The following is a 121,896-nucleotide window of genomic DNA, read 5'->3' on the forward strand; positions in this document are numbered from 1 at the left end:
TCACGTCATCCAAATAGATAAGACATCAATTCCATTGGAGCCCCGACAGTACCACTTCCATAAGTTTCTGGTACGTGGCCGGAGCTGAGTGAAGCCCCATTGGAAGGCAGTTAAATTTAAACAGCCCTTGCGGTGTCTGGAACGCGGTCTTGGGTTTGGAACTTTCATCCAGAGGCAACTGCCAAAACCCGGACAATAGATCCAGGATGGAAAAAAAAACATGTGCCCAATTGGGCATCCAACGAATTGTCCATCCTTGGGAGCGGATACACGGAGACTTTATTTAATTTCCGAAAATCCACACAAAATCGCAAACTCCCGTCCTTATTTTTAACCAGGACAATGGGAGTTTCCCACGGATTGGTTGATGGGGAAATTATATCGGCGGCCAACGTCTCGTTGACCACCTGATGAACGTGGTCCTTCTCCTTTGGATTAAATGAGTTGAAAATGAGTTCTGACGAATGGGAGCAGCGCTGCCCGTATCAATATGGTGATGTCAAATTTTTACTTAAAACTTTACTGACTGCAGGAATTCATATTCTTGGTTCTTTCGGTAAAGTCACGCAGATAGAAAATAAAAATAGTAAAATAAAATTAAAAATAAAATAAAAGCAAAAAACCCACGACGTTTTGATCGCAACACAAGCGGTCTTCAAACTCACTTTGGAAACCCTTATAAGCAGCTGCATTTGGAGGCTTGCCCTCTTTTATCATTTTTATTTTCTATCTACGTGACTTTACCGAAAGAACCAAGAATATAATATGGTGATGCATCAGGGATGTTCGGCCAACATTGAATTTACCGATTTAAAGCTTTCGTGACTGCAAGGATTCATCTTCTTTGGTTCTTTCGGTAAAGTCACGTAGAATGAGAATAAAAGAATAAATTGATACAATAAAATAACACAATAATATTTTCACGACGTTTTGGCCACAACACAAGCGGCCATCATCAGGTGAAGGGACGAGACTGTCTGGAGGACAACGCTGGAGTGAAAAAGCCACACTCAGATCGCGACCTTTAAGCTGTGTGAGAATAAACAAAGCGCCTTGACAAAGGAATTAGCATAGAATTTAGTATTGAAATGGCTGAGTGATTAGCTTGTGACTGGTCACAGAAATGGCTATGTTAAAGTTAAAGCATACACATCCACAGAGGCACCCCAGCGGCCAACTCTCACGCAACTCACGCACCGAAGCACCCTCTCCACACCCCGTATCAATATGAGGGGTGATGGCATGTGCACCCGACACCGACTGCAATGGAGATGCATGATGTGACTGCGTCAGCCGGGTGTGTGACGTATCGCGACCTGCCTTTCGCCCCAGAGGAGCGGAGGCCGGCAGGGCGGAGGATGGCGAAGCCAGGAAGAACTGCCCCAGATCAGCACAGCAGCCCCTAGAGATGTGGCCCTGTAGGCCACATCGGAAGTAGATAACGGGGCCTCACCATGGCAGAGGGAAGGTTCCCCCCCACTGGTCCTGTTGTCGTCCCGCACCGACTCTCCCGCGCTGGCACCAACTACCCAACACGCAGACCCGTGAAGACTTTTGGTGCTCCTGGTCACCCTCTTCTCCCGGGAATCCAGCCCAGGCTGCCACCGCGGCATGCCGTCGCAAGTTACAGTGGGCCTGGATGCCTGAATCGAGGACAGGTCATCTTCCTCCGCGGCCGGCAAAAAAAATGCTGGTTTCCTGAGCCAGCGCCAACAATTTCTCCAGCACCAAAGAATCCAGTCCCGCCTGCTCTATGTTGCTACGCAGCCTGGGCCAGCAACATTAGTGCGCTGCGGAAGGCGAGAGGCGTCTTGGTCTCCCCCCGACTCTGCATCACGAATTTCCGTCGTGCGTTGGACAGCTTGCCGCAGCATCGCCCTGTCCACCAGGGGAATGGCAAAAAATGCCGCCAAGGCATCGTCATCATGCGCGGTAGGAAGAGCACAAAGCACCTCTGCATCGGACCACCCTGCGAGCTCGCAAGTGGTGGAGAAACGCCGCTGGTAGGCCGCCCAATCAACCCCCACAGGCAAAAATTCCTTGATAAATGGCAACCGCTGCTCGAGGGAAGGCGCCCCCGGATGAGCTGTCGGCGGCAGGTTAAATTCGGTGAGACCCAATTCCTGCCCTTGCAGCAATGGCAGAGTCGCCTGCTCGCTGCCCCCGAGCCGCAGCCCCTTCCTCCGGCTCTTCCCTACCCAGCTGCCCCACCAACGTCGTGACCGTGGAGATCAGCTCCATGATGCGCGTTCTGAGTGCCCGCAGCCCTTCATCAGCTGGCGGCGGCTTGGGGTCGTTGTCCTTTGCCCGCTGTCCCGCCAGGATCGCCTCTTCAGGACCCCCCACTGGGGTCCTGGCTGCTGGGGCTGCCCGGGAATCACCGTCGCCCTCTTCGCCCGAGGATATGCCGGTGAGAGCCTTCGTCTTCGCGGATTTTGACAGTCTATTTCACCCCACAAGGATTCGAGAGAAAAAAAAAAAAATCCTAACAACCCTACACTATAAAAAAAATTCGTTAACACTTCTGACACCAAATGTAGTGTACTAATTCAGAGACACTAGTAGAAAGCACTCTCTCTATCTTGTTTATTCCAGCCTTTACAGCCATAGGGGATAACTACATACTGGATCAGGCCAGCCAACATGCTTCCAGACCCACAGCTTGAAGAGGCAAAGATCACGACGATGGCAGCACGATGAGTTCCACTCCCGACGACAGCAGCCCTGACTGAGTCAGAGCTTGCCTTTTATCCTCCCCAGCATGGCCAGGCTCCGCCCTTGACCACGCACCCTTCTGGATCCCCCAGAAGGCTCCAGGCTTCGCCCACATCTCCCACTGGTAGACCGGGCTGCTACCCATAATCCCATTCTCTACCAGTCCCCAGCGCTACGTGCTCCAGTGACTCATTCTATGTCACTACACATGTTTTACGATTGAGATCTAGAGAGGTGCAGGCTGCAGCAAAGGTTAAGAACCACTGCTCTAAAATGTGGAGGGAAAAACTGGAGAAAAATCCATGCGACCACGGGGAGAGCACGCAAACTCCAAATATACAGGCGTCGGGGGTCGGAATTGAACCCACAACCTCTTGTATACCAGGCGAGGTAGTTAACATCTTGCCACCGTGGGTCGATAAATGAGCACCACTTTGCGGAGAATTCAACCGTGGTTGTCCTATGGATAGACCCATCCCCACCATAGAAATGTGTAATTTCCACCACTGGTCCAGAGCTGTAAACAAGAGATGAGAACCAATGCCTCAATGCTCATTTGAGCTTGACATGTTTAATGAACATAAGACGTACATATAAAAAATGAGTACATGCATTGTAATTGAAACTAGTATGTAAAGCTCGTATACAGTAATGTGATTTAAAATAAACAGGTATATATAAAAGTGTGCGTGCACTTGAATACCGTTTGAATACAAGAAACGTATTATATCTCATTTGTGAAGGGGCACGATATGTTACGGTTACATTTTACTTACATAACTTTCTTCAACGCATTGCAAACTAAAAATATATATTTTTCTAATCACAAGGGTATTTTGTTACCCAAATATATTTCAAATGTTCATGGTTATGATGCAATAAAATGTTGTAAAGTATATTGGTTACATGTCCAATAAAACATTTAAAACAAATTCATACATTTAAACGTGGCTGAAAAGCTTTATTATCATTTAAATGTACAGTATATTCAGTTTCCCCTCAAATTTCTATTTCATCAACCCACACTGACCACTGAATAAAGTAGCAGCCAAACAACCCCCATGACTGACGGCGTGGGGAGGTCTTTATCCAGCAGTGGATTGCCAAAGCGCTGTACATGTATCCCTCGATTTACAAAAGTGATACGTTCTTCAAAAAAACATCCATAAAACGACATTTCGTTAATTTGAATGGCTTTTCCCATTAATTTAATATGAAAATTATGGATGTGTTTCTGGCCTAAAGGATGTTGCTGTGACCAAATTTTGCTCCTTGCAATGCACATCGAGGCCAGATTCCAGAAATCCAAGACCAGTACAGCCTTTGTAGACGTCATCGACCTATGACACGGTCGTGATTTAAAGACCTACATGAATTTCGTAAGGATCACCCCCTTGCCTCAAAATATGCCTACTATGGACGATGCCGAGGTATGTGTCCATTTGGCTTAGCACTCGCGCCGTCGCTTTTTATTGTCTACACAAGCGATGCGCCACCAACGAATTAGCACAGATTGCATACGTGGATGATCTTGCCTTGGCCATTCAAGCAGTCACCTTCATTGACATCGCATTCATCTTGAACGGGGACCTAAACACCATAGAGGGATATTTCCGGACATGGAAGCTCAGCCGAGTCGCTGCATGTCATCTTCGTTAAGCACACCCTGAAAGTGTCCTTTTGTGGCAACACTGTGCAAGATGACCCCGCTCCGACCTACCTAGGAGTAAATTTGGACCGCACTCTAACCTTCCACGATCACCTGAAGATAGCCGCTAAAATGAAGACAAGGGTAAATCTGGTCCAGAAACTGGCCCCCACAAGATGGGGAGCATCAACATCGGTGCTACAGACTCGATTTGTTGATGTCCAAATGAACGATGCAATGACATGGAATCCCCAAGACGACCCCAATGCCCTGGCATCCTGGGAAGTTACATTGCACGTAGCTTCTCCATCCATTCAGGAAGTCCAGCAATGCATAGGAAACATACATCTCCCCATCCACCAGGATATCAAAAATGTCACTCATCACCGTTTGAAGTTATGCAAGCCCTTTTGGACCAACCAACTAAAGCTTCAACAATGCAACTTCGGCCCTGATTATGCTTGAAAATCCGAATGGAGATCACGACACTTCACAAATATGTCATGGAAGACCGGATGCTGATCCCTGGTTAAAATTTTCCGCTCAACTCATGGGCCACAACCCTAAACCACATCTGCTCAAACCAATGGAAAATTTCAAACTCTGTGGTGTGCGACTGTGGTCACTCAGAACAGACCATGGAACATATAACGACTCAATTCCCAATTCACAAACTTGAACAGGATATCATTCAACTATTTTACAAAGTTTGAAAAATATTTTAAAGATTTTAACCGAATACCCTTTATAATCATCCTTCTTAAGGTTTCCATAAACGTTACTTTCTAAATTCCATCATCGCGTTTTAAATCCGAAAATATTCCCAGTAATTTAGACGATTGTATCTCATTGCACGCCGCCTAGTCACACACGTACTGATTTTGCGGACGCTTTGGCAGTTGAGGAGGCAGCGGAGCAGGCAGGGTCTGCGCTCGGGAACTCCTGCATGGCAGCGGTGGGGCCGTCTGAGGTTGCCTTGGCGATGCCACCATGGGCAACGTGTTGTGCTTGCGTCCGTGTGCTTGAGGTGACACGCTCTGCGAGTATTTGGCCTGAGTGAGTAAATAAGAGCCGCTCAAATCAGGCCGCATGGAAATGGGTTTGTATGAAGATCTGGGTGGGAGGGGTAACTGGGTGTGTGATTGGCGAGAAGATACGGGTTGTGCTGGCAATGAATTATATTTGTAGCTGGGTGTTGAAGGTAAGGCATTGTCTATGTTTCTGGGTTTTGGAGGAAACGGATTGTCTGTGTATCTGGGTGTTGGGGGTAAGGTACTGGAGGCCTGTCTGTGCGTTGGGGCTGAGGAATAATCTCTGTATCTTGGTGTTGGAGGTAAGGGATATAATGTGTGCCTGTACGTTGGGGGTAACGGGTTGTCTGTGTGTCTGGGTGTTGGGGGTAAGGTGTTGAATGTGTGTCTGTGTGTTGGGGGTAACAGGTTTTCTGCACACCTTGGTGCCACCCTTAAGCGATTATCTTCTTGCCTGGATGCTCGGAGTAGTGGACTGTCTGTTGTTTGGGACGATGGGCTCGACTGTTTACCTGTGAACATCGGTGGCACGGGCAAAGCGCCCCTCGAGTGGCCGGTAAATGTGTGCAAAGGGTCATATTGGTGCTGGGTTTGCAGAGGCAACGTGAGCCTTCTCTGCTGTGGAATTGGTAAAGCTGTTGCCCTTGTCCCATCCGGTCGTGGAAATGTTGAATGCCTGTGAAAGATAATTAAATGAGCATAACTATGAATAGTTCATAGCACTTTGTCAATCCCAGAGTGGCGGGGTTCATAGTGCAATGTGCGAACCAATGCACCGCTGCTTTACACCACACAAGGGTAAAAAAATCGAACTTTGACCATCTACATTAGTGCCACAATTCATTGTAGGTGTGGAGAAGGAAAAGTAAAAATGCCGTGCTTCTCACACACGTTCTTATTGGGGCTGTGATCGAATAGAATTATCCTCATTATCTGTGCTATAGCCTCTTCCTTGTTTTATAAAACTACCATCTCTTTTCTCCAATCATCTGTGAATGGCATAAACTTAGGGTCTAACACAAAAAAGTTATATTTTGTTACGCCGCCACTGCTTGATGGGTCATGTGTTTGCGTAATGGCCCAAAACATTATGGTGAAAAAGTTAAACACATTACAGGTCACACATTTAATTTTTTCACTGATATTGTAGTAATCATTACTTATTTACCCAGGAAAGCCACACTGAGAATTGAGATACAGTTTGTTTTTCTATAACGCAAATTGGAAATAACCACAATTAATGTAATAGGGAACACATTTCTTATAATGTGAATTCGATGTGACACGATCGAGTGAACAGAACTTTGTCGCACAAGTAGGAATAAGCGGTTGTATGGCTGCCTCTGTGTAGCATCACACAAGACGAGATGCTGCTGGATGCTTCTTGATGCTATCCAAGCCCCTCAGTCTTTGTTCAGCCTGAGTACACATCTCACGCGTTATCGCGAATAGTGCTTTACCATATATTATATATTATTTACAATAACGCATCTATCTTGAAGCTTTCATGACTGCAGGAATCCATACTCGTTGGTTCTTTCGGTAAATCACGACGTTTCAATCGTAACACAAGTGGCCATCCTCAGGCAGAAAAAATAGAATCCAGCAGTGGACCTGCTGAACCAGCGAGAGAGCAGCTACAACAAGGCTATATATGTGGCGATGGGCAAGCAAGTGGGGTCTGAGCTGGAAAGGAATTCCATCCACGGACGCAAGCACTTCAGTTGTGTTAATGGGGGAGATTATGGAGAGAGGGATTAGGGAGGGAGATTAGCATGAATGAGCTTCCGTCGCTGCATAAGAGTATCATGCCCGCATATGCGCACAACAGCAGTATTAATGAGAGATTAGCAACCCTGAGAGTGCAATCCAAAGGACGTGAACATGAGCGTGCAATCCAAAGGGCATGTTAGCCTGAGAGGTGCAATCCAAAGGACATGTGAGCATGAGAGTGCAATCCAAAGGGCATGTGAGCATGGGAGTGCAATCCAAAGGACATGTTAGCCTGAGAGGTGCAATCCAAAGGACATGTGAGCATGAGAGTGCAATCCAAAGGGCATGTGAGCATGGGAGTGCAATCCAAAGGACATGTGAGCATGAGAGTGCAATCCAAAGGGCATGTTAGCCTGAGAGGTGCAATCCAAAGGACATGTGAGCATGAGAGTGCAATCCAAAGGGCATGTGAGCATGAGAGTGCAATCCAAAGGGCATGTGAGCATGAGAGTGCAATCCAAAGGACATGTGAGCATGAGAGTTGTGATTTATTTTATTTTATACCTACGTGACTTTACCGAAAGAACCAAAGAGTATAACGCATCTACCGCGTTATAGGAGAACAGACTGTATATGTGTAGTGACATCGGGGATGTCACTGTATGGTGCCGGCCTGGGAGGATCGTGGCGTGCGATGTTCCTACATCACGGACAGCAATATCTCTGCCGTTGCTGATCATTGTTTTAACGCTGTGGGCTCACACGAAATTGATTTTTCCAAAATGGAGGTACTCTGCAAACCTACCGGCTACCTTCAGAGTTGTTCATGAAGCCATCCAGATATAAAAACACAGACACAACTTCATCCGAGAAGATGGGTACAAACTGAGCAATCATTGGAAAGACGTTATTAACCAGGTAAAGTCTTAACTGACTGTGATGTTTCAATCCTACCTGCCTATATCAGCTGTTATTTCCGACTCTCTGTGTCTCTCTCTCTCTATGCCTCTCTCTTAGATCTATCACATGTCCTTTGGATTGCACTTTCATGCTCACATGTCCATTGGATTGCACTCTCATGCTCACATGTCCACTGTATTGCACTCTCATGCTCACATGTCCATTGGATTGCACTCTCATGCTCACATGTCTTTTGGATTGCACTCTCATGCTCACATGTCCTTTGGATTGCACTCTCATGCTCACATGTCTTTTGGATTGCACTCCCATGCTCACATGTCCTTTGGATTGCACTCTCATGCTCACATGTCCTTTGGATTGCACCTCTCATGCTCACATGTCCTTTGGATTGCACCTCTCATGCTCACATGTCCTTTGGATTGCACTCTCATGCTCACATGCCCTTTGGATTGCACTCTCATGCTCACATGTCCTTTGGATTGCACTCTCATGCTCACATGCCCTTTGGATTGCAACTCTCATGCTCACATGTCCTTTGGATTGCACTCTCATGCTCACATGTCCTTTGGATTGCACTCTCATGCTCACATGCACTTTGGATTGCACTCTCATGCTCACATGCCCTTTGGATTGCACTCTCATGCTCACATGTCCTTTGGATTGCACTCTCATGCTCACATGCCCTTTGGATTGCAACTCTCATGCTCACATGTCCTTTGGATTGCACTCTCATGCTCACATGTCCTTTGGATTGCACCTCTCAGGCTCACATGCCCAATGGATTGCACTCTCATGGTGCTAATCTCTCATTAACACAGGCATCAACACGTGGCCGGGAGCCGAGTGAGGGTCTGACCCTTCGTAGCTGTAACTCCTCCGTATAGTGTAGTTAGCTGGGTGGTCACCACCCTAGGCTGTATCTGGTCAAGGGGCAGTTTCCCCTTTGTCTATTACATGTTGGTATAATAAATGTGTTGCCTCTAAAGAAAAACGTCTGCGACTCAGTTGGACTCACTACATATGTTTTAGCTATGGGAGGGAAACAGAGAACCCGGTTGTAACCCGATGCAACACAGGGGAGAACAAATAAACTCCACGCATGAGTCACGCGAGAATCTAACCCAGGAATTTCTCGCTGTGAGGTGCGAGCATCACCGCTGTGCCACTACCCTGCCGCCCACTCATTGCTAGGCATATGTATGCATACATAAGTGTATACAGTAGGTCGTGGGTTCGATCCTGACCCTGACGCCTGTATATTTGGAGTCTGCATGTTCTCCCCGTAGTCGAGTGGATTTTTCTCCGGGTCCTCCAGTTTTTACCTCCACATTTAGAATCAATATTCGTGTAGAATATTTGGCTGCAATAAATTTCCACGTGATAAGCCACTTCTTTGAGCTATTACCTGTGGCCAGGTCGCTTATGAAAAAAAGCTATATAGCTCAGTAGGCCTTACCTGGTAAAATAAAAATATTAAATCGTTTTGTATGCATGTTGAACTTCTTTGGCACCGTACATAGCCAACCGTGCGAGGGACGTTGCATCCTCCCTGGCGTCTCACCTGGCTGCGCCGTCGCTGCTGTAGAACGTTGGGCCCAGGGAGAGGCGAGGGGCGACAGGCGGGGGCTCGTGAGTGAGAAACGTGCTTCTCTGGTCGTGCGTGTTCTGAACAGGTGGATCTGAAACGTGCCGCACGTCCTCCTGCAAGAAGCGTCGCGATCACAAGAGCTCAGGGGATGCGGGGGGTGCAATGCAAAGGCGAAATTCAGAACGCGAAGGGATCCGTTAATTAGATTGATGGCTGAAGTGAATAGTTATGTCTGTAGTCAGCAAACATGCAAAATATGAAGACTGCTTCAATGAATTGCAGGTTGCTCCAGTTAGCTTAGTAAATCCTCCACTCATGTTGAGGACTCGGTCCACTAGATTCACTGTTACTTCTCATTCACACTGTTCAATCACCGCGCTGCAGATCACAGCAACACATTCACCCATCCACTCACTCACCCACTCACCCACACAAGACAAATATCCCCCTTTTAACCTTAACAGACTTTTGGGGCAAGTGCTGTTCGCGAATAGCGCCTATGAAGGCTGGCACGATACACAAAGGGGTAGGTGACCAACACCACGCCTGGCCACCTCACTGCAGGTCACAAAGCACTCACTCACTCACCCGCTCACTCACCTACCCATCCACCTATTCACTGACTCGTCAAACTGCAGATCAAATCAATTATTTTCTGCCTCTTCCCTGGCACTGCTCCACTTTGGAACTCCCTCCCGTGGTCTCTATTCCTTTATTTTTACAACTTTGCTCAATTAAAAAAATGTGTGAAGTCTTATCACTTGCAACTCTGATAGTACTGTTTGTTGCTGCTTGAAATTTTTTAGCTTTTAGCCATGTGCTTAGGAACTGTGAACATTTGTTTCAAGTTAATGAGCATTTGTAAAGTATATTTACCTAGCCTGCAAAGGCCCAGTGCACAATGATTGCATTGAGATTGTGATGTCAGAAGGCCTCATGCTATTATTACTACTACATGTACATGGTAATGCGTATTGAAATACACAATAAAATCCTGTGAGTAACTTACAGTAAATGCAAATATTCAGCGTATGGCCTTAACAGACTGTTGAGACAAGTCTTGTTAGCGAGCACCTATGAAGACTAGCCATGTCACACAAGGGACTGGGTGGCCAACACCACGCCCAGCCACCTTAGTCTCCTGAGTGGCGATGTTAACACACCGCACCAGGTACTCAGTTGAGGTTAAGTCGAACCTAGGGGATGGCCAGGGCTGGTTCAGATAAACGTCACTGGTGTTGGCCGTGAGCGGGAATCGAACTCGGGTTGCCAAGCTCATGGCACAGCGTGCTAGCCAAGACACTACGGCTACCCACATACAAACACGCATATAAAATCCTGTTAGTATCCTCCAGAAAATACACACACCTTTGGTAGGATGTAGGTATGGTTTGAGCTCCTCTGACCACGTGGCCCCTTGTCAACACAACCTATTATAAAATATAAGCAGAAATAAGCTGTGAATCAAGACTTATAAGTGGTACCACTGGTGAACAGTTAAAATTTTTACTTATACGGTTACATAAATAACCCAACAAAACCTTAATTTCGTTTCTTTGCCATGATTTGTAGCGTTATAACTGTGCCGTATATCCGAACCACACGGGGAAGAAATTGTGGTTGACATAGAAGTTTACCTGATACTTTCAGCGTACAACTCATGAACATTGTTATTTAATCAAATTCAAGTCTCTCCACCGACTCCTGCTGATTGTAGTGATAATAACAGTGGAACGCACCTCATTTAGCAAAAGTCAATGAACAAAGGTAAGTCCTCGCTTAACGCGTGTTCACACAACGCATTTTCGCTATAACGTGGTTCTTCAATTCGGGAATACTTCGCAGAAAGTGCATTATAACGGATTGCATCCGTTATAATGCACAGTATAACGGATTGCATCCGCACTTGCATCCGTTATACTGTGGAAAGCACCCTGTTATGTGGTTTCTGAGTAGTTGACGACAAACTACTTTCTTGAGCTGCGCAGCTGAGCGGTGTGATACAGTATGTGGAATTATTCAGTCACGCAGCGGCGTACCCTCAGTTATTCCCACCATGTCACTTTGTGTGCATAGTACATCGTATTTTCCATAATTGACGGTTTTTGGGTTAGATCGCGTAAATATATAAATGTGTCGTTAAAACCCACCACCACACGACACAGCCAACTAGTAAGGGTTGTCACGTAAACAGAACGTGCCAATTCGTCACTAGTACAGCACACCGGTGTGTTGGAGAGCCAAACCACAACATTTACAAACTGAACACGACATTTCGCCAGTAATTACAACTTGCTTCATCAGGCGACAGCCAGAGTTGTGAAGTCTTACTGTTTCGTTCCTTATATAGAGGCGTAGATGTGTTGACCACCCTTCTGCGCTCTTGCACAATGGGGGGGGGGAGGATTATGGATGACATTGATCGCGAAAACCTACGTGTTATACATCGTATTTCACCAACCTTCGTTACATTATTTATGGGGAATTGTTTTCGCTCAACGTGTTTTTCACTCAACGCGGCATTTTCAGGAATGCATCTACCACCACCCTAAACGAGGACCGTACTACACTGTGCCGGCTCGCAACACGCTGCTTGATCTGACGAGCTGCTGCAACCCACACTGCCCCTCTTAGGCGTTTCCGTAGCTCCCACGTCAGGAGCCGCCCTGCCGTAGACAGCAGGTGAATGCGCGGCCCTCTGTGCCTGCACGTCATTGGCCAGGCTGTACAAGTTCAGATTTGGCGCAGACATGACGTGCGGCATTCCACCGAGGGGGCGTGCTCCCTCCGGTGGCCTCGTGTGGGCTGGGCCTGTTGGAGGCAGGGTACTATAATCGGCGCTACAGGACCAATCCAGCTCACCTTGGCTGTACAATTTGGGCGGTGCATGGGCCACGCCGGAAAGGTTGCCCGCCTTGTCACCTTTCCCTGGCAGGCACGGCGCTCCCACTGACTGGTACAGCCCTTGTTCGGACAGGTGGATGATCTCCACAACGCCTGCAAAACCAGGCGCACACAAACGCCGCACACACCACACCGCATCTGCTTTCAGCACACGTCCTTTCCTGTTAATACGCTGGTGAAATAATCACCCTCAAACCATTCTGATATTTCCATTTCCAACTTGATCTGACTATGCACGATTTTATAAAAAAAATATCTGAACCAACTTTCATTGGAGTAATTTTGTATTCTTTACCGAGTCATGTATGTACACAGTTTTTCGATTTCTTCTGTAAAGTGGTTGTTTTTGCTTAAATTTATATCTTGTTATTTTGCTCCGATTTATATTTTCTTTGTGTTCTTGTTTTCATGTTTTTATGCTTTTGTGGTGACCCAGGCCACTCCTGCCAATGAGACTCTATCCTGCGCTCTTGAGTTCTCACCTCGCTGATCTCGTCAATGAACATAAACCATTACGCGAACTCCGGCCATCCTCGAAGCAGCGGCTTTTGGCTAGCCATCAAACAAAGACAGTCACTGCATCGCGTGTTGTGAAACTCCCTTCCTGCGGGTATCGAGGTGCCATATCCTGACTTGCCAGGGAAAAGGCGGCCATCTATTACATCTGTATTGGATGGAGTGTTTCCCCATCGTATGCATGGGTTTTCTCTGGGTCCTCCGGTTTCCTCCCACATAAACGGAACTGGCCATACATCGCAATATAGGACCGCAGAGCTCGGGCAATTGTTGGCGCCAGTTCCGGCTGCTACCTTCCCAAGTGCTCATCTGTCCTTTCCCCACGCCTCTGAATTCTACGAAAACTATGCGCTATATAAATGTGTAACTTTCATTTTTGGGGAATGGTTGATGATGATGCTGCTGATACATGTTGAAGGCTGGGGTCGGAGCTACAGCTAAGCTGTATCCATTTACACAGCCACGCCTGGAGTGTTGACATTGCTCTGTAGAGTTATTTCGCCCTCTTACCTCTATGTTTTCCAATGGCAGGCACTGCTCTGATGTGCCTGGAGGTGTGCGTGTGCAAGTTGGTTAGCTTACCAGCCTGTGAAGATTTGTCCTTTTGTCGCTCTGCGATGCTTTTCCGTAGCTGCTGTAGATTTTTCTAGTGAGAAGGAACAGGAAGCACATGATAATTGTGCGGTAATTGTTTTTGTAGTACTTCAAGCAGTCTTATTTTACATTAAATATCTCCCCATATTTCACATGTGCATGTATGTTGAACTTCTTTCACACCGTACATAGCCAACCGTGCTAATCAGAGGTGCGGGGGGAAGGACAACAAACTAAACATAAAAATATATTCTAATGAAGTGAGTTTTAAATCTAGATTGAAAAGATAATAGCTCCAGCGTCTTCCTAATATTGGCAGGAAAAGCTTTCCAGACTGCCGCAGAAGCTCATCTGAATCTACTGTGCTTATTTTCACAAATGTATACCCTGCGAATAGTGTTTTGTCTTTTTGTTTATGTCCCCCTTTCTCTGCCTCTGCGGTGCTGACATATAGATTTAGGACTTGCCTGAGAAAAGGATATGCCGGATGGCAGTAAAGAGAGCAGTTCGCAGTCACAAGGTTATGAGATCAATTCCCGGTTGTTGGAAGTTGACTCAGCCCATCATCCCTCCGGTGTCTATAAAATAGTACTACCATTCAATATGGTAAAGTCGACAGTAAGCGTCCTATGGATGGACTTTCCCCCCCTCTAAATGTACAAAAAATGCAATTTCTACCACCAGCTCATGGCTGTGAACAGGAAACGAGCGGCGCCTCAATGCTGGATCGAGCAGGAAATTGCTTAGACTTGACTATTCGAGTCCCTGCATCAGGAAATTGACTTGACTATTCAAGTGCCTGGAGCGCCTCCGCACCTCCGATTACCACGTTTGGCTGCGTACTGTGCAAAAGAAAATCAACACACATACATACAGTACATGCTTGCTCCAGTTTGCCAGCAACACGGAATACACTCCATGACAAATCGAGCCCTGGTAATGACCGCCGAGCTTACCGCTTTAATCTGCATGGATTCGGCCTGCTGCTCGTGATGCTGCTGCCAGGTCTTGAAGTTGGACACGGCCTGGTCGATGGAGATGTGTCCGAACTTCACCTGCTGCTGCAGCTGGATGAGCTCCTGGAGCCCAGGCAGCAATTCCTGCTTGGCCTGATCCCCGGCGTCCCCAGTAGAACGCCGACGAGCATCCTCCTCGGCCTTGCCTAGGGCACAGGAGGGCCACGACACTGATGCACTTAGCCGCCACACGCAAGGTGATTGTAGAATGAACGCTTCAGCACCACCAATGCACCTTAACAACGCATCTCGTCTCAAAACATTCGAAGGTGATCAGCTTGATCCTTCGTGGAAGCTGTCCAACATTTCTGCATGAACGAACATATAGAGATATAGCCTGGAATAATGCAAACACATCAAATAACCGCCCTGATTGAATTACCTATAGAACGCTAAGAAATAGATGTACTCACCTTGTAAAAAAATGTTACATTTTAATCCTATCATCAAAATATTATAAATTTACTAAAATAAATCAAGACTTCTGGAAAACATTGAATTCAGTTGAAAACAAAGGAAAGCAAAATGTTCCACCAAAAAAACCTCTTTCCTGGATGCCAAAGCACTGTTCACAAAACAAGACATTGTCAATGGATATAATTCTCATTGTGGATCAACCCTGAAAATGTTAGTGAAAGGCATCGTTCCTGCTTATTTAGTCCCATATCTGAACTGTACGTACTGCATAAGCGAATATCCATTAAGACATCATCATCCACATGAGAATACGAGTTACCTGCATTTTTACTCATGGCTGTAACAGATCTCAACTTTAAACCTCACACATACATGTTCAACCTATCACTTACCGAAGGCACATTTCTACAAGTGGAAATCCACTCGTTCATCCAGTATATAAAAATGGATTCAAAGAAGGTCCTAATAACACTAAACTACAATTTTTTAGACGTTGTCTGCTTCAGAGATGAAATATGCTGTTTATTATGGATTTTGATGTGCTGAATTCGAATATGACAATTAAAACAACTGATTGGCTACTGTTCCCAAAATATTTACGTTTTTACCTTTTACGTCTATATATAATGTGTAGATAGTAAAGTTTTACTCATAAATTGTAAACCTAGGTCTTTTCATTGGTTTATGGTTACTTTAAATGATAACATGTCACCTGCCTGTTCATGTAACACTTTAAAATCAGCAAAAGGGTTATACATAAAAAGTATTGTAAAGGAGAGCCGACACAAGGTTATTGCTTCCCCCAGTCCACACTCGTCCCCAGCCTTCTCGATCCGGTTCCCGCCAGTTCTCTCTCTTATATCTCCTCACTTGCTCCTCCCCCTTCCACTGTCACCGTCCCACTTTCCCCCTCCTTTTGGTGGGAATCCTTCCCCTGACATCCCTTACAGTATTATGAAACAAAAGGCAAAAAAAAATACGTATACAAGTACGTAGTTTAGTCCTTATTTAGTGTCTACTCGGCGTTTCTTGGCTTGTCTCTTGTATCCATTAAATGTAGCATCTCTTGTCACTGTCCAGCAATAGTCTGCAAGCATTGATGGGCTCAATTTGCCTTGATAGCATTCTCCATTGTTGCAATGCCCTGGTGAAATCGCTCGTCATACTCGTCGCTCACTGCTCCACATTTTGGTGGGAAAAAAATCTAGATGAGAGTGCAAAAAATGTATCTTTAGTGACATGTTGCAACCAAGGCTTTTGTATGCCTTGAGGAGGTTTTCCTCCAACTCCCTGTAGTCATCTGCCCGTGTTGTTTGCGATAAAATGTGTTGGCACTAACTGGAAGGCGTTCCATGCTGTCTTTTTTTTTTGCCACGCAGTGCACTGTCAAATGCATCATCTCAAAGAAGTGCACGAATCTGAGGACCAACAAAGACACCTTCCTTCATCTTAGCTTCACTTAACCTTGGCAATTTTCCACGGAGGTACTTGAAAGCTGCTTGTGTTTTGTCCATGGCTTTGACAAAGTTCTTCATCAGACCCAGGTTGATGTGTAAGGGTGGTAACAAAATCTTCCTTGATTCAACAAGTGGTGGATGCTAAACACTTTTCCTCCCAGGCTCCAATGACTGTCAGTGGCCAATCTATCTTGATGTAGTGGGAATCTCTCGCACGACCATCCCATTCGCAGATAAAACATCAGTACGTTGTGTATCCAGTCTGCAGACCAAGCAAGAGAGCAACAATCTTCAACTCGCCACAAAGCTGCCACTGATGTTGGTCATAATTTATGCACCTCAAAAGGTGTTTCATGTTTTCATAGGTTTCTGTCATGTGGACTGCATGACCAACTGGAATTGATTGCAAAACATTGCTATTATGCAGCAAAACAGCTCTAAGGCTCATCTTCGATTAATCAGTTAACAGTCTCCACTCATCTTGATCATGAACGATGTTGAGGGCTGCCATAATACCATCGATGTTGTTGCAGGCTACAAGATCACCTTCCATGAAGAGGAATGGGACAAGATCCTTTTGACGGTCATGGAACTTATAAATCCTAACATCACCTGCCAGGAGATTCCACTGCTGCAGCCTGGAGCCCAACAGCTCTGCCTTACTCTTGGGTAGTTCCAAATTCCTGACAAGGTCTTTCAGTTGACTGTGCTATGAGGTGTGGTTCAGAGGAGGAGGATGGGAGAAAATCGTGGTCACGTGACCTTGATGGTTCAGGACCAGAAGTTTCATCCTCTTCCTTGTCTGACTCAAGTGAGAATTATTCTAGTGCATCAGGAACCAGTAGTTCCTCTCCGTGGGGTACGGGGCATATAGCTGATGGAATGTTTGGACAATGCACAGTCCACGTTTTCTTCTTTAACACACCTTTCCCAACTGGAGTCGCCATGCAGAAGTAACAATTGCTGATATGATCTGTTGGCTCTCTCCAAATCATTGCCACCGGAAAAGGCATATATTTCCTTTTCCTGTTCAACCACTGGTGAAGATGTGTTGCGCAAGTGTTGCAGCATATGTGTGGGGCCCAAATCTTGTCCTGTTCTCCAATTTTGCAGCCAAAATAAAGGTGATAGGCTTTCTTAACCATAGTGGTTATACTGCACTCTTGTGATGCAAAAGTCACTTCACCACAAACATAGCAGAAGTTATCTGCCTTGTTCGCACAAGTACGAGGCATCTCTGCTCACTTTGGCTAAACAGAAATGTGTCCCTTTACAAAATCAAACACTGACAAGCACAGCACTGCATGATTTCTAGAGCTGATATAGGGCAATTTGTTCAGCAGAGGGATGTAAGCCTAGTTATGATTGCATCATCCATGACTTCTAGGAATAACATGATGCAATTCATATCATGTATAATGCTATACCAGGTTCGGATTGGATCATTCATTGTTTTGCTCAAAAAGCAAGTACTATCCAAACCAGTCATATATTTATTCATAGATCCAGTCACATATGTATTTTAGTCATTTCTGGTTTAAAATGAGATCCTTTCCCTTTATAACTGACTTATCCTCCGCCATTCCCAAGTCAAGGGTAGTATATACTGACCCAGTAGCATTTCTTGAAAGACTAGAGCCAATCAACAATTTTAAGCATCATTTTCACTCTCAGTGACCCAGAATTAGTCAAGTTGGACTACATTTATTTCGGAAACATTTTGGCTGTATACCAGTGTAATTAGAGACAAATCTCTATTCTTTCAACATTTTTGAAAAATATTCGAAAAATACTTAATTCACAAATAAACTGCTACCTAAAAAGTCATAATCTCCTGCACAATAAACAGTTTTCAAGAGGAGTACTGCACCACCCACAGCAATGACGGATGTATTACAGTCACTCCAGTAACCTGGATTAAAGCCACTACTGCTGTACACTATTCCTCAACTTGTCAAAATACTTTGATACTGTTGGCCATAATATTTTACTCACAAAACTTGGTCAACTAACATTTTCAGACAATACAATAAGCTTGTTTAAGAGTTACCGTTCAGACCGTTCTCAAAATGTACAAAATGATCATATCTCGTCCAAAAATATTAAAATAACAAAGGGTGTTCCACAAGCTTCCGTGCTTGGTTCAATTATGTTCTTATATGTAAACAATCTTGTACTAAACTTAAATCACTCAGAATTAAATCTCTGTGCAGATGACACTGTCATGCTAGTATCGGGTAAATCTTCAAACAAAGTCAAACAATACCCAACATCATTTCGACTTCACTCAATACAACTGTCATCACTAAATTTCTCCTAAATTCCCCCAAAAAACTAATATGCTCTTTCCTTCAAACAAAAATGCAGTTTTATTCCCTTCACCGATTACGAATATCAGTAACAACATAACTGAACAAACGAAATGCTTAACACTTGGATTTATATTCTTTGGATCTTTCGGTAAAGTCACGTAGATAGGTACAAATTAATAAATATGAAATAAACAAAAAATACGATGTTTCGATTACAACACAAGCGGTCGTCATCAGGAGGAAAGAGGGGGGAAGCTGCTGAATGCAGACTGTTTTATAGGTTTAAAATGGGTGTAGTCCTAGGGTCATAAACGAAGTGGGCAGGGATAGTGATGTTAATGTGAGAAAATGTTGCTGTGGTTTTCACACCTGATAATGATTGCTTGTGTTGCAGTCGAAACGTCGTGAGAATTTTATTGTTTTATATTTTTATCATTTTATTGTTTCCCTTCTACGTGACTTTACCGAAAGAACCAAGAATATGAATCCGTGCAGTCACGAAAGTTTTAAATCAAAATTTGACTTTTATAGATCGGATCTCTGAGCTGGGCTCCGCACCTCAGGGTCGCTGCCTTCGGGCAAGTGAAAATTGTGCGCGTTAGAAATTATAATTATTATTCATAGGTGACAAAGCCTTTACCGTTGTAGCACCAACGTTTTGGAACAACCCTATTTCCTCCCTTTAACATCGTAAATCTTCCTTCAAAAATATCCTGAAGCAGAAGATTAGCGCTGGATACAGCAGTCACATTTGCCAGTGTGATTTGTAACTTTCATCTTTACCCGTGTATCGATAGTTACATTTTAATGTGCAGTTTTATTGAGGGACTACTGTGTGTTATCTTGGTGTGGTCTGGAATTGGTTTTGTTGTTTTGTTGATTTGCCAAAGCATGCATTTAGTATTGAAAAATCGGCAGGAATTAATGTACTTATACAATGTATACTTATATGTTTTATTTATTTGTATTTAGTGCATGGGTCGGCAACTAAAATAAAAAGAGCCATTTTTTTCTAAATCAGTAATAACCTCAATGTTTCAAGAGCCGCAATGCATGTGAATACGAGACGTCCTTAATAAATAACGTCATGGATCAGACCTTCATGAGCCGGAAGGTTGCTGACCCCTGCCCATGGTAAACTGGACTTCCATGGTCAACTGGACTTCCATGGTGAACTGGACTTTCATGGTGAACTAGACTTTCATGGTGAACTAGACTTCCATGGTGAGCTGCACTTGCTTGGTCAACTGGACTTCCATGGTGAACTGGACTTCCATGGTGAACTGGACTTGCATGGTCAACTGGACTTGCATGGTCAACTGGACTTCCATGGTGAACTGGACTTCCATGATCAACTGGACTTCCATGGTGAACTGGACTTCCATGGTCAGGGGTCGGCAACCAAAATAACAAGAAGAGCCATTTTTTTTCGAATTCGGTAAAAAAACCCTCTATATATCAAGGGTCGCAATGCAGTCCTTAAAGAGCCGGATGCAGCTCCGGAGCCGCAAGTTGCCAGGAGGGGGCGATGATTTGCTGCCGTGTGTAATGCCAATGGAATAACTCGTGGGTAATATTCAATATTTGCACCTTATGGCGGGACCCCGGGGTCACGAATAAACGGAAGTAAAAATCCTAATTCATTTCTTCATTTTTGGCGACTCCGTCCCACTGCGCACATAAATGCCGCGACCCACCTGGCGCGGATCATTCTGTTGTCATGTCGTCCAAGCGCAGCGAGGATGAATGCGCAGAAGAGCTGAACAAGCGAATGCACTCTATGCTCGGGTATGGGCAGGATCATAAGTGTTATTCAAAGCTGCTCAAACTGCCTACACTACTTAAGTCCTTTATTTGTCATAACGGTATGCATAATACAGTGAAACTGCTCTCTTATCTTCATTATTATTTGTGACCTACCAATGTCTGCAGCCAGGATCAATCGATGACAATCCTATTACCTGCAGATATTTAACAGATGAGATGCGTTGCACCGTGAATTCCTCCTGTTTGATAATATTTCTCTTACTCTTTGGTTCTTTCGGTAAAGTCACGTAGGTAGAACATTTATAATAGATCATGACGTTTCGATCGCCACACAAGCAACCGTCTTCAGGTGGGAGTGAGAAACAGGCTGCTGAAACAAGTCCTTATATATAGAGCCGAAGGGGGGAGAGGGGGGTTGCCGCATCGGGCAAGAGGGTGGGGGTTGGAGCTTGTGCTGAGGTGGCCATTGTATTGTGAGAGATTCGCATGTCAGTGTGTAGTGAAGGTATATCAGCCACTAGGGGGATAGAGCACTGAACAGGATGAAGGAAAGGCGGGGTATGATCGAGGGTCGAGTGTAATGACGGTATATCAGCCACTAGGGGGATAGAGCGCGCAGCAGGAGACACAGACAGAGACAGAGAGACATATAGATAGAGAGATACACCTTGCGAGACACACAGAGAGAGACACACAGAGACACAGAGAAACACACAGAGACACAGAGAAACACAAATCCACACTGAGAAACACGATGATTGACAGAGGGATGTAAATTTAAAAAAGTGGTAAGCAAGTCACTAAATATGAATTAATAATGCATTCATTATATACGTCCGATTTATCAAGCTTGGACAAGGCAGGAAAAACAACAACAAAGCAGTCCCAGACCACACCAACACAACACCACACAGTAGTCCCTCAATTAAATGGCACATTAACATTGAGCTATCGATACATGTGTAGAGGAGTACTGTGAGTAGCCAATGAGGGATGAAGGAAGTGCGCGTTGGTGGAGAGTTATGCGAGACCAAGGATGACATAACGTCACGGGTAACGTAGGGGGACTTTCGGAAATCACTTTCGGGAAAGTGGGCGGGGCCGAGCTGGGGGAGGAGCTGCCGAGAGGGTTCTTAAAGTGGACCACGTGACGGACAGGTGGTCGTCGTCGGGGAGGCAGGGAAAGAATCGGCTGGAAGAAATCTCTCTCTCCTCGTTGCGGGGCAGTGTTGGCTGATCCCCTGCCCCGGGCAGACGAGTGAGAGAGCCTAGGGGTACCCGAAGTAGGCCCGACATTTATAGTTATCCCAGGTCCAAGTGAAGGATGGAGAATAGAGTGCACCTACACCGGTGTAAGAGTAGGATGCAGTGTGAGAACGTGTATTATTAAAATGACAACCAGCCCTTATAGTATTCCTCGTCTCCGCGTGGTTGGATTGCAATACACATGGGTAAGGATGAAAGTTACAAATCACACTGGCAAATGTGACTGCTGTATCCAACACTATTCTTCTGCTTCAAGATATTTTTTAAAGGAAGATTTACGACGTTCATGTTAATTTGTAAATTGCGCCCCCAGCCTGGTACCACGAGATAAAGAATCCGTTCGGAGTTCTTGCACGGGTGGTTAGCGAACTCCGCACGAGTTGCCATTATATTTCTGTGTTACCTGCCGGTCTTACTACTTGAGTGGTGCATAACTGGAAAGTTGTTTTACTATGCCGCTGTGACTTTCCTTTTCTTCACCACGGTTCTCCATGGGTCGTTCTTGTAAAACAGCCGATGGCTTAATGTTTATTCCTGTCAACAAATAAAATATAATCTCACAGGGCATCATTGTCCCTTGTGAAAGAATGGACCCGCAGAAGGAGATTTCGTGAACTTCAATTGAATCTGTCTGAATTTTTGTTTATTTCAGCAGGTCAGGCCCACTGAGCAATATAGCTTTTTTCAGTAGCGACCTGACCACAAATAATAGTTCAACGAAGTGGCTTATCATGTGATAATATATAGCAGCCAAATACTCTAAACGCATGTTTCTAAATGTGCAGGGAAAAACCGGACGACCCGGAGAAAAAAACACCCGACCATGGAGAGAACATGCGAACTCCAAATATACGGGCTTCAGGGTCGGCATTGAAACCACGACCTCCTGTATACCGGGCAAGGAAATTAACATCTCGCCACCGTGGCGCCCAGGAACGAAACCACACAAACGGAATCAACACGATGATAACGGGAATTTTGATGTACGGGGCCACAAATAATAGGGCCGGCAGATAAAAGGCTTGCAGATAAAAGGAGTCTTGCCGAGCTGACCGTTTACCTTGCTGAGTGTACGCACCGGAGCCCGGCGGGCAGGGCGGGCGCACCACTGTGTCGTGCCGGGCCGCGGAAGCCGCCACCGCCGCTGCTGATTTGGCTGATGTCCACGCGTTGCTGTCACCCATCAACTCGTAGTCGTTCAGTTCCGGGACAATGTATGGATCCTCCTTCATTTGGCCATCCGCCAAGTCTCGTGCGCATTCACCGTGATCCCACACCCCTGGGATTTCCTGAGAAGAGACTGAATCCCCGGCAAATATGCGCGACGCTTTAAATCACAACCACGTGGTTATATTGTATATGTATCCAGCAACCGTCTTCAGGTGGGAGTGAGAAACAGGCTGCTGAAACAAGTCCTTATATATAGAGCCAAAGGGGGGGAGGGGGGGTTGCCGCATCAGGCAAGAGGGTGGGGGCTGGAGCTTGTGCTGAGGAGGTGGCCATTGTATTGTGAGAGATTCGCATGTCAATGTGTAGGTGACGGTATATCAGCCACCAGGGGTATAGAGCGCGCAGCAGGAGACAGACAGACAGAGACACACAGAGACACATACATAGGGAGATACACCTAGAGAGACACAGAGAGAGAGACACACAGAGAAACACACAGAGAGGGAAACACCCAGAGAGAGAGACACAGAAAGACACACCCACACACATAGGTTTTTTTTGCGATTAAGTCATAGTCCTCACATATCGCTCATATCAATGCGGATAAGAGGAGCGGCGACAGACTACTCTGTAGCGTAACATTGGTATAAACGCTTGTTACAATATGAACAGTGCATTAAAAACGCGTACTATTTTATGTACTGTGTACAAAGTGTGTTCACAAATCCACACTGAGAAACAATGATTGACAGAGGGGTGTAAATTATTTTTTCGATAGCGTATTTAAATAGAGATACTGCAGGTAAGTAGTTTTCAGTTTTAAAGTCATAGTTTAACAAGACAACACTTGCCACCATCCTTCAAACCCATTGGTGAAAAAGAGCAAAGTGTTTACATTATAGCATGATGTTTATGCGAGAGCCGGGGGCTTATGGGACCCCGGGGTCCCGCCATAAGGTTCAATTGACAAATTTGGACCATGACGCCGGCACATATAATGGCTTCATCTTTTGCAATGCCGTCGCACGAACGTCCACTATGAAGCAGACAATGTGTATTGTATGGTTAATACACCTGCCATATTCATGAACAAAGTGGTTGTTTGTGTATTCATCATCTATCCACTGCTGAATGAAGTCCTCCCAAAGCTATCACGCAACTCTCATTGTTTCACAATGCAACAATCCATCTAGCTGCTGCACACGAGCTGATTTCATCGCTCTGTGGCGCACGTCCTCCTTCAGTTGTCACTGTCATTAGTCTCAACCACCAGCTTTTACCAACTGACGTGTGTTTTCTGATAAATGCGTTCCTCCCTCTCTCTCGGTGTAATCCCAAGCATGTGCCTCTCCACGCTTCTTTGCGCACTTTTTAAGCAGTGCACGTTTCACCAAATTTCTAAATGTTTTCGGCATTCACATATCACAACAAAAGGACGTGAGAGCAATTTTGCAGAATGCAATTCTAAGTGTGCACGAGTCACCACCAGTAGTGTCGGCACTCCCATCGTATTTGTGTACTGTTCTAGATTTGAAGCTTTCGTGACTGCCAGGATTCATACTCTTTGTTTTTTTTGGTAAAGTCACGTAGGTAAAAAATAAAATTAAAATAAATGAAAACAACTAAATTAAATCACGACGTTTCAGAGGCAACACAAGCTTCCTTCATCAGGTGTGAAAAAGGCACAGCAAAATAACTGTAGAGAGAGCTATTTCTGGTGATAGACTGTTATATAGGGTCAGAGGAGGGGGAGGAGCCAGGGAGGACGGGCGCAGTATGGGGGGAGTGTGGGTGGAGCAAGGAAGGGAAAGAAAATGAAGAACATTGGACCCACTGATGGTGGGTGGGGGGACGCGGGGCGGGGGAGAGTATCGGTTTAGGTTTAACATGGTTAATCACATCTTTCCAATGATTGCTCAATTTGAATCCATCTTCTCGGTTGAAGTTATGTCTATGTTTATAAATCTGTATGGCTTCATAGACGAATCTTTGGTGGTATCCAGACGGCCTGCAGAGTACCTTGTTGCGGGGCAGTGTTGGCTGATCCCCTGCCCCGGGCAGACGAGTGAGAGAGCCTAGGGGTACCCGAAGTAGGCCCGACATTTATAGTTATCCCAGGTCCAAGTGAAGGACGGAGAATAGAGTGCACCTACACTGGTGTGAGTGTAGAATGCAATGTGAGAACGTGTATTATTAAAATGACAACCAGCCCTTATAGTATTCCTCGTCTCCGCGTGGTTGGATTTTAATACACATGGGTAAGGATGAAAGTTACAAATCACACTGGCAAATGTGACTGCTGTATCCAACACTATTCTTCTGCTTCAAGATATTTTTTTAAGGAAGATTTACGACATTCATGTTAATTTGTAAATTGCGCCCCCAGCCTGGTACCACGAGATGAAGAATCCGTTTGGAGTTCTTGCACGGGTGGTTAGCGAACTCCGCACGAGTTGCCATTATATTTCTGTGTTACCTGCCAGTCTTACTACTTGAGTGGTGCATAACTGGAAAGTTGTTTTACTATGCCGCTGTGACTTTCCTTTTCTTCACCACGGTTCTCCGTGGGTCGTTCTTGTAAAACAGCCGATGGCTTAATATTTATTCCTGTCAACAAATAAAATATAATCTCACAGGGCAGTGCATCATTGTCCCTTGTTAAAGAATGGACCCGCAGAAGGAGATATCGCGAACTCAATTGAATCTGTCTGAATTTTTGTTTATTTCAGCAGGTCAGGCCCACTGAGCAATATAGCTTTTTTCAGTAGCGACCTGACCACAAATAATAGTTCAACGAAGTGGCTTATCATGTGATAATATATAGCAGCCAAATACTCTAAACGCATGTTTCTAAATGTGCAGGGAAAAACCGGACGACCCGGAGAAAAAAACACCCGACCATGGAGAAAACATGCGAACTCCAAATATACGGGCTTCAGGGTCGGCATCGAAACCACGACCTCCTGTATACCAGGCAAGGAAATTAACATCTCGCCACTGTGGCGCCCAGGAACGAAACCACACAAACGGAATCAACTCGATGATAACGGGAATTTTGTTGCACGGGGCCACAAATAACGGGGCCGGCAGATAAAAGGCTTGCAGATAAAAGGAGTCTTGCCGAGCTGACCGTTTACCTTGCTGAGTGTACGCACCGGAGCCCGGCGGGCAAGGCGGCCGCACCACTGTGTCGTGCCGGGCCGCGGGAGCCGCCACTGCCGCTGCTGATTTGGCTGATGTCCACGTGTTGCTGTCACCCATCAACTCGTAGTCGTTCAGTTCCAGGACAATGTATGGATCCTCCTTCATGTGGCCATCCGCCAAGTCTCGTGCGCATTCACCGTGATCCCACACCCCTGGGATTTCCTGAGAAGAGACTGAATCCCCGGCAAATATGCGCGACACTTTAAATCACAACCACGTGGTTATATTGTATATGTATCCAGCAACCGTCTTCAGGTGGGAATGAGAAACAGGCTGCTGAAACAAGTCCTTATACATAGAGCCAAAGGGGGGGAGGGGGGGTTGCCGCATTGGACAAGAGGGTGGGAGCTGGAGCTTGTGCTGAGGAGGTGGCCATTGTAATGTGAGAGATTCGCAAGTCAATGTGTAGGTGATGGTATATCAGCCACCAGGGGTATAGAGCGCGCAGCAGGAGACACACAGACAGAGACACACAGAGAGACACAGAGAGAGAGAGACACACAGAGACACATAGATAGGGAGATACACCTAGAGAGACACACAGAGAAACATACAGAGAGGGAAACACCCAGAGAGAGAGACACAGAAAGACACACCCACACACGTAGGTTTTTTTTGCCATTAAGTCATAGTCCTCACATATCGCTCATATCAATGCGGATAAGAGAAGCGGCGACCGACTACTCTGTAGCGTAACATTGGTATAAACGCTTCTTACAATATGAACAGTGCATTGAAAACGCGTACTATTTTATGTATTGTTTACAAAGTGTGTTCACAAATCCACACTGAGAAACATTGATTGACAGAGGGGTGTAAATAATTTTTTCGATATCGTATTTAAATAGAGGTACTGCAGGTAAGTAGTTTTCAGTTTTAAAGTCATAGTTTAACAAGACAACACTTGTCACCATCCTTCAAACCCATTTGTGAAAAAGAGCAAAGTGTTTGTTTACATTATAACATGATGTTTATGCGAGAGCCGGGGGCTTATGGGACCCCGGGGTCCCGCCATAAGGTTCAATTGACAAATTTGGACCATGACGCCGGCACATATAATGGCTTCATCTTTTGTAATGCCGTCACACGAACGTCCACTATGAAGCAGACAATGCGTATTGTATGGTTAATACGCCTGCCATATTCATGAACAAAGTGGTTGTTTGTGTATTCATCATCTATCCACTGCTGAATGAAGTCCTCCCAAAGCTATCACGCAACTCTCATTGTTTCACAATGCAACAATCCATCTAGCTGCTGCACACGAGCTGATTTCATCGCTCTGTGGCGCACGTCCTCCTTCAGTTGCCACTGTCATTAGTCTCAACCACCAGCTTTTACCAACTGACGTGTGTTTTCTGATAAATGCGTTCCTCCCTCTCTCTCGGTGTAATCCCAAGCATGTGCCTCTCCACGCTTCTTTATGCACTTTTTAAGCAGTGCACGTTTCACCAAATTTCTAAATGTTTTCGGCATTCACATATCACAACAAAAGGACGTGAGAGCAATTTTTCAGAATGCAATTCTAAGTGTGCACGAGTCACCACCAGTAGTGTCGGCACTCCTATCGTAATTGTGTACTGTTCTAGATTTGAAGCTTTCGCGACTGCCAGGATTCATACTCTTTGTTTTTTTCGGTAAAGTCACGTAGGTAAAAAATAAAATTAAAATAAATGAAAACAACTAAATTAAATCACGACGTTTCGGAGGCAACACAAGCTTCCTTCATCAGGTGTGAAAAAGGCACAGCAAAATAACTGTAGAGAGAGCTACTTGTGATGATAGACTGTTATATAGAGTAAGAGGAGGGGGAGGAGCCAGGGAGGACGGGCACAGTATGGGGGGAGTGTGGGTGGAGCAAGGAAGGGAAAGAAAATGAAGAATATTGGAGCCACGGATGGTGGGGGGGGGGGGGCGCGTGGCGGGGGAGAGTATCGGTTGAGGTTTAACATGGTTAATCACATCTTTCCAATGATTCCTCAATTTGAATCCTTCTTCTCGGTTGAAGTTATGTCTATGTTTGTAAATCTGTATGGCTTCATGGACGAATCTTTGGTGGTATCCAGACGGCCTGCAGAGTACCTTGTTGCGGGGCAGTGGTGGCTGATCCCCTGGCAGACGAGTGAGAGAGCCTAGGGGTACCCGAAGTAGGCCCGACATTTATAGTTATCCCAGGTCCAAGTGAAGGACGGAGAATAGAGTGCACCTACACTGGTGTGAGTGTAGGATGCAGTGTGAGAACGTGTATTATTAAAATGGCAACCAGCCCTTATAGTATTCCTCGTCTCCACGTGGTTGGATTGCAATACACATGGGTAAGGATGAAAGTTACAAATCACACTGGCAAATGTGACTGCTGTATCCAGCGCTAATCTCCTGCTTCAGGATATTTTTTAAGGAAGACTTACGACGTTCATGTTAATTTGTAAATTGCGCCCCCAGCCTGGTACCACGAGATGAAGAATCCGTTCGGAGTTCTTGCACGGGCGGTTAGCGAACTCCGCACGAGTTGCCATTATATTTCTGTGTTACCTGCCGGTCTTACTACTTGAGTGGTGCATAACTGGAAAGTTGTTTTACTATGCCGCTGTGACTTTCCTTTTCTTCACCACGGTTCTCCGTGGGTCGTTCTTGTAAAACAGCCGATGGCTTAATATTTATTCCTGTCAACAAATAAAATATAATCTCACAGGGCAGTGCATCATTGTCCCTTGTTAAAGAATGGACCCGCAGAAGGAGATATCGCGAACTTCAATTGAATCTGTCTGAATTTTTGTTTATTTCAGCAGGTCAGGCCCACTGAGCAATATAGCTTTTTTTCAGTAGCGACCTGACCACAAATAATAGTTTAATGAAGTGGCTTATCATGTGATAATATATAGCAGCCAAATACTCTAAATGCATGTTTCTAAATGTGGAGGGAAAAACCGGACGACCCGGAGAAAAAAACCACCCGACCATGGAGAGAACATGCGAACTCCAAATATACGGGCTTCAGGGTCGGCATTGAAACCACGACCTCCTGTATACCAGGCAAGGAAATTAACATCTCGCCACCGTGGCGCCCAGGAACGAAACCACACAAACGGAATCAACTCGATGATAACGGGAATTTGTTGCACGGGGCCACAAATAACAGGGCCGGCAGATAAAAGGCTTGCAGATAAAAGGAGTCTTGCCGAGCTGACGGTTTACCTTGCTGAGCGTACGCACTGGAGCCCAGCGGGCAGGGCGGGCGCACCACTGTGTCGTGCCGGGCCGCGGGAGCTGCCACCACCGCTGCTGATTTGGCTGATGTCCACGCGTTGCTGTCACCCATCAACTCGTAGTCGTTCAGTTCCGGGACAATGTATGGATCCTCCTTCATGTGGCCATCCGCCAAGTCTCGTGCGCATTCACCGTGATCCCACACCCCTGGGATTTCCTGAGAAGAGACTGAATCCCCGGCAAATATGCGTGACGCTTTAAAGCACAACCACGTGGTTATATGGTATATGTATCCAGCAACCGTCTTCAGGTGGGAGTGAGAAACAGGCTGCTGAAACAAGTCCTTATATATAGAGCCGAAGGGGGGGAGGTGGGGTTGCCGCATCGGGCAAGAGGGTGGGGGCTGGAGATTGTGCTGAGGAGGTGGCCATTGTATCGTGAGATATTCGCATGTCAATGTGTAGGTGACGGTATATATCCGCCACTAAAGGGATAGAGCGCTGAACAGGGTTATTAAGGAAAGGCAGCGCTGAACAGGGTGAAGGAAAGGCGGGGAGATCGTCGAGGGTCGAGTGTAATGACGGTATATCAGCCACTAGGGAAATAGAGCGCGCAGCAGGAGACACACAGAGACACACACACACAGAGACACAGAGAGACACACAGAGAGACATAGATAGAGAGATACACCTAGAGAGACACACACACAGAGACACACAGAGAAACACACAGAGAGGGAAACACCCAGAGAGAGCGACACATACAGAAAGACACACCCACACACACATAGGTTTTTTTGCGATTAAGCCATAGTCCTCACATATCGCTCATTTCAAAGTGGATAAGAGGAGCGTTGACCGACTACTCTGTAGAGTAACATCGGTATAAACGCTTGTTACAATATGAACAGTGCATTCAAAACGCGTACTATTTTATGTACTGTTTACAAAGTGTGTTCACAAATCCACACTGAGAAACACGATGATTGACAGAGGGGTGTAAATTATTTTTTCGATGGCGTATTTAAATAGAGGTATTGCAGGTAAGTAGTTTTAAGTTTTAAAGTCATAGTTTAACAAGACAACACTTGCCACCATCCTTCAAACCCATTGGTGAAAAAAAGCAAAGTGTTTGTTTACATTATAACATGATGTGTATGCGAGAGCCGGGGGCTTATGGGACCCCGGGGTCCCGCCATAAGAGTACAGTGAGCATAGAAGTACAGTATAACAGTGTATATTGCCGCACCACCTGTTGCCCACCATGAAAACCAACAGCCCCGTGACAACCTATTTGTACTCTTTGGTTCTATTCGTTAAAGTCACGTAGGTAAAAAATAAAACAACAAAAATCACGACGTTTCGGCCACAACACAAGCGGCCTTCATCAGGTGAAGGGATCAGGCTGTCTCAAGGACAGCGCTGGAGTGAAACATAGCCACGCTCAGACAGCGACCTTTAAGCTGTGTGCGAAGAAACAAGGTGCCTTTACAAAGGAATTAGCATAAAAATTAGCATTTGATTGGCCGACTTAGCATAGAGGTGCGGGTGCACTTGCCGTTTGGCGCGGGGGGGGGGGGGAGTTTACCTATTGATGGTGTGAAAAGGAAATTTTTAAGAGCTGCGAAAGTTTGGGGTACCACTACTTGAAAAATATACTGTACCATTGAAAATTAGTTTAATGTTTGGTTCGATTTAGAACATCTTTCCAATGGTTGCTTAATTTGAAACCATCTTCTAGGTTGAAATTGTGTCTGTGTTTGTAGATCTGAATTTCCTCGTGAACAAATCTCTGATGAAAACCCGTGGGTTTGCAAATAACCTTGGTATCGGAGAAAATTATATCGTGATCACCCACAGCGTTGTAACAGTGATCAGCTACGGCAGAAGAATTCGTCTTGCCGTGTTTCAAATCTGATTTGTGCTCGCGAATTCAGTCAGAGACATGTCGCTTTGTCTCCCCGATATAGCAATCACCGCAGGTACAACGCAATTTGTAAACCCCGGGGTACTGTAAGTCAGGAATGACATCCTTCACGGATGGGATCAGATCACGAATTTTGTGTACTGTATTGGACCGGACCTGGATCTTGTGTTTGTTTAGAATTTTGGAAATCTTTTTAGTAACGCCTGCTATATATGGTAGTGTGATGGTTTTGACCAGAGTATCAAGTGGTTGTTTCTGTATGGAGGGAGAAACAGCTTGGCGGATGGTACGGTCAGAGTATCCATTCCTTTTGAGGGCCAGGTGTACATGTTTTAATTCACTGGTCAGGTGGTGTTGGTCCAAAATGCACTGAGCCCTATGGTATAAAGTTTTGATGAGAGAATTATTTTGGGCTGGGTGGTGGTGGGAATCAGGTTTCAAGTAGGAATCTGTGTGGGTGGGTTTCCTGTAGACAGAATGCCCCAATGAGCCATCAGGTCTCCTCTCAAACAGAACATCTAAGAATGGTAGCTTGCCATCTTTCTCGACTTCCATGGTGAATTTGATGGCGAGATGTCTGGAATTGATGTGGTGTAGGAAAAGGTTCAGAGCTGGGAGACCATGTGGCCAAATGACGAAAGTGTCATCTACATATCTCTTCCACAGGGAAGGTCTGAGGGTGGAAGTCTGGATGGCGTCTGATTCAAATTTCTCCATGAAAATATTGGCTATCACTACCCATGGGGGTACCCTCATTTTGTTTGTAGAAGGAGCCATTCCAAGTAAAGTAGGTATTCTTGAGGCAGTGCCTAACCAGTGCAGGTGTGTCGGGGTCTAGTCCATGTTGGACCAAATTTTCAATTATTTCAGTGGTATCAGGTACTGGGACCTTGGTGAACAAAGAGACCACATCGACGCTGACAAGGATATCGTCACGGGACAGTACAACGTCTTTGACCATAAAGACCAATTGGGCTGAGTTAAGTACTGCTGAGGCGGTCTTGCCAGTGAAAGGCAGCAAGGTATCTGACAGAAAACGTTTGTGTGTGACGGTCGGTCATCCGAATGCCATCCAGGACGAGCAAATTGGCCGCAGGCCACAGGAATGGAGCCATTTTGCCGAGCGCAATCTGACTCGGCGATGAGAGGGCGCACCACTGGGTCCGAGGACCCACACGCAAGTCACGCATGCGTTTGTGTTGCAGCAAAAGGCTCACCCGGCATTGGGCTGGAACGTGAGCGGAAGTCTGCTGCTGTGCCCGGACCCTTGTCACCAACATCTTCGTCTGCACAACCGTTACAGGAAACGAGGAATGTCATTGGTTGTGTGAGAAATGAGAATTGGCCGGCCAAGGGGTGCTCGGCAGTAGAGCGAGTGGCTTGCAATTGGAAGGTTGCGGGTATTTAAATCCTGATTGAGATATGAACTCAACCGTCGAGGGTCGATTAAACGAGCACCGCTTTGTGGGGAACCCAACGGTGGTTATCCAATGGAGAGACTCGCCTCTGCCATAGGATCGAGGAATTCCCACCAGTAGCTCAGGCCAGTAAATAGGAGATGGCCATCGATGCCTCAGTGTCCGATTGGTTCAAACAAATCACGTTGAATGGGAATTACACGGCACGAATTAAAAAATCACAAATTCACAGAAATTCATGATTCACTCACGGGCTTTGCTGTCCTCACACTCCTCTGCTTGGCTTAGGAGGTTTTCCGAAATTGTGCTGCAGAGTTCCTCCTCTGATGAGTCCTTGCAGTCATCGCCGTGGTCACCCAGCCTTAGCTGCTCCTCCTGCACTACCGACCACTGGATATCCTGAGCGCACACAGCCCAGGAAAATCGTGCGCATGCGGAGCTCTTTTGTCAATCTACTGCTGGGTAAGGTCCTCCCGACTAGATTCACCGCCTTTATCACAAGCAAAACCGGGGAATATTTCTCAGTTCTATTATCAAAACTGTGCGTACACTAATGTGATAAAGTTGAACACACGAATACTGGTACCATATATCGGTACAAATAAATTCCTGCCACCCGAACACAGATGCCAATTTGAGGATAGTCAAACCTGCCGTCGTAAGTCGTGGGGGTTAATTGACCATACTTCTTGGCTCAGTTATTTTGTAATTTTCACCGTTTTATTCACAACGAGTAAATGTTTACAGACCCCCTTTGTTGATAATGTTCTGGCTAGTTACGTGTGCCGCACGATGCATTTTTAAAGTGCCGTACCCCGGAGTTTTGAATGAGCTCCGTTAGGGCTGGGAATCCGTGCCGGTGGGCCAGGGAGCCGGGGGAGTCCCCGTGCCAGTTGAGAACGTTCCGGGCCGACTCGGAGCCCGGGCAGCGCAGCAGCTGTGAGGTGAGGCACCGAAGGCCGAACCGCGCCGAGAAGTGCAGCAGGGTCGGCAGCTCAGCGTCCGCGGAAGCTGCGACGCGAGAGTGTCAGTGAAGTCGGGGAGCACGGAGCATATCGAGCACACATCACAATACAATTCTTCTGCCCACCACGTAGCTCTGAAGTCTATAATACCTATTATGCTTAGCGGCCATCCATCTAAGCACCAACCATATTTAGATCTGACTGTGTCCATCCAGTGCTCACCGAACTGGATTGGCTTCCGGTTGTCAAACGAATCACGTTATAATGTCGCACTTTTTACACACAAAGTGCTTGCCACAAATAAACCACAATACCTTGCTGATCTCGTGAAGTAACATCAACCATCACACGAACTCTGTTCATCCTCGCAGCGGTTTTTGGCTAGCCACCAAACAAAGATGGTCACTGCAACGCACGTTTTCAGATACGCTTATGCGGCCGTCTGGCACGCTGTTCCTTCTAATATTAGGAAGCCACTGGAGCTATGCACTTTTAAATTTAGATTGAAAACTAATTTATTTAGAACCGCTTTTTGTTTTTAGTTTGTTGTCCTTCCCCACACCTCTGATTAGCATGGTTAGCTGCGTATGGTGCAAAAAAAGGTCAACATACGTACATACCAACACCTTCGCAGCCTTTCCCAATTGAGTGATCCCAAACGTGAGCACAGCTAAATGGGGGGAGGGTGTACACTTACACGAGTCTGGTTCTCCGACAGGGAACGCCTGCACTCTCGTCCCAGACAAGTTGCTCTGCAAAGACTCGGTGAGCATCTCGTCCATCTTCTCTGTGTGGCTGTGGTGCATTGAAAACGCCTGCATGCGACAGAGAACAGAACCGTCACCTCGACTGGCCAGGCAACGCCGCAGCAAGGCCGCTTGCAATGCGAATTCAAATCCTGGTCGGGAGTCGACCCAGCCTATCGCCACTAAGTAGGCAAGTCAACAGTGGTTGTCCTGTGGATATACTCTCCTCTGACATAAAAACGTGTAATTTCCACCACTGACTCAGGGATGTAAGCAGGAGATCAGCACCACCTCAGTGCCTGTTTGAGCAAAGCAATCACATTGATTAAAGTCAATAAGCGACACAGACACTAACTATTGTTTATTCCATCACCTTGCAAGCCTTCTCGACGACAGCTGGAGTTTTCACTCTCAATACCTCTTGGGACTTATTTCTGAATCCAATACTGGCTATGTAGCGTAGCTCACTATCGTTATGACGATGATGATGATGACAATGAGTACACTCGTTGTTTTCTCAGGAAGGTCTCGCCGGCTCTCAGGATTCTGTTTCTTTAATTTTTTAAGGTGGGTCCTGCTAAGTCTTTACGGTGCTTTATAATAAATTGATTTAGCGGTAATTAAAATTTTGATCTTGATGCCGGCACACAATGGTCTACTCTTCTTCAAATGACGTCCCGGCACCTTAAACGTGCACTGAGTGAAGCGGACAGACGGCGCCGAGTCTGCTGTGGTGAATACAGCCGCAGTGTTCACCGCTCAAGCAAGGCAGAGTGATTTCTACCTCCGGTTTACAGCACTGAGTCAGTGTCAGAATATCTATATTCGTATGGGGTGGGCGAGTCTATCCATAGGGCATGTTACCAGGAGCATAAACCATCACAATAACTCCGTTCATTCTCGTAGCGACTATTGGCTAGCCATCGAACAAAGACGGTATTGCTCGCTTTCAGATGCGCTTCTACTGCCATCTGTAATGGTTTTCCTTCCGATATTAGGAATCCACTGGGACTATGCACTAATACATGATCTAGATTGAAAACTAATTTTTTATATTCAGTTTGTTGTCCTTCCCCGCACCTCCGATTAACACGGCTGGTTACGTACGGTTCGATTGAAGTTCAACATACTTACACACGTACCAGTGGTTAACTGTTAATTGTTATACCGATTCGCTAAAAAGTTTCCTAAGACTTTTACACAGCAAGCGTTTGCTTATTGCCGTGGTCCGCACTCACCTGCTGCATGAAGCTCAAGGGATTGGTGACGCTGTGAAGCAGGTGGCGCAGCTGCTGTTGTGGCGAGACGTAGGTGAGCTCGCCCAGCGCCAGGAGGTCCCCTGCCTCTCCGCTGTGCACGGCTACCGTGGCGCGGCCCGGGCCCAGCTCTGTGTTGCACAACCCACGTGGGGCCGTCACCGCTCACCCTTACTCAGGCTCTCTCCACGTCGACGCTTCTGTACATCACTTGGACTCGACGTGCTTTTAGAACAGAGCCTGGTCAGTATCACCATTTCCTCTGACGGTGTAGCTCGCCGCCGCCAGGGTTTTGGGCGCATGAGTAATTTACCTTCCGTTTGTTGATGCTGTCTTGTGAGTTAAAGGTTTGTTTTTCCAGGATAAGGTGCAACGTGCTATTGAAGCCAACAGCAATATCAATAAGCAATGTGTAGTAATACCCCGATGTACGTCTCCTCCCCCTTTTACGTCGTATCGCAAATACTTTATAAATGCCACTACTTGATTTGTGTCGCCTCAACCCACACTTATGTCGCTGACAGCATCACCCGTCGTTTCTCATATCAATTTCCTCAGGATTCACCTCCACCACCTATGCTGTGAATCGCTTTGATTTATGTCGTTTCGCTATTCGTTGTTGAACCTTTCAGGGACGCATCTACGATGTAAACACAGATGTTGCAAAACTTCCTTCCCATGCACGTCAAGAAGAAGCCATACCCTGGCTCACCAGAAGGCGGTACAGCAATTGTAGACATCGACATCTGTTCCAACCCACCCTGGGGATTACCAGGAGAAGGCAGTACAGCAAAGTGTGGACTCCAACTATTCCCTCTCTATGGGATAGCGTTTCCCCCTCCCACGCGTGGGGTTTCTCCGGGTGCTCCAGTTTCCTTCCAGATATAAAAACTCAACAATTGACCAATAACACCTTAATATATCAAAAGACCCAAGAATATATAGAGGGCCGCAGAGTTTGAACAATTGTTGGAAGTGCCGGGTCATCGTATGGCTCCATGCTTATCTGCGGTTCCTCCTCGCACCTCTGAGTTGTTCTCTCTCTCTTTGACAGTTAAAACTGTGCGGTGGCGTGTGACAAGTTGACATTATTATAACCAGTAGATAACTTGTTGTATGTATGTTGAACTTGTTTTGCACCATAGGTTGCCCGCCGTGCTAATCGGAGGTGCTCATTAATGGAAAATAAGAGACAGTTGTAATTTTATTCTTACACTAAAAATAATCATCTTTTTAATGTGTAGTGTGGTTAAATACATGGCACACACTGTTGGCCGAGGGCAACCGAGGACAAATAGGTGCGCTTGTGCAACATTAGGTTGCACGAGTACGTAACTGCGGAGGGCGACTGGATGGCCTTTCGTCATCGGTTCGAGGCTGCCTACATCTCGGTGGGATGGATGCCCTGCGAAGCGCTCCGAGCTCTTCCCATGGCCCTCGACGATGACTCGCTTGCCGCTTTCTTCGCCATCCCCGAGTCGGATAGGGCGACCCTCACGCGCGCTCACACCGAGATGGCTGCAATTTATGACCCCCCATCTAATGTTCGCAGAAAATTTCATCTGCGATGACGGGGCGAGAACGAGACGCCGCTGGTGTATCGCAGTGCTCTCCTCTCGCTGGGGCACGTGGCTTTTCCGCGAATGGACTCTCTCGCCTTGGAGAGACTTCTCTCCTTGGCTAGGGAGTTGGGGGTCACCCTTGTGGTGACGGAAGACAAGGACCTAACTTCTCTGCAGGTGGCCCGCGGCATCCACGCACACCTCGACCTCAACGACTGGCCGGCGGTGGTGGCCAGTACATCAGAGCCGGCCGCGAACGAGCATGTGGGTGCCTCCTTCAACCGTGGGTTGGAGGAGAGGGGTGCCGTGCGGCACCCGCCAGTGCGAGAATGGCGCCCCAGGCTGAGCCAGCCGCCTGGGCGCCCTTACCGTACCTGCTACAGGTGCGGCTGCATGGGACACATCACCATTGACTGCCGCCACGGGACCAGAGGGTTCCCGCCGCACCCATCCTCCAGCTTCAATGACTCCTCCTTCCGCAATATACAGGCAAGTCCGGACGCATCAGATACGCGGCCATTTTTGTCCCATCACCCATCTAGCATAGGTCGTGTGCGGAATCAGTTTGTGACATCTCATCCCGTCGCAAGTTGTGCACGAGGTGCGAGTTCGGTGATGTGTTGGGCCGCGCAGCACCAATCACTGGGACGCGTTGGCTCATCGGGTTGTGGGCGCCGTGGCGGGTTCTTCAACAATTGTGGGGTTGATTCCAGGGATCCAGGTTCAGTTGTTAATTGACACGGGGGCCGTTGCGACGATGGTTTCCTAGACCATGTTCCCTACGTTGCCTTCGTCATCCGTTCCTCTTGCCCCCGTGGACAGCGTTTGTGTTGCGGCTAACGGGGGGAGCCTGGATATAATGGGGCAAATGTCGGCCTCTGTTCAAATTGGGGAACTCTTTTTGGAAGGTCAGATATTAGTTTCACGGACGTTAGCCGTGCCTTGTTTGTTCGACACCGATTTTCTGAGCAAGATGCCCTTGAAAATTCGAATCGACCAGGGGTGCATTGAATTACCGTCGGGACAGCGATTGCAGTTTCTACATTCCCTTGGTCGACAGCTGTCGCAGAATGCTGTCATTCATGCGCTGGCTAGCCAAACCGTTAAGGTGCCTGTGGGTTCCCAAATGCCCGTACCACTGCGATTGCGTAAAGAGTTGCCTTCACCGGGGCCGGAGGAGGGGATCTTGCTTACTCCTTCTAACGTCGTGTCACGATCCCCTTCGCTGGTGGGGGCTATCATGGTTGTATCTGCCGAGCAGATGCCGTATCTGCAAATACTGAATGCGGGACACGCGCCGGTTGTGATTCAGGTGGGTACTGTCCTGGCACATGCTTCGGTGGCCCATTGTTTTGATGATGCGGAGCTGGCTCGTTTGGTTGCGGGAATGTGGAGAAGCCTGATGTGCCAGATTCTGCGTGGCTGGAATCTCTGTGCTCCGAGAACCCGGCACTTACGGTAGTTCAGCGAGCTCAGCTGCGCCGGCTCTTGAACGATTTTTTTGGATGTATTTAGCACTGGCAAATTTGATATTGGGAGCACTTCTCTCCTCCATCATCACATCAATACGGGCGATGCACCCCCAATTCGGATTAATTCGCATAGACTCAGCCCCGCTGAGAAGGAACAGGTATGCCTGGCTGTCGATGAGATGCTGGCAGCGGATATTATTGCCCCATCCAATAGCCTGTGAGGTGTGCCCATAGTCCTAGTGAAGAAGCGTGATGGGAACTCGTTTTGATTTTTGCAAGCTAAATAAGATATTGGTGGCAGATGCGTATCCCCTTCCTTGGATGGACGACTCGTTCGATGCATTGTTGGGCGCGCAATTCTTTTCGACGCTTGATTTATTATCTGAATTTTGGCAATTGCCCCTCAATGACGAGTTGAAACCAAAAACTGATTTTTGTATGCCCCAAGGCCTCTATCACTTCAATTGCCTTTCGATGGGCTTGAATATGGTGCCAGCCACCTTTTAGCGGTTAATGGAATTGGCCATGGCAGGGTTGCAATGGGATTCTTGGCTTATATATTTGGATGACATTATCATCTTTAGCAAAACCTTTCACGAACATTTACAGTGATTGCGCTCGGTTTTCGAGAGAATTGAAGACATCGGTTAAGTACTTGGGTCATATAGTTAGCGCGACCGGTGTCGCCACAGATCCGGAAAAGACCTCGTGTGTACGCACGTGGCAGGCGCCTAAGTCGGTGGCTGACGTCCGCAGCCAAGGCCCAGAGATTTCGGTGGGATAAGGTCGAAGAGGAGTCCTTCCTCGCTCTCCGTGCCGCACTCGCCGATGCGTATCCCGATTTCGCAAAGCCCTTCATTTTGGATACAGACGCCAGCGATATGTGCATCGGGGCAGTCCTTTCCCAACTTGTTGAGGGCACAGAGAGGGTGGTTGCATATGGTAGTCGAGTCCTGTCTCCGGCTGAACAACGCTATTGCGTCACGCGCAGGAAATTACTAGCCATGGTCCATTTCATTCAACTCTATCGTCCTTATTTGTATGGACGGGACGTTGTCGTCCACACGGACCATGCGGCCCTCCAGTACTCCCTGTGCATCGACCAGCCATTCGGGCTCGAAATCCTCCAGGGATTCTCATTCACAGTGGTGCACAGGAAAGGCACCCGGCACGTCAATGCTGACGCCTTGTACCGATTACCGCCCCATGTCGCGTGCACATGTGCCTCGGGCGCGTCGCGATGTAAGCCCTCACAAGGGGAGGCGCCCATGGTGCTCACGGTGGCCGGGACAACGCAGGAGACTGACGCTCAGTCGCCACGTGATTCTATTCTGGATCTCGACCATGATGAGACGTGGGCTAAGCTGCAGGTTGATGACGCCTTGCTGTTGACGTTGCGCCATCGTGCTTCTCGGGGACCAGGGCCCGTGGGTCGCCCAACCATTGTGCTGCGTGAAGGATTCCTCATGCGTTGGGAGGGGGAGTCACAGCGTTTTTCCTTGATCATACCCAGAGTCCTTTGGGGTAAACTTACAAAAGCTGTGCACGAGAAGTTAACGCATCTGGGTGTGCATAAAACGTTGGAAACGTTGAAAAAGGACTTCTACTGGCCCGGCATGGAGAGTGATGTCCTCCTCCTGATTAAAGGCTGTGCCGATTGTGCGCGTCGGAGATCTCCCACCCTGCGTTCGTGGATTTCGTTACAATCCATTGTTGTGTCACGGGTGAATGAATTGGTGGGCCTTGAGATTTTTGGTCTCTTTCCAGTCTCAAAGAGAGGGCACAAGTACCTCCTTGTTGGGATCGAATACCTGACTCAGTGGCCTATGGCCTGGCCCTTGGTTGACCAGTCGGCCGCATCTATAGCTGGCGCCTTTTTGAACGGCTATGTCCTAGATAAGGGAGCCCCGGAGCAGCTACTCGCAGATTAGGGCAGGAATATCTCCTCCAAGTTGCTCCAAGAGGTGTGCAAGTCCTTAGGCAAGCGGGAAAAAAGGCACCTCACCATATCATCCGCAGACTGACAGGATGGTTGAGCAGTTGCATAGAACCCTTACCACCATGCTATGCCAGCAAGTGACTGAGGGCCAGGCGGATTGGGATCTGCACATTCCGGGGGTCTTTGCTGCTTACAGACTTGCCCCCCATGCCTGGACGGGATTCTCACCGTTTTTGTTAATGGATGGGAGTTCAGCTGGGATTGTGCCCCGCGCGGAAAGGATCGGCAGTGCCTGATCCGATGTTGAAAACACTTGAGCAGCTGCAGTTGGCCTGCAAGGCCGCTAGGAGCAACTCGGCCCGCAGACAGGCCCGTAATGAGCGGCTAAGGGGTCAGGGAGGGACAGGAATACCTTGGCAAGTGGGGGACAAGGCTTGGTTACATTGCACACAAGTGCCTGTGGGCATGTTTCAAAAACTGTACCATCCCTGGCAAGGACCTGTCGAGGTCATTGAGGTTCCGCGGCCACAGTGCGTGCATATTCGATTGGGCCGGCGGCATTGGTTTGTGCATCCATCGTGGTTAAATACATATGTTCCGTCCGGTCTGGTCGATTCATCTCCACATCCCTGGCAGCCAATGTCTGATGTGTCCGGTGCGCCTACCGCCACGCCTGAGGTAATGGGACGTGAGGAGGATTGTTCTGTACCGCCTACAGGACCGGAGAACCTAATGGCCACGGACGGAATGTTGCGGACTCCCGCTGCGGACCACTCATCACACCCGAGCAGACCCATCTCTACCCGTGGGTACGGCCCTACCGCAAACACTCGTTCGCAACGCATCATTTTTTGTTGATTTCCCATTCCCTTGTTCTTGTTATTGTTGTTTGTTCATGGTCGCCGCTTACGATTGTGTTGTTGTTAGGGGTTGGTCACGATACATACGCGCACGGTTATGTATATTAACAGCCAGCACGGCTGCATTTTTATTCGTGGGGGGAATGATGTAGTGTGGTTAAATACCTGTCGCACACTGTTGGCCGAAGGCAACTGAGGACAAACACGTGCACGTGTGCAAAATTAGGTTGCACGAGCAAACCTCCACCTAATTTGGAAGGGAAGCTGGTGCAGACCAGGTCAGCCCAGGGTTGCATGCTGACACTGGAGGTGTTGCCAGAGAGACATGCGATAAGGGGTGGTTAATGGCCTGACAGGCGCCAGCCTGTCTGGCCCTAAAGAGACACAGGGGAGGAGCTGGATAATTGGGAGGGGGATATAAAGATGGGCGTGTGAGCGGAGCGGGAGTTCATGTTGCTGGGGACCAGAGGGAGAAGACACCTCACCACTGCCACTCAAGCCGGGAACGAACCTCAACCCTCACGAGTCGCCGGGCGGGTGATGGTTTATCCCTCCACCTGGGACGGACGAGTGAGTGGGTCTGAGGGAGCGTAGGTGAGGGTAGCGGTGGAACAGGGGTACTGTGTGAGAAGCTGTGTGCAAGTCTCTGTGTGAGCGCCGCGGTGTGCAAGCCTCTGTGTGAGAGCTGCTGGGTGCGAGCCTCTGTGTGAGCATGCAAAGATCTTAAGATCAATACGGAAAATGTTGAAGATGATTCTGTAGGGAAATACCTTAGTGACTAAGGCTGCACATGGATCTCCAATCCTCCTCACTCTTGGCATATGGGTGGAGCCTGGGAACGCATGATTGGGATTGCTTGACGGATTTTTGACTCCATGCTGTGTGATTTCGGGTCCACATGGCTCTCTCACGAGTTCTTGACCACTCTCAAGGTCGAGGTCTCAGCTATAATTAACTCAAGACCCCTGATCCCCGTCTCAACCGACCCGGAGTCACCATTCATCTTGACTCCTGCTACACTTCTTTCCCAGAAGACAGACGTGCTCACAGCACCCATCGAGGAGGTTAGCACTGCAGATCTCTACAGACGTCAATGGATACAAGTGCAGAGCGTCGCCAACACGCTCTTGCGTCGCTGGAAAAACGAGTACCTTATGACAATTCTAGATTTAAAGCTTTCGTGACTGCAAGGATCCATACTTTTTGGTTCTATTCGGTAAAGTCACGTAACAAACAACAAAAAATAAAAAATAAAAATTCACGACGTTTCGGCCACAACACAAGTGGCCTTCATCAGGTCAAGGGACCGTGCTGTCATGAGGACAACGTTGGAGTGAAAACAGCCAAGCCCAGTTTGCGTCCTTTAAGCTGTGTGGGAGGAAGCAAAGTGCTTGACAAAGGAATTAGTATATAAATGAGCACAATATACGTAGGAGGTGTATGGGCTATGATGGACCAGGAGCGGGTGGGGACCATAACGGACCAGCAGCAGGGGGGGGGGAGTAGAGTGAGTGGAGTGAGTGGAGTGAGTGGAGTGAGTGGAGTGAGTGAGTGGAGTGAGTGGAGTGAGTGAGTGGAGTGAGTGGGTGGAGTGAGTGAGTGGAGTGAGTGAGTGGAGTGAGTGAGTGGAGTGAGTGAGTGGAGTGAGTGAGTGGAGTGAGTGAGTGGAGTGAGTGAAGGGGACAAGACTGTCCAGAGGACAGCGCTGGAGTGCACACAGTCAAGCTCAGACCGCGACCTCTAAGCTGTGTGAGAGGAAGCCGAGCGCCCTGACAAAGGAATTAGCATAAAAGTTAGCATTTCATTGGCGGACTTAGAATGAAGGACGATGTACTGGGGAGCATGTGCTGATAGGCGAGGGGGAGAGAGGAGTGCCCACATATTGATGTTGTGAAAATGGAATTTAAGCAGCTGCGAAAGTTTGGGATACCACTACTTAAAATATACTGTACCATTGAAAATTAGCTTAATGTTTGGTTTGATTCAGAACATCTTTCCAAAGGTTGCTCAATTGATGGACCAGGAGCAGGTGGGGACCATGACGGACCAGCAGCGGGGGGGGGGGGGGGGGCGGGGGGAAGTAGAGTGAGTGGGTGGAGTGAGTGAGGTGAGTGGAGTGAGTGGAGTGAGTGAGTGGAGTGAGTGAAGTGAGTGGAGTGAATAGGTGGAGTGAGTGGAGTAGAGTGAGTGAGTGGAGTGAGTGAGTGGAGTGAGTGGAGTGAGTGAAGGGATCAGACTGTCCAGAGGACAGCGCTGGAGTGCACACAGTCAAGCTCAGACCGCGACATCTAAGCTGTGAGAGGAAGCAGAGCGCCCTGACAAAGGAATTAGCATAAAAATTAGCATTTCATAGGCGGACTTAGAATGAAGGACGATGTACTGGGGGGGAGCATGTGCAGACCAGCGAGGGGGAGAGGGGGGGAGCCCACATATTGATGGTGTGAAAAGGGGGAATTTAAGCAGCTGCAAAGGTTTGGGATACCACTACTTAAAAAATATACTATACCATTGAAAATTAGTTTAATGTTTGGTTTGATTCACAACATCTTTCCAATTGTTGCTTAATTTGAAACCATCCTCTCGGTTGAAATTGTATCTGTGTTTGTAAATCTGAATTGCCTCTTCTTTGGTTCTTTCGGTAAAGTCACGTAGAATGAGAATAAAATAATAAAATAATATTACATTAAAATTCTCACGACGTTTCGGCCACAACACAAGCGGCCGAAACGTCGTGAGAATTTTATTGTGTTATTTTATTTTATTAATTTATTATTTTATTCTCATTCTACGTGACTTTACCGAAAGGACCAAAGAATATGAATCCTTGCAGTCACGAAAGCTTTAAATCTGAATTGCCTCATGAACGCGGGGGGGGGGGGGGGAAGGGGGAGTTTACCTATTGATGGTGTGAAAAGGAAATTTTTAAGAGCTGCGAAAGTTTGGGGTACCACTATTTGAAAAATATACTGTACCATTGAAAATTAGTTTAATGTTTAGTTCGATTTAGAACATCTTTCCAATGGTTGCTTAATTTGAAACCATCTTCTCGGTTGAAATTGTGTCTGTGTTTGTAGATCTGAATTTCCTCGTGAACAAATCTCTGATGAAAACCCGTGGGTTTGCAAAGAACCTTGGTATCGGAGAAAATGATATCGTGATCACCCACAGTGTTGTAACAGTGATCAGCTACGGCAGAAGAATTCGTTCTGCTGTGTTTCAAATCTGATTTGTGCTCGCGGATTCGGTCAGAGACATGTCGTTTCGTCTCCCCGATATAGCAGTCACCACAGGTGCAGATCAATTTGTAAACTCCAGGGTACTGTAAGTCAGGAATGACATCCTTCACGGAAGGGATCAGGTCACGGATTTTGTGTACTGTATTGAACCGGACCAGGATCTTGTGTTTGTTTAGGATTTTGGAGACCTTTTTAGTAACGCCTGCTATATATGGTAGTGTGATGGTTTTGACCAGAGTATCAAGTGGTTGTTTCTGTATGGAGGGAGAAACAGCTTGGCGGATGGTACGGTCAGAGTATCCATTCCTTTTGAGGGCCAGATGTACATGTTTTAATTCACTGGTCAGGTGGTGTTGGTCCGAAATGCAATGAGCCCTATGGTATAAAGTTTTGATGAGAGAATTTACCTCAGCATTGTGTATTTTTTGTTGTTGCATTTTTTACGCGAATGAGAATTCCCCCCTCCCCCCACCAATTGCGCGTGTGTCTTGCTAGGACAACCACCACCACGGAGCAAAGTAACGTTGCAGTGACGAGAAAAGGAAGCTGTAGAACAGGGCCATCCACAAGGGGACAAAAATGGGCAATATCTGCCTGGCTTCACGCAAGCGGGCCTCACGAGGGACCTGTCAATAAGGAGGCCCCCAAATGTGTGGCATTCTGCTGGGTTCCTCCGCAACACCTCTGGGCGGCAGTTTGGGTGACGGCAGCCCGTTCTCACCGGGTGCCTCGAATCTCAACGTGAAGACATTGAGCCTCTCGGGCTGAACTTGGGTCCCCTGCTTGTCACGCGTTGACGTCACGGTCACGATCACCGCGGAGACCGGCAGCCTCGAGGACAGCAGCACGAGCACAGCAGGTCGCGTCTGTTGGCCACAATATCCACACACAAACACACTTTATACTTTATACATACAAACACTCTTCACACACTATTCACACGCACTATAACACACTATTCACACGCAAAATACACACACTAGTTACACAGAAAACACACACTTCATACAAAATACACACACACTTCACACCACACACTATTCACACATAACATCCACACACACTATTTAACATCCACACACACTATTTACACGCACATAATCAACGCAAACTTCACACAGACACACAATATCCGAACAAAACATTCACACATACACACAAAATCCACACGCTAAATCCATAGAAACTCTAAATATCTACACAAACACGTAATAATCAGACACACAAATGATGTCAGCACGGCGCTTGTGCCAGGCTATGTGCACTTTGAGGCTATGTGAAGTGTCGAACACCCGCTGACAGAAGGTCACGGGACAGACCCAGGTCCCATACGGTGATTTATTGAGATGACTGGCAGATGCACCACCTGTGCCCCCTACTGTGTCAACATTCAGTCTTTTAGCCACCCGGCGCTCCGCTCATTGTTCTGAGCATTGCTCTTCTGCTCTCCGTTGTTGCTGGAGGGTGACTGCCTCCGACTGCGAAGTAGCATCCTTCACCAGCTCCCTCCACAAAGGCCGATCTTGATACCGCTGGTACTAGTCATTGAAAAGTCCACTCAGCTCCAAATCCTCTCATGCCACATCATTCCATCTCTTCTCTAACACGTTCCTGCCCAACGAAAGCTGTTTGGGCATGCGGTGGCTGGACATGCGGGCTACATGACCCACCCAAAGCGGCCTTGCCTGCCGGAGGAGCTGACATATAGGACTGCGTCCAGATCTATCAAGGATTTGGGAGCTCCTCATACAATACAGCCTAATTAAACCCAGGATGGATTGTAGGCAGGCCAGCCTGAATGATTTTAACCAGCGTAGATATTCCATTACAGGGGTCCCACGTTTTACAAGCACACGATCGTATCATAGAAGACCCAAGCTTTGTGTGGAGCGACAGACCAGGTAGCTTCTACACAATACATACACAAACTGTACACACACACACAGAACATACAGTATCCAATCGCGTTTTCGCTATAACGCGGTTCTTCCATGAGAGAACACTTTTCACACAACGTGGAATGCGCCCGTTATAACGTGGAACACACACCCCATTATAACGCGGTGTACGAGCTGTCGATAACGAACTATTTTCTTGAGCATCCCTTGCGTATAATAGAGGATTCCTGCATTGAATTTCCTGTGCTTAGTTTGTACGAATGTGTACTCTGGGAATATTTTTTTGTTCTTGTGTTTGTGTAGGTCTCTCATACTCTGCCTCTGCAGTGTTAATATAGACATTAAGGATTTGACTGAGAAAGGGAACCGGCCGGGTGGCTCAGCGGTGGAGGGAGTGGCTCGCAATCGTAAGGTTACGAGATCAAATGCTGGTTGATGGTTGTGAGCCGCATTTAGAAACGTGTGTTGAGAGTTTTTGGCTGATATACATTTCCACACGATAAGCCACTTAGTTGAGCCATCATTGTGGCCAGGTCGCTTCTGAAAAGGAGCGAAATATCTCGAGGCTTACCCGGTAAAATAAAAAAAAATAGTTTAGTAGAATCAGTCCATCATCCCTCCGTGGTCAGTAAAAAGAGGTACCACTTTCTGGGGAAGTCAACAGTGGTTGTCCTATGGATAGACTTGCCCCCTGCCCTAGCAATGTGGAATTTTCATCACTGACTCGGGGCTCTAAATGGATGAGCACTGCCTCAAGGCTCGTTTGGGCAGGAACGCACAACGTTAAATGGTGGATTGATGTAATACGGTGTAGCTGCTACACTCTTGCTGCACAGACACGTGTAACGTTGCTGCACTTACTCCACAGATGATTTTCCGTGGCTCCACAATCACAGACTCAGACATTTTTATCACGTTCTGAGCTTCAGTTATTCCCTCCTGCGCATCCATCAGTTTCTTAGACTCTCCAGTGGACGTATCCAACATTTCTTCTTCTTTCTCATAATCATCAGCAGAACTATTGTCGTATTTTGATTGTAGGGTGTTTATGTGGAATTGCTTCACTGAATGCATCTTTTGCCGCGTTTTACTACCAACATGTTCTGAGGTAGGGTTCAAAGTAAGATCAGAATATAGGTTGTCAGGATGTGTATCAAGGTTTTCATTGACATTACGATCGAGGTAACGATAATCATTAGGCCTAAGGCTGCGATCATCGTTGCTTTTGTCAGAGTTGGGCTCATTGAAAGGGCCTATATCGTATGTATGGTCATTGCCAATGTCTGTAATACTGTCTGCCTCTGAACTGAGATAATCATCTTTACAGTCTTGTTCAAGATGAGGAGGGTATCTGCTATCATCAGTGCCCAGAAGAGAGCCACGGTTATCATCTTTACTGCCTTGCTGAAGATCAGGGTAACTGCTATCATCAGTGCCCAGTTGAGAGACAAGGTTATCATCTTTACCGCCTTGCTCAAGATCAGGGTAACTTCTATAATTAGGGCCCAAACGAGAGACAAGGTTATCATCTTTACTGCCTTGCTCAAGACCATGGTAACTGCTATCATCAGTGCCCAGATGAGATCCAAGGTCATCATCATCTTTACTGCCACGCTCAAGATGAGAGCAACTGTTATAATCAGCTCCCAGATTAGAATCTGAGCGAAAGTAGTCATCGGTGTCAGGCCTCTGGTCAGAACAGTTGGAATGAGATCCATCGACATTCGAGCTGACATCGAGGTAAATGTTTTCTTCGTCGTTGTCGTTGTATGGTTCAGCGTGAAGTTCTTGGTTAAACTCGGCCTCAAGAATCCCGAAGGGCACTTCCTCTTCTCCTTCCTCTTCACATGTTTGCCCAAAAAAGGGAACTGAAGAGTCGGCGAACCGCTCGGATTCTGAAATTGTGAAGTAAAACAAGGCTTAAAATCTGGACACAGTGATAACGCAGTAACGTGGATATGCAGCACTGGAGCGCATTGTAAAATAATCGGAGGTAACACTTTAACCAACGTTGAGAATGAGAAGATTTCTGAAGACAACTCATGGAGCTGCATTAAATTAACGTTAACGAATCCAACAGTTTCATCCACGTCCCTTTGAACGGCCACCCGTGGTGAAACCGGGTTCTAAAGTGAAGCCAGTTGATGGTTTCAGCCCGGTCACCTATTTTCTGCACAATATATAGCATGTTCAATTTGGTTTTGTAATTCATTGTCATGATGAGCAATGATATATCCACTTCTGGATAAAGGACTTCCTAAACCAGGGCCATCATCCCCTCTTTGCATGTAAATTCAAACTTTACACGTGAATTTACAACATGGAACTTAAGTTACTGATTTAGAACCACCAATGGTGGCGAGTATTGCTTGCCCTTCATGCTCACTGGAGCAGGGAGATACTTTGGCAGCAGTAATGTTTGAATGGAGAAGGCCCCGTCAGCACAAATCTCCGTGTGACATCATCGTGACGGATTATTTCCAGAAAACTCTCAAAGGCTGTTGTTCGTGGGTAGGATTTGCCATGAGAAGTGAGCTAAAGTGGTCTGTCCCCAATTATAGCAGCGATATGTACAATTTACGCGACTCCACACCTACCTCGCACACTGCCTTGTATCGTCCACTGAATGGCCGCGAGGTATTGCTCTGCTTGGCAATACGCGCTCAGGTGGACCCACAGGTGGCTGTCGGGGAGGACGTCCCTTAGCGTCGCGACGTCCTCCTCCTCCACCGCGTCGCAATTGAGCAGCACCACGCTGCGAGGCGGCGCCACGGCACGCACCAACGCCTCGGCCGGCACGGGCTCCTGCCGCAGCGTTCCGAGCAGCCCCGGGGTGAGCACTATCACCTTGCACGGGCAGCCGCGGAGGTGCAGCAGAACCTGCCTGGCCGGGGAGCGCGACGGACGCAGCTCCTCGTACCCAGTGCAATCCCTGGCCAGCCCGGAGGCGCTCGGCTTGGGGCGCTCGGGCGTCGGGTTTGTGGCGGCGGCGGCATCGTCGTCGTTTCTGCCGTGAACCAGCAAAGTGGGGAGCACGGCCTCCAGGGGGCACGGCTCAATCTGGTGCGCTTGCAGATAGCCCGAGGAGATGAGGAGGCGACACAGATACTCACTCCACTCCGCCCCGTCCTCCTCGTGGAGTATTAGCACCTGGAAACCTGTGCGGCGGGGAAGCGGTCACGAGAGAAGCAGTGCAGAAGAAGCGGCAGCAGAGAACGCAGTGGGCAGCAGTTTCCCAACTCCAGCCCTGTCCACACTTAAAAAGCCCAACTTTAGCAGAATTCAAAATCGTCGTTTGCACGATTATGCACTTCGTCTTATACAACATATGACAAAAATACTCAGTTGCCTAATACACTTTGGCTTAGCCCACTTGTTTGGTTGCATCATCATCATCACCATCATCACAGTCCATGGGCATATAGCCCGTAGATGTCCATTGCACATTTCGTCATTTGTTTCCACTTTCCTCTGTCTTGTGCAAATATGCTCTAGTGCCACATCTTTCTGGTACCATTCCCTTATGTCAAGTAATTCTCTGTTAGGTCTTCCTCTCTTTCCGGTTCTTTCCATTCTTCTGAACAACATGCTTTTATTTTTTCTGTTGTTGTCCATCCTACAGATGTGTTCAAATAGTGCCAGTTTCCTCCTCATCATTGCCTTTATCATGTCACTTTTTGGGTGCAGTTTAAATGCAGTATCCTTCTGTAGAAATATCGAGTGCCAATATCTTTTATCTGTCAGTCGTTTTCAATGTCCAAGTCTCGCAGGCATACAAAGCTGTACTGAACACGCATGCTCTCACGATGTTCAGATTGGTCTAATAGCTGATTTTATTGCTTCTCTAGATGCTATTGAAACCCGCCATTACTTATTTTTCCTTTGAGATCCTCGCTCTTATGTCTTTCGTGCAACCATTGTCCCATGTCAGTAGACTTCCCAAATATACAAATTCCTTATATGCACACTCTTGCTGCTTCCTATTCTTTACTTCATTCTGAACGTCCTCCCTTCCGAACACCATTCTCTTTACTCTTTGGTTCTTTCGGTAAAGTCACGTAGAAAGAAAATAAAAGAAAATAGAATAACTAATATTAGTTATTTTATTTTCTTTATTAGTATTTTCTTTCTATGTGACTTTACCGAAAGAACCAAAGAGTAATTCCTGCAGTCACCAAAGCTTCAAATCAAGCTTGAACCATTATCTTTGTCTTTTTCACGTTAATCCTCAATCCTGCATCCTTTCCTGACTAGTCAGCATAGTAAACACTTTCCTGCAGTACTAGGCAGCTTTCTTCCATTAGATCTATGTCATCCGCGAATCTCAGGTTATTTTTTTTCCTTGCACAGATATTGCTGTGCCGTTGTCATGAATGGCATCCATCACTCTTTCTGTTTGGGTTGCATTATCTTCAATATTCTCCGGGTTTATACTTTTCAGCAGTTGACAAATTCGTGTTAATGCTATAAGTTATTCAGTATACAAAGTTTCAATATACGAAGCTCTAGGAAAGCATCTACTTCCTATATTGAGGTATAACGGTATATAGTTGTGTGTAAATGAGCAGCGTTTATGGATTTTTCTTTATGCCCTTGACTAGGGCCCATACTTTGACTAGGGCCCTACTTTCAGAAATCACAATGCATCAGATGATAGTCGTAATAATGATTGACTGAAAACCCGAAACTATAACAGCAGCCAATTAGAATGCATACTTGTAAACGGTTTACCCGTATTCTTGTACAAGTCGGGCATATTATTTATTTTTATATTTGTGTTTCTCCGTTGCGATTGGACTTTCTAGCACGAACGTTGAGATTTATAAGGGCACGGGGTGACCAATAAGGTCTGAATTGCTTTGTAATTAGGTAGGCACTGATAAGGGGTTGACAGGTACGTGAAAGGGGCTGCAATTGGAAAACATTTAGCATCAAGTCAAGTCAAATGTTTTATATATACGTGGCGCCTTTCTGGAAAAAAAAAATCTGCCACTGTGTGTGGTCTTGGTGTGGTCTGGGACTATTGTTTTTGCTGTTTTGCTGCCTTGCCCCAAGTTTGCATTTGGTGTGGACAAATCGGCAGGAATTTATGAATTTGTGCAAATTGTACTTCTCTCCAGTACTTTATATTTATTTATTGCGACTTGCTTATATTGTCTCTATCTTGCTCTTATATCGTTGTTTTGTATTGTTTGTTGATTTAACTCGTTGACCCACCGCTACTGGACATGTGAAAAAGAGCTTCATAGCTCATCGGATTCCTCCGGTCTAAATTTAAATTCTAATTCTCATATACTATCACAGCGTTCGACAGTATAAATACTTAAATCGAAGCAAAGTAACTTTAATGGATACAGACACCCAATGGCGGAGCCAGGATTTTCAAGTAGGGGGGGCAACCCTTCCAGCAATGAAAAGTGATAGAGGAGTTGTTACTAAGGACTTGTCTCTTGCTTTTTATTCGACGCGTGTGCGGCGATGGCACAAGCCATCGATCGCGGGTTTTTGAACCGCGTTGTGTGATCGGCATCGCGCTCGCTGAAAGCCTTCAGGGAAGTCGTGGATTGTCTACGCGACTGCGCACAATTCTGTGAGTCACTTATAACTGCTTTTCCGCTACTTATTGGCAATTATGGACTCAGACTATTGTCCTATCATCTCAGAGTCCCTGGCACGTAATAATATGCTACACAGTGGCAGTGGGGGTCGCAAAATGCCGATTTATTACGAATAACCCCCAATGATACGATAGAAATTAGATTTCGATCGGATAATTGGGGGGGCACGTGCCACCCCCCACCCCCCCCCCCGCAAAGATACCCGAGATATGAGAACCCCACCATGGCAACTGGAGCAGCATCTTTAAACGTGGACTGTCAATCACTTGATCAGTAAATAAAAATACTCGACGATGGACGACATCTGAAGCAGCTGTAAAGACCTGCATCCCCCTTACACGTAGCTCAATAGCACGACGTGGTGAAACGAATGCACGTTGACCAACGGAGAGTGATTCATTTAGCACTTACAATAATGATGGAAACATGTAGGCCATGGAATGCTGGAAAGGTGGTCAGAGATGGTAAAATTGATAAACGTACATTTAACAAATTGTTCCAAAACACCGACTGCTGAATGCGATATAGATTTTTTTTAACGGTGCATCGACCAATCGTTCGCCGACATTACAATATAACATTAAAAATTGAGGTAACTTACCTGAATGTTCACTTGGGTCCATTTTCGTAACTACAGGAGCAATATATGGGATGTTTTCCACTCTGCCGGAAGGGGAATGACGTTGCCACTGAAACAGATGGCAATGTTGCTGGCTGCCCTCTGAAAAAAATAATTCCCACTGCCAAACCCGATGGTCACTCCAGTCTCACAGCGTCCTGATCAGCTTCGCTTGTTTACTGCCCGATTAAAATGTGAACTGGATTCATCATCATTGTCACAGCGGACGGGCGGGGCAATGCGTGTGGCTAGAGGCGAGCTCGTGTGGCCAGCCCGCAGAGCCGTCCCTCATAGAGTGAGACGAGCCGCGCCGAGAGGCACTGTAACACGGCACTTCCCCATTCGATGCAATTCGAGGAACACATTTGGCCATTTTACAGCAAAGCAGCAAACGCTTGCATGATAACCTGCTGACACTTCCCGTTGCACAAACCCACACACGACATCGGACTAACAGGCGACCACAATTGCGGCACCCAAATGTCAACGGACACTGAAGGCACCGACACATTATGAGCACTCAATTTAAGACTTTGGCTGTTAAGTTTGTGTGTGTGTGTTGTTTGCTGGCATAGAGGTTAGCCGCCCTGCGCTACGAACCTGGCGACCAGAGTTCGATTCGCGCTCACGGCCAACACTAGTGACGATTATCTGAACTTCGCCACTGGGGAGACAAAGGCGGTCGCGCGTGGTGTTGGCCACCTACCCCCTCGTGTACCGTTCCAGCCTTCATTGGTGCTCACTAATAGCACTTGCCCCAGGAGTCTGTCTTTGTGCTGCTTGCATTTGTGAAAACGTCTAAGCCACAAAATGTAATCATTAGCCATGATCCACTGCTGCATGAAAGACTCCCGAGTCGTTGACATCGTAGTCCTGATCGTTTCAGCTTTGGTGCAGGCCCGGTGATTTGGTCACAGACACAAGTGCATGCGGATAATAATCACCTTCATAACGCACACCTTGCATGAGTCCAGCATGCCCCCACAGCTTGCTCACGCTTCACATATCCATTCCACTGCGCGTTACCAAATACTACTCCGCTCAAAAACACAAGGAGCCATTGAAAAGTGACTGAAAACTGCACGTGGACGGGCGTACATTACCAACATTGCAACGGATGGTGCTTTCAGTGGCGCAATTTCGACAGAGGCAGCCATCCCGTGAGGCATGCTGCTGGTGTGAGCCCACGGATTACCGTAAACAACAGGGCTTTGGAGTGGTTGCACACCTTCACTGGAAGCAAATTGCAGTCGTCCCAGAAGTAGCCACGTTCACGTTTGTCTATAAATAATCCAGAGGCTGCATTTAAATAGGCTGTGGTTTCCGCAGAATTACTACAGTAATACCCTTGTCAAGTTGATTTTCCAGAACCCACCGATTCACTAACACCGGTGATCAGTCACCTCATCACTCTTCTGCCACTACTACCATGGTTGCCATGAACTTCATTCTTCAATTCCACCACCTGTGTTAAGGACTCAGTCTGCCAGTCTGTTTTTATCTCAACCACACACAGTTTAACAACCACACTGCAGGTCACAACACTTCTCTTTCTGGTTCCCTCCTCTCATTTTCCCCCTCCAAGCTCCTTTAACCTTGCTCATTTCAAGAAACAGGTCGATTTTTTGTATCTTTAACGGGGGCCCGGGGCTGCTGGCTCTGGGTACTGAACCACCATGGCCCAAGTTGAGTGCGAGAGGCAGCCGCTGGCACATGAGACTCACGGGCCTCCCAAGGATTTACACTCCCAGACCCACGAGGCCAACCCTGTGGTTGGACGCCGACAACTCTGACAGTGTTGTTTGTTACTGGCCGCTTGGCGTTTTTGACCTGTGCTCGGCAATTGTTTAAAATAACACTGACAAACGAGTGCATTGGCACCTCCAATTTAACAGTTCGCCAAGTATGGCGCGAAATCAGTTCAACATGTGTGACACTGTGAATGGTAGGCACCACGGTCTGCATGCGTTGCACTGGGTTTGTGCGCGTGTATGGGGCCACAGCCTCAAACTCTCCTCGCCCCGGAGCCACATTTACACCAAACGCAGGTGCGATACCACACTGAGACAGTCATTAGCGGTGTGGCCATTACGGGTAAAGTGATGAACCTCTGGTTTATACACCAAGACAGGATTGTCTGGAGATATTCTATGAATTTCCCAACAAGATATCCACCAGATACTACCGTGAAGGGAGCTACAGCGTAGGTAGGGGATACAGTACAATGCAGAAGTCTGTGATAAATTTGAAGCGGTTTACAGTGCTGAACTAGTGGTTAAATTTCACGTTCCTTTGGCGGGGACGATTCTATCCAAAGGACAACTTTACTTCCCCACGAAGTCGTACATATTTTAATGACCACAGTGATCACGACCTGAATCAGCCAATGTGGATTTAGATAGCGTGTAAAGGGTGCAGCGCTAAATAACACACAACCGTCAAAGAAAACCCTCCCAACTCACCAACAATACTGTCATAGTTTATTATCTAAAGAACCTTCCACACAAAGTCTCAACAACCATCACAAACCGTACTGCACACACACACAGTATTGATGAAAGACAGACATTTTGATCGCGCTCGAAAAATGGAAGGAGAGTGGGAGTGCACACCAAAAGTGGGCCAGGTTTGTTTAATGTATCCGGTAAAAGTAGATCCCTAAGAACAACCCACAGAGGACAGGCAACTACAGCACTGGCGACACAGGGGAGGAAACCGTTGCAGAGTGAGCGCTGGGGTGCGTGCAACTCTAGCCGAGCCCGATGTTCCCCGAGTAGGTTGTGAGGAGCAGCATGATTGAGAAGCCCGTGAGAAGGCCAAGGTTCTGAATTCCGAAGGTGACGAGGTTATTCTTCTCCTCCCCGTCCTCTTTGCTCACCTCGTTCATTTCTGGGAACTGGGTTCATGGTGCGATACACGTTCACAAGCACGCGCTCGGGTCAGCAACGCGGCGACGCAACGCAGCCGCCAGCAATGCACACGCCACGCAGGGTGACTGGTTACAGGCGCACCTAATGGGGTTGACTGTTTGAAGGATAACAAGGGGCAAGTTACCACAAAACAGATTTTTGAAATTGTTACAATGATAGTACTTTCCTTTTTTTAGTACTTTCCATTCGTGCTAATAGCATCTCATAACGCTGTACATTAAATATATGACGACCAATTCCATATACAGCCACTACCAAGCAAATGAAAACCCTACTATCAAGCAAAATTTTAAGTATATAAATAAGTTAATAAATGGCACCAAAACAAAAAGCAAAAACATCAAACAAGTTATTACAACAAAGACTTGCATGAGGTCCGCACATCCCAGACCACAATCCCAACTTCCCAACTAAGCCAGGAAACCTTCACAGGAAGGGCAGTGGAGTGCCTCTTGTGCTTACAAATCAATAATTAGATACTTCTGATGGTAAACCAGTGTTGGAAAGCTTGACAACAACCATGCGTGTTCGCGATTGTTCTCCCTTGTTTGTAAAGAGCCTTCGCTCTTCTGAAAACCAAGACGCATTCTCTCGAGCAAAAGCAACAGATTTCCTGTGGGCACGCACCATGTCAGCCAGGGAGATGTAGAGAAACATGCCTCCTGCCAGTGCAAATATCCAATTGTGGGCAAAGTGACTTCCGGCCACGATGCCGCACACAAGCCCCAAGTAGCAGCTGCACGCCGACAGGAAGTTGAAGAATAGTGCTTGCTGTATGCTCATTCCGGCGTTCAGCAGAATCACAAAGTCACCTGTGATGGCAGACACACCGCCAAAATACCCAATTAACACGTGCACACAGAACTACAGTGAAACGATTGTGCATTTTTAAATCGTGATGGCTGAGCACGGGACCAAAATCCCAAAACAGCCAGTGGCCAGCAACAAACAGCACTCTTAAAGTTGTAATATACAAGAGTGAAATGCTACTTGAATTGAGCTTGGCAAAGTAGATGATCGTGATGGGAGGGAATTCTGCAGTGGAGCAGCGCAAGGGGAAAAGAAGAGTGTTGCGATTTGATATGACGGCAAACACAAAGTTAATGAACACTATTTTTTTGCGCATGCAATGCAAATGAGTAATGCAAGTTGAATAACATTTCTGCTTTACTTTAATGCTTCAATTGTAGTCCCTTCGTCTCAAAGGAAAAATCTAAAGTGTTGATGCTGGGATGTTAAACGTACAGTATGCGCAAACTTTTAAAATGTTGCTTTTTAACAGTAAACCTCAGAACGGAACATGTCCCAGAGGAAGTCCACCGCAGAGATGGAGCGATTAAATCAGTGTGCAGGTGCTGGAGTATATTGCCACATGTGAGAGGTGGTGACGAGTTGGGAAGGCCTGCATCCGGCAGTGGTTTGACCCTGGCTGATGATGGCGAAAAGTATGTGATTCTGCAAATGTATGTAACCGAGGACAAAATGGCCGCTGCTCCACCATTGTGGCAGCTCTTCGAGCCACGACGCCCACACCCCCTACAACTGCTTCCTCCCCAGGCATCTCCAGCTGGGCGACCCCTCTCTCTGCTTTCAAGTCTCTCTTCAAAGCCTTCCTCTCCTCTTCACCCCCCGTGCCTTCAGACCTCCTCGGTTGCTGCTTCTCTTCCCTTGCTCAGTCTCCCTTGCTTGTTCCCATTACCCAATTTGTGTTTCCGCGCCCCCTCAGACGTTTGTTACATTACGGGCACGTTTTACGCAGACATTCATGTCGTAATTACATGATAATTTCCACTTGTAACGAGCCACACGATATTCACTCACTCTCGTGGAGAGAGAACGACTCGGTTGCACAAGGAACCACAGACAGGTGGGAAGGTAACCACGCGGTGAGCTGGCGATATCACTTGCCGGTCTGCTATATATTATGGTGTTATCGGTCAATTAGTGAGTGTTTACACGTGGGAGGAAACCGGAGCACCCAGAGAAAACCCACGCATGTGAGACGAAAACACACTATCCCGTACAGATGGAACTGGTGCAGTCTACATTTTTTCTGTACTGTTTTCTCCTGGCGAGCCAGGGTACGGCACCTCTGACGCCCACGGGAAGGGAATTTCACAAAATTTGTGCGATCTACCAACCCTCGCTGCATCCACAAGTGCTGGACTAAAGGGTACGTGCATAGCCACCATTGCCCAGCTACATGTAATGTTTAAATTATCTTGATGGCTCCTAAGAACAATACATCTCCACGAGTGCACGGGCGTCAAGGCAGTACACATGGAAAGGCAGAAGCATGGGACTCACCCAGTTCGTGCGGGAATTCCTCGCATAGGATGGCGATGGACGTGCTAATGCCTTGGAACACGGACACCGTGAACGAGGCTCCGATCGCCAAACCGTCGATGAAGTTGTGCAGCCCATCGCTCAGGGTGATCATCCACGCCAGCGTGCCGATGCGCGAGTAGCGTGTCCCTTTGAGCCAGTAGCACATGCCCTCCGACACCTGCGCCTCCTGCAGAACATGGGATTTCGCGATTCACCGATCCGATCTGATAGCAGCGTTAATAATAGCCTACGTGACATCAGAATCAGAGTCGTTATGTAGACTCGAAGAATCTGATGAGCTATGAAGCTCATTTTAACATGTCCAGTCAGGGCGGGTCAGAAAGTTACAACAACAAATAATGCAAAAACAGATACGAGTGCAAAGTATAGGAAAGCTAAGTCAGTCAGTATATAAAAATAAATAAGGTACAAATTGCATCAATTCCTGCCAATATTTAAATACCAAATGCAATCTTTGGCAAGGCAGCAAAAACAAAACAGTCCCAGACCACACCAAGACAACACATTCAAATCTAACAATCGATAAATGGGTAAAGATCAAAGTTGCAGATCACATCTCTTAAAGTCTCTCTTCACAATGTAAGCCAGAAAACTGAAAAAACCAAAACATACGCAATACGTTAACAGTACAGTGCAAGCTCTTGTGTGCAGCAGTTTATAGACCAATAGGGTCATGAGCGAGATAATTCATGGATAAGTGGAATTTAACGTTGAGTGTCTGATGATGTATTTACTGCATTACACGAATCACAATAAGCTTCCAGTAAAAAAATATTACATAAATTTATAACTGTTAAGCTTTTTTACCCAGGAAATCTTCAGTCGATTCTCTTGCCAGAGGGGTCCTGCCAAGTTTACACCAGTAGGGGGCGACGCTTGCTACGTCTTTCCCAATCAAGTAATTAAAAAGTAATGTTTAAAATTTGGCAAACTTGAACCATGACGCCAGCACACAGGGGGGCCTACGATTTTCGAATTACGTCATGGGGCCATTAGCGTCCTCCGTGAAGCGGACGACGCATGCACCTTACGCCCCGATTCCGCAACAATAACCGGGGCGGCCGCCCGGGCTCGAACCCCGAGCCTCTGCAACGAGCGGAGAGAGCGCGCAGCCGCTTGGCCCGGTCGTGTATAAACGTGCGGCCGCGTACCTGCACGGAAAGGGAGCGGCTCAGCATGACCTCGTTGGCGTGCTCGTGGGTGACGTGCGTGTGATGCCCATGGCCTCCCCCCGCAAGGTGGGGGGGGTTCCCGTTGGACTGGTGCTCCGTCCCATCCTCGATCGCCTTCAGAGTCTCGGTTGCACCGTCCTCGAGGTCTGGCTGGCTGCTGTAGCACTCGGCTCGGTTAGGCGGCCTCTGAAGAATCCGCAAGGTTCACAAATCGAACAAGTCAAAGTGAGTTTGTGCTAAAGTGAGCACTGAAACGGTGCTCGTCTCCTGTTTACAACCCTGAGCCAGTGGTGGAAATTCTGCAATCCTATGGTGGGGGTGAGTCCATTCATAGGACAACCAATCTTAACTTCCCCACAAAGTGGTGCTCACGTCATCGACCCCAGCATGAATGATAGGCTGAGTCAACCCCGAATGATGAGTTGAATTCCCAACCTTCCGATTACGATCGACTCACTCTACCACGGAGCCCCCTGGCCGGACTCAATATTTACACATCGTCCCCTCGTCAGCAAAATATTTGTTAAAAATGTAGTTTTAATGTTATTTTTCTTTACCTTTGTTGTGTTTATTAGTTAATGAAAATTATCATAAGAGATACGACTTGGTGGTGTGTGTATTACACACGCAGAACGGTGACGTCTCGTGACATGCAAGGCATGAAGGGGGGACCAATCCTGTGGCCACAATCGTGCCTTTTGCCATCAGCTTGTGCACATATCACTGATGTGGGACGTGTCAGCTTGCTGCAGAGAGCCTGGGGCCTATCATAGGAGCCTGGAAGCTCTGCCACTCCCCTCAGGGTGACCGATCGGCATAGGATAGGCTCCACGCTCGAATGAGAAGGCGAGGACGTTCACCTTTGTGGAAAATCTTTAGGATAATGTATTAGTTTACTTTAATAGAATGGACAGAGGTGGTGAAAGCTTGGGGAGGCCTTCATCCAGCAGTAGCTTGATCACGGCTGACGATAAGTGCACGAGGAGCAGGTGGTGGTGTGGTATGGTTGGATTTGCATCGCTGAGCCAGGCCCACTCGGAGTTTCCCATTTTTTGAGCGAGAAGCTAAAAAAAACACATTAAAATTTAGATTTTTTTGGGACCGAGAGTATTTCCACTTTTTCTGTCTTAGACGCTGGCATGGTCAATGCAAATTCCTCTCCTGCTTTGCTCTTTAGTTCTCATGCATAAATCTTAACAATCCACATACTGCACGTTTTTTAAAAGCAAGCCCTTTTTTGAAAATACATAGGCGAAGAGCGTCACACAAAGGTTTTCACTCAAGGTACTCAAGGTAGACGTTACCTCGTCTTTCTGCTTCAGCACCATCTTGAGAATCTTCTCGGCGAAGAAGAAGAGATAGAAGCCAGCAAACACAACCGCCGACTTGTAGACATAGCCATCCTTGACTGGGTCCAGCCCAAAAGCCTGAACGCACACGCCAATTACGGTCACCAGAGGGACAATCGTCAACCGCCCCAAGCAACAGCACAAGGCAGTTTAACCCCACACAGATTACAATTCGAGTCCATGACGCAACAAGAGTGTGAAATGCCTGCCACCACAGCGAAGAAGGAAAATAATGAGATGAAACTAAACGACAATGTCCCTCTCAACCGATCTTTTTTCATTTATGACCTCTGCTTGTGACGGTTTGGATGACTGCACCATTTTCCACGGGAGATAAATGCCCTTCACATGGTCTACAACAGAGGCTGGGCACAGTGATTCGTGAAATTCATCGGCCTCTTCTGGAATCTTCAGAGTGGCTGCACGTGATCGATGGCAGCAGAAAACCCCTCAACCCTACCTTCTCCCATGGTTGGGCAATATAATACAAATCTAAATAACCCAGCCATAAATATAAAAGCATAAAATATAAAAATTATATGCAGCCACGAATTAATTTAACGTTCTTACCCGTCTCTGCTGGACATCTGTGAAAACATGCTTCATAGCTCATCGGATTACTCCAGTACGAATACATATTTTGATTCTGAATAGTATAAGTTTGATGTTTTAACATCTTAACACCTGTTTTGTTGCCAGAAAAACCTATTATCATATTTTGGTACGGGCAAAGGAGGTCCCATGATCAGAATAGTTACTTAAACAATGAATCAGAGGAATGAAAGATGTTGGGAGAGGGAACATGTGTAGCTGCAAAGTGAAAAACTACCCATTTTTACGCAACATGCAATTCAGCCATTATTCAAGTGTTGTGACATCTCAACTACGTTCCCCCAGAGGGTCGGGAGACGTGGGCGGTCTGGACGATGTCTGCCGCAGGAAGCCGTGCGACCTGCGCACGTTTCGTAAGGTCGGAGCGGTGACGCGGTTTAGCACAGCCTGGGGGGAATTCTCCACCCATAGAGGGATTCATGATTTAGGCAACTCCGACTGCGCCACAATCCACACAACACTGCACTATCTCGTACTCGTGCACATGCCGTTCCTCATCCTCGCATACGAGTTCCAATGTCATTTCGGGTAATTACCTGTGTGTGTGTGTATCCTGTACGTGGGGGGGGGGGGGGGGGGGGGCGGTGGCGCAGTGGTTAGCGTGCTGCGCAAGGAACCCGGCGACCCGGGTTCGATTCACGCTCTCGGTCAACAACATTGATGATGATCTGAACCGGTCCTGTGTCTCCCCTTGGTCGACTCAGCCTCAAATGAGTAACTGGTGTGGTGTATAAACATCGCCACTAGGGAGACAAAGGCGGTCACCCACCCCCTCGTGTGCCGTACTGGTCTGCTTACAGCACTTGCCCTAACAGTCTGTTATGATTATTAAATATAACATCCTGGGACGGCGTCTGAATGTTGGTCAAGATCAATCGTTGAGAACATCAACAGGGTCCTTCCAGATGATTTTTTTTTACACTAGCATTTGTTTCGACATTACAAACCCACACCGAGTCTCGGCTGTTTGCGTTTCACCAGCAGCAAAGCCAATAAACTATCGCTCCTAGGCAGCAACTGATGCTGTTGCCAAGTCATCCACGATCACCGCAGCTGGCAAGTTACATTCAGCAGGGGGCAGCACGGACGTAGAAATGCATCACTCGCTTCCTCCACCAGCGGCAGTGATGTAGGTTAACAAACCGGTAAGGGAGTCGGTTTCAATTGCAAAATAGACATCCTTGTGAAAATCTTTACCCCTCCGCTGCAGTAGATGGACAGAGAATATGGAGTCTGTGTGTGAAAGTGCCTGAGCCACAAACTACTCCTCAGCGTGCCTAGCAAGGCGATAATGGATCATACTTGCAAGTACTGTACACTTGCCAGCACGATGAGGAGGGAGCTGACCTGGCAAGTTTCTACACGCTGAGGAAAATGCCTGCGGAACCTTGTGTGGTCGAACGGAGACCATACAAGGCATCCTTTCAAACATGTGGAACCCGCAAGTGGTCCGAGTCGTTACAAAAATGCCACCATGCAAAGCAGCCTGCACACAATCGCCACCGTCTCAGAAATTTGCTTGTAAGGCCATCCCTGCTCGGAACTTCTCCTGGTCTCAGGCTACGGATCACTTCTCACACCTCCTCAGCCGATATCACCACAGGCAACCACTCAAAGTGGGATGGCTACTTCCTCCACACTATGCTCTGAATCTGGCTACCAGAGTTCAATTCCCGGCCACAGCTAACACGAGTGGCGAGTGGTCGGTGAGAACATGTCCTGGCCCCCACCTCCTTCACTAACATGCACTGCCCAGCATGGTAAAGGATGGTCAAACAACCTCCACACTGACAGTGGGGAAGCCTTCCTGCCGCAGTGGATTTAGAGGGCTTTCCATTGTTAATAATTTACGTGTGTTGGAGATACAAACCCTAACCCTGAATAATATTACGGCAAAATAAGAGTATCGCACCGCTGCCATCACTAGACTATGTAAAATTTATCAAATGAGCCGGAAGACATCGATCGTGATCTAGCATCACCTAACAATAAAAAAACTGACGTTGCACTTTTAAGGTCACCATAACTGCATGTTTTTTTGGCATTCATCAGCAGAAGAATGCATGCAGTGTGCACCCGGGGCCTGTACTGCAATCGGCTGCCCATGCGGGTGGGCGGCCGCACGCATGCACGGATGCGTGACAATTGTGTCGCGATGTGCAAAGTCACCACGATTCTGTCTGCCCAACCCCAACAACGCTCCCCAATCACTACAGCACACACCGTCCTCCTCCTCCCTTGCCACCAGGAGCACAATTCTACCGTGCGGATGTTCTTCTACCACTGCCATAGTCACGTTGAGAGTCGATCACTAGACACGGGCTCGCGTTCGCCATTTCGATGCAGATTTTAAACCGGCATCTCAGATTAATTCGACTTGAAAAGCGCAGAGCAAAGTGCAGAGCGGAATAATTTCCATCGACATGTCGTGGGGTCACCAAGTTACTGCAGTCCTTTGCAAATGAGAAAACAATTGTTGGTTTTTGTTAGCTATTATGTGTTCTAATAAAGTGATTTGTATGCCTTTGTGAAGGCATCCAGGATGCACTACAGGTCTTCTTCCGAGTGGACAGTGATGGCATTGTCATCTGCATACTGGAGCTCCATGATGGAAATGGTGGAGAGCTTTCTCTTTGTCTTGAATCTGTTGAGGTTGAAGAAACTGCCGTCTGTTCTGTACAGGATTTGGACTCCCTCAGGCAGATTTTGGCCTGTGAGGTGGAGGATGGCAGCAATGATTTCAAGTTTAATTTATTCCCTGTGAGCCATGCGGCTCTTAAGTCGGGTGGGCGCAATGATGCAGCCCTGTTTAACCCTGGTTTCCACCAAGGATTCCGTTTCAACACTACTGTAAATGAGCTCTTTTGATGACATGATATCATGCAGCAGTCACAGTACCCTAGTGAATGTCAGGGCAGCCGATTTTTGACAGAACAGAATCAGCCAGAGGGCATGACAGTTAAGAGTCAAAGGCTATTGTAAGGTCTATAAAGGCCATGTAAAGTGGTTGCTTTTGTTTTCCGCATTTCTCTTGCAGTTGTCATACTGTGAAAATCATGTCTGTTGTGTCGCTGGATGGGCGAAAGTCACACTGATTCTAGGAGGATTTCTTCTGACAGGGGTAGGAGTTGGTTTGCTAATATATCACTATGTAACACGATTTTTGTTCCTGGGTAGTAAGTGTTATTTTCTAATTGCTTATTCCTCAAAAGTATAGAAAATGGCTATTATCCCCACAAACTTTGCTTTTGTGACCAGGACTTTATGTGAAGAAATGACACAAATGCACACCACGTTTTCTCATTGAAAATAGGTAAATTTAAAAATATCATTGTCCTGGTCACAAAACCAAAGCTTGTGGGGAATAATATCCATTTTCTGTACTTTTGAGGCATAAGCAATTGGGATATAACACTTATTACCCAGGAACAAAAAATATATAAATTTGTAATACACTGTTATTAAAGGATTGGATTAATAACTTTGCTTTTGTGTCCTGGTCACAAAAGCCACGTTTGTGGGGAATAATAGCCATTTTTTGTACTTTTGAGGCATAAGCAATTTGAAAATAACACTTACTAGCCAGGAAAAAAATGTTTTGTTACACAGTAAATATTTTCCCGGTGATAGGCAGGAGGGAGATGCCTCTGTAGTTCCCACAATCAGCCTTGTCCCCCTTTTTAAAGATTGTGACAATCAGGGCATCCCTGAGTTGTGGGGATTTCCTTCTTGTGCTGAATCTTCAAGAGCAGATCATGTACAGAAACGAGAAAGTGTTAACCGCAATTATAATTATGGAAATTCCATAGTTTTACCATGATAGCCTTCTGTAATAAAAAAAAACCGGCCTTTTCTTAAAAATCCAATAGGGTTTATATTAACCAATTCCATGTCTTTTGAAACAAAATGATATATGAATGAAACATGAGTAATTAAGGATCAGGGTATGTGAAAAAGTAAATGAACCCCTAGTTTCATATCTCAATTACGGGAATAATTAGAATCAGGTGTTTCAATAATTAAGTTCTTCAGGGGTGAGTTCGAGAGGCCCCACCCATATAAAGATGAGGAACAATGCAAGTTTGGTCTTCATCATAAAGTGTGCGGGAACCAGTCATGCCATGATAAAACTAAATCTCTGAGGACCTCAGAAAATCCACTGTCAGACAGATAGTCTACAAATGGAGAAAGTTTAAGACCACAGACACTGCCCAGGAGCGGTCGTCCGACCAAAATATTTCCAAGAACCAACTGGATAATCATCAAGGAAGTCACAAAGAACCCCAAAGACACACCCAAAGATCTGCAGGCCACTCTCACCTTGATTACTGTGAGTGTTCATGACTCAACTATCAGAAAAAGACTCGTAAAGAATGGTGTTCATGGAAGGATAGCAAACAAAACCACTGATCTCCAAAAAGACCATTGCTGCCCGTCTAAAGTTCCCAAAAGAGTACATACGTGATCCACAAGACTCTTGGAACAATGTTCTCTGGACAGACGAGTCCAAGGTAGACCTTTTTGGCCTCTGAGAAATGTTACGTTTGGCAAAAACCAAACACTGCTTTCGAACAGAAGAACCTCATCCCAACTGTCAAGTGTGGTGGGAATGTGATGGTTTGGGGCTGCTTTGCTGCCTCAGAACCTGTATGGCTTGCCATCATTGACCACTATGAATTCTGCATTGTATCAGAAGATTATAGGGGAGCATGTCAGGCCATCCGTCCGTGAGCTGAAGCTAAAGCAGAGGTGGGTCTTTCAGCAAAACAATGATCCTAAACATACAAGCAGATCTACAAAAGAATGGCTGCAGAATAAATTCTGCGATTTACAATGGCCTAGTCTAATTACAAGCCTAAACCCCATCGAAATGTTGTGGCAGAACCTGAAGCGAGCTGTCCATTCAAGGAAACCCTCAAATATCACCGATTTGAAGGAGTTCTGCAAGGAGCAATGGGCCAAAATTCCTCAAATCCGATGTGAGAGACTGACCAATGGTTACAGGAAATGCTTAGTTGCAGTCACTACTGCTCTAGGGGGTGTCACCAGTTACTGAATCTACAGGTTCACGTACTTTTTGACACATGGTTATTGAATGTAGGAATCATGAGGAAAATTTTATGTTTAAAGAGTATCATGTTTTCGTGTCATTTGTTTAATCAGGTTATCTTTATCTATTATTATGACTTAGATTACGATATAATAACATTTTAGGTATGATATATGTAAAATGTGAAAATCCTAAGGGGTTCACAAACTTTTCCTTGGCACTGTATGTGGTGTAAGAGCTCTGACCCGCCTTCCTTTAAGATTTCCACTGGAATCCCATCTGGACCAGCGGCCTTGTTATTTATCATCTTCTTCCATGTCCTCCTTTACGAGTCGCTGAGGAATTTGGTCAATGACCTCCATATCAGTGTTCTCTCCACTGAAATTTGATTCATTCACGATCCTTCAGCAGCTTTTTTCCATCATTGGAGCTAAAGGGGTTTAGGCCACGGTAACTGGGTCTGTATGCTGCCTTGGCGGCGTCAAAGACGCCTCTGGTATTGCCAGAGTCTGCCAGCTGTTGGTTCTCTGGGGCTCTCCCTGTCCACCATTTTGCTTTTGAGTTCCCACACCCAGCGTTGGACATCCACCTTCAATCTGGTGTAAGTCTTTCTTTTGGCCTTGCAGTTTATGTCATTCTGCCAGGCATAAAAGGTTCTTCATTTTGTGCCGATGAGCTGTTCGATTTCAGTGTCACTCATCAAACCAGTCCTTGTGCTTTTGATCTTATAGCCAATTGTATTCTTGCAGGTGTTGAGGATGGTGGACTTGAGTATGCTCCAGTGTGTTTTGATGTGATCAGGATATTCTTGGGGAGTTCTTCACCAAGAACAGTCTAGAGGTGTTGTATTCTTGGTTCTTTCAGTGGAAGTGTTGTAGTTTGCTGGTATCACTCAGACTCTCGATATTAACTATTGGCTGGCTAAATCTTTTTTGAACCCTCTTTTTTTGCATCAGCCTAATGGACATAATGGAGCGGATGAGGTGATGGTCTGTCCACCAGTCGTCTGAACTTGTCATCGCTCTTGTGATGTTCACATCATGACAATCCTTAGCTCGGACAATGACAGTCCATGAGATGCCAGAGTTTGGAGCGGGGATGCATGCATGATGTTTAGAATTTGTTGTTCTGATGGAAAAGTCGTGTTGATGACGATGAGGTCAAGTTACGCACATTTGGTTAGTAGTAGAACTCCATTTGAGTTGATATTGTCCACACCTCCCTTTCCAATCGTGCCCCTCCAAAGGTTGTGGTCCCAGCCAACCCTGGAATTAAAATCCCCAAGAAGAATGATCTTGTCTTCCTTAGGAATACATTAGAGTATTATGGCCAAGTTAGCATCGAAGGTATCCTTTACTTCTTCCTGTGAGTCCAGAGTTGGGGCATAGGCACTCACAACTGTGGCCATTTGGTTGTTTGTAAGCTGCAGACGAATGGTCAGGAGGTCTTCACTGATGCCCACAAGGAGTTCAGAGAGGTGGCTGATGAGCCTGTTCTTAAAAGTAAAACCAACTCCATGGTTCCTGGGTTCATCAGCTCGTTTAACTTTCAGGAAGGTGTAGCTGCCTTTCTCCTTCAGAAATGCCAGTCGGGTTTCGGAGAGCGCAGCAAGATCATGAAGATCACAGTTAATTTCACAGGTTTATCACTTGTTGCACTGTCCATCCGGGATCACACGTTATAGGCTCCAAAATTATTTTTTCTTTGTTTCCGACCGCAAAGAGGTGATCCCACTGGATGCGCTAATCCAGTCAAGAGTTATGAGGCAGGCTATTTTTAGGGCACCTTTTCTAGCCCCTTCCCATACTGGGGTGAGCAGAGCGGTTCCTAAAAAGGGCTGCTCAGTCATGGGTGCAGCTGACAAAAAGCTCTATCTGCCTCTGTCCACGAGCAAGACGACGGACTCAAACACCCACCAGTTGTGTGCTAGTTCCTGGCTATGAGCTAAAAGACTATCACTATCTGCTCACGTCACCAATTCGCTGATCACCACAGGACTTTGATCTGGGATGTGTAAGAGTCCCTTTCAGAAGGATGTCTGCACATGCGATCTTTTACCATGGGGTGACTGATGCACAAGCAGCTACCATACGGTCCTTGGCAGAGAGGGATCAGGATCCAATGGCATGGAGACCATAATGATTGGTGACCTCTTTCTGCTGCAGCCTTCCTCCGCCTTCACAACCATTGTAACTTGCCGTGATTTTTCACCTGCTCCACCGTTGAGGTCTTTGTTGGACTCCTACCAGGCACCCCAAGAGCTACCTAACGTCATCAAAGAGGAAATGACTCGTGAAGGGCTCCTCGCCGGAGCTTGAGTCATGAGAGCATTCGCTCTCCTTAGTAATTCTTGTATTTTTCTATGAAGTGGGGTTCTCATCGGACACCTCCTCACCAGGGCTCTTCCGTGGAAGTTTGGAGGGTACAGGCAACTCCTAGGCCACCACGGCCCAGCTCTTAACCCCCCAAACTGCCTGGACACTCAGGAGGAAAATTATGTCTCCCAAGGTTTCCCTATTATCAGAAGGATATCTCCTGGGCCCTCTGAAGGTCTGCCTCTGCTTAAGCCCCCTCAGATTCAGAGGCATTTTCCATGGGCTCCTCTACTTGAGAGTCCCACTCTCAATGGAAAAACTCGTCAGAGCTGTAGTGCTCCAGCGGGTGCTTGCATGACAGGGCTGCCCTCGTGGCCCTGGCCTACTTAGCTAGGGTGGCCAACTGCTGCATCCTCACCCCCGACATGAGGTCCGAGTTGGCAGTGTGGTTGTGAATGGGTGTGCATCAGCTTGGTGAGGCAGGCGGGTAACTCCTGAGGGTTCCCAGCCACATTTGTCTCCCCCATGTTGCAATGGAGGGGCCTCCTGCTGGTTATGGCCAACTGGGGCTGTCGGGATCCCAGCGGGACTGGCCGTTGGCCATGCTAATGTTCTGCTCTCTGTCTGGACATCACAGACCCTGGGCTTTCCTGAGAAGCCTGCCACACCGGGTTGTGGAGGACCCCGCGTTAGACGGGGACTGCCTGTAACTTGTCTGGTTCCTTCAAAGCAGTGGCCCTCACTCGCGGCATTGCCGGCATGTTTTGCCGTGACCTTTTTCTGCCAAATTTTGAGCCTCCATGCTCTTTCACCTCTATCTTTAGTGGGAAGGGCACTACTTCACACTGTCCTTGACACTGTTTTCATGTTCCAAGTAGTATAAACATGAGTGTGGATAGCTTGAGTGTCAGTGGCGATCAGCAGTCTTTGCACCTGCGATGCCGCCCTCGCACGAGCACTGTTGTGCACAGATTAATTCGCCAAACAGCTGTTTGCGTGGAAATCTGTACAAAGAGCAACAAGTTGCCCTAACAAGCCTAAAATTACTCGCAATTATGGATAATTATGGATTAAACTTTTTTTTCCGAGCGCCGGTTCAGAAATGTTTTAACAGCGGCGGTGGACGGACCACATGAGGGGGCTCACCTCCCCCTCTCCCACCCTCTCCTACCAAAGAGGCAATGGTGGAGGCCTCTGCATGTACATAATAATAACAAATTATTATAACGTTTCTCGGTGTTTGGCACAAAGACCGAGTTCGATTGTGTCTGAGCCTGAGCGTGTCGATGACCACCATATGAACAAATATTGTATACTGCTGTTGCAAACGTTTGTGTTTTACTTACGCTACTCTATGCCGTTGAGCATCTCAAATTTCACAGAAACACTGCCTGGGCAAAGACCCGACTCTCATAATGCTACATCGTATAAAATGCATTCCAAGGCAAACCTGTATTGCAAACACATAGAGCAAAATAAGGATTGTTAACACAGTAGCTGTGCATCAGCTTGGTTACTCGCGCAAGGGTAGTTACATGCAGATGACTGTTGTAGTTTTACGGGTGACAGCAATCCATTTGTTAATGAGGGCAGTTCCACACGTTTGCATGCACATCCCAGACACTATACAGAGGTGGGTATTCATGAGTATTATCGGGAAGTGGGTTTTATTTGGGCTTATGATTAAATTAGGACAGTAATTGAGATATGCATCATTCATCCTCCTTTACGGAAAAATTCGAATTACCACGGTGGTGTCGGATGTACTCAATGTTTCATCCATGCTGGGATGGAAGGCGAAGGTGTGTTCAGTTGTGTACACGTCAAAATACGTATTCGATAAATAATGCATGTCATAAATATGAGTAATTACTTTCACTTACAACACTCATATGTGATTACGTTTTGACTGCGAGGTGTTTCTAATCTTGGGAACTGCCCAATAGAAAACGTTTCAAATACCAATATACAAACATTACACGAGAGAGTGGCCCCTGTGGCAACGATGTGCAAATACAGCATCATGTGCAACAGAATCAATCACGCGAGACACAATGTAAAGGGGTAGAGATTACCTCGGGTATCAATTGAAAGAGAGCGTTGGAATACAGTGTCCCGATAGCCAAAGCTATGAAGTACATGAGCAGCCGGCGGTAGAATTTTTTCCTCATGAAGGGCACCACGCTGGCTCCCACCAGGGAGCACAGGGAGATGATGGTGACACACAGGAACCCATAGCCCCACACTGAGCACAGCAAGTCCCGCAGGGGGTCAGGAGGGCAAGGGTCACAATGACAATGGAAGATGAAGTCAAAAGAATGGTTTCATGCAGTAGGAAGGCAAAGAGAATGGGAACAAGCTCACAGTGTCAGGGTACACGAAGCAGGGGTCGTGAGCATGGTTACAGAGTGGCACGAGACACGAGGCAGGGGTCGTGAGTGTGGTTACAGAGTGGCACGAGACACGAGGCAGGGGTCGTGAGCGTAGTTACAGAGTGGCACGGGACACGAGGCAGGGGTCGTGAGCGTGGTTACAGAGTGGCACAGACACGAGGCAGGGGTCGTGAGCGTGGTTACAGAGTGGCACAGACACGAGGCAGGGGTCATGAGTGTGGTTACAGAGTTGCACAGGACACGAGGCAGGGGTCGTGAGCGTGGTTAGAGAGTGGCACGAGACACGAGGCAGGGGTCGTAAGCGTGGTTAGAGAGTGGCACGGGACACGAGGCAGGGGTCGTGAGCGTGGTTAGAGAGTGGCACGAGACACGAGGCAGGGGTCGTGAGTGTGGTTACAGAGTGGCACGAGACACGAGGCAGGGGTCGTGAGCGTAGTTACAGAGTGGCACGGGACACGAGGCAGGGGTCGTGAGCGTGGTTACAGAGTGGCACAGACACGAGGCAGGGGTCGTGAGCGTGGTTACAGAGTGGCACAGACACGAGGCAGGGGTCATGAGTGTGGTTACAGAGTAACACGGGACACGAGGCAGGGGTCGTGAGCGTGGTTACAGAGTGGCACGAGACACGAGGCAGGGGTCGTAAGCGTGGTTAGAGAGTGGCACGGGACACGAAGCAGGGGTCGTGAGTGTGGTTAGAGAGTGGTACGGGACACGAGGCAGGGGTCGTGAGCGTGGTTAGAGAGTGGCACAGACACGAGGCAGGGGTCGTGAGCGTGGTTAGAGAGTGGCACGGGACACGAGGCAGGGGTCGTGAGCGTGGTTAGAGAGTGGCAGGGGACACGAGGCAGGGGTCGTGAGCGTGGTTAGAGAGTGGCACAGACACGAGGCAGGGGTCGTGAGCGTGGTTAGAGAGTGGCACGGGACACGAGGCAGGGGTCGTGAGCGTGGTTAGAGGGAGGAGCAGGGAGGAGAATGAAGGGGGTCGTTATCACGCAGGGCATTGGTGGTGAGCGGGGGAGAGAAACAAAAACACCATTAATACATATGCAATGCTTCACCATAGCAAGTCATCAATATATCATTTCAACAATCACTGATCCACTCTTACAAGCTGTAATGTGTAGTGTACTGTGCAATAAACAGTCAAAGCTGGCTTACTCAAGTTTTTTTTAGCTGTTAACTTCATAAAACCTGCAGCTTATATTGAAAAGAGACTTCACATTTGAGTAGGAAAATACCCACGTGTAGCAATTGTGGCAGGGATCTTACGTCCCTAAACAATTGTGATTAATATCTGCACTTGGTCGGACTCAAAAGGAGGCGAGTTAAATACTCTTGCTACAGTAAACACACGTGGCTGTCAGAGTGGATATGACGTTCGCGTTCGGTGCTAGCTTGATTTCGGGCTGGCAGTCACGGGCGCATGGGCATGGCACCTCTGGCAGTAGCTGCAAGGCGGCGTTAGAGAACAGGGTTCCAATGGCGAGCGCAATAAAGAAGGTGAGAATGCGGCCAAAATAGGGTTTCTTGGTGAAGGGGACGATAGCCACCCCCATCAAGGAGGCAAGGCTGATGAGCGTCACACTCAGCAGGCCAAAGCCCCACACTGCAAGCAACACACCGTGCCCAAAATCAACAGGCTGCATACCGCACTCACTCGCCGGCATGCACACGGTATACTATAGGCAACACAGCAACTCTCCACACAACGTAACGTGCATTTAAACATAGTAATATTAGTATTATCGTATGCATTTAACGTCCTGCTAACGCACTGTGAAATTTAAACAAAAACATCTGTTCAGCGTTGTTGTGGAGAATGTTAATAGCAATACAAATAACGCCGCCGTCCCACATTTGCCTCTATGCATGACATGACCATTCTTATAATAATAGGGTTTTTCCCCTTTTTTCTGTTGCCAGAAAAAAGGGGAAAAACCCTATTATTATATTTTGGTACTGGCAAAGGAGGTCTAATGATGACCATTCTTTACACATCCATTTGGCTGCACAACCTTCTGGGAGTGCAGCGTTGCTTCAGCACAAGCAAACTCTGCAATGAACTACGAATTGAATCAATACGGACAAAATCAGAAGGTCGTATGGCTTTTGGGTTGTGTAATAGCATACCTTTATTTTGTTACGGTTGGAGAGAAACATGGGAAGGAGGCGCTTTAATTCATCAAACGGAAACATCAGTCACATGAAGTGAATTTTGTACTTTCGTCCCAAGCTAGGTTTAAAAACATTCATTTTGGACAAGTGAAACAATTAGCCTGGTGCAAACAAGATAACGGGACAGGAGGAAAATAAGTCATGTACCCTCGTTAAACTGTGCAACATTGCAGACCAACCAAAATATCACCATTTTTGGATACCATCAAATCATGTGGCAGCTGAACTATAAATAAACATTTAGAAGCCAAGAGTAACGGCAAAATGAAATATGAATCCATGTGTATGATGGTAATTATATAAATAATTAGATAACACTCGAGTGCTGTGTGAGCGGCGGTGTTGAACTGCTTTGCAGACACCGGCTCGCTCTGTACGAGCGCATGTGCGGCCGACGTCCCAGAAGCAGAGTCACAGCCTACGTTAGCCCCACTATGTACACCCATGCGTCCGTTGTGAGGCAGCATTGAAGGTGGTATTAGTTGCTTCTGTTTATGTAATTTTGTTGTAGTACTTGGGATACAGTGATAATTGCTCTGACAGACCGAATTCCTGGAGGGCTGCTCCCAACTCGCTCACATTACGATGCGACATTCATTATATTTTTTGGTGTGTTTGTTAAAGGGCAGAATGGAGACGCCGCATGTAGTGCTTCATTATCGAAAGGTAATTTCTCTTTTGGAGGTTACGTTGGTCCCTTGTCACGGTACAAATAACCACAATTCCCCAGGGTACTGGTCCATGACTGTAGCGTCTGTTAACCAGGAGCGTCGGGAGAGCCGTATGGTCAACCGCCTGGCGCAGTGGCCGGCGAGCGAGCGTGACCATGATGGCAGGGTGAGCACGACGAGATCTGTGCAAGAGGCGGCCAAAATCTGTCCGTCCCTCCGCTCCAGCCACCCCGACCGTGGAGGCATTGAAAGGTCATGATACGCAGCTCGTGCAAACGTGGTGAAAACACGTTTAGCTTCGAATTTAGCATCTGACTTCTCAGCCACGGTGCCGTTCACAGCTGCTGCCTCCGCTCAGTTTGCCGGGTAGGACCGAGCAATGGTAAATTCTTGTGTGGGATTTAACAGGAACAGTGTTCGCTGGATATTTGTCAATCATTAGTTACAGATTTAAGAAACTGCAATGTAATATAATCCAATATATGCGTTAGAATTGTATTTGCAATGTAAAAACATGGAGATAATGTAATCCCAGATAATCTGTGGCATTTTTTTGCACTACCTGGACATCTCCCATTTTGGCCAAGTGTCAAAACCAGGGCTCCGTGTGTTTTCTACGCCCGACTGGGCTGGTACGACCTTGGTAGCACGCGGTGGTGCAAGGCGCTACGGCCGCCGCTTGTAATCGTGCAGCCTTAACCTCGCGATGTTCGCAGAGGTATGCGAATGCACGCAAGCACCCGCCCACGTGGGAGAAGCGAGTGGGAAGAAAAGCCAGCACAAGGCGCGCGTGTCGGTGTATGGAACCCACCTTCGGCAGGAGAGGGCTTATCAGTAGCCCGGTAGGCCGAGTCCGCAGAGGGCTCAGCACGACACACCTCACTGTCTGAGAGGGCTGGGCATAGCTCCTCAAGCCGCTGCTGGGAAAATCCACTCTGATTGCTCAGACTGCTTAATGTGAGCATCTCCGCATGGGACAAACACTGCAGGGCAGACACAGAGAGAGCGAGAGGAGAGTGGTGCTTGAGTAACGTAGAGTCAGTGCAATAATAATGAGGATGTTTATTGACATGCTCGTCACTGGGACGGCATGCATGGAACGGATGTTAATAATTTGCTGTCACCACCACACATCCCTTTCTGCCAGGGCACATGGAGAATAGGTAGGAGATAGATACAACAAACTACAATTCGTTTGGCAATATCCTAAATTAATTAATTAAGTCTCACTTGAATGGCTTTTGCAAATCACAAGAGCAAAAGTGATCGTGCAATCATCGTGGTTAAAAATGCCATTAGCTCAAGTTTACGAACGATGTTTTCTACTTAGTCCCGAATCCCATCCTTCTTGGTTGGGAAGATCAGTGCTTTGTGGTGTATACGCCCCGATTCCAGTAAGACAGCATCATTAGCACTCACACACCCCCTCCTACTGTCAAGAAGGTCATCTTTGACACACGGAGATGACGCAGGTACATATCACATCAGTGACTGTATAAAGATAAGACTGCCCACTTGAAGGTGAGATATATCACTGCATATTTATTTACCGTGCCACCCAACTGGTTTATTGCATCTCATGCAATAAAAACATGACCTCCACTACATTTGAGAAAATTGGTAACGCTTCAGCGATAGATTTGCTGAAATTCTTCTGTCAGCTTGCCATTCAAACGTCGTGTCCACACCAGTGGCCCACCACTTCAACAGCGGGGATTACACCCTCAGTGACGCGCCAACGCATGGCCTCGTCCCGACCTCTGCTGGGAATGAGACCAGAAGAGGCTGCTCGCTACATTGTATTCAAACCGATACCGTTCAGCTGGCAGGTCTGAACGAACGCCTCACCTTCACTTAATATGTAGCTTTATTATTGACAGATACATCTTATCCCTTTCTAATTTCATATATTTTATTTCCACGTGGATAACTCACATTTTATTTCTCAGATTTATCTGCCTAAGGAATGTAGGGGAGGTAAATGCCTTTAAGCTGGTGATTGGGCCCAGAAATACATTGCTCGGTGATCTAAATCACTATTAGACTATGTTAAGCACCTTGAGGGAAGCTGCTCTATAAATATAAATAAAAATCAAGCTTTGTCCTCACAAGAACAAATTATTTCAATACAATGTGCCTGCAACATATTATAATTGAACTTTTTTGTAAATTATTTTTATTGATCCAACCACGAGGGGGGTGTAAAACTTCCGCGACAAGTAAGTGGTCCATAACACAACCAACACGGACATGTAGGACCATAGCGATGTGGTACGTGCGTCAGATCCATTTTCTTGGGGGAAAGGAGTCAGTCTCATTGTACGTTCAATATATTAAACGTAGGGCCTCTGGAGTGACATTCATGAGGGGGCCACAGACCTAGGTGAACTCCCCTTCCCTATTCCTCACTTTCAGACTCAGGTGTTCTAAAGCTGCTAAGGCGAATAGAGTAATGCCAGACGGTGAATGAGGGGGCCCCATGATTCTTCCAGGAGCTCAAGATGGTCTTTCTAATAGAAATGTCAAATGCTTGGAGAAGGATGTGTTGGTGCCTGGTGATACTTTGGGGTTAAAGGCCCAGGAGAAAAGATTCAATGTTAGGTAGTATCTCGGTGCCTGACATCACGTTCTATAGATTGGTTATTTTATCATGGAATATCCTGATGGTGAGACAGTCCCAGAAGACGTGAATGTATGTTTGGATGGTGCTCAGGGGGCACCTAGGGCAGTCTGGGGATATGGTCTGGGAGAAGTTTGCCCTCCGTTGGTTAGTGAGATATGTGTCATGAACGACCTTGAATTGAATCGTCCTAAGAGGGAGGGATCTTAGACCTTGCCAGGGGTTGTGCCAAATTAGTTTCCAAGACTCTAATAAGATAGGGTGGCACAGCGCACCCTCCCAAAGCGCTCTGGTATTTGGTCTCACCTCAGTAGGGCCCGGGAGTCGGAGTTGGTATGCCTCAGAGATTTTATAGTGGGCCCTCTCCTCCGTCAGCCATACCGGGGAGGGGATCTTTCAGAGGTCAACATCCCTTGCCTTGTTAATAGGGTCCCTGATCTGGAGAAATTTGAAAAAAAATTGCTGTTAGGGATGTCATATCGCTTTCTAATGTTTTGGAGAGTGTGCATCCCCCCTGAGTCAGACGAGAGATCACCCAACCTCGATTCCGCTCTTTTCAAAGCTGGCCAGCCGACCCCCTTGCCCCCAATTCTGAGGGATGACTTATCCCATATAGGGGGACAGTCGCTGGAGGTCAAAGGTGAGAGTGATCAGTCTATTTCTCAGGATCCAGAGGGATGTGTTGATCGAGGATAGTGGTTTAAAATCTGAGGGCTTATCTCTTAGGTGCGAGTAGACTATTCCCTCAAGGCTCCAAGGAGATACTATTGCCTTTTCCCACTTCTTCCAGGAACCCTGTCTGTTCTTGTTGAGCCAATGCTTAACCGTAAGGAGGCCTCCCAATAAGTATTACTTAGAAAAATCAGGTAGCGCCAGCCCACCGCATTTCTTTCCTTGAGTTAAGGTATGGTTCTCGTTCCTGGCCATTTTGTGGCCCCAGACAAAGGAAAATATGAGGCAGCAGAGCTTACTGAAGAATTTCTGAGGTATCTTTGTCGGGATCATCCAGATGTGGTAGAAGGCCTTCAGAAGGGTCATCATTTTTACCAAGTGGACCTGATTGGGGAGTAATAGCGGCATATCATCCCAAACAACTAGGGAGGCCTCAATCTCCAAAATAAGGGGTGGGGGGCTAGGGGGGGAAGTTCTGTTTGAAGAGATCTGCTAGGTTGAAGGGTGATATTCACCCCAAGGTACTTGATTTGGGAGGGTCACCACCTGAAGGGGGAGACAATGGGTGGAGGTCTTCCTGAAATCGAAGGCAGGGGCATGATTTCTGACTTTGTGACGTTGAGTTCATAGCCTCAGACTGCACCGTACTCCATAATAAGCTTCAGGAGGGCAGGTATTGAGGTGTCCAGTTTTGTGATTACCAGAACATCATCTGCGTATAAATTTACTTTATTTTTGACTTGCACGTAGTGTATGCCTAATATCTTCTGGCTACTTGGTATTCTGGCTGCCAGAGGCTCAATTGCAATTGCAAAGAGGGGGGAAGGGGGCATCCCTGTCTCGTGTCTCTAGTGAGGGGGAACCTCTCTGAGACAAACACATTCATAGTAACTGTCGCAGTCAGATGAGCATAAAAGAGTCTGCACATTTCAATGAACCGGGGGGGGGGAAGGCTAGCCTCTACCTGATTGAAAGTCTTCTCCCCGTCTAGTGCAATGGAGTATGCTTACGTGCTTGACGTGGAGGCAATATCAACTGAGTTGACCACGGTTCGGATGTTGTCTTAGGGATCCCTGCCTTTGACGAACCCCGTCTGGGCAGGGCTGATGACCACCAGGGTTATAGCATACAGCTTATAGTCCATATTCAAGAGAGAGATGGGCCTGTAGCTCTTGGCCTGGTCTAAGGGGGATCCCTATTTATGTATGACGGTGATTGTCGCCTCTTCCATGGCGTCCAGGAGTTTCCCTTGTCTAACAGACTCGATGAAAGTGTCAAGGAGGTGTGTTAGGATCGGAGGGCCCAGGCTTCTGTAGAACTTCCATGGGAAGCCGTTGGAGCCTGGGGCAATCCTTGCGGGTGAGGAATCCAGGTCTTCCAGGAGTTCGGGGAGCTGGATTAGAGTTTCCGAACCTTCCCTCCAATCGGGGTTAATATGGGATGGGGAGGCTCAAGTAGGAATTTATCAATGTTGGGGCTCCATGGAAGGTCTGACCGGTACAGGTCCTTATAGAAGTTGCATAACTTCTCATTAACCTTCGCTTTCCTCGTCCTGAGGCGCCCATCGGCATCCTTGATCCCAGCAATGTGGTTTCGAGTTTGCTTGCACTTGACCAGCTGGGCAAAGAGGTTGGTCGTGGAGAGAGAAGGGTCATGAAACGTAAACTTGCCCCTAAAAGAGAAGGGAGGTTTGATAATAGGTTTTCCCCTTTTTTTCTGGCAACAAAACCTTTTACAAGGAATCATGTGTGCATTAACCACAATATTTGTGGTCAGAATGCAAACAAAAAACACTCTAATAGTATATGCATTGTCTTTGAAACTGATTGATCCACAACAGAGACGGCTTTCTTTCGAGCCTCGAATGCCGTTTGAGACTAGGCCTGCTTTGTTGCCAGAAAAAAGGGGAAAATCTATTCTCAAACCTCCCTTCTCTTTGAAGTAACAGCCGTCAGGGGGGGGGGGGGGAAGGTGATGTCACGTTACCGAAGCTGACAGTCGGGCTCGAAATTGTCGACTCTAAATGGGGCCAACAGAAGGACCAAGTGGCTCATGATACCTAGAATTAAACAGCACGAGTCGCAAATGAGAGGATCCAATTGTCGAGGAGGAGGCGAGGCCAAGACAACGTAGGGGTTGTAGGGGGATGGAGGGGGGGCCAAAACAAACACGCTTATAATGTTTACACCTGTGACCCAAGAGTGGGGGTGCTACCGACCGCATTGGGGGTGGGGCAACGCGAATTGACCAAAATTACCAAGCCGACCGAGATGGTTACAATCCCATACCACAAATACAAACCCCCTTGCATTCCCCATACAGAGTGCTCCCCCAACACAAGGATCTAATACAACTCTGCTACGAAAAATAATGCAGGTGTATGGCGGGTGGGGTAGTTGTGAGAAAGGTGAGTGGGATAGTGATGCGTGGGGTAAGAAAGGCAGTGATATGGGGGCGGGGTGGGTGAAGTTGGGTGGAGTTGCGGAGTTGGTGCGGGCAAGGTGCGATGGGTGGATGTCCCGTTGGTCTCGAGGATCCACCAAGGCCGCTAGGATGACGGCTCCGACATCGAGGTCTCGGGGAAGAGAGGGGGGCCCACATGGTCAAGGTGCATGAGGCGAGGGGACAACGTGCCGTCTCCAGTCTCACTATTCGTGCTGTACCAAGGTGTGTCCCGGTGGGTCATGCTCTCTCCCCTGATCTGCGCGTGGTCCCTGCAGCAGGTCCTGGATCCCCCTGTTGCTCATCGCCTCTCTGGGATTGGTTAGGTGGACCCTGAGCTTGGCAGGGTATAGGAGCTGAGTCCTCACCCCTTCTCTCTTCCTCAGGCCCTTGTATAGAGGGGGAGCAATAGTGCCCGCCGCTTGGAGTCTAGCTGGGTCAGGTCTGGGGAAATGAAGGCCTGGGAACCCTGGATTTGTATGCCTCAGCCTTTCTTGTTCCTGGCAGTGGTGAGGATGTTGTTAGCCTCCACCCTGTTTATCAGGTGAATGAGGAGGGGGCGAGGTTGAGAAGCTTGATTTGTCTCCATGTTGGCTGTGCTTTCCCTTTGACCCACTTGGAAAACCTGGACCATGGCTTCAGGTGCCAGAGGGAGGATGTCCTGTAGTAGGATGTTCTTGAGTGCAGCTGAGAAATGCTTCCTGACATACACGAAGACCCCATTCCTTGCTTAAGCCCTCCACCCCATCCGGAACTCCGAATATCTTCAATTGGCTTTCCTTGTTTTTAGCCTCTAACTTAATGACTGCCTCTTCCAGAGCCTGGAGTTGGTCTCCCCTCCTATTATCACTCACCACCAAATTTTCTGCCGTGACCTGCAAGGCCTTGATAAACGCTTCCTGGAAGTATTTTCTCCCAATTTAGATCGAAGTTCTTGGAGGAGCTGAAGGACATCCCTATCCGTTTACTCAGGTCTTGGTTTGGACAGAGAGGAGAGGGGGGGAGGAGGCTTTAGCCTTCTTCCCCAGGATGCAGTCCACCATTAGGCTCGAGGAGGAGCAAGTAGACTCAGGTTGTTGACAGAGCAATTACTGTGTTGGGCCTGATCTGGGGAGTAAACGTGATCTAAATCACTACAGCATCGCCTGTGCCTCCCTGAGAACACTTCTACAATTGACCCCAGGGCTTGTGCAAGAAAACGCTCCCTCACACATGTAGCCGTCAGTGATCACGTTATATTTCAACTGCAATAATCCCTGGAGATGGAATATTTCGATAGCAAGGGTGTCCAACATTGTCACTTGTAATAATTGTCAAGTATGTATGTAATTGTTGCGTACAATTCTTACTATGGTATCTAAAAGCAAAAAAGCAGATGTGCAGGCAGATGCATTTTTTTGCCATGCTAACGGAACCATGTCAGGCAGATGGGTGAAAACATAACTTATGAACGTTGAGGACTGGTAAGGGGCAAGTCTTCATAAAGACCAATTACCATCATAGTCAAGGCCGCAGAATCGTTTGTCAAGTGTCATGCCCAACGTGACAATCCTTGGGTAGAGTTACATCCTGCAGGCTTTATCGCTCACTTGCATCTTCTCACAAGGTCTCGAGTCATTCAACCATTACTAATCCCACACCCTTATTTTGGCAAAATGCCTCTCGTTCTCTCTCTCACTGTCTCTCCAGTGAGAGTTTGGGCACAGAGCAATTGATTCGATCTGTGGCTTGGTGAGCTATTCACAGCAGTCCCTGGAGTTTCTTATAAATAAATACACCGTTTAAAAATAAATTAATTAATGCAAACCGACACACCTGATGACGACCGTTTGTGTTATGGTCGAAACGTCGTGAGAATTTGTATTGTTTTATATATATTTTGTTTCCCTTCAACGTGACTTTACCGAAAGAGCTAAGAATATGAATTACTGCAGTCACGAAAGCTTTAAATCAAAATTTAGTCCCTGGAGTGTTATGTTTATTGTAGGCACCACGTGGTCAGCACACCACGAAGGGGAATGATTGCAGGTGCCGCGTTGCTAGGATGACGAGGAGCTGCCCAGCGGATTGCTCACAGGGACAACGACCCCAGAGGCCAGGTCACTAATCCTGCCCAGCGGCATACGGGCACAGGGCTCACTTCTTGGTGCAATGTCACAGTAAACCTTGCGCAACTAGAGGCCGACTCTGCTCACTACCTTTTACTGTACTTCACTGCAATGCCATGCCCCTCCTTTTACCTCCCTGCACGGCCCTGCACGGCGCAGGAGCAAATAACCATGGACCGATGAAAACTGCAGTCCTGCTGTGCAGAGCCGATGTTGCCATGTCTGCAAGTGTTGCACCTAAAAACGTATTATTTTTGAAATCTGTAAATTAAGACACTTTTAATTTCCTGGTGACATTTAATCCAAAAGTAATTAAAATGCTCCAGTGCATTATAGTAACTTAGGAATAGTGGTTCCCCTCGTGTAAGGATGTGAAGTGGCTTATTCCCAATCTAGTTTTGTTCATGTTGCTTTGTGGTGCAAATTGCATATCTGTCCATTGTGGACACGACCACTAATCACCATGAAACCATGCACATTTCAGTGATGTCCACAGTTCTAAAGCTGCATTACAGTATTACATCAGTCTGCAGTCTGGATAATGGTACATCGAGGTGTGTATGTTCTTTGCTGCACACCTTCAATCTTTCCATCTCTTGGCGCAATCCCAGGCACTCCTCATTATGCTTATTTGCACCCTATTAAGCTTTCTTCCATTGTCAGTGCAAAAACATCCTGGGTTGCCCTGTACAGCGGCACACCAGTAAAGTTGGTACCGAGCACCCTGTGCGTGTCGTGATTCGGGTGAAATTGCCCGCACATTGCGTGGACAGACGCGACTCTCAGTGAATTATCGTCTCTGTAACCCCATGCACTCACCCATGAGGATACGCATTTCCTGCAATAATGTAGAAGTTCACCCAGAGACATGTAACAGCAGTGGCAGTAGCGTCTCCAAACAGTTATATGGCACGTATTCTCCGCAGCATTGTCTCGTAGCATGAAAACTAATTGGCCTTCACAACAGACTGCGGGACAAGAAGGCTCACCTGATCGAGTTGCTAACCTTTCTCAAAAGATTCCGCGATAACAAGATAATACCGATCGCGTTTACACTCACATCTGCTGCTGTCACTTCTCCTAACGCTAAACGGTTCTTGTTTAAAGCTAGCCTATCGCTAATCTCAGAGAGAATAAGATTGCTCCGATTTGAACTTGATAATTTAGACAAGACTCTCTTACAATCACACTTAAAATTAACAGATAAAATGTTCACTTCTGATTGGGACCACGTAGATAACATGACAGTTTCTTCTGCTAATTCAATGTCAACCAAATGTAAAGTTAACTTGATCGCTAAATTCAACCACCTGTCAAAAAAGATGCCAGAGCCACACGTAAAAAAATTAGATGTTAACAAGATTGTCATCAATCAGAGTAACATCCCAATTTCTGACAGCCTAAAATCGGTACTAGCTAAAGGGTTGAATTTTGAAGACACCCCTAAACACATCCCAGTGGATGATATAATTGCCCAGGTCGACGTAGCCCTCAAAGGCTTGGGACACATCCCGGCAGACTTTGCTAGATCTGAAATCGCTGCTATCCTCAAAAACGCTAAGAAACCCATTTTCAACATCAGCAAGGACGAGCGTTTTGAACTCCAAATTAAAAAAACATTGATGACATTGTCATCCTCTCAGCCGACAAGGGCAATGCCACTGTCATCATGGATAAAACCACTTACAACAACAAAATTCAGGACCTTCTTAATGATGGCAGCTATACCAAAATCAGAGATCCCACCAACCGCCTACCTACAAAAACCAACAATATCATCACTAAATCGACTTCTCTAATCGATCAGACCAAGCAGAGCTCCCTAAAACCTTCGACTGGTAGACCACCCAGATTTTATGGCCTTCCAAAAATCCACAAAGTAGGTACCCCGCTCTGTCCTATCGTCTCCACCATTAACTCACCGACCTACAAACTGGCCCGATTTCTGGCTGAGACCCTGCTTCCTTTCACGGGCAATTCCACCTCAGCTGTACTTAACTCAGCTCACTTGTTTTCTCTAATCAAGGACATCTCACTGTCTCCAGATGATTTGCTTATCAATTTCGATGTAGTCTCTCTGTTCAATGTACCTGTACCTGACACCATTGCAATCATTGAAGACTTGGTCCAACAAGGACTGAATCCAGATGTACCAACTTTGGTAAAGCACTGCCTTACCAACACATACTTCACCTGGAATGGTACATTCTGCAAACAAAATGAGGTTACCCCAATGGGTTCTCCCTTATCGCCAGTGGTCGCGAATGTTTTCATGGAGAAATTTGAGACAGATGCCATCCAGACATCCACCCTATGTCCTTCCTTGTGGAAGAGATACGTAGATGACACGTTCGTCATCTGGCCACATGGCCTGCCAGCACTGAACCAATTTCTCAACCACATCAATTCCATACACCCGTCTATCAAATTCACCATGGAAGTGGAAAAGGATGGCAAGCTACCATTCCTGGATGTTTTGATCGAGAAGAGACCTGATGGCTCGTTGGGACATTCGGTCTACAGGAAAGCCACCCACATGGATGCCTATCTAAATCCTGACTCCCACAACCATCCAGTCCAGAAGAATTCCCTCATTAAAACACTACACCATAGGGCCCGTTGCATCTCCGACCAGCACCACCTAGCCAGTGAGTTGGAGCACGTACACCAAGCCCTCAGGATGAACGGATACTCGGACCGTACAATCCGCAAAGCTGTCTCCCCAACTATGGGGAGACAACCTTCTGAGGATCCAATCAAAACCATCACTTTGCCATACATAGCAGGGGTTACCAAAAATATTTCCAAAATCTTAAACAAAACACAAGATCCAGGTTCGTTTCAACACAGTACACAAAATCCGTGATTTAATCCCATCTGTAAAGGATGTGATTCCTGACATGCAATACCCTGGTGTCTACAAACTGAGTTGTGGTTGCGGCAGCAGTTTCATTGGGGAAACGAGACGAAATGTCTCGGACCGCGTTCGTGAACACAAGGCAGATCTGAAACGCGGTAGGACCAATACCTCTGCCGTTGCTAATCATTGTTTTAACGCTGTAGGCTCACACGAAATAGATTTATCCAAGACGGAGGTACTCTGCAAACCTACTGGCTACATTCAGAGATTTGTTCATGAAGCCATCCAGATATATAAACACAGACACAACTTCAACCGAGAAGATGGGTACAAACTGAGCAATCATTGGAAGGACGTTATTAACCAGGTAAAGTGTTAACTGCCTATGTCAGCTGTTATTTCCGACTCTCTGTGTCTCTCTATGCCTCTCTTAGATCTCTTATGCTTACATGGCCTTTGCATTGTACTCTCATGCCTTTGGATTGCACTCTCATGCTCACATGTCCTTTGGACTGCACTCTCATGCTCACATGTCCTTTGGATTGCACTCTCATGCCTTTGGATGGCACCACTCTTCGTTCTTACATGAACATGCTAATCTCTCACATTAACATAACCACTTCCGTGCCCTCATCGAGGAGGCCGCTCTCCGTTCTTACATTTACATGCTAATTTCTCACATTAACATCACTAGCCCCGCCCACTTCTTTATGACCCTTGGGCTACACCCATTTCAAACCTTTTAAAAGTCTGCCTTAGCAGCAGATCATACTTTCCCACCTGATGACGGATGCTTGTGTTGCGCCCGAAACGTCGGGATTTATTTTATAACTACGTGACTTTACCGAAAGAACCAAAGAGTATGAACAGCTCTATCATTTCCACCACTTCCTCAGGACTGTAAAGGAGAAGAGCACCGATGCCTCCATGCGTGTTGAAAGGGCGGATGACACCTACTTGTATTTGTAAGAGCAGCACTGCGGATGGGATGTAGGAACTCTTAACCTAAGAATGTGGCCCATGATGAGTCTGCCCAGATGCCTGGCTTCGACCTAACCTCCCAAGGCGCCAGTGGGTTCAGTTTAATCGATTCCGGTGTGACCAGGGGGTTGGTGTCGTTTCCGAACATCGAGGGGGCATACTACGTGATAGTCCCCTGTGTGAATGCGGGAAGCAGGAGACCATGGTACGCATCGTCTCTGGCTGTGAAATCTGTTAGAGCGTGCCGGGCAGATTGGTTGTCCTGCACATGCTGGAGGAGGCTGTGACATGGTTCTGTGGCTCCGTGGGCTGACGTCCACTCACATAAAAACTAACAAGCATATGTATTTGCTTATTTTTCTTGCATATCTGGCTCTCTAACTGTATGTAAAAGCATTTGCTGAATAAAATAACGAGAGTAGCGTCACGAAAGCCACTGCAATGATTGGGTAGTAGCAGCGCATATACGAAACCTAGCAGGAGCAGAGAGGCCAGTCTTGCCGGCCACTCTCGTAGTAGTGGCTTTGAATAATTAAATCTGTGGTCCCGGTCGAGTTACCCACGTGGCTTGTGTTCCCAAAATAACACTTCAATAACAAGCACCCTGGTCGGCGTCACAAACTTGTGTGAGATAGTCCCTGATACCCATGCGTGTTATGGTTGAGGTTAGGAATGCTCACCATTCCTCTCTGATGAACCCATGAGATATTTGTGATTCGTAACTCTTCTGTCCATGTTTAGCAGTACAACTTTTTTGTGAGTTGCTCAGTGATCAGAGGTTGCACTAATCGTATGGATTAGGTGATTAAAGCATCCTGCACGAAGCCTGGTAACGAACCTTCTCAGAGTATTCTAACGTGGAAGCCAGGTGCTGCTCGCAGCTGGCAAAAACCTCAAACGCTAAACCATCGGGTCACAGTGGTCTCCCAGAATGCCCTCATTGCCAATGTCATCAGCTGGAGAGATAGGCTTAGATATTTTTAAACAAATGGGGAGGACGCGTCAGTGGGGAATGTTAGACATGTCGTGTACGTACGTCTCTCTGATGAAGCAGTCACTGAGTTGGAATGACGGCTCAAACTGGGCTGCGAATCAGGGAAATCGACACAGCCAGACTGAGCCGCAACATGCTGTGAATAGCTACAGGAAGAGACCACCAGTCTATGCAGGTCAGTCACTTTCAGTTTAAATCGGTTATGTAAGAATACAAGACTAGCATGCAACCGGTGGTTTAAAGGGGTTAGAGTCCTCGGTGTTTTTATTGGCCGGGTCCAGTAATTTTGGTGACCAGGTCACTCTTGCAAAAGAGACTCTCCCTGGTCTACCGAGTTCTTGCCTGGTTAAGAAAAATAAACTTTGGACGCAGCTGTTGTGTGTATTTGGTGCATTTAGTGGGTGAAATGTCAGAGACGTTTATTTTCAAAATCATGGTCATGTAAGCGGGTTAATTTTTATGGTGGGCTCCAGCATCGCCGCGTCATCAGTTTGACTGGAGAAGGGTTACGTGTCGAGCCCCCCCGCGCCACCGTGGAGGTGTGGGAGGGGAGAGGTTTGACTAAGGAAGACCAGCAGCCCTGCTTGGCCCCGCTGTGTGCGGGACATAGTGTTACTGGCCTCCAGTGCACGTGAACACTCAAACGAAGCGGAACAGTCAAGTGGCGCCAACCTCGGCAAAACTAGGAATGTGGAATTTACACCACTGGCTGAGCCTGTGAGCAGGAGAAGAGCAAGTCCTCCATGCTCGTGCGAATGGGAAACCACTCGGACTATTTAATGGCGCGTATTCTTTTGGCTAACGAGTCCGATGACAAATTAATTAGAAATAAAGCTGCACGTGGACATCGTAATGAAAACTTGAATAACTTACCCTGGAAGAATTTTCTTTAACAGAGTTGCTTTCAGGGTGGGTCCTTGCGATCTGAGTTTCTGTGCTCAGGTTGAGACTCATTTGAAAAGTGTTCTTTAGCTGCTCCACTGTGAGTGACCCGTTCGCTCCGTATTTTTCCAGAATTTTTTGCAGTAACATTTCAGCGGAGACCTCTGACGTGTGAGACCATGATTGCATAGGGTAGAGGGCAAGAATGAGCATCGAGCAGTCTATCCAGGAAGGCCGCAGTCGACATGGAGAAGGCATGGTGAGAGGGCAGCCGAATTATGATGGCAGATTAGACTTCTCAGCAACCAGAAATGTCCCAGGAGAATCAGTTGCCTTCCTGGAGAAAAAGAAAAAAACATTTAAATTTTGGAAACAAAAAACATGAATATTTAATTATATGTGTGTATGTATATTTTGTGGGGAGCAGTGGCGCAGTGGTTAGCGCACTGCACTATGAACATGGTGACCAGTTTGATTCCCACTCACGACCAATAACAGTGGCGAATATCTGAACCGATCCTGGCGCTCTCCCGAGATTGAATCGGCTTCAAATGAGTACCTGGTGCAGTGTGTACACATCAGCACTGCGGAGACAAAGGCATTAGTGTTGGCCACTCACCCGCTCGTGTGCCATGCTGGTCTTCATAGGTGCTTGCTAACAACACTTGCCCCAACAGTCAGTTAAGGCTACACGGGGGATCTTTGTCTTTGTATATTTACATGCATGTACATGGTATGCAAAATCAGTTTTACTTATACATGCCACAAACACCAATAAAGACGTAACGTAATACAACATTATTGCACGTACAGTACTCATTCAGCTTTCCGATATGTATCCTGCCCTGCTGCACAATCTTGCGGCACAAGATTGTGTGTGTCGTGTGTTGATGTTTATCGGACTGTTGACCGTGGACGTCTTGCGCTCAGTATGTGGGCTCCGGCATCACCGTGAGATATCGGCTCATTTGGATCCGAATTAACGATGTCCATTTCACCCAGATAGCAGGTGACACAAAAGCATGTCACAGGCAGGCCGTGAGAAAGCTACTGTCGCACCTCCTGGCTTTGACATTCCTCCTCAAAGACACTGGTGTAACCATCAACCACATCAACACATCATCAACAGGCCACTGCGTCCGTCTCATTCATAAATGGAAATTAAAGACAAGCCAGAGTGCGATTGTGTCCATACAACCCAATCTATGGACCGTGTAGTAAACCGCTGTAGTCTGTACTCCTGCAATGAGGGGGGAGGACCAGGACAACTATATAAACCCTCTCCTGTAGCCCCTCTCGTCATGGTGATCAGACCTCAACATCGGTATTTAGCTCCTGAACATATTGCCAATCGGCTCTTTTCACATGTTGGCAATTTTCTCTTGTCTAGTTTTTTTTGCAAAAACAGCCGATGTCTCCGTGACCAACAACGCAGCAGGTTGCCAGGAAAGAAAGGTTTGGAGGTTTCACTCAAATGCGACTGCCTGACGCGCGGCTTTGGGAGAGGCCCACATGCATCTCAGCCAGCACCTATTAAGGGACTGTGTTGTAATAGGTTTTACCCTTTTAACTGGCACAAAAAACTGACATCTTTATTCAAGGCATCATGTTTGCAATAACCACAACACAAGCAGTCAAAATGCAAACAAAAGAGACAACTCTGATAATATGCACTGCCCTTGAATTTGATTGGTCCACACCAGAGACGGCTTTTCTTAGAGCCTAGTCTCCACTGGTGTTGGACCAGAAGACGTCAAAAGGCGTGCAACTCAAAAACAGCGCACTATGAGAGTGTTGAGGGCTCGGAGTGAGCATTTACATTGAGACCTCCTTTGCCAGTAACAAGATATAGTAATAGGTTTTACCCTTTTAACTGGCACAAAAACTGACACCTTTATTCAAGGCATCATGTTTGCAATAACCACAACACAAGCAGTCAAAATGCAAACAAAAGAGACAACTCTGATAATATGCACTATCCTTATCCACACCCGAGACGGCTTTTCTTAGAGCCTAGTCTCATAATGTAAATGCTCACCCCGAGCCCTCAATACTCTGATAGTGCGCTGTTTTTGAGTTGTAGGCCTTTTGGCGTCTTCTGGTCCAACACCAGTGGAGACTAGGCTCTAGAAAAGCCGTCTCGGGTGTGGACCAATCAAATTCAAGGACAGTGCATATTATCAGAGTTGTCTCTTTTGTTTGCATTTTGACTGCTTGTTTTGTGGTTATTGCAAACATGATGCTATGAAAAAAGGTGTCAGTTTTTGTGCCAGTTAAAAGGGTAACACCTATTACTATATCTTGTTACTCGCAAAGGAGGTCTCATAATGTAAATGCTCACCCCGAGCCCTCAATACTCTGATAGTGCGCTGTTTTTGAGTTGTATGCCTTTTGGCATCTTCTGGTCCAACACCAGTGGAGACTAGGCTCTAAGAAAAGCCGTCTCGGGTGTGGACCAATCAAATTCAAGGACAGTGCATATTATTATCAGAGTTGTCTCTTTTGTTTGCATTTTGACTGCTTGTGTTGTGGTTATTGCAAACATGATACCTTGAATAAAGGTGTCAGTTTTTGTGCCAGTTATAAGGGTAAAACCTATTACTATATCTTGTTACTGGCAAAGGAGGTCTCATAATGGACTGTGTGTTGTCTTTGTGTGGCCTGGGACTGTTTTTGCTGTTGTTTTGCTGCATTGCCCAAGCTTGGGAATTGGTGTACTTATGCAATTTACATTTATGTAATTAATCTGAATTACGTAATTATTTGAAGTGATTTGCTTACCTTTCCTATACTTTGTACACCTATCGTTTTTTGCATTGTTGTTGTTACAACCTTCTGACCCGCCTCTACTGGACATCTGTGAAAAAGAGCTTCAGAGCTCATCGTATTCTCAAGGATAAATAAAGATTCTAAGGTCCGCCAAAGTTCAGTCGACCGAGCCCGGGCCAATCGGCCAAAGAACAGGCGCCATGCATACTGTGCGCGATGCTCCTGATGATCGATGGGGTGACCTGTTCACATCTGCAACTCCCATGAGCACAGATGGCTATGTATGGTGTGAAAGAAGTTCAACATACATCACCGATCCTGGCTTTCTTTTCTTCCTAGCATCTTCCCCAATGTAGGGGGCTCTCACTTAATTTGTCACATGGAGTTTATTTTTTTTTAATATTCCTGGTTTCTCACCGAGCGTCAATTTCTGAATGCGGTTTCATGCTCAAGGCCCGTGTTTTGTGAATACCCAATCCCCATCCAGTCGACAAACTGGGTGTGTGGCCCAGAGATCTGCAATTCTTGAGGTGTGCTTGTGTAGTGATGTATATTGAGTCACTACGGCATCTAGCGCTAGCTACTGGAAGAGTGGTACTGTGCATGTTAGCGTCTCTGGCACCAGAGTGTGTATTGCATAGAAGCGGGCCCTAGGGGGCATGCTTCTGGTGACAGCCAGAGAGGGCACTTCAGGACATGACAGTCTGGGTGAACCCGAGAGGGCACGTGATCAGGAGAGGGTAGCGAGGGAGGCCAAGGGGTGGCGAGAGGGACACCTGACATAAGGCCCAGAACCTTCTAGTAGGATATAGAAAGGGGCGTGGCCTAGGGCGAAGCCAGGCCATGCTCAGCGGCATAAAAGGGAAGTCCTGAGCACCAATCCGGGCTGTCTTCTGGAATCAACCCGCCATGCTACGTCTCCTCGATCTTCGGTTGTCACGTTCGGCATCATGGGTCAGGCAGTATGTTACTGACCTGACCCGGTTATGTAGTTGCCCATTGTGGTTATGTCGTTAGTAGAAGTTGTTACCACCTATGTCGTTATCTCTTACATTTATGTAGTTACCCTGTCGGGGTGTTGTAATAAACATGTTGCCTCCAAGTTCTCGTGTGTGTTTCCGTGGATGCCACTACAAGTGTAAACACATTCTGTTCATCTACAGCCGATGCAGAAGTCCGCATGCCATGCGGGTCATGTGGGCCTATTTGACCATACTTCAATATGCTGGTCAGGCCATAGCCCCGAAGTCTACTCCACCCTGTACACTTCGCTCCCTGCATCTCACAAGATAAGGTGCCTTCCAGGTGTCCTGGTGAATGTCTACACCTTCATGCAAACAATCCATACAACTGAATAAGTGTGGGCTTAAGCCCAGCATTGTCATTTAAATCGGTGTCTGTGTGTGGACATGCAAATGTAGCTTGTGCACAAACATGCACATGCATTAGTGTGCATTTAAACCCCCGCAACTTAGGACAAGCTTGATAACACCCCGTTAATTCCAGAGGGAAATCCAACAACACTACATTTACCATGTCCTCCGACAATACGATGCATCTCCTAAATGGTAACTTAGCCGGTGTGTAATGGGCCAACTGGCATCTGGCACCAAACGTGCATATGGGGAGCAAGACCCATAATAAAGGTTTAACGGTGATGTCACCATGGCGCCTGTGCCAGGCCAGGTGCACTTTGAGGCCACGTGAAGTGTCCAAGGTTCGCTGACAGGTCTCGAGACAGACCCAGGTGCCATGGGTTGGCTGACTGATATGACTGGTAGATGTACCAGTTGTACCAACTTGCTGCATTTCAGCCACCCGGCGCTCCGCTCATTGTTGTGAAAGTCTCTCCTCTGCCCTCTGTTTTTACTGGAGGGCGACTGCCTCCAACTGCCCAGTAACGTCCTTCACGAGCATAGATGCCAATCTTGACACCGCGGGTACCAGTCTTTGGCAAGTCCACTCAGCTCCACATCCTCCCGTACCATGTCTTGCCCGTTTAGCCCCCTCTATGCGACCAAACAGAAGCTGCTTGGGCAAACAGTGGCTGTGCATGCGGGCTACATGAGCTCACTATAGGGAATGTGTTCAGATCTTTCAATGATTTGTTAGCGCCTCACACAATCCAGCCTAGTTAAACCAAGGATGGATCATAGGCATGTCAGCCTGAATGTGTCTAACGACGCAAATGTTCAATTTTAAGAGTCCAACGTTTCACAAGCATCGAGAAGGGAGGGCATGACTGTGGCCGAGAAGACCTGAAGCTTCGTGCGGAGCAACATACCAGGTAGCTTCCACACAGCATTGTGCAGCCGTTGAAAAGATAATGCTGCCCGACTGATTCGGAGTGAGACCTCTACTATCAAACCAGAGCTGATAATCAGCACACTGCTCAGGTATGGGAAACTCTCCACTCTCTACAAAACTGCTCCATTACTAGCTGAGGGGGTGGAGTGTTTGGTGGCTCAAAATACCCAGGCAGGTGCTTAGTTTGGTGGTGCTGATGGTAAGACCCCACCTCTTAGTGGCACACTCCAGGTTCAACAGCAGTGCTTCCAACTCCCCCTCAGAATGAGCAGCATTAGCATACATAAAATGGTTGACCAATAGGGAGCCATCCCTCGACCGCACCCGTGCATCAATCAGCCTCCCCTCGTGTCTGTACCAGATGGAAATTCCTCCGGTACAGCCATGGGAAGCTTCTGGAACCACGTGGTCAAAGATAATGTAAAATAATGTGGGAGCCAGGGGACATTCCTGTCGCACCCCAAGGTGAATAGGGAATGGCTTCGTCTCCTAGCCACGTAGGTTTACCCAAGCCTGCACACCCATCATGAAGGGCCTTAATGATTGTGAGCAGAGTCGGGGACTCCGAAAGCACGAACTTCCCACAGCCCTGGCCTGTTGATGGTATCATAGGCCTTGACCAGGTTAATAAAGCAGAGATGTAGGTCTTTTTGGACTTCCCTATATACTTCTGCTGTAGCAGACGGACAGAATGACATCCGTGCAGGAATGTCTGATACCACATTGGGGGTTTCTGCAAGCCTCTCCCTTAGCGTGCCTGGCAGGGCGATGTTGACTAATCCTTGCCAGGACCTTTCCCGGCACACTGAGAAGAGATGCCCCTATAGATGTTACAATCTGTGTGGTCCCCCCTCTTAAAGAGAGGGAGCACCAGGGCATTCTTCCAATCCTGCAGAACCCGTCCTGTGGTCCAGACAGTTGTGATGATGTCATGTAGGCCAGTCTGCACACATGTCACCCTCCCTCAGCATTACGCTTGGGAGATCGTCTCTGCCCGGCGCTTGTCCTGGTCTCAAAATTCGGATCGCCCCTCGCACTTCCTCCACAGATGGCACCTCAGCCAACCATTCAGAAGGGACGACTACTTCTGCCAATATTTGAGGCACGGCAGCCCAAGCAGGGTCGTCCCCACCTTGCCCCATGATGTTGCCTGAGCTGAGGGAATTCTCCACCCCCAAGACCTCACAAAAATGCTCTGCAAACCTGCAGACCTGTTCCAGGGGGTCGGAGATCAGATTACCATTCTTCCCTGAAGGATGGTGATAGGTGAGGCGCTGTAAGATGCTTGCTGGAATTATATAGTGAATTGTGATTGCGGGCCACTGAGGCAGATTCCATCTCCTCAGCAACCCGCCACTACTCACCCTTGCAGCGCCGCACGGCTCTCCGAATCTCCGAGCGAAGGCTGTGGTTAAGCCTCCTCATTCTAGACCAGGTAGCTTCCACACAACATTGCGCACCCAATGAAAAGATGCCGCCCAACTGAGACCTCTGCTGTAAGCCTCCTCATGAAAGTGTGTGAAGGTAGGTGCTCATCGTATGTATTTAGCGTTTTTTATTGTTTAACCTTTTTTTTGTTTCAACGTTTTCCTCGGCGGTTTGTTTTGGCGCGCTTTTTACCCCAATTGTGCGTGTACAGCACCTGTATTATTTATATGTGTGCTATGTGTGTCTGTGTATCATCTGTGTCCTCGTGTGTGTATCTGTGTGTGTATCTGTGTGTGTTCTTGTCCGTGTATGTTTATAAATAGCATGGTATACTGTATCGTGGTGGAGTGTAGCGTGTGTACTATAGTGTGTGCATGTGCTGTAGAGTGTGGTGTACTGTAGTCTATGATGCATTGTGGCTTGTACACCCCAGTGTGTAGTGCAGCGCAGGTGGTGTGTATGTGTGGTGCAGGCTGAGCGTGTGGTGCAGGCTGTGCGTGTGGTGCAGGCTGTGCGTGTGGTGCAGGCTGTGCGTGTGGTGCAGGCTGTGCGTGTGGTGCAGGCTGCGCGTGTGGTGCAGGCTGAGTGTGTGGTGCAGGCTGAGTGTGTGGTGCAGGCTGAGTGTGTGGTGCAGACTGAGTGTGTGGTGCAGGCTGTTTGTGTGGTGCAGGCTGTGTGTGCGGTGCAGGCTGTGTGTGCGGTGCAGGCTGTGTGTGCGGTGCAGGTTGAGTGTGCGGTGCAGGCTGAGTGTGTGGTGCAGGCTGTGTGTGTGGTGCAGGCTGAGTGTGTGGTGCACGCTGAGCGTGTGGTGCAGGCTGAGCGTGTGGTGCAGGCTGAGCGTGTGGTGCAGGCTGTGTGTGGTGCAGGCTGAGTGTGTGGTGCACGCTGTGTGTGTGGTGCAGGCTGAGTGTGTGGTGCAGGCTGTGTGTGTGGTGTAGGCTGTTTGTGTGGTGCAGGCTGTGTGTGTGGTGCAGGCTGTGTGTGTGGTGCAGGCTGAGTGTGTGGTGCAGGCTGTGTGTGTGGTGTAGGCTGTGTGTGTGGTGCAGGCTGTGTGTGCGGTGCAGGCTGTGTGTGCGGTGCAGGTTGAGTGTGCGGTGCAGGCTGAGTGTGTGGTGCAGGCTGTGTGTGTGGTGCAGGCTGAGTGTGTGGTGCACGCTGAGCGTGTGGTGCAGGCTGAGTGTGTGGTACAGGCTGTGTGTGTGGTGCAGGCTGAGTGTGTGGTGCAGGCTGAGTGTGTGTGTGCGGGCCGTGCTGGTGTGAGTAGGGGATGTGTGTGTAGATCGATCGATGCGTGCGAGGGGCCTGGGTAACCTCTCCATCTGGCACTTCTACCAAGCGCCACAGTGGAAACACCAAAATAAGCCCGTGCTAAAGAACAAGGAGACACGCGTTCCCTCCCCTAGGTTAACTCAGCCTCAAATTAGTACCTGGTGTGGTGTGCAACCACCGCCACTAGGGAGACAAAGGCGGCTGGGAGTGGTACTGGCCACCCATCCCCTCGTGTGCCGTGCCCGCCTTCATAGATACTTGTCCCAGTGTGTTAAGGCTACACAGGGAATCTTTGTCTTTGTGGGTGCGGGTGGAGAGGTGACTCAGTGGTTAGCACACTGCACTACGGTACTATAGACCAAGTAATTTGAGCTCCAATCTTGGCCACAGCTAATATCAGTGGTAAATGATGCATAAACCAGTCTTGGGCCTCCCCTAGGTCGACTCAGCCTTAAATGAGTATTTGGTGTAGTGTGTAAAAATCAGCACCAGGGAGATAAAGTCGGCCATACATGGTTTTAGCCACACCATCCCCCAATTCTATTTCTGACAATGCGTAACATTTGTATGTATGTTGAACTATTTTGCACCGTACGTGGCCAACCTTGCTAATCAGCGGTATATTCAGGTGTCTTAGACTTCCCTTAGTGCGACTCAGCCTTAAGCAAGTAGCAGCGAGTCGAATGTGTTAACATGAGCACCATCAGGGTGAGAAATGATGCCATATTTGAGTCTGGCCACAACACTCCATTGTACACCAAATTGGACCTTACAAGATGGCCACGAACACCACTTGACATTACGGGCATAGCTGGCCAGGTGGCCCAGGGGTAGAGCGAGTGGCTCGCAATCGTAAGTTTGTGAATTCAAATCCTGACTCGGGGTTGACTTAGCCCATCATCCCTCCGTGGTTGTTAAAACAGGTACCACTTTGTGGGGAAGTCAACAGTAAGTGTTCTACAAATAGACTCACCACTGTCATAGGAATGTTGTATTTTCACCACTGGCTCAGTGCTCTAAAGAAATAAGCATCGATGCCTCAATGCTGAGATGAGCAGGGAGTCAATCTATTAATATAGATATATGGCTACTCAGGAGGATTAAATTGTATTTGTACAAGCATGAAGGGCCAGCGAATGCCAAATTCGTGAAGAGACAATCTAAACAAAGGAAAATATGTATTGACCGGACCTCTACTATTTTCTCTCCAACAAATTAAAGCCAACTTCCCCAAAAAGAACGGCAACGGTCAGACATTTACCAAAGCGTTCAAATAGCTGACGTGGCCGGTGGATGTGAGCTCAGCCGGCACCGCGGAAACCCTGGGCTCGAATCCAGGTGGCTGCCACCAGCGGTTAAACTGGGTTCTCAAGCCAAGTTATGGTCCCGGCCGATGACCAGCAAGTCTACAAAAACCACAATCACATATATTTCGTTGTCTACTTCATTTGGCTTTGTTCTTCGATTCCAGCTCTGGAAATTAACAAAAGAACGGTTTGGTTGCCACGCGACAAACATTATACTCAGGGGTAGGATAGGTGGGAGAGTGCTGCCCACTACTCTGTGTATCATAGGTCACTGAGGCAAGGCCGTTCTCTAACACAAATTATTTCACTGCCCTGCGAGAGGTCCTGGTGGATTATTTGTCTCAGCACGCGACAGCAAAGATGAAGATACAACTGAAAGGTTTGTTTTTTTGTTATGAGCAAACAGCTGTTACCCAGCATTCACCACAGTGCACGTATGGGTCCTGCTTCTTATGTCACGGGGCAGAGCGATTTCCTGCTCCATCGCACACTTCACCCTACAATGTGCCTCTTTGTAGCAACTACCCCAACAGCAGGAAGTCATGCGCCCAGCATTTGATCCACAGCCACTGTAGATTAATCAACATCACATTATGGGTATTTTTACACGTTCACTGGAATATTAAAATTTAATCCTATCATCATCCCAAACTCAGGCTTATAATCGTGGTGGTGAATTCGTGGGCATCACTAAGATGGGCCACAGCATTATGGGCAAGATGTCAAAACACCACCACCGTGCACAAAGTGGAACAATGCATAATCAAGAATAAACACCTCATTCGAAACCCAAACATCACACACCTGCTGGCTTTGACATTCCTCCTCGAAGACACCTGTGTAACCATCAAGCACATGGGAACATCGACAGGCCGACGTGCACTTCCCATTCATAAATGGGATATTAAGGAAACAAGCCACAGGAGTGTGATTGTGGCCATGCAACCCATTATATGGACCATATAGTAAACCACTCGTCTGCACTCCTGCAATGTATGAGGAACAGCAAAACTATACAAACCTTTAGCCCTCTCGTCATGGCGATCATAGTTTGACATGGGTATTTAGCTTCTGTACAAATTGGCATCATGTTATTTCTACCGACCGTGTATCTCGTATTTTTCATTATATCTATGCTGGTATGTGCAATCCAAAGGTTGAACACGAAATTTAACACTCTTCTGAAATTCGTGGTCTGCCAGGAAGTGTCTGTGTTGTTGGCCTGATTGGATGTGCTTCACATGTTTTTTCAGGTTTGTTGAATTCTCGTCTCTCATCTTTTTGTTGTATTTACCTCCGTGATTTGTTCTTGACACCTAATGAAGATCGCTTGCGTTGTGATCGAAAACGTCGTGATTGTTTTTGTTTGAATATCATTTTATTGTATTTCTACTTACGTGACTTTACCGAAAAAAACAATGAGTAATTTTATGCAGTCACGAAAACTTTAATACTTTATTATCACACTTCTACGGGGAAGTTACCATTGTAATTATGTGTAAGATGTGCCCTTTTTGAGGTGCCGTTTTGTATTTACAAGAGGTGGTCCTTTTTTGAGCTGCCGTTTTGTATGTGTAAGATGTGCGTTTGAGCTGCTGCTCTCGCTCTGGCCCCTCCCCCCCTCCAACCGTATTTCCTATTTAAGCTTCTGTTCATCCCTCCGCCCCCCCTCTCTCTGCCTCCCTGTCCGTCTTTCCTCCCTCCTTACCTCTTGGTGGACTTGTATATGTATTTCTACCGACCGTGTACCTCGTATTTTTCATTCTATCTATGCTGGTATGTGCAACCCAAAGGTTGAACACGAAATTTAACACTCTTCTGAAATTCGTGGTCCGCCAGGAAGTGTCTAATTGTGTTGTTGGCCTGACTGGATGTGCTTCACATAATGTTTTTTTAAGTTTGTTGCTTTCTCGTCTCTCATCTTTTTGTTGTATTTACCTCCGTGATTAGTTCTTGACACCTGATGAAGATGGCGTGCGTTGTGATCAAAACGTCGTGATTGTTTTTTGTTTTAATATAATTTACTTGCATTTCTACATACGTGACTTTACCGAAAAAACCAATGAGTAATTTTATGCAGTCACGAAAGCTTTAATACTTTATCATACTCTGGACCGTTTTCGACAAGCAGCGTATCATCAGAAGTCACGGTGGCGAGATGTTAACTACCTCGCCTGGTATACAGGAGGTCGTGGGTTCGATCCTGACCCTGACGCTTGTATATTTGGAGTTCACGTGTTCTCCCCGTGGGAGTGTGGATTTTTCTACGGTTTTCCCCTCCACACTTAGAATCATGCAATTAGGAGCATTTGCCTGCTATAAAATTTCACATGATACCACTTCGTTGAGCTATCATGTGTAATAGCCAGGTCGCTTCTGAAAAAGAGCTACATAGCTCCTGAGTGGCCCTAACCTGTTAAAATTAAATTCGTTAAAAGTAAAAAACACATCTTTGAACCGCTCCCTCAAGTGACCCGCAGTGGCATTTCACGTCTACATACAGAGCATTCCTGCTTGGCTGCTAAAGCCCCGCAGCCTGTCCCAACCGTGACACGGGCAGAATCAACTTTTAAGATGCCTTTCACAACCCCGCGGACTCGGCAACAAGAATGTGGAGTGGCGCTGCTGACGAGGCACAAAGTGCAGAGACAAGACGGGGGAGAGAGAGCCTGGCCGGGCATCCAGCAGTGGGCAGAGCACAGCTGATGATGAAATACTTCAAAGTGATCGCTTGCTCAAATGAACCACATTGAAACATTGTTGATAATTACCTGCTTACAGCAATGCAGTGACAGTGGCGGAAATTCCATATTCCCATGGCTGGGGTTGCCGACCATCCGGAAGACATCCACTGGACTAGGCCCGTCGTCCCCAGAGTGCTACACTCTTTTTTGGTGTCTACCCCGGGAGGAATGATGGGCTGAGTCAATTCTCAATCAGGATTTGATCTCGCAACCTCTTATTGCGAGCCACTCGCTCCACCGCAGAGCGGATTAATAGCAAACGTGAACCAGCAGTGGACAGAGCACGGCTATGGCAGATGGAGGATTCGTCGTGGCCTCAGTTGCGTGGACTCGGCCACACGGTCACCGTGACCTCCCGCATACCCGCGGGCACAGGAAGAGAGAGCAAGTGGGGGGAGGGGGAGAGCGAGATAGTGGGGGGAGAGAGATAGTGGGGGGAGAAAGAGATAGTGGGGGGAGAGAGATAGTGGGGGGAGAGCAAGTGGGGGAGAGCGAGATAGTGGGGGGAGAGAGATAGTGGGCGGAGAGAGATAGTGGGGGAGAGAGATAGTGGGCGGAGAGATAGTGGGGGAGAGAGATAGTGGTGGGAAAGAGATAGTGGGGAGAGAGTGGTGGGAGAGAGATAGCGGGGGAGAGATAGCGGGGGGAGAGATAGCGGGGGGAGAGATAGCGGGGGGGAGAGAGATAGTGGTGGGAGAGAGATAGCGGGGGGGAGAGAGATAGCGGGGGGGGGTAGAGAGATAGTGGGGGTAGAGAGATAGTGGGGGGATAGATAGTGGGGGGAGAGATAGTGGGGGGATAGATAGTGGGGGGAGAGAGATATAGTGGGGGGAGAGAGATATAGTGGGGGGAGAGATATAGTGGGGGGAGAGAGAGATAGTGGGGGGAGATAGAGATAGTGGGGGGAGATAGAGATAGTGGGGGAAGATAGAGATAGTGGGGGAAGATAGAGATAGTGGGGGGAGAGAGAGATAGTGGGGGGAGATAGAGATAGTGGGGGGAGAGAGATAGTGGGGGGAGAGAGACAGTGGGGGAGATAGTGGGGGGAGAGAGATAGTGGGGGGAGAGAGATATTGGGGGAGAGAGATAGTGGGGAGATAGTGGGGGGAGAGATAGTGGGGGGAGAGATAGTGGGGAAAGAGATAGTGGGGGGAGATAGTGGGGGGAGAGAGATAGTGGGGGGAGAGAGATAGTGGGGGGAGAGAGAGATAGCGGGGGGGAGAGAGATAGCGGGAGGGTAGAGAGATAGTGGGGGTAGAGAGATAGTGGGGGGAGAGATAGTGGGGGGATAGATAGTGGGGGGATAGATAGTGGGGGGAGAGATAGTGGGGGGATAGATAGTGGGGGGAGAGATATATAGTGGGGGGAGAGAGATATAGTGGGGGGGAGAGAGATATAGTGGGGGGAGAGAGAGATAGTGGGGGGAGATAGAGATAGTGGGGGGAGATAGAGATAGTGGGGGAAGATAGAGATAGTGGGGAAGATAGAGATAGTGGGGGGAGAGAGAGATAGTGGGGGGAGATAGAGATAGTGGGGGGAGAGAGATAGTGGGGGGAGAGAGAGACAGTGGGGGGAGATAGTGGGGGGAGAGAGATAGTGGGGGGAGAGAGATATTGGGGGAGAGAGATAGTGGGGAGATAGTGGGGGGAGAGATAGTGGGGGGAGAGATAGTGGGGAAAGAGATAGTGGGGGGAGATAGTGGGGGGAGAGTGATAGTGGGGGGAGAGAGATAGTGGGGGGAGAGAGATAGTGGGGGGAGAGAGAGAGAGATAGCGGGGGGAGAGAGATAGCGGGGGGGTAGAGAGATAGTGGGGGTAGAGAGATAGTGGGGGGAGAGATAGTGGGGGGATAGATAGTGGGGGGAGAGATAGTGGGGGGATAGATAGTGGGGGGAGAGAGATATAGTGGGGGGAGAGAGATATAGTGGGGGGAGAGAGATATAGTGGGGGGAGAGAGATAGTGGGGGGAGATAGAGATAGTGGGGGGAGATAGAGATAGTGGGGGAAGATAGAGATAGTGGGGAAGATAGAGATAGTGGGGGGAGAGAGAGATAGTGGGGGGAGATAGAGATAGTGGGGGGAGAGAGATAGTGGGGGGAGAGAGAGACAGTGGGGGAGATAGTGGGGGGAGAGAGATAGTGGGGGGAGAGAGATATTGGGGGAGAGAGATAGTGGGGAGATAGTGGGGGGAGAGATAGTGGGGGGAGAGATAGTGGGGAAAGAGATAGTGGGGGGAGATAGTGGGGGGAGAGAGATAGTGGGGGGAGAGAGATAGTGGGGGGAGAGAGATGTGGGGGGAGAGAGATAGTGGGGGGGAGAGATAGTGGGGGGAGAGATAGTGGGGAGAGTGATAGTGGGGGGGAAGAGATAGTGGGGGGAGAGAGATAGTGGGGGGAGAGGGAGATAGTGGGGGGAGAGGGAGATAGTGGGGGGAGAGAGATAGTGGGGGGAGAGAGATAGTGGGGGGAGAGAGATAGTGGGGGGAGAGAGATAGTGGGTGAGAGAGAGATAGTGGGGGAGAGAGATAGTGGGGGGAGAGATAGTGGGGGGAGAGATAGTGGGGGGAGAGATAGTGGGGGGAGGGAGATAGTGGGGGGAGAGATAGTGGGGGAGAGATAGTGGGGGGAGAGAGAGAGAGTGGGGGGAGAGAGAGATAGTGGGGGGAGAGATAGTGGGGGGAGAGAGATAGTGGGGGGAGAGAGATAGTGGGGGTAGAGAGTGGGGGGAGAGAGAGATTGGGGGGAGAGAGTGGGGGGAGAGAGATAGTGGGGGGAGAGAGATAGTGGGGTGGAGAGATAGTGGGGGGAAAGAGATAGTGGGGGGAAAGAGATAGTGGGGGGGAAAGAGATAGTGGGGGAGAGAGATAGTGGGGGGAAAGAGATAGTGGGGGGGAAAGAGATAGTGGGGGAGAGAGATAGTGGGGGAGAGATAGTGGGGGGAGAGAGATAGTGGGGGTAGAGAGTGGGGGGAGAGAGAGATTGGGGGGAGAGAGTGGGGGGAGAGAGATAGTGGGGTGGAGAGATAGTGGGGGGAAAGAGATAGTGGGGGGAAAGAGATAGTGGGGGGGAAAGAGATAGTGGGGGAGAGAGAGATAGTGGGGGAGAGATAGTGGGGGGAGAGAGATAGTGGGGGGAGAGAGATAGTGGGGGGAGAGATAGTGGGGGGAGAGATAGTGGGGGGAGAGAAAGATAGTGGGGGGAGATAGTGGGGGGAGAGAGAGATTCTCTCTCATTTTTTTCAAGTCTTCATTTATTAGGTATAGCCCCTGTGAGCCATGCGGCTCTCTAAGTCGGGTGCAACCGCAACAAACAAAATTTGACCACAGAACATCTTAAAGCGACAACGCGTAACAGACACATCCTGGAAAAAAACAGCAAATATTCCACGCAAAAAAACTTGTTAAAACGCTGTGTTAAAATCAATGTGGTGCAAGCCAACAACAACAACCATAAGACAATTTAGATTAACCATATGTTTTCGAATCACCAAAATAAAGCTGTAAAAACAATGTAACAACAGTAATCATAGTAACTGTGAATTTAAATTTAACAATAAACGATATACATAACAGGTACGACAAAAAGACTGCAGCCATAGCTGGCAGCACGACACTCCCCAGTGTATGATGTGTGAGTCAGCAGCAGAGTGAGTGAGTGTATGATGTGCGAGTCAGCGTATGAAGAGTGAGTTAGTGAATGATGTGTGAGCGAGTGGGGGGAGAGAGATAGTGGGGGGAGAGAGATAGTGGGGGGAGAGAGATAGTGGGGGGAGAGAGATAGTGGTGGGAGAGAGATAGTGGGGGAGCGAGAGAGTGGGCGGAGAGAGATAGCGGGGGGAGAGATAGCGGTGGGGAGAGATAGCGGGTGAGAGATAGCGGTGGGGAGAGATAGCGGGTGAGAGATAGCGGGGGAGAGATAGCGGGGGGGAGAGAGATAGCGGGAGGGAGAAAGATATCAGAGGGAGAGAGAGATATCGGGGGAAGAGAGAGATAGTGGGGAGAGAGATAGTGGGGGTAGAGAGAGAGTGGGGGTTGAGAGATGGTGGGGGAGAGAGATAGTGGGGGGAGAGAGATAGTGGGGGGAGAGAGATAGTGGGGGGAGATATAGTGGGGGGAGAGATAGATAGTGGGGAGAGATAGATAGTGGGGGGAGATAGATAGTGGGGGGAGATAGACAGTGGGGGGAGAGATAGTGGGGGGTTGGAGAGATAGTGGGGGGAGAGAGAGATAGTGGGGGACAAAGAGATAGTGGGGGGACAGAGAGATAGTGGGGGGAGAGAGATAGTGGGGGGAGAGATAGTGGGGGGGGAGATAGTGGGGGGAGAGATAGTGGGGGAGAGATAGTGGGGGGAGAGAGAGATAGTGGGGGGAGAGAGATAGTGGGGGGAGAGAGATAGTGGGGGGAGATATAGTGGGGGGAGAGATAGATAGTGGGGAGAGATAGATAGTGGGGGGAGATAGATAGTGGGGGGAGATAGACAGTGGGGGGAGAGATAGTGGGGGGTTGGAGAGATAGTGGGGGGAGAGAGAGATAGTGGGGGGACAAAGAGATAGTGGGGGGACAGAGAGATAGTGGGGGGACAGAGAGATAGTGGGGGGAGAGAGATAGTGGGGGGAGAGATAGTGGGGGGGGGAGATAGTGGGGGGAGAGATAGTGGGGGGAGAGATAGTGGGGGGAGAGAGAGATAGTGGGGGGAGAGATAGTGGGGAGAGAGATAGTGGGGGGAGAGAGATAGTGGGGGGAGAGATAGTGGGGGGGAGATAGTGGGGGGAGAGATAGTGGGGGGAGAGAGATAGTGGGGGGAGAGATAGTGGGGGGAGAGAGATAGTGGGGGGAGAGAGAGTGGGGGAGATAGTGGGGGAGAGATAGTGGGGGGAGAGAGATAGTGGGGGGGGAGAGAGAGATAGTGGGGGAGAAAGAGAGATTGGGGGGAGAGAGAGAGTGGGGGGAGAGAGATAGTGGGGGGGAGAGAGATAGTGGGGGGAGAGAGATAGTGGGGGGAGAGAGATAGTGGGGGGAGAGAGATAGTGGGGGGAGATAGTGGGGGGGAGATAGTGGGGGGAGATAGTGGGGGGAGATAGTGGGGGGAGAGATATTGGGGAGAGAGATAGTGGGGGGAGATAGTGGGGGGAGATAGTGGGGGGAGAGATAGTGGGGGGGAGAGAGATAGTGGGGGAGAGAGATAGTGGGGGAGAGCGAGATAGTGGGGGGAGAGAGATAGTGGGGGGAGAGATAGTGGGGGGAGAGAGATAGTGGTGGGAGAGATAGTGGTGGGAGATAGTGGGGGGGAGATAGTGGGGGGGAGATAGTGGGGGAGAGAGAGAGTGGGCAGAGAGAGATAGCGGGGGGAGAGATAGCGGGGGGGAGAGATAGTGGGGGTAGAGATATAGTGGGGGTAGAGAGATAGTGGGGGGAGAGATAGTGGGGGGAGAGAGATAGTGGGGGGAGAGAGAGATAGTGGGGGGAGAGAGATAGTGGGGGGAGAGAGATAGTGGGGGGAGATATAGTGGGGGAGAGATAGTGGGAAGAGAGATAGTGGGGAGATAGTGGGGGGAGAGATAGTGGGGGGAGAGATAGTGGGGGGAGAGATAGTGGGGGGAGAGATAGTGGGGAGAGAGATAGTGGGGAGAGAGATAGTGGGGGGAGAGATAGTGGGGGGGGAGACGGAGATAGTGGGGGGAGATATATAGTGGGGGGAGAGATATAGTGGGGGGAGAGATAGTGGGGGGGAGAGAGATAGTGGGGGGAGAGAGATTGGGGGGAGAGAGATAGTGGGGGGAGAGATAGTGGGGGGAGAGAGATAGTGGGGGAAGAGATAGTGGGGGGAGAGAGAGAGTGGGGGAAGAGAGATAGTGGGGGGAGAGAGAGAGATAGTGGGGGAAGAAAGAGATAGTGGGGGGAGAGAGAGATAGTGGGAGAAGAGAGAGATAGTGGGGGGAGAGAGAGTGGGGGAAGAGAGAGATAGTGGGGGGAGAGCATGTCCTTCCCCCGCACCTCCGATTAGCTCCGGTTGGCTACGTACGGTGCGAAAGAAGTTGAACATACGTACACATACATGGGGAGAGTGCGACGAGAGAGAGAGCAAGGAGAGCGGAGATGGAGAGCATGGTGGACAGAGCGTGGGGTTGGCAAGGAGAAATAGCAGCGAGGGAGAGCAGAGGCAAAAGCGAGCGGAGGGAAGCGATGCGAAGCAGTGAGAAGAGCAGTGGGAAGAGCAGGGAGAGGGCAGAGACAGCGGAGAAAGGAGATGGAGAGCAGGCAGAGTGCGTGGACGGAGCAGTGAGAGAGGATGGAGACGAGGGGGCGAGAGAGCAGAAAAGGTCGCTCTCACGCCGGCCGGGTCGCGGTGCAGGCGGCGAGAGACGGGGGGGCAGCGGGGCCCCCGACCGCTCCTCTGTGCCTCTTGCTCACTCACCTCCCACTCGCCTTTCACTCACAACTCGCCACCCATTCACCTTCCACTCACCGCTCTCACCTGCGTCTCCTCTCCTTCTCAGCGCGCAGCGCGCGGCCGGGTGACGTCATGGGTAGTGACGTCAGCCGCGCCGCGAACCCAGCGGGGGCGGACTTAACCTCGCCACGTGTCATAGTTCATAGTTTCATAGTTCATAGTTTAATTTATTTGGTATAGCCCTGTGAGCCATTCGGCTCTTGAATCGGGTGCAACAGCAACAAACAAAAAAACAAAAACATGAACAAGAAAACATCCTAAAGTGACGTTGTGCAGGTGCAAACAGAAAATCCAGGAAAAAACATCAAAATATTCCTGAAATAGCACCGTACACCAACGCTGTGTGCAAAAATACCAGTGGGATGCAAATCAAACAACAACAACCACAACACAACTAAGATTAAGGCCATCAGTCTAACTCCGTATTACAATAAACAAAAACATGGCCAAACCAAAAAACTTTTAGAAATCACCAAAATAAAGCCATACATGCAATGTAACAGTGATCATAGGAACTGTGACCGAATTTTTAACAATAAACTACATAAATAACATGTAACACCAAACCCTAGAGCCACAGCTGGCTGCATGAGTCACTCCACAAATAACAGGAGCATCAGTCGGAGTATCACATTTTTCAATGCACCTTTAACATCAGCACAGTAAATCAAAATACAGATAATACTTTGCAGCGGTCATCCGGAGCTAAACATTTTATTTTATTTTAGGCCACTGAATATCAGTGGCAGCTAGGGGTGTACAACTCCTCTAGAGCAGTTTTGAGTGAAGATCTCATTGGTAGTGTCCACGACTCCCTTCGTGCACTCACTCCGCACGTTTCCACTCACCACGTGCACTCACTCTGCACCATTCCACGCCCCACGTGCACTCACTCCGCACGTTCCCCACTCGCCACGTGTCCACGACTCCCTTCGTGCACTCACTCCGCACGTTTCCACTCACCACGTGTACTCACTCCGCACCATTCCACTCGCCACGTCCACTCCTCACGTGCACTCACTCACCATGTTGGTGTGAGATTCGGCGAGTGGGGGACAGCGAGTGTTGCTTGTGTAGAGGTGGCACAGCGCATTGTTGGCATCTCGGCGTATGTCCGATGACACAACAAAGCAGCAGCAGCAGCTGTGTCCATATCAACAGTGTGAGTTCACTGCTCAAATGAACATTGCGAAATTGTTGCGAGTGTTCTATTTATAGGCCTAAGGCAGTGGTGGAAATTACACATTTCTAAGGCGGGGACAAGTTTATCTAGACAGGATCCACGGTTGACTTCCTCACAAATTGGTACCCATTTTATGAACCCCGGAGATATTGATGGGCCAAATCACCCCCCACCCCAGCCAGGATGTTAACTCGCTACCTTCAGCTTGTGAGCCGCTCTCACTACCACTCTCGTGCAGTGTTTAACATTCGAAATGTGAAATTCACATCCTTTACTCAGCTTTAGTCCAATATTTATGCAACGATTGCTGAATTTAGTCCACATTTGTTACATGTTAAACGTTTGAGTATTGTGTGTATTTAAAATGACCTGACGTACCCCCCCCCCCCCCCCCAGGTCGCCTTGAGATAAAGAGGTAATGATTGTTCCTTGCTACTCGACGGGTCGACTCCATCTCCCGGTGAGGAACAGGCAGAGCCATCCCTAGCAGGGCCGGATGAAGGCACGGGGCTTTCGGAGCTGCAACCCAGGGGCCTCCGCCAGTTGGAGGGCCTCCAGAGATTAAGTGAAGAGTTATTTCATTTGTGAATGCTGAATTTTATTTGTTGTTAGTCTTGTAAAATAAAATTATATTTTCCTTAACTTTGTTTTCCTTTTGAAAATATTACTGGGGGCCTCAGAGTACCCAGAGCCCAAGGGCCTACAATACTTCCGTTTTAGTTGAAGGCGTTGGGGGGCCCACAGTGGGAAGTGTGGTGCCGCCGCAGCGGAGCCGCTCCGTCGGGGCCGTGCCCACCACCGTGACGCCACCACCGGGGAGCGACGACGCCGACGCTGCGCGCCCCTCGCCGCCCCCCCACATGAATGCACGCATACCCCACGTAGAGCCGGGAGGGAAGGTCACCTGGCCGACAGGTTTTCATCCAGAAGCCCCTAATGGGATCAAGCTTCATGGTTTCATGCGGCCGGGGAATTGGGCGACCTACCCCCGAGGCTGACCAGCCACTGCGGCACCGTGACCTGATATTATAATTGCATGGTTACGGCAGGGGCTGTAAAGCCACCACAGATGGGGCCACACGCACGCAGCACGGGTCAGTGGGCGGGGAGCGGGAGAGCAGAGAGCGGACGTCGGAGAGATCACTGCGGCGACGTCACCAGCGCTGGGATCTGAACATCAAAAGGGCGGGAAAATCCGAGTCCCTGATTGGACGGGAGGCCAAGGGGGCGAAACGGCAGAATTCCTTTGTTGTAGGTGGGATTAAAGGAAGGGGGATTCAGGCAGTAAAGGTTAGAGTCCTTCAAGTCATCGAAGTCAGCGGAGTGTTGGAGCCGGCCGTTCGAGGCGTCTGTGTGACGAGCTTCAACGCAGCCAGGCACAATCCTCCACAGAGACGACCCACAGCATTGCCCTTCTACAGCCTCCAGCACCTCAGATTGGAAGTCAGCGTAAGGGAGAGGTGAGTTTGGGTTAATTAATCAGAGGGTAGAAAGTGGACCGCCAGGAAGAATAAATTGAGTCCAGGATCCCCGAAGGATAGGCCAGTTAGAGTCTGCTGACTCACACAAACACAAGTAGTTTAGCGGGTTATTCGCGGGGAAAAAAAACGTCAGTAGAGGATAAAACTGTGTCATGTGGTCGCTTTGAGTGTGGAAAGGGGGGTGGAGTGCTTTATGTTCGTGTGCATACGCGGCTGTTTACGGTGAATAGGAGAGTGTAGCGTCTGGTGTTCGCGCACATGCGTGGCCGTTTAAACGGCCTTTAAATCAGGGCGGAGTGACTCCCTCCATTCAGTGGCACGCGTACGGTGGACACCCCTGCCCTCTAACCCCTGACCCCAAGCACTCGCGGGTGATTGGTGTACGGATTTGGGCAGGTGGCAGAGTCGGGTTTGTTAGCGCCTGGGCACGTAAGGCGTGTATGCGAACGGATCCCGGGGGCTAAGCGCCGGCCGGGGAGTCACGTCGGCGCGCCGCACCCCTTTTGTTTACGCACAAAACGGAGTTTTGCTTCGCGAGTGTGCCCACCGCAGCACGCCCACTACTAAGCCCGCGTAGCGCGTCGTAACCGTAAAGCCGTCGGCCCTACCGATTGAGACATGCCTACGCAGGCAGCAGCAAAGGCGGGAGCACAGGGGGGCGAGGAGTTGGGAGTCGGTAGCCCGAACCCGACAGAGCAGTCGGGGAGTAGCAGTGAGAATGAAACAGAGGAGGCGTGGGGCAGCAGCCCCCGCATATTGGCGTCAGAAGCGGTACGAACCCCCGCATTACCCCATGCAAAAATAAGGCATATATTTACCGGCCAGGGGACCCATCATGGAAGGCGTTTGCCCGCAACATTTTAGGGGCTAAAAAAATTAATAGGTGGACAGACGCACAGGCGTTAGAGCAACTGACCATACACTTAGATGGACGGGCGGCTGACTTCACAGAAGCCCTACCCGCGAGCACACAAACCCAGCTAGCAGAGCTAATGTGCCAACTTGACTTACAGTTCGGCGTGAGTAATGAGGAGGAGGCAAAGACCGCCTTAGAGGCACGCCACCGCCAACCCAACGAGGATTTGCGTGACTATGCCGAGGACGTGCGCACGCTAACGCAGCTCGCATGCGCAGGGTACACGGCAGAGGCAGTTGAGGACCTCGCCTCCGAGAAAATCCTACGATATCTGACTCGCACCTCATGGTGGCACCCCGATCTAAGCTGCACCCGCCTTTCCTTTCACACCCTTGTTGAGCGCGCGCGTAAGTGTGAAAGACTTTCCAGCCAATGCGCGCAGCTCCGGGGGCCGGGACGAGAGTGAGCCATCGCGAGCCTGGGCCCAGAGGAAGAGGAGGAGGAAGAGGGACTCACCCGCACGGTAAGGGGTCGAGCAAGAGAGTCTACGGGGCCCCGCGAGACAACCCCGGGCTGGGTAGCGGGGATACAAACGGGTATAAAAGATATACAGGATGAAGCGAACAAAAATGTGAAGACCATTCAATCCGAAATGGGTGAGCTTCGCTCCACAGTGGGGGGACTGGCCGGACGGGTGACCCAGTTAGAAGCCGACCTTGGGCAGCTGCGTACGGGAAGGGGGAGAGGGGGTGGACAGGGGACCTCCTACGGAACCGCCCCCCGGGCATGTTAACTGTGCGACCGCCGAGGACATCTACTGAGAGACTGTCCTCAGATCGCCCGCGCTAGAAACGCGCCAGGGTTAAATGCCAACGCCCCCTAGAGAGTGGACCACCTAGGGGTGCAGTCAACGCGGTCCCTTTACAAAACGACGATAGTAACAATGGTGAGCGAGTGACCCATACACAGATTCCAACCACAACACCCAAGGGCGCAGTGACGAGGGGCGACTGGCTACGGGAACTGGTGGCACGAATCACGGGGGCCGCGTCGCTGGTAGAAGGACAGGTAAACGGGCAGCGCACCCGGATGCTACTGGGCACGGGGGCGGTAGTCTCACTCGTGAGCGCCACGCACTGCAGCGTGCTCGGGGTTGACGTGAGCCGCCTGCAGGCCCCGGATCGCGCACTGCACACAGCGAGCGGAGCCAGGATGGGGTTGCTGGGAAGGATCTCCCTCGAGGTCCATCTCGGACACCAGGTGTGCACACAGGAATTCTACATCTCGAGTGTGTTGTGCCATGAGTATATTGCAGGTACAGACCTCCTGGAGAAACTGGGGCTCAACGTACAGCCCCGCCAGCGATGCGCCACGGTGGAAGGCAGCGGGGAGCAAATTCCGTTCCTAGGACAGGAGCGGAATCGCCCTCGCTTCACACCCGTGGCCGCCACCCTGGTGTCGGCCGTCACCATCGGCCCGCTCGCCGGGATGCTGGTGCCCGTAGCAACACCCTCCACCGACCCCACACACCGACCATCGGGCGAGGTAATGCTAACTCCTCACCCGGAGTTGGCGGCGTGGTACGGAGTTGTGGGGTCAGCCACACTGGTAAACGCAGATGAGGGCCGACTGTTTATGCGGGTGTTTAACCCACACAGTACCCCGGCAATGCTACGACGACGCACCATGGTAGCCACCATACACCCCCTGCACGCGTGCCACTCTAACGACTCGGTGTTTGCCCTCTGGGCGGAGGACCCTGGCCGCCCCGAGGACAACCAGGACCTGGCCTGGCGAGTCGGCCCGACTCCCCGAGCCGAGATCGTCCCCTTGCATGATGCGTTACATGTGCCTTGGGCAGATTTACCTAAGGAGGAGGCCGACCAGCTGCGCGGGTTATTGCAGGAGTACGCCGACGTGTTCAGTGAGCACGATTCAGATGTGGGCCGGACAGACCTTGTTAAGCACCAAATTGACACCGGTGCAGCCCGACCCATCAAACTCCCAGCATACCAAAGAGGCAGTCGCGGATATGCTACATGATAACATAATCCAGCCCTCGGCGAGCCCCTGGTCTGCCCCGGTAGTGCTAGTGACGAAAAAGGATGGGTCGACCCGATTCTGTGTTGATTACCGAAAGTTGAACGCAGTCACCCTCGGCGACGCCTTCCCCATACCACGCATCTACGACACCTTTGACAGCCTCGCAGGAGCACGGTATTCTTCCACCCTCGATCTGGCATCCGGGTACTGGCAGGTGGAGATGGCGGAGGAGGATCGTCCAAAAACCGCATTTACCACCCGGATGGGACTGTTTGAGTTTTGAGTGCTTCCGTTCGGACTCACTAACGCGCCCGCGACGTTCCAGCGGTTGATGGAGTTGGTGATGCGGGGCTTACAGTGGGAACAGTGCCTGATTTACCTGGACGACGTGATAGTGTTCAGTAGATCTCTGTCTGAGCACTGGTCCAGGCTGCGAGAGGTGTTCCAGCGATTGCGAGCAGCTCATTTCAAGCTCAAGCCGCGAAAGTGTTACCTTGCGCAGTGCGAGGTGGGGTACCTCGGACACCGAGTCAGTGAGGCAGGAGTGCGCACCGATCCAGAGAAGGTGCGCGCCGTAGTGGAATGGCCACGGCCGAGGAACCTGACGGAGATCAGATCATTCTTGGGGCTCGCCACCTATTATCGTTGATTTGTAAAGGGATTCAGCGAGATTGCACACCCCCTCACCCAACTCACCTCCCCTAAGAACCCCTATCAGTGGACGGAGGCCTGCCAGACAGCCTTCACCACCCTCAAAGACCACCTCACCCACACCCCCACCCTGGCTTTCCCCGATTTCACCACCGATTTTATTTTAGACACCGACGCCTGCAGTAGTGGGCTGGGCGCGGTGCTGTCACAGGTGCAGGGTGGGACGGAGCGGGTCATCGCATACGCCAGTCGGACCCTGAGTGGGGCCGAGCTGAATTATTGCGTGACTCGTCAAGAACTGTATGCCGTGATCTTCGCGTGTAAACAGTTCCGACCGTATTTGTACGGCAGGAAATGTCGGGTGCGCACCGACCATTATGCCCTGCAGTTCCTCCTTACGTTCAAGGTACCACGGGGGAAGATGGCCCGATGGTTGGCGCAGTTGCAGGAGTATAACCTGCAAATTGAGTACCGAGCGGGGCGGACGCACAAAAACGCGGACGCCTTGTCCAGGCGGCCCGTGGTGTGCGCCGAGACAAGGACGGAGGAAGCCTGCCCGTGCTTCACGGGGGGATGCTGCCGGCAAGCAGCAGAGACCCGAGGGCGCACCGAGACTAAAACCGCCCTCGCGGGAGAAAGTGCAGTATGTGCCACAGAGACCCCGGCAGGAGGAACCAGGGACCCGGAGGACCACCCGGCGAGCACGGAGCCCACCCCCCGGGGCCCGACGGGTCGCTCAACCCCGCCCGATCGAGTCCAAGAGGACGTCGGCTGTGCATTCCCAGGCCTGGATGACGAGCAGCTGAGACGGACCCAGCTGCTGGATCCAGATCTGGCGGCGGTGGAAGCGGCCCTACGGGAGAAGAAGGATGCCCTACCAGGACCCTGGAGTGGGTTGTATGCCCGGTTGTGCGTGCAGAACGGGGTGGTACGGGAGCTAACCGAAGCCGGCCAGCCAGGGTGCATCTGCGTTCCCGCCCAGGTGCGACCCCAGCTGCTAAGACTGGTGCACGACCACCCGCTCGGGGGCCATGATGGGAAACGGCGCACTCGGGAGACCCTGCGTCACCAGTATCTATGGCCCAAGTTAGCACAAGACATGGCCGCCTGGGTACAGGGCTGCCACGCGTGTCAGCAATGCGGGCCGAAACCAGCGCGATACCAGGTACCCCTGAGACCGTTCCGCGTCAGTCGGACAAATCAGCTAGTTGGGATCGACCTGCAAGGACCATTCGCGCGATCCCACCGGGGCAACCGATATATTCTCGTAGCGGTAGAGTACTTCACACGCTACCCCATAGCGGTGGCCATCCCCGATAAGACAGCCCTCGTGGTGGCCCGAGCATTCGTGGAGCACTATGTACTTAAGCACGGGATCCCCGAACGAGTCATTACTGGCCAGGGTAGTGAGTTCGAGGCAGAGCTATTTCAGGCGCTGTGCCGGGAGTTCGGGATCCAGAAGGACCGAACTATGGCGTATCACCTCCAGGCAAATGGGATGGTGGAGAGGATGAACCAGACTCTGGCCGTGAAAGATGTCATTCCTGACTTACAGTATCCCGGGGTTTACAAATTGAGTTGTACTTGCGGTGATTGCTATATCGGGGAGACGAAGCGACATGTCTCTGACCGAATTCGCGAGCACAAATCAGATTTGAAACACGGCAGAACGAATTCTTCTGCCGTGGCTGATCACTGTTACAACAGTGTGGGTGATCACGATATAATTTTCTCCAATACCAAGGTTCTTTGCAAACCCACAGATTTTTATCAGAGATTTGTTCACGAGGCAATTCAGATCTACAAACACAGACACAATTTCAACCGAGAAGATGGTTTCAAATTAAGCAACCATTGGAAAGATGTTCTAAATCGAACCAAATATTAAACTAACTTTCATTGGTACAGTATATTTTTTCAAGTAGTGGTACCCCAAACTTTCGCAGCACAGGCGGGTGCACTGCCGGTGCCACTCACTGTGCTACACCTTTCATCATGCTAAGTCCGCCAATCAAATGCTATTTTTTTACGCTAATTCCTTTAAGGCACCTTAATCCCTCTCATACAGCTTAAAGGTGCACTGCCGTGTGCTACACCTTTCATCATGCTAAGTCCGCCAATCAAATGCTTATTTTTACGCTAATTCCTTTGTCAAGGCACCTTAATCCCTCTCACACAGCTTAAAGGTGCACTGCCGTGTGCTACACCTTTCATTTTGCTAAGTCCGCCAATCAAATGCTAAATTTTTTATGCTACTTCCTTTGTCAAGGCACCTTAATCCCTCTCAAACAGCTTAAAGGTCGTAGTCGGAGCGTGGCTCTGTTTCACTCCAGTGCAGCCTTCGAGACAGACTGGTCCCTTCACCTGATGAAGGCCGCTTGTGTTGTGGCCGAAACGTCGTGATTTTTGTTGATTTATTTTTTTACCTACGTGACTTTACTGAATAGAACCAAAGAGTCTGGCCGGGAAGCTTAAACGCATGGCGGCCGCCAATAAACGGGACTGGGACGAACACCTCCCCTATGCTCTGTTCGCCTACGCCACCACGGTACACACATCTATGGGACAGACCGCGTTTCTAATGATGTTTGGTCGCGAGTCTCGCCTGCCCGCAGATCTGCTGTTCGGTGTCCCTCCGCCGCAATGGGAGGAGGGGAGTCGCCCCGTGGAGCACCTAATGGAGACCCTACGAGGAGCTAGGGGCCGGGCATACCCGCAAGGCGAGGCCGCACACCAGCGGCAGGAGCAGGGCGCCCGACCCCGAATGGAGACCCCCTTCTACTCGGCGGGCTCTAAGTTATAGCTGCACACCCCTCGCGTCGGGGCCGGACAGGTGGGGAAGGTAGCCACCTACTGGCGGGGACCCTGGACCGTGGGACGACAAATCTCCCCCTGGACGATACTGATTCAGGGGGGAGAGAGAGGCCGGGAGATGGTGGTCAACGTCCGGCGACTAAAACCATGGAGGGCGGCCCCAGCGAGGGAGAACCCCACCATTCGAGTACCCCGAAACCCCGAGGTCCCCACACCCCCCATACCCGGGGGCCTCGCACAGTATATGGGCCCCACGGAGCCCCGGGCCCCAGGGGGTCCCGACCCGAGCCAGGGAGGACGGGGGCGACGGCCCCTGAACCCTACTGCCCCCGAGTTTGTCTCCTAGCCCGCAGGTACCAAGGACCGAATAGAACCACTGGAGTGGAGGAGGAGACCACCGCCAGAACCCCGGATGAGTCCCGCGGACCCCACGTCACTACCTCGTGGAGGCAACCCAGGCGAGGTGCTCCAGTCAACCCGGGACGGGGACTGGCACCTCGGGGGGTTGTGTGGTGCCGCCAATGCGGAGGCGCTCCGTTGGGGCCGTGCCCACCGCCGTGACGCCGGCACCGGAGAGTGACGACGCCGACGCTGCACGCCCCTCGCCACCCCCCACATGAACGCACGCATACCCCACGTAGAGCCGGGAGGGAAGGTCATCTGGCCGACAGGTTTTCATCCAGAAGCCCCTAATGGGATCAAGCTTCATGGTTTCCTACAGCCGGGGAATTGGGCGACCTACCCCTGAGGCTGACCAGCACCGCGGCGCCATGACCTGATATTATATTTGCATGGTTATGGCAGGGGCTGTAAAGCCACCGCAGATGGGGACACATGCACGCAGCACGGGTCAGTGGGAGGGGAGCAGGAGAGCAGAGAGCGGACGTCGGAGAGATCACTGCGGGGACATCACCAGCGCTGGGATCCGAACATCAAAAGGGCGGGAAAATCCGAGCCCCTGATTGGACGGGAGACCAAGGGGGCGAAACGGCAGAATTCCTTTGTTGTAGGTGGGATAAAGGAAGGGGGATTCAGGCAGTAAAGGTTAGAGTCCTTCAAGTCATCGAAGTCAGCAGAGTGTTGGAGCCGGCCATTCGAGTCGTCCGTGTGACGAGCTTCAACGCAGCCAGGCACAATCCTCCACAGAGACGACCCACAGCATCACCCTTCTACAGCCTCCGGCGCCTCAGATTGGAAGTCAGCGTAAGGGAGAGGTGAGTTTGGGTTAATTAATCAGAGGGTAGAAAGTGGAGCGCCAGGCAGAATAAATTGAGTCCAGGATCCCGAAGGATAGGGCAGTTAGGGTCTGCTGACTCACACAAACACACGTAGTTTAGCGGGTTATTCGCGGGGAATAAAACCCTGCAGTAGAGGATAAAACTGTGTCGTGTGATCGCTTTGAGTGTGGAAAGGGGGGTGGAGTGCTTTATGTTCGTGTGCATACGCGGCTGTTTACGGTGAATAGGAGAGTGTAGCGTCTGGTGTTCGCGCACATGCGTGGCCGTTTAAACGGCCTTTAAATCGGGGCGGAGTGACTCCCTCCAATCAGTGGCGTGCGTACGGTGGACACCCCTGCCCTCTAACCCCTGACCCCAAGCACTCGCGGGTGATTGGTGTACGGAGTCGGGCAGGTGGCAGAGTCGGGTTTATTAGCGCCTGGGCACGTAAGGCGTGTATGCGAACGGATCCTGGGGGCTAAGCGCCGGCCGGGGAGTGACACGTCGGCGCACCGCACCCCTTATGTTTTGCCTCGCGAGTGTGCCCACCGCAGCACCCCCACTACTAAGCCCGCGTAGCGCGTCGTAAATGTAAAGCCGTCGGCCCTACCGATTGAGACATGCCTGCGCAGGCAGCAGCAAAGGCGGGAGCACAGGGGGGCGAGGAGTTGGGAGTCGGTAGCCCGAACCCGACAGAGCAGTCGGGGAGTAGCAGTGAGAATGAAACAGGAGGCGGGGGGCAACAGACCCCGCATCGTAACGGGGGAGTCGGGGGACAGCGGCCCCGACAATTCGGTGCAGGCGAGGGGCAGCAGCCCCCGCAGATGTTCCCCGGGCCTCTTCCCCTATGGACGGCCCTTGGGGCAGGAGACTGAGCAATCGCAGTCCTGCTGCAGTGGTGGTCGGCACGCTGCGCTATGACCTCGGCCTGCCCGAGTTCAATTCCCGGGCGTGGCCAAGACCTTGACGATGAGGGAAGTGTTTGCAGCACAATTGGTCGCTAGTTCGAAATTCAGTTGCTACAGCATTCGCAATTGCACCACCTTGACTTATAAAACCAACTGTTACGTGTAGCTGGCCAGTCGTGCATTGTTACACAACCGTCACTTTGACTGTCAATCCTTTAATAAAAAGTTTCTCAAATCGAAATTGAATATCACCTGAACATCGAACTCGCAACCAACTCCACTGCCGGCCGGCCGTGTTCGTGGATTCTGCGCCTTCTGCTGGATTCGCACGGCCTCTAAGACCACCTCCTCCCCTCTCTTCCTCCCCCTGCCGCCCTTTGCCCGTGTCGCCTGCCCCACGGCGCACGACTGCCAGTATGGATTTTTCCAGTCCGGAATTCACAGTCCAAAGTTACAAGTTCACGTCCTGGTCACGGTTGGCTCACGGTACATCTCAACCCTCCGCTGGGATTAATATAAATAAGCGTGAGAACTCAGCAGTAGGTGTGTTCGTCATGTGTCCTGCCATAGGAATGTGGAATTTGCATGATCAGGTCAGGGGCCAACAGGGTGGTGCACGCCTGTAATCCAACCCTGGCTCGCCAGAAGGCAGTACAGCGAGTTAACTAGTCGTCATCTGTACGGGGATAGAGTGTTGCCTCCTCGCGCGTGTGATGATTGGGGGGGGGGGGGGGGGGGGTTCTATGGGTGATCCGCTTTCCTTTCACATGCGTAAACACTCATAATTAATAAATTGCCGAAAACACCTTCAAAAACAAACCCAATGTGGCAGGGTCCACCTACAAAAATTCCTACGACTCAACGTAGCTCTCCTGGATGAATAGGCAACTGTAGTACTAACTGCGCGTCGTGGACACTATGTAGGCCACCCCGTTGTTGTTGACCATTTGCCCTCGGCAACTATCGCTGTGCAACGCGGATACAGCCGAAGTGCTGACAGGTCACCCAAGTCACACACACCTTTGCACACACACCAGCACTCACCACTCGGCAGGCATACTCACCTCTAACGAATTATTCCTCTTAATATGGGTCCCAGTAGTGGTCAAGGCGATGGTGTGGGAGGAGGGAGGCCAGGAGAGGCTGAAAATATAGGAACAAAGATAATGAGACAATAACTTTCAAATTAATGATAATGGGAAGGGTTGTGGGGAAAGGACTGGGCTGGGAAGCAGTGCATTGTGAATAGCACCAGCCATATCTAGCCCAATATAGGCCAGACCACGGGGAAGCGAGGCAGGCCCAGTCTCTACAGCCGCCAAGATGTATGTAGAACTTCTATCGCAACGTACATAGCCAACCGTGCTAATGGGAGGTGCGGGAAGATGGAGCCCTTCTTTTATCATGTGGTCCGAGGGTTGCCACCTGTGCTGGTTTTCCCAAAGGCGTCTTTTTTTTTAGGTAGCTGCTGCCCAGGGAAATCTGGGACGTGAAAGTCGCAGCTTTTGTCAATGGCACAATAATTACAGACCGCTCAACAAATTTACATGTGGAACTCCTCTCTGCCACTACTCTTGAGAGGTTTCTCTTTCCATGGCCTGTCCCGAGGTCTTTGTTCAGAGTTTGAAAAATGTGTGGCGCACAGATAACGGCAGAGGACCTGGAGGGGAATTGCACTCTTCCCTCTTCTCCCCCACGAACCCTTGAATAAGCTAACACATCTATTCGATGTGCATAAACATGCACGCGCACACACACATGCAACTGGGCCATTGACAGCAGCATTAAATAAAAACTCGACCCAAGGTTCAGCGTGCTGTAAACTCGCCCATCATGCCATCTCTGTCATCTCTCCATCGCGGTGGTGCAGATCTTGGCCGCTGATTGCCGTGTGAACTGCCGCACGAAACTTCTCTACCAACGCGATTTTATGGTGCTGCGGTTAGAGGTCGGTTAAACACACTTCGCCATTGTGTTATCTTTGACTCGAGAGGCCAATGTCATAATGAAAACAATAAACACTGGACAATCTCGAGTTTTTAAAAATAAATTGCCGATGGAGCAGTGACCATGTACTGGTGTTTAACATGTTTTTTTTACATTCATTATGCGTGTATGTTGAATTTATTTCACACCGTACGTAGCCAACCGTGCTAATTTGAGGTGTACAGGAAGGAAAATAAATTAAACACAAAAAGCAGTTGTAAAGAAATTCGTTTTCAATCTAGATTTAAAAGTGCATAGCTCCAGTGGCTTCCGATTACTGGAAGAGCATTCCAGATGGCGGCAGAAGCGCATCTGAAAGCACGCGAAGCAGTGATCGTTTTGGTTGCTTGTTAACCAAAAGCCGCTGCAGTGGAATGATCACAGCTGTGATCAATCAGTTTCAGTTTCATTTATTTGGTATAGCCCTGTGAACCATAAGGCTCTTCAATCGGTTGCAACCACAACAAACAAAAAACATGAACAAAAAAACATCTTAAAGTGACTATGTGATTATGCAAACAGAAAATCCAGGAAAAAACAGTAAAATATTCATGAAAGAGCACCGTACACCAACGCTGTGCAAAAATCCCAGTGGGATGCAAGTCAAACAACAACAATAACCACAAGACAACTTAAATTAAGGCCATCAGTCTAACTCCATACTACAACAAACATGGCCAAACCAAAAAACTTTTCGAAATCACCAAAATAAAGCCATAATTGCAAACAGTGATCATAGGGACTGTGAACGAATTTTTAACAATAAACTACATAAATAACATGTAACACGAAATCCTAGAGCCATAGCTGGCTGCATGAGTCACTCCACAAAAACAGGAGCATCAGTCGGAGTATCAAATTTTTCAATGCACCTTTAAGATAAGCACACTAAATCAAAATACAGATAATACTTTGCAGCGGTCATCCGGAGCGAAACATTTTATTTCATTTTAGGCCACTGAACAGCAGTGGCAGCTATGGGTGTACAACTCCTCTAGAGCATATTCTTGGTTCTTTCGGTAAAGTCACGTTGAAGGGATAAAATAACATAATAAAATATATAAAACAATACAATTCTCACGCTTCAACGTGACTTTACCGAAAGAACCAAGAATATGAATCACTGCAGTCACGAAAGCTTTAAATCAAAATTCCTCTAGAGCAGTTTTGAGTGAAGATCTCATAGCAGTGGTTCTTAACCTTGTTGGAGGTACCGAACCCCACCAGTTTCATATGCGCATTCACCGAACCCCTATTTAGTGAAAAATAAAATGTGATTTTTTTCAAATTCAAGACATAGATATGTTTTTTACTGGTACACAAAATGAGCCGTGCATGAACATTACCTTGTTCAAAGAATAAAACCAACACAATGCATAAACTCACAACAAATTACATACCTGGAAATCAATGTGACTTCTGCTGTTGCCTTTGAGAGATCAGTTCAGATATGCGTGGCTTCACCTTGGCAAGTGCCACTCTCATGTCATTTTCACAGCAAAGTCTGTTCCTTTTCTTCGTTTTTATGTCCAGCATCCTCGAAAAGGATTGCTCACAAAGATATGTTGTAACAAATGGTATACAAAAAATCCAGGGCTTTCTTAGCAATAACTGGATACTTGTTCATTTGTCGACACCAAAACGTTGAGAGCGTTGTTGTTCTGAAGAGTTGCTGTTGAACCTGGCTCTGCTGAATTTCAATGATTTCGTCGAGGAATTAATCATTGACATCTGCTGTTTCAACAGCAAACGTGAACGGCTGTCTCACCCATGCTGGATATGACTCTCTTGTAGGGAAATATCCGTCGAGAGACTTTGCAAGCTCATCTAAGTGCGTGGCAATTGTTTGCTTCAGTTCCGTGGATACAGAAATATCTCCGATTCCAGACACATCTTCGATCTTACTTGCACAGTCGTCCAGAAGTGGGAAGTTTGCGAAGTTATTGTTCTCTGTTCGTCGTTTCCATAACGGTAGCTTTTTTTGAAAAGCCTTCAGGTGTTCTTCCGCTTCCATGATATTGACTCCACCACCCTGCATCTGCTGATTGAGATGATTGAGAGCTGCGAATATATCAGCCATGTATGCTAAAATGAGAATGAACTCAGGATTTTTGAAGCAATCTGCATGGCAGTGTTGGTGCTCTTGCAAAAACAGGGCTAATTCCACACGCATGGCAAAAACACGATTCAGCACCTATCCCCGGGATAACCACCGAATATTAGAATGGAGCAGAAGTACCTCAAATTCAGAGCCCATTTCTTTACACAGCTCACTGAAGATGCGGTGCCTCAGAGCACTTTTTCGCACATAGTTCACACATTCCACCACAGTTTTTAATACTTCTGCCATTTTTGGAGGTAAGGTTTTTGTTGCCAACGCATGCCTGTGCAGAATACAATGCGTCACAATGATGTGTGGTGCATCGGCCTTTACTAGCGCACCAAAACCAGACTTTCTTCCCAGCATGACTGGAGCTCCGTCCGTACAAACTGCAGGAACCATATCCCATGAAAGATTGTTGTCTCTGAAGAAGTCATCCACAAGCTTCTTCACATCGGCTGCCTTCGTTGTTGTTGTAAGAGGCTTACAAAATAAAAACTCTTCTTTTATCATGTCGTCTTTCACATAGCGTACAAAAACAGCAAGCTGGCTTAGATCAGAAACGTCTGTGGTTTCGTCGAGTTGAAGGCTGAATTTTGCCGGGCTTGAAATCAGATCCGCGACTACTTGAGCCAAGATGTCTTTACTCATGTCTTCTATTCTGTCACTGACGGTGTCATTTGAAAGGGGAATTTGGGATAATTTACCTTCGGCCGCTGTTCCGAGTATCAGATTCGCCATCTTTAATGCAGCTGGTTTCACAAGTGTTTCACCAATGGTGTGTGGCTTGCCCTGCTTTGCGATCAGGTAAGCAACTTCGTACGATGCTGTCAGGATCGGTTTGTTA

The 121,896-nt window shown here is 48.4% G+C and overlaps 3 protein-coding genes across 5 annotated transcripts; 1 reads left to right on the forward strand and 2 right to left on the reverse strand.

Annotated features, from left to right (window-relative positions):
• Positions 1-3,258: 3,258 nt before the first annotated feature.
• On the reverse strand, positions 3,259-53,887 carry LOC116950877 (uncharacterized). Of its 3 annotated transcripts, none has more exons than XM_076073178.1 (18): positions 52,944-53,887; positions 49,322-49,882; positions 47,586-48,619; positions 45,548-45,692; positions 35,740-35,888; positions 34,453-34,570; positions 33,605-33,801; positions 33,042-33,189; positions 32,590-32,658; positions 29,435-29,674; positions 26,191-26,412; positions 22,926-23,165; positions 14,587-14,792; positions 13,619-13,682; positions 12,479-12,613; positions 10,985-11,046; positions 9,590-9,729; positions 3,259-6,070 (listed from the first exon to the last, which is right to left on the reverse strand). In XM_076073178.1, exons 1-18 carry the CDS (start codon positions 52,963-52,965, stop codon positions 5,224-5,226), a joined length of 4,599 nt encoding a protein of 1,532 aa, XP_075929293.1. In that variant the 5' UTR covers positions 52,966-53,887; the 3' UTR covers positions 3,259-5,223. The 3 variants fall into 3 exon arrangements, with proteins under 3 accessions (XP_075929293.1, XP_075929292.1, XP_032824893.2); XM_076073177.1 differs by having other exon boundaries at positions 22,944-23,165; positions 26,173-26,412; XM_032969002.2 differs by having other exon boundaries at positions 26,173-26,412; positions 52,944-53,886.
• A 1,542-nt stretch (positions 53,888-55,429) lies between these two features.
• Positions 55,430-105,843, reverse strand: SLC39A14 (solute carrier family 39 member 14). Its single transcript, XM_076073188.1, has 8 exons — positions 105,825-105,843; positions 74,789-74,960; positions 70,814-70,983; positions 60,717-60,839; positions 59,392-59,598; positions 58,199-58,406; positions 56,519-56,703; positions 55,430-55,857 (listed from the first exon to the last, which is right to left on the reverse strand). Exons 2-8 carry the CDS (start codon positions 74,940-74,942, stop codon positions 55,711-55,713), a joined length of 1,194 nt encoding a protein of 397 aa, XP_075929303.1. The 5' UTR covers positions 74,943-74,960; positions 105,825-105,843; the 3' UTR covers positions 55,430-55,710.
• LOC142930538 (uncharacterized) lies at positions 94,047-115,240 on the forward strand. Its single transcript, XM_076073180.1, has 2 exons — positions 94,047-94,136; positions 107,389-115,240. The coding sequence occupies exon 2, from the start codon at positions 112,445-112,447 to the stop codon at positions 113,909-113,911; it is 1,467 nt and encodes a 488-aa protein (XP_075929295.1). The 5' UTR covers positions 94,047-94,136; positions 107,389-112,444; the 3' UTR covers positions 113,912-115,240.
• Positions 115,241-121,896: the final 6,656 nt, after the last annotated feature.

Source organism: Petromyzon marinus, chromosome 41, assembly GCF_048934315.1.
Source record: "Petromyzon marinus isolate PM22_M1 ecotype Great Lakes invasive population chromosome 41, UKy_Petmar_22M1.pri1.0, whole genome shotgun sequence".
NCBI classification, from domain to species: domain Eukaryota; kingdom Metazoa; phylum Chordata; class Hyperoartia; order Petromyzontiformes; family Petromyzontidae; genus Petromyzon; species Petromyzon marinus.

Coding starts and splice junctions, on each gene's coding strand:
- LOC142930538 (XM_076073180.1), top strand. CDS start 112,445: ATGGCCCGATGGTTGGCGCAGTTGCAGGAGTATAACCTGCAAATTGAG.
- SLC39A14 (XM_076073188.1), bottom strand. CDS start 74,942: ATGCTCACATTAAGCAGTCTGAGCAATCAGAGTGGATTTTCCCAGCAG. Junction 70,984..74,788: donor TAAGCCCTCTCCTGCCGAAG/GTGGGTTCCATA, acceptor TGCTGTGCTCAG/TGTGGGGCTATGGGTTCCTG. Junction 55,858..56,518: donor ACATCTCCCTGGCTGACATG/GTGCGTGCCCAC, acceptor CCATGAACCCAG/TTCCCAGAAATGAACGAGGT.
- LOC116950877 (XM_032969002.2), bottom strand. CDS start 52,965: ATGGACCCAAGTGAACATTCAG. Junction 45,693..47,585: donor CACGGAAAATCATCTGTGGA/GTAAGTGCAGCA, acceptor TGTGGCCAACAG/ACGCGACCTGCTGTGCTCGT. Junction 13,683..14,586: donor AATCCATGCAGATTAAAGCG/GTAAGCTCGGCG, acceptor CCTTCTCACTAG/AAAAATCTACAGCAGCTACG.